Source organism: Callionymus lyra, chromosome 3 (genome assembly GCF_982586985.1).
Source record: "Callionymus lyra chromosome 3, fCalLyr1.hap1.1, whole genome shotgun sequence".
NCBI lineage: Eukaryota > Metazoa > Chordata > Actinopteri > Syngnathiformes > Callionymidae > Callionymus > Callionymus lyra.
Window position 1 is genome coordinate 13377817 of NC_141820.1, and position 144179 is coordinate 13521995.

The following is a 144179-nucleotide window of genomic DNA, read 5'->3' on the forward strand; positions in this document are numbered from 1 at the left end:
TGTCACTGACGGATCATCGGTGGAAGCATCGGTTGCAGAACGAGAGAGGCAGGTACGCCACGGTTCCTCACATCATCAACGGCTTCTTACTTAATCCACCAGGATTAATCTGCAACAGTTTTTTTTTTTTATTTGGGAATCATCTGAGCTGGAATTAAAAACACGTAGAATTAATCTGAATACGTCGCTTAATTAAATTACCGATGGAAGGAATCTTTAAAAGGCAAACATGTCGCATAAATGTGTTCCCCCTCGCAATCCCATCATGCCTTTCTGCGGCGGGGATAATTGCTTATCAACACTAAAGGGGTGTCCGAGGAGCACAGAGGCTGTCCGTTCGCGGAGGGATTTTCATTCCAGCACCTTCCCCCGGAAGATGATTTGTCTTTTATCTCGGCTGGATTCCGCCGCTCTCTTCATCTGCAGCGTATTACCGCAGTCGTAAAGCTGCAAGGTCAGGGGAACGGCGGGGCCCGGGCGGGGCCGGAGTCCTCGGGGCGACGTTGCAGCGAGAACCCCACCGACCCACCCCCCTGAAGAGGTTTGATTCACTCACACATCGTCGCTCACTTTCACGGCGCCGATAAATCAGCAGGTGAGGTCAAAGGTCAAACCTGCCTCTCACCCATCATAAGGAAAAAGGAACATTTTAAATCCTTCATTATTTTCGGCTGAACATAGTTCACTATTTTCCTTTTGAGTGAGTCTTTATTTTCAATGGATATGATCCTTTGAAGCACTGAAAGACAACAAATATGTTAATTATCACAAAAAAAAGCAAAAAAGCAGATTATTTTTTACCATTTTGTGTAAAATTCAATTAATTGAACATAAAAATCAATCAATTAATAAAAAATAAGGGAATACAAAATAAGAAATCTAAAATTTAAATCTAAATATTTATTACATTCATTTATTTAAAGTTTATTAACATGTATTAAAAGCAATTCCAAGCTGAATTAAATGCTTAAGAAGCTATTAACATCAATCACAATGAACCCAATTGTGTATTTAACCCTTGTGTTGCCTCTGGGTCAAGTTGAACGACCTCCCTGGCTTCCATAAATGCGTACAGTATGCATTGGTGGAGGTCGTTCATCTTGACCAACAGATAACACAAGGGATACCTCAAACACATTTTTTTTCATGCCACAGGTCCTTGACCCAGAGATAATACAAGGGATACCACAAACACATTTGTTTTCGAGGCCACAGGGTCCCCTTGACCCAGAGAAAACCCAAGGGATACCACAAACATATTTGTTTTCGAGGCCACAGGGTCACCTTGACCCTCATATAACAAAAAGGATACCTCAAACACATTTGTTTTTGGGCCACCAGTTCTTGAAGGAGTCAGTAGATCATCAAACACAGAGAGAGAGGAAGATCGTTCCAAAGCTTAGGAGCAACAGCCTGGAAGGATTTCTCTCCTCTGGTCCTGAACCGTGTTCAGGAACCATCAGTAGATTCTGATCCACAGACCTCAGAGCCCAAGCTGGGGTGTAAGGCTGGATCACTGATAGAAGGAGGAGTCTGACCATGAATAGATCTGAAAGTAAGAACCAGAATTTTAAAAATGGTTCCTGAAAGATAACTGGCAGCCAGTGAAGAGTTTTAAGGATCGGGGGAGACCTCCTGAGGGATCAATAACGTTTTACCTTACCTTACCTTAAATGTGAGTTCTTCTACTAGAGCAGGGCAGAATTCTCGCTGCAGAGTTTTGTAGTAACTGCAGGCGAGACAGATCCTTCTTGTTTGGACACCAAAATAAACGGTTACAATAGTCCAAACTAAAATCGTGTTGTGACACCATTTTCCTAAGTTAAGAGATTCTTCTAAGTCGAAAGAAACGGTTTTTGGTCAGTTTTTCGCAGTGTTTTACTAGAGATAGAACACTATTTTCTGAGCATGTTAGTAGAAAGCAATCCATCGCCGATTAAAGACTCATCAATCGCAACAAACTATATGCTACGTTTTAAGACGATCAGTGGACACACACGGGAGTAAAGTTTTTGAAATCTCGCTCAAACTTTTGGTCCAATAGAGCATCGAAGGATCTCCCTTTAATCCGCCACCATTTTGTTTTCATCAGCTGCAGTGCGGAAGGTAGCGAGGGGTCATCTTGTCTCTGCTCCACGCAGACACAGAGCAGCTAATGCCATACTTCACAGCTCAGCCTTAATCAGCCGCAGCACTGACAATGCAATTATGGAAGTGTCCGGGCGTTGAAGTCGTGCCGGGAATTCTAATTATTTACGAGACAGAGGAGGCGAAATGGCTCATCTCAAAGAAATCACGGCTGTCACTGGGAATCTGGTGCCAGACGAGAGTTGCATCTCAATTGTTGTGACGCATGTTATGAGAGGAAGGTGTATAGTTATATATATATATATATATATATAAGTATTTCAATAAAGTCAACTTTATTTATTTAGAAATAGAAAAATTCCCATATTAAAGATCTGTTTCCAAGGTCACAGTAGAGGTCATGGTAAATCAAGTGTATCCGTGTATAAAAAGGAAGTAGTAATTCTACAGTAAAGGTCATTATAAACTGATATCCTACTAGATGTTTCTGGAAATTGATTAATTAAGCGTATTTTATTTCACTTTGTTGAGATGATGACCGGAGAAGTGAATGTTCGCACTATTTATTCATTTTTATGTAATGTTTTTCGTCTTTTTCCAGTTTAACTATGAGTCAAAAACCAACAAGATTGATTAGTAAATATATTCTGCATTCTAGAAAAACACAATATTGCGAATAATTAGTATTAGTAAGTCCACATATTTATTTTTACTTTTAATTACCTTTATATTAACTATTAGCACATGCTTTAATACAAATTAACAGCAAAAAAAACTAGTTTTTGACACACATTTTTTATCCTGTATTTGTTGTGAACTATAAACGCGACAGTATTAATTCACATTTCCCAACTCAACTTTATTCATAGAACACTTTAAAACAACAGCAGGCGACACAAAGTGCTGTACAAGAACATAAAAATATCAGTAAAATAAAAACACAAACATAATACAATGTCAAATAAAAGTAAGTAAAGTAAAAGGCAATAATGACAGCTACCGAGTCTCATGATGTGTTAAAAACAAGTGAATAAAAGTGTGTCTTGAGGCAAAATATGTTTATTTTTGTTATTATTATATACTATTATATACATTTCGAAGTAACTTTTAATAAACAAATCAACTGTTATTTGTCCATGCTTTATCCTCCAAACAAAAGGCAAGTGTAGATATGCTTAATTCATATGTAAAAGTGGAAGAGCTGAAAAATCACATGTATTTCCGTGCTTCACAAGATAAAATAGTGCCACGGATTCGGCAACCAAAACAAGCAATAGTGAAGCTTCATGTCTATCCATTTGTAAATCTCAAAACCCACTTTTATTCACCGGCTGTTTACTCAGAACTAGACTATCCTGCTTTTTAGTGACTTTTATTTGATGTATTGTATTATTTTAGTATGTTTACATTTCGTATTTTATGTCCAAAACGTAGTGCTGTCGTTTCAGTGTGCTTTATAAATAAAGTTGAGTTCAATTTCACTGAATATATTCGCTTCACGTCTTCTTCTGACCATTATATATGTGTCATCTTGATACTTTGTACATGTACTTGCTGAAAACATAAGTTAAAAAACATGAGTCGAGCAGTTAAACAGTAACATTAGCGCATCATCTGCGTAACTAGAAACTTAAACACCTTCGGCTTTTAGTCTTTATCCACTTCTCACGGACGCTACCAGGGAGCAGCATCTTTCTTATCAGTGTGTGTGTGTATGTGTGTGTGTGTGTGTGTGCTCCAGTACAGTCAAAACCTAATCTAATCACCTCACACTCAGGGTTCCTCCAGGTGTATTACTGTAGCACAAGTGTAATGCAGGGAGCGTGAGCGCCGAGGAGATAAGTAATATTGATCTGATGTGGCGATTGTCACTCCTTCGCCAGCCTTGAATAGCTAATCTCTTTCCTCACGGGTCAGGGGGAAGAAAGGCGACAGGAGACGCCGCTTTAACCACGGCCAATTGACAAATTGTTCTCGGCGTGTGGCGATCAAACGGGCAAAGCGTGGCATTTCGGATGTGAAATTGTGTCCCACAGCTGATCATCTCGCTGATAATGCGGATGTGAAAGTTGTTGTGTTTTTTTTTTTTTTTTTACTTTACACCAATTCTCTGTTTGCCTGTTAGAAACACAATGAGCAGATAATAACTTGTTTTATTATTCATTGAGTTAATAGATTTAACTGTTATCTTTCAACCTACAGATGAATCAGATCATCTGATAGTTTACCATCGGAATCCAGAGAAGCTATAATGTTCTGGTCCTGGAATTAACTCTATCAGTTCAGATACACAAGATACACATTCCTGTTTGTTTTTGTTTTTTTTAAGTTGGAGAAGGGATTCAACTGTGATCGTTAGCTATTCTAAAGGAGGTAGTATTTGGTATATATATATATAAGTGGTTAGTATTTGGGATCAGCAAAACATTATTTTGATTATACCAATATAGTACGAGACAAAAATCAGTTTTTCTCTCACATCTATTATCAAACTCTCTTACACCTTCTATCAAACTCTCTCACATCTACTATCAAACTCTCTCACATCTACTATCAAACTCTCTCACACCTACTATCAAACCCTCTCACACTTACTATCAAACTCTCTCACATCTACTATCAAACTCTCTCACATCTACTATCAAACCCTCACACACCTTCTATCAAACTCTCTCACATCTACTATCAAACTCTCTCACATCTACTATCAAAATATCTTACATCTACTATCAAACCCTCTCACACTTACTATCAAACTCATCTACAATCAAACTCTTCCCTCTATCAAACCCTCTCACACCTTCTATCAAACTCTCTCACATCTACTATCAAACTCTTTCACATCTACTATCAAACCCTCTCACACCTTCTATCATACTCTCTCACATCTACTATCAAACCCTATCCCACTTACTATCAAACTCTTCTAAATCTACTATCAAACTCTCTCACATCTGCTATCAAACTCTCTCACATCTACTATCAAACTCTCTCACACCTACTATCAAACTCTCTCACACCAACTATCAAACTCTCTCACACCAACTATCAAACTCTCTCAGATCTACTATCAAACCCTCTCACACCTTCTATCAAACTCTCTCACACCTTCTATCAAACTCTCTCACACCAACTATCAAACTCTCTCACACCAACTATCAAACTCTCTCACACCAACTGTCAAACTCTCTCAAATCTACTATCAAACCCTCTCACACCTTCTATCAAACCCTCTTACACCTTCTATCAAACTCTCTCACACTTTCTATAAAACTCTCTCACATCTACTATCAAACTCTCTCAGATCTACTATCAAACCCTCTCACACCTTCTATCAAACTCTCTCAACTCGCTCACATCTACTATCAAGCTCTTTATGAGCACTTAATAGTACGTGTATGAGTATTTGATAGTGAGTCATAGAGATCTTGTATATAAGTGCATGGGAACTTGATAGTGAGTGTCATAGAACTTGATTACACAGGAAACCATCTTGACTACAAAGTAAGCCGCCCCTTTTTTAAGGAACTTCAAAATAGTTGCATAATAAAAACAACATATTAATGTGGAATAAGTTATAGCAAAACAGTTTAAATATATTTATTAACAAAATACAAAAAATTCACAAACAGAAAGATTACATGGAGTGTTAAGCACTGTCCTCATTAGAGGCCGGATGAATAGAGTCTCTTTGGCCCCTGAGTCTCACAAAGCAGATCCAAAAAATGAGTCAAATGTTTACATTTTGCTGACAACGTGAGAAAATAAAAGCCGTCTTGTTTGGCGCTCAAAACAATCGTTTCGTCCTCCGATGAACCGCAAAATGGATCTTCTCCCCGGTTTCTCTCTGGTGTTGTTCGTAAATAAAGACTAGCACTGGCACTGGTTTTCCAAAGACAGCTTACCGATGTCATCTACGAGAATTTACCTCATATTAGTAAGAAATTATTTGTGGCGCAGTGCCGTCTGGATTACTCCAGGTTGCGCTCTTGTGTTCCATCAGTCGGTTGATGGGTGGAGTGTGTCCGGGCGATGCTCCTCCTCTGTTCTCGCATCGATCATCCTCTTCACCTGCGACAAAAGATCCAGGGATTGATGCGGCGAACATGCCACCGTCGTTTCCATTTACTAAGACCAAACATCGGCGTATCTTTGACACCGGAGGGGTTCGTCCTCCATCTCCTTCTTGTCCGGTCCCCATAAACCCGGGCCCCTCTAAACCCCCCCCCCCCAAACACCCCTCCTTCTCCGGGCGCCCATTTCCCTTTTAATATAGAAGCCGCAGATGAAAAATGGTGTGCTTTTGTTTATTTGCCACAGATGCAAATGCGACCACAGCAGGATTAGTGAGTTCTCCATCTCTCCGCTGATAGCGAGGGAAGAAAGAGGGGATTTTTATGCAAAAAAGATCTCTCCCACCCTTTGCTATGACAATTGCAATGCATCACTTCATAGACAGTTTTAATCTGTTTCAAACCAACCACACTTTGAACTGCTGGGAATGCAAGATATACAACTGTGGGTATAGCCCTCTGTGTGGGTGTGTGTGTGTGTGTGTGTGTGTGTGTGTGTGTGTGTGTGTGTGTGTGTGTGTGTGTGTGTGTGTGTGTGTGTGTGTGTGTGTGTGTGTGTGTGTGTGTTGAAGACAGTAGTTGTGTGTTCCTGCTGTGTTTTCCTGTGATTAATCTTTGGAGTTGGTTTAAGCACAGTGCTGACACAGCACAGATCCCCCCCCCTTCATCCCCCGCCTCATCCCCCCAACAGCACCACTCTCTCGGGCTAACTTTGTCTCCCTGTCGGAATGTCCTTGGATTTGGCTGTGAATAACAAAAAAGTTTGCCTCCTAAATTCAGTTGCTCTTCAACTTTACTTATATCGTGAGGGAAACTTAACGGTGGCGTCTGTGAATCTTAAAGGATGAATCTGCATTTATTAAACTGACTAATCATCAGATTCTACTCTTGATTCTACCAAGTGATTGGACAATATACAAGAAGTTCCTTGTGAAGTCACGAAAGGAAATTATGCAACTCGTGGATTCATATTGAGGATTTTAACTTGTTTGTTCTTGAGTGTCTTTAGCATGTTAGTCTTTCTTTTGTCCTTTATTTTGTTTTACAAAGAATGATAACTTTTTATCACCATAACTGTTTTACAAATAAACATTATAAGATAATTATCGAATAATCTGTGTTTCAATGCCATTTTATCTGAAGAAAATATCATTAAACATATATTTTCCATCATTAAAAAAAAAGGAATTTAATGGAAAATAAAATATGCACTTGAATATATACTTCACGTTTTCTAAATAAAAGAAAAGTATAATTCATTATATTAAATAATAATTTATTCCCAACTTATTTTACATACAACCTTGTATTCTCCCAATGTGGAAAAAGTAAACCAATCTAAACTAATTTAATGCTAGCTTGTTCCAGCTAATACAAAAACACTGTTTCTTTAAACAGAAAGCAGATCAGTCCAAACCTTACATGCGATTTATTTGTCCTTTCCAATAGTTTATTTGGATGAATTAACTTTAACCTTCCAAAAAATAATAGATGGAGAAACTTTTTTTTAATTCAACCATTAAACATTATATATATACGGAAAATCAAAATTTGATGGAGCTCTGAACCCCTGGGGCCAAATCCCGCCGGTTGTTTGGCTTAGAACTAAAATAAATAGTTAACATTGATAAAAGTATTTAATTTAAGCTGAGGTGAAGAAATTATTCTTGTAAATTATTCAATTTAATGGTAGTTTGATCAAGTAATTAAGATATAATGAGCCACTAAGAATAAACAGACAATATCACAAAAAGAATAAAAGAACATTTTGGTAAATAAACACTTTGGATCTGCCCACGACCCCAACTTTTTTTTGGGGCCCTTGTGTGATTGAACCCTAACCCTAACCCTTACCCTAACCCTTACCCTAAACCCCCCTAAAACTTAGTAAATTAAAACACAAACACTTTCGCTTAAGAAAATACATGTGACTTAAATTATGCCTTTTTATCGGTCATTCAAAAAGATAAGATTTTCTAGGTGCTTTTCCAGTTCTTGATTCATCTTTGTCGGAACCGAAAGTATGATTAACTTTGTTTTTTCTCGATGTCAATAAAGATTCATTTGCGTCTGCAGGAATACAGTTGATTTATACAGACGCCGACGATCTGTCAGAATGAGCTATGACACCTCGTTGAGATGCGACAGTAGCCTAAACGAATGTTCCAGAAGAAAAGGTGTATTTCCATTTAGTCCAAGTCCCTACAAATAAACCATCTGTTTACTTTCCTTTTTGCGTGTTTGCTTTGATTCCGCGTTTTTCCCAGACGCCGCACTGTCAGATCAAACCTTCATACATCCATCAAGTCACCCGCAGAAGAAAAGAACCAAAACGGAACAGAACAGAAATCCCACCACCATCATCAGTACACGCTTTACCCACTTGTCAATATGACAGACAGGAAAAAAGTTTCCGTTTGGGATTTCTGAGTGACGACACCATTATCAAAAGCGGGAGCGAGAGCTCACGGTTGCATATCATGAAACGGGTTGAGAGAAAAGAGGGGGTAAAAAAAAAAAAAGAAGAAGGGAAAACATGGGCCTGTTTATCTTTCTTCACCGTTGCCGTCCTGAAGAGAGCGCCTGGCTCCGCGGAGATACCGGGACGAGGACGACACAAAAGCAAGATAAACCGTTAAGACATTTTTTACTCATCAAATTTAATAAGGCTCATCTCAGACATGCAGGTATTTCCCGACAATACGTTCCGAGGGGAAAAGTAAACACATCCATATTGTAAGCTCTCGACGTGATCCCCCCCCCAAAAAAAGAAAACCCTCCAACCAGCACCTGACACGCATTCTAAACATGTCAGGGTGACAATAAGATACACCAGGAATAATAGAATAAACAGATACGCAATTTCACAAAACGCGTCTCTTCTTCGCCTCTGTAGTTGACACCCGGCGATAAAAGAACCATCAGAAAATACTTCACTTTTTAGTGCTCCGCCTATTCTCTCCAGCAGGGGCTTACCTGTGCCGCGCTTTCGACTGACACCTAGCATTCCGAAAAGAAAACGCTCGCCGGAATTTAATCAGTCTTTTCGTTTATGACCGAGGGAAGAAAGACGCGGCGGCACAATGCCGACACAAAGACGCTTCTAAGGGGATCTTTGTGCTGTAAATGTGCTCCTCAAATAAGGTCTGACAGCTGACGGCGAGTCGCTGAAACACTGATCCACTGTTACCTTGTAGAGACATCAGGGTGGAATACAGAGGCGCGGCGGCGTTTCGCTGAAAGCACGCCTCAAAAGACCTTGAATGCCGCACAACACCTTGCGTCGCCGCCGACGTGGGATTAGGGTGTCAACGCCACACAATGGTGACTGGAACTCAATGATCCTACCCTCGGCCTCCTGACGTGCCGATTGTCAGACGCTCCGCAACAGCTGAATGGAGAATTAAGAGAGGGGTAGGAAATTGCGACAGGTTATTGCGAATCATTTATGTTGAAAAGTAAACATTTTTCAGTCAAAATTCTGATGAGGGGGGGATTTAATCCCCGGGGTTGTTGTTTTTGTGTGTTTAGGAGACAACCCTCGAAGGGGGGGGGGGGAAGGAACAAGGGGAAGAAAGAAAAAGAGGTGTTAAGAATGAAGCTGGTATTTATGTGATCTCGCTGCTGCGTGTAAACTTCTGGAATACAGTTTTATTAATTGATTATAGGACTTTTTAGAGTCGTCTTGAAGGTAATGTAAGGGTCCCTTGTGTAGAGAGTGTCATAGTCAAGGGCCAAATCACTTTATGTGGCAATAAAGAAGAAGATGACAATGTTTTCGATTCAACATTTGAATCCCAAATGAATCCCTGTTATTGTCAGAGATATACAACTTGTACGACAACTCCAACGCTAGCCTGTTCAACTGTTCAAATCTGGGGTAAAAAATAGTATTAGCATGATGCTAGCACTTACCAACACCACACCTTGAGCTCATATATACTGACATATCTTTGAATGCACTTAAGGTTTTATTTTATTTATAAATTGTGCCTCCATTCCACAATATGTTTGCCCATTGGAAACGTGAACAAATCTCTAAAATGTGTAATAATATGAATTAAAAACATATTGTACAGTACTGGACTACTTGACCTATGTATTAGGCTTTGTAAAAAATAACCTTATAAAATATTCCAGGTTGTATACACTCAAAGAAACATATTGATCAGAAAATATTTTTAATTTTTAAATGTATTTATTTTAATTTAGGTCATAGTTCGAGTGGTTCCATGAGGGCCTAGGGCTAGGTTGGAAGAAAACAGTGTAAGAAAATGGGGGGCCAAATTTTCTTCCACTTATAATGTAAAATACTATATTTAAAAACTGAATTATATTCTTTCAGAGGTTAAACCTCCTGACAGATGATTCTCATCAGGATGTAAGATGATCAGAATCATCCGTCTCTATTAACCCTTGTCAAGGTGACAAGAAGGGCCGAATAACAAATGTGTTTGTGGTGTCCCTTGTGTTGCCTCTGGGTCAAGGTGAACTACCACTGCGTATGTATTTATGGAAGCCATGGAGGATTGTTCGCTAACACAAGGGATACTACAACACGTTTGTTTTTGGGCCTCCGGGTCACCCTGACCCAGAAATAACACAAGGGTAAAGATCCGGTCGGGAATTAAATAATCTGTGGTTAAGTCAACCTGACTAAGCACAGTTTGGTCATACCTGGGACCAGAAACTTCAGCAACCACAACCTACCGGAAGTCCGACCAACATCATCTCAGCAGAGTGGTTAGAGGGGAGGATTTAAATAAGAGCCAGTGACAGTGACACTGTGGTTACCTTGGTGGCATTACCCTTTTCACCAGATGGCTTTTTGTTAATTATTGTTGAGGTTGAATTTATTTGATGTTTGTCTTTGCCGTTGATTGATACATGGAAGGTTCATCAATGTAATGTAAATATAGCATCAAGACCTAAACAAATGTATTATAAAAATGTGGAATATTTCTTCAAGGCCTTTTGAAATTCTGGAGAAAAACTGGACTCATGTCTGCTACGGTGCAACAGATGGCGTCCTGGTCGAGAGGAGGAGGAAAAAGAGCCAGAGATAAGAAATGGCCGGTGAGTTTTCAGCAGAAGAATTTGGCAGGATTGGGTCGAGTGACGAAGCCTGGCCGGGCCACAAAGCGCTGTGGCTCTCGAGCAGGCTACTCTCCACACCTCTTGGCAGAAATGCCATCACAGGCTTTTGTTTACATGGCTCCGTGCACTAGTGGCACATTGAAATGAGACTGAGGTGCACGAGATGGAATCTTGCATCGTTTTTAAACTGTAGTGAGAAGGTAACTTTTCAATCAGGTCCGACGACTGATTTATCAACATGCTGGACCTTCAAGATTATACTTTAAACGTTTCAATGTGGTCATGTGGTCTTTATTGTGTTGCTGCTTTCAGAGGAAGCAACGTTCTGGCCTCATGTTATCCACAGGTCTTTTTAATTAAGATTTGTTTTGTTGCTGGTTTTTTTTTTGCTTTGATTTCATTGAATTGTTGATGTCAAACTCAGCTTAGAAATAGGGCAACATTTTAAACACTTTGTATTTGTAGTCGTTGGCCAAACAAATCTCTAAACCAGGAAAACGTTTTTGACAGAATGTGATCTCAGTTTTAATCATTGGAGGTTAGATTTAGTAACAAGTATTTTCCGTGGTTCACCCCAGACTCAGCCTCATCAAACCACTGGAAGTTTAAAGATTGGAAACATTTGGTAAACTTGAACTTAATGTGATGACCATAAATGTGATGTTTTGGTGGTGAATTTAGTTAAATTGCATTAAAATCAGTGTTTATTGTTATTTACATTTCAATATGAAAACACATACTGTTTCTGTAAATATATTTTCGGGCAAAGGCTTGAGTTTGACCAAAAATATTTATCAAAAACTATTTTGACACTTTGAATGAGGTAGAAAAAATAACTAATTAACTAAAAATACTTTTACGGATGGAGACTGAAGCAAGACCAAAAGGACAGCGAGACCAAGACAGATTCCAGGAATTTTCCAGATCAAGACTAAGATAAGACCGATTCCATGAATTTTCCAGATCAAGACCAAGCCTAAGACCAAGACCGATCCCATGACTTTTCCAGATCCAGACCAAGACCAAGACCGATTCCGCGGCTTTTCTAAATCAAGACCAAGACTGTGCCCAAGACCGATTTCAAGACTTTTACAGTCCGAAACCAAGAACTAGAGCGAGACCAAGACAGAGTCCAGGACTTATTTTTCCTAAGACTAAGACCAAAAAATATTCCATGACTTTACCAGGTCAAGACTGAGACTAAGACCAAGAAAGATTCCAGGACTTCACAGGATTTTCCAGATCAAAACTAAGACAGAGAAAAACGACCTCGCACACATTATATACAGAACATGTCCATAAAAACTAAATCTGAAGAACATTACCATCACATTAGTGTCATTAGCATCATTCTATTCTATCAATTGGGACTACAATTTTTTAAACTACAAAACCAGGGCAGGACCAATTTAAATCCAAGTGTAATCCCCAATTTTTCTTTCTTAATTTTCACTTTTAATCTCAGCGGTTCATATTAATGAGTCTTAATCTTATAAAACTCTCCAGGATAAAGTAATTTACCACCATTTTTTTTTTTACAATTCTTATTGAACATCACTCATGTTACATCTCTGGAAAACAGCGTCTCGCTCTCTTTCCTCCCATCAAACCCGCCGAGTGAAACCCCCCGAACACGACCGACATTCACGGTGCATGTTCAAATAAATACCTGCAGTTTTAACTCACCTCACCCTGCAATTTTTTTTTTTTTTCATCCCAGTCAGAGTAAATCTCTTTAACACTGCTGTAGCCTTCCTTCCTCCGGTGCCCTTCGCTGACAGTGTCGGCCCAGTCGGAGTAATGCAGAATCAGACACAGAGGCCCAGAGCGCCGGGCTTTGACGGCCCCGCCGGCTGATGATGGATGTCTTCAGAAACTAAACTACTCTGTGCTCGGCGGCTCAGAGCGCCGCTGTTGCGTGTTGGGATCCCCCTCTGTAATGCGGCGATGGATATTTGAGAATGTGAGTGAGTGTGTGTGCAATAACATGTTGGACTTTCAGGGATGTTTGTATGTGTAGATTTCAAAAAAAAAAAGAAAAAAATCTGACTGTGTGTGTGTCCTGCTTGAATGAACTTGGGAGAGTCCAAGGCTCTTAGCGTGGAATGTGAGGGATGTTATATAAACACATTACCGACAGTACCAGCGAACAGCCGTACACACTCCTGGCGCCAGCACGCATCGCATTAGCTGACATTTTATACAGGAAAGGTGGAAATGGACCTTCTGAGGAAGCAACTGAAGGGGTTTCTGCTTCTAAGCAGACTGGGTTGTTGTTGTTGGTTTAGTCTCTTTGGACTCCCAGAGGGACTGCTGGTCTGTGGTCATTCTGAAGGGGACCTGGAAATTGGGGTGGGAATTCTGGGGCCTCTGGTGTAAAATGTCAAAATCACAATGAAAATAAAAGCATGTTTACTCATCATCAGCTTAAATGAGACAAATGAGTAAATTAAATCTAGTATTAAACATTATATTTTTTAAACACCTCCGATGATCTGTGATGTTCATACGTTTATATATATTAATTGATACAATAAATAGATAATGTATAGCTATAAGTTTGAGGAGGAGTTGTGTTAGGGATGTAATTAAGATATTTATGATAATGTTAATTGTAAAACTTAAATTTAAACGATATAATTATTAATAAAATAGAAGTAAGAAAGAGCTAGGGTCCAAAAAGTTTAACTTCGACCTAAACTTTTTTTTTTGTAGTTTTAACCCTTGTGTTATGTCTGGGTCAAGGTGACCGGGGCCCTCGACCGGAGATAACACTAGGGTTAAGTATATTTCAGATTTTAAATTTAAACAAATTGATTCATTCGCTCATATTGAGTTCACTAAATGTATTCAATTAAAAGGAAATCGATTGGTAACTTTCATTTCTAAGTGAAAAATTATATCAATAGAAACGATACGATTTTGGAAAGGGATTAAATTTCAAAAATGACTTTAAAATAGGAAAATACATTCAAAACTTTAGTAATAAAAGGATAAATAATATATTTTTTAAGCATTATAGAAAACCTATAATGCAACATTCATGATTCAAGTAAAGGCTTGTGACAGAAAAAAAGGAAGAAAAAAAAGACTAAAAGAAATCAAAATTGTTTTTGGTTTGGTTTGGTTTTTGCGATTGGTTCTGCTAGCAGTTAGCTTGTTAGCATTAACTAACCCTAACCCTAACCATACTATTACACATTTTGCCATAGAAGTATTTTATTTAAGTGTCGCGATTATTAACTTTCTTAAACTCCTTGCAAATATTGACCATAAGAAGCCGAAGAGGTGAACGATAATCCCTTCAAAACCTTCTGAAATCCAGATGGAAAACCAGAAAACCTCCATGGCGTTATTATTTGTAATCATATCACGTAAAGACGATGTGATCTTGGCTTTGTTTTTTTACGTCAATCCTCAAAAATGAATTGGTGACGTTTAATTCAATTGAATTGGTGACGTTTAAAAAATGTTTTACCTGTACGTACATTAGCTCTGTAGCTAATTCACACAACACATAACACACTTATATTTATTTTCAAACACGGTTTGCTCGAAGGTAAGACCATTTCCAGGATTCTCTCGGTTTACATTTAACACGTATAATGAAGCACAGAAAAGCCTGTCTATGCGCCGTAAAGCAGGTGTTCTTTATATTTCTTTTAAAAAAGCATGTAAATGGTAAACAAAATGAGGAAGAAAAAGGGCACACACCAACAATCAAACACGTACACACATGCATACGTGTTCACTGGTGAACTTTGAAAAAGCAATTAATTCCAGATAGCAACGGACATGAAAGGCAGCGGGATGCTGTGAACATGAAAAGGCAGAGAAGCCGGAGCGCTTGCTTTCCTGCGTGTGTCTTTAAGGCTTTCGCAATTCGAGGATTCAATAATGTCCAGGTTGCTTGTTTATAACTTCAAAGATTTCCCGGCGAACGGCTTAAGTCCTTCAGAGCGAGAAGGAGAGGAAGAGGAGGGAAAACACGGGCGGCTCATTAAATGTCAATATTCACTTCATTACATTGTACTCCGATTCCTCGCGGAACTAAAGTTGTTTCACCCGCGTCGGCCATGTTTGCTTTTAAGAAAGAGGGAGTTTTTGGTTTGGTCAAGCTGTGTCCACTAAGCGAGCGAAAAACACACTTCTTTATGAAAGTATCAAAGAGGATGTTATAGTACTGAAGGTACACGGCGCTTGGACCGGTTGACTTTTAATAGGTAATGTAATAAAAGGTTGTTTCAGCTTCAAAAACTTGACCAGCAACAAGTGCTTCTGTTCTCTTCTTGAGTCTCTTTATGTTTTTATTTCTTTAGTGACTTGGAAATGCATGATGCGTTATTGAAGTTATTATTTTGAACATAAACGTAGACGACTCAACAGCTATTTTTGAAATATTAAAAGTTGGATTGGTATTAATAGGTTAAAAGGTGGAAGAAATAAATTTAAATAGATGCGGAAAAATTGCCGAAAACATGGTAATAGCGTTATTATTATGATTATTAGGAAATCGTTATTACTTCCAACTATGTTAATATAGAGCTAATAGATAATTCAAATTCCATACAGTATATTGTTTATTATATATATTGGGAAATATATCATATATAAGGATATCAATATGAATATATGGAACAAAATCACTTTTATTACAGTTTAAATGAACTAAATTTATATCTATATTTGCTATGTTCATTCATAGCCTGTGGATTCCTTATTGCTTTTGTGGTTTCAGAATAAAAAAAAACAATATTATTTAAGGGAGAAGTTGTCACCAAATGTTTTTCTGTCTTTTACCAAAAAGATTTAATGTCCGTTGATATTGTTTTTATTCCAACAATGGATAAAAAGTTCCATGATTGTTCGGGTCTAGCTTGTTAGCAACAGTGACGGCGATCCAGAGGTGTTAGTGTAAAATCTTGCTTCTTAGAATCTATGGGTCAAAGTTTGGATTGTGTGAAGACTGTCAGAGCTTATATACACACATCTACAGATGAGCCTAATACAGCATCAAGTTGAACCTTACAACGTCACTTATAGACTCAGGGACTCATTTATTCATCTATTAGACTTTATAATTCTGAATTTGGGGGCAGGAGCAGATTGAAAGGATCATCTTATTCTATGTTAATCTTTGTATCTGTTTCTTTGTGTTATCTCCTTTGATCTATGTTGTTTATATTTGCACTTTGTCATCCTTTGCACTTTGTTCTTTTTATTTGCACTTTTTGTTCTTTTTCATGTTTTTATGAAACTATCGTCTTCTGTGAACTGGAAACCAAAATTCCCGAAGAAGATCACCAGAGGGATTAATAAAGTATATCTAATCTAATCCAATCTAATCTAATATAGTGTTTTTAGATCGTCTGTAGTATAGTCGTCTACTTCCTGATGTCTTTTCTGTTGATATCTACCCGGTCTGGTGCAGCAATAGATAGATAGATAGAACTTTATTGGGAGTTAAAGAGAAGCTTTTCCTCTTGCCGAAAAGAAATCCTGATAAAAGATTCATTCAAATAAATACACTATATGTTTGTTGTCGATGTGGTAGGTTGCAACTTTTATCCTTTTTTCCGATATAGATTCTCTATTACATAGAAACACAGCACCACAAATCTCACGCTCCGATTACTGAACGTTAGACAAGCATTGTGAGTTTGTAACATCCTCAGTTATCCAGAGAAAGATGTAGAAAAAAATACCCAAAGAAAGGAGAACATTGGCCTTGTCAAGTTATTGCTTCAAAAATCCACCAAAGGCAGACTAAAGTGAACAACTGGATATGTGAGTGTGACACACCCTGACAGTGACGGGCCTGTCTATGTTTATGTACCTAAGAAACTGTTGATTGAAGTGGGACTGTTAACCTTTAGCAGGGTTGTATATAAATAGCTTTTTCAGTATGTTGTTTGTAACTTATATTTGTATTTTAACAAAATGTTTATATTTTTTCCAATTATAATTTGTCGTTTCCACAGTAAAAATCAGATTTAAACAAGAGTTTGGCGTTTGTTGGATTTTGGGTCCAGTTTTTGAATACGAAATGCCAAAATGTTTGAAAAAAACAAATACAAAAAAAGGATGTATGTCAGTCATTTGTCAAAAACAGATACACAAAATGACTGATCTCCATTTACACTTTTATCCAACACCTAATCGTCGAAAATGTACATCAATATAAACTGTATTTGGTTGGAACTCGGGTTAAGGAGATTCATATCATACAAAAAAAACTAGATTTAACTTGATTATGTTCAACTTAAACTGATGCTCATTTCAATGTAGCAGAGAGGGTCAAGGGACACTCTGGAAAGGCTGCCACTCTATGAATAGTTTCCTGAAAATATAATTGAGAGCTCCTCAATAGTAACCAGTCCTGCATCTGCAATGTCAAAACCGCCTTCATATACTCTGTGTTTTGTTGTCTGTTGACGTTTGTTTCCTGTCTCAGTTGATGCTAAACATGCATGACGTGTGTTTAAATCCAAGCGTCTCCCTCACCGTCCATCAAACGTTCGAACCTAAGAAAGGATCCAGACGAACCGACGGCAGATAAGAAACTGTGTTACAGGTGATGAAGAAAGAAAAAAGGAAAAAAAAAACAGATCATACTTCTCTCTTCAATTCCCTCAAAAATTATTCATCGCCCCGCGAAAGCGTCGGATGTAAAACCAGGCGACTCGAGTGTCTTCTCTCTTTTCCGGGGCCGCCAACTAACCGCTCGCCGGGACCGCGGCCAGGAAGACGAGCAAGAAGAAGTCTGAATGTCAGCTGGCCACAGTGACTCCCATCGCGCTGCGGAAAAGAAAAAAAAGGGAAAAACTCGTGCACATTCCCGCTGCAATGTACATACAAGCAAACACATATTCACCCTGTCACGCTGTTCACGCTCGGAATCAGACGCACATCCACAGTCCCCTGGCAGCACGTCTTTCCACAGCGAAGTCCTTTGATACTGAGGCTGAAGGAATTTGCTGTGGATTACTTTTGGACTGAGGCGGGCAGCTTTGGCGAGGCCACTTTGAGGATTTAACCAGAAGCAGCCACTGCACCAACCCCACCCCCCCCCCCCCCCACCCCACAACCCCATCCTCCCCGAAAAAAAAAAGGCGCCCCAGGAGATGCCCGACGACGCACAAAATCAAGATGTGAAAATGATCTAGAGAGGAAACGATGAAAGGTTAAGTCACGATCCGTGGATCCTCGATCGACGTGTTCTTCACAAAGAGAGAGAAAAGTAACGACGTGATGAGTCGATGATTATTGGGTCTGAACTTTTTTTGTAGAGCAACACAGGTGTCGAGGTCATCAACTTGACATCAAGTCGTCAAAATAAAATCTGACAATGGATGAAAAAAATGCATTTGAAAATGTAGAAATGAGTCTTAATCTCAGCTACAGCCACTAGTTTCCCTACTTTATTGTATGTATTATTATTAATTTATTTTTTATTTTAATAAGAAAAACTGTAAATAAAATAGTAATAAATTAAATATATAGGTGCAGTTCTTGATTTTATTAATGTATCAGAAATACATTTTCAATCAATATTTTCAGGTCTGAATTAAATACATGTTATTTTTAAGTTAATACAGTTTCCTTGGTTGAATGTACAACAACTATGAAGATTTTAGCAACTAAGTTTTGTTGTGCAACACAGGTTTCAATATAACTTTGAGTCATCATTTGGACTACAAATCACCATATATAAAGCTGATTATGAATGGAAAAAGATGAATTAAAAGTCATAAAAATGGATGGGGGAAAAAAAAGTATTTGAAAGCCTTGTCCTCAGACGTGTTGCACTAGTTTCCCTGCTTCTATTATTATTCATTTATTTGATTTAAATAAAAACAACAGTTTGAGTGTTTTATTCATTCATTTATTGAAAGATATATATATATAGGTAAAGGTCTGAACTGCACAAATATATTTATGTTTTTTTGTAATTAAAAATATAGTTTGCTTGGTTGAATAGATGTTAAGCAGGAAGATTTTATAAAAGGAATTATTTGTGCTTTTTAATTCATACTTTTTGTCAATTAATTTTAATTATAGGCTCAATTCACAACAGGGAAAATTTACAGTTTAATTTAAAAGCAGATAAAACAGATCCTACTGACTCATCAATGAACACACCATCAGGAAGTTGACAAAATAAAAATATAAAATTAGATCATAGTAATACAATTTAACACATATAAGAAGATGCATTTTATTTTTATTTGATTGTTGTATTAAAAAAGTATTTTCTTTCAATGTAAATGAAGAGAGGTTTGAAAGAGGAAAAAGGAGCAGCAGCAGTGAAGTGATGGAGTCAGGTTTCAGTAGGGGGCAATGCTAAGCTTCACACGCAGCCTGAGACACTGACTGTGTCTCCGTGAGCAAACACTCATCGTCATCTTCATCAGCATGGATATGCACTTGTCAAAGTCTGCACTAATGCTCGTCAATTATTTGAAAAAAAGATTCAAAAAATTATGTAAAATAGATTAATTTGGTGTCTTGAAGTTGCTTATATTATAACATATATCATATATTAATTATTGTAAAAACTACAATAACAAATAAAACATTATCCTGAGTATTCAACTGATTTAATTGTTAATTAAAGGAAAATATATTTATATTGTTTAACGATTCAACTTGATGTCAGAGATTGAAGATTTATCTTCAAATATTTAAATTATTTTTATTATTGATTATTTTATATAAGATCGTTAGAATTTAACAAGTCACCAAGAAAAACACAATTTATTATCTGTATTCAATTTTTTAAAATTGCATAAACGTGTGAAAGTGTGACACAATATTGTCAAAGTTTAGAATCAAGCAGGATAAACTTTTACTTTCTGGAGTAAACATTTCATTTTTTTTACTTTTATTGCTTTTATAAAATGTTTTACTGTTGCTGTGTATATCATTTATAACAGTACTATCAACACTTTTTATGAAACTATGATGCCGTAAAGTTATATTTTATTATTTTGTCTCCACAGTGAATTAACACTGTATTTTCTTCAGCTCTAAACACATTAAAAATGTTCAAATATGCTGAAAAGTTTAGAGTATTTTCAAGTTTTGAGGTTGTGAAATCTCATTAAATATAAATAGGTGTTGACGACCAACTTGAGAGGAACTGAATATTAAAAGGAGGAGGTGGTGACTCATCAGCACTTTCTAATCTAACCTGGAATTAACATTTCTAAATGACTTCTCCTAATGATTTTAATGTTGCAAAAGAAGGTAATTTCATACTCCAAAGTAGACTTGAAGGTGGGCGGCGGTGCTGAGCCGGCATAAAAACGCCGCCGCTCTCGCTTTTTTTAATTAGACGGTTTTAATGGAACGTAAAGGTTCCCGAGTTTGAACTGTAAATATATGTGCAGGGGCGTCCTGGAGGAGGTCTGCAGGTGTAAATGTCATATCATGCTTTAATACTCGAGCTGCTAGGACCTGCACAAAGAAGGCCACAGACCACGAAACAGAAAGAAAAAAAAAAAAAACACTCCAATGTCTTTTGAAATTTTTACTACAAAACGCAATTAAGAGCGACGGACGCTTTGAAGTGCAGTGCACCCTCCCCCCTCCGGGGGTCAGGAGGGAGAGTGGCTCTTTATCTTAATTGAAAAAATTAAAATCATTAACCTGATGCCACTGTTTTTTTTTTTTTGTTTTTTTTGAATGACAAGTTTTCTCGGGCCACGGCTATCAGCGAACGAGCGCCAACATGAATGGATACGCTCGAGAAATGCTCAAGAAGACGAAAGAAGAAAGAGTTTTTTTTCGACGGGAAAAAGAAAGTTTAGTGGGTGTAATTTGATTAATAATGTTAAACGGAGACGGGGAAGGGAGGGAAGAGATACAGGACCGAGGGAACAAATTAGCCCGCACAGCTGGGGAAGGACTCAGTTCGGCGGGGTATCAAAGGCACGCAACACCGCCCTTCTTCTTTACGCCTCCGCAAACTCAAATTGAAATTCAGTATCTTGTCATTTGAGCTTCAGAAGTGTGTCTTTATTGGATGCTTTTAATTTCTTCCCATTCATTTGGTCTCTCGTTTTTTTTTTTTTTTTTGTGAAGAAACATGAAAATGTTCTGTGAAAATTGCTTTTTCAACACTGATCCATAGCAGAAGAAAATAAAAGACATTAAGACGGCAGCGTATCTGGGAACCATGAAATGTTGGGTCGTGCGGTTGAATATTGAACGACAATTGAATTCGTCTGATTCCTTTGCCCTCTGCACCAGTTTCAGGACGTTGAGACCAGTTCTCCGTTTTAGCATGTGACACAAGTACAATCTTAAGTGGCGGCAGTTGAGAAATATAACTTGTAAACAAGTGAATTCATTTTTAATATCACACATTGTTGTATTCGGCTTATTCACACCATTTAATACACTCTAATGTGAGTTAATTCACAAGTTAATTGGGCGACATGAAATATCATTTTTAGCAATTGCTACAATTAAAATGAGCACTTAGCTCTGATCGATCGTTCTCTTAAGATGGTAAAGATTATTTGTACAAATTAAACTGTTCGAGATCGAGATCTAGTGGTCTTTCAAAATGAAGAAACTGTATCATGATACCTAATTAGCTGTAGCGATATACTTATCTCATTATGCTATTTGATACGATATATTCAGCTCAAGATACGATATATTCAGTTCACGATAGGATTCGATATGATATATATTGAGCTCAAGATACAATTTCATAAGATATATATTTAACTCACGACACAATTCAACACGATATATTCAGCTCACAATACGATTCAGTATGAAATGTTCGGATCACAATACGATGCGATACAATATATCTAGCTCACGATACGATATATTCCGCTCAAAATACAGTTTGATATGATATGTATTCAGCTCACAATACAATTTGATAAGATATATTTAGCTCACAATATGATTCGATACAATATAATCAGTTCACGATACGATATATCCAGCTCACAATAAGATGCGGTATATTCAGTTCACAATATGATTCAATCCAATATATATTTAGCTTACGATACGATACGATATATTTTTTGCTCACAATACATTTGATACGATATAGGCCGCTCACGATACGAAATATTCAGTTCACAATATGATTTGATAAGATTTATTCAGCTCTTAATATAAAACGATACGATATGTATTTAGCTCACAATATGATCCAATATATATTTTTTGCTCAAAATACAATATGATACGATATATTCAGCTCGTGATAGGATGTACTTTGATACACTTGCACAATATTCTATTTTAGGGGACACTGAATTTAAGCTACATTTTGTGATTGTTCAACTGTGCTTTGGTAGACCTGAAAGCTAATATACATCCAAATATTAGCTTTTTTAAAGCAGGATGTATCCTCTGGTCCTCAGTCATAGCCATGATCTCCCAGGATTTCATTGTTCTTTCAGCTGCTAAAGGAATGTATATATACATATAAATATTTTACACGGTAAGAAATATACATATATAACTAAATAGTTTTTTATCTACTTTGGTGTTCGCCGAAATTCGTTTTTATACACATTTTTATAATTTCATGTGGTTACATGTGGTAGGCTTAGCATTTTTAATGCTACATTAGCATTCTTGTTACAACAGACAATCATTGTGTATTCAGCAACATTTCCTGTTGATTTATGTTGGAAATCTTTACATTTTGTCATGGAATCTCTAATATCCAAGTAGCCAAAGTTATTATTGAGCTGTTTACGCTAATATCTAATCTGCTATATTTAAAACTAATCTTAAAACTATCAGATTTTATCCAAGCACAAAAAAGATCTTATCTCTTCGTGTTATGTCCTATGTATTTTCTTTAAGTGCTACATAAATAAAGAAACCGTGAAATACTGATTTATCTGTACTATATCACGTCATGCTAGGCTAACGCTTGTTTAGCTATGTCGCTATCAATCCCTGCTTATATTTTGAAAAAAAGCATCAAAATAAAGTTCCGGTTCTTCTCAGCGTTTAATCGTCGGCTCTCAAGAGTCAGTCACATTTGTCACATTTCATGGAGCTTATTTGAGGAACATCATTTGTATCGTGCCCTGATAAATTTATCAGGCAGTCCTCGGAGATTGTGTTTATTACTGTCATTTTAATAAACACAAGCCCCTTTTCCTTCCCCGTGATCGTCTTCTAAGGAGCTTAGGTGACTCACAGGGAAATCAGCGATTTGACTTAGAATGTTACAAGTGTGTTGATGTTGTTAGATTATGTTCCGATGGATGACACGTGTGCATCACTCACGCCGCCCGAGTGTGATTTGGATAAAAAAGCGGGACTCATCTTGTCACAACACATCTGGCGTTTAGCGAGCTAATCGTGGGAGACGACCATGTTGTTTTGATCACCTGTGGTATTACGGCTAATGTAAATAAAGGCTTACTGTGTGGGCCTGTCAGTCCGTGGGGGGGCGGAGGGGGGGGAGTCAATGATGTGGGATGGAGGAATGGGATTGACCAAGGTGAGAAAAATCACTTCTTCTTATCTTATTTTACCGTGACCTGAAACAGTCAAACTGGGAAAAAACCACACTACTGTGTGGGATGGACACAGTTGAAATTAGCAAAGTAGGGTGATTCATGGTGTCGAATTAAGGCAAATATATCACTTAAATGTAAGGTCTTGACAAATATTTTGCTATAAATCTGTAGTATTATTTGGAGGAATAAGAAGAAAAGACTGAACTAAGCCATTAAGCTATTAGCCACATCTCTATATCATACTATCTGACTATAAATTATATGTACAAAGAATCCTTGATCTTATACGTCCGTTATTGAACCTCAGTTATTAAGGCAATTTGTAGTGACGGCCATATTGGAAATGTAATCAGTCCGGCCCACTATTTTGGTCTGGGCACTTCCTACGTGATGACATCCCTTGTTGCAAACATTAGCGTATTTTTTAAAAGCTTTTTTATGAGTGAGCGATACATCTGAAAGATATAAATGTGTCTGCGTGTGTGCTAGTGTAGTACCTTGTACAATCACACAATTCAACTTGTGTGAATTAGAATATTTTAATGTGTATGACAGGAGATACAGTACCAGACAAAAAAACATTTAGTTTAAGAAATACGTTTGACTTTCACCCCAACGTAATGTGGTTGGATGAAAAATAAACTGAACTGAACTGAAACCATGAGAACAGATGTTATTTTGGTAATCTGTGTTACTCCATTGTGTGTTTGTATTGCATTATCCAGTTACAAATTCAATATTAACACTAACACAGATACAGATACTTTCATTTTGAAAGACCACTAGATGTCACTCTCTGCTTTATAATCTTTGTATCTGATCTACTAATTCAATCGTTTTCAAACTGACAGTGTAATCTAGTGGTCTTTCAAATTGAAGACACTGTATCATGATACCTCATCAACTGTTTCATGAAGCCTCATCAACACATTACTAGTTGACATTAAGGAGATTAGGGTAAACCTCAAGTAGCAATTTCAGTGCTTGAAGGAGGTCATTCATATTGGTATCAAATTTAGTCATCATTGACGATAGACTTTTTTTTTTTTTAATGAGTCGAAGTATTAGAAATTCTCCCGGACTGCGTCAAAAAATAATAATCAGGAAAATCAGTAGAAATGTCTGTAGAATTTATCTCAAGAATGAAAAATTTTACATCCACTACTGTAGCATCAACGGTTAAATTCCAACTTGACGAAACTCTTGTTTACCGGCAGGTACTACTTTTTGGAGATTAATGAATTAATTTGGACTGAACTACATGGGGGTGACTAAAACTAGTGATGTGTTCATGAAACAGTTGATGAGGTATCATGATACAGTGTCTTCATTTTTGGACGACCACTAGATGTCACTCTCAGTTTGAAAATGAATTATTAGACCAGATCGAAAGATTAGAGTGACATCTAGTGGTCTTTCAGAATAAAGACACTGTATCATGATACCTCAGCAACGGTTTCATGAAGCCTCATCAATCCATCACTAAATAAAACAGTGTATACACATATAAGTAATAAGTAAGATCCATATTTTCTTGCTGTGGATGAGATAAATCGTGGATCCATGAACACCTCACACACACTCCTCACACACATTTAGAATTCACCAGCATAACCGGCCAAGTGTTGACTGAAAGCACTCACCGTCACAGCGAGACCGCTTCACAAACACGCCAACAATAACCGCCGAGGTTCCCCCCCCCCTCTCAGAAATCTAGCCTATCTTTTGACATGGAAATATGTTTGTGTATCATCCCACCGCACAAAGCCGGGTGGGAGGGCGAGGGGAGCAGGGGGTCCAAACCAGTGATTACCTCTTAAATACATATAGATGCGGCTCCTTCAATGGCCGCCTATTGAGCGGGAGATTGGGTTAAATTAGATGTTAATCATTTCCGCTCTCCTGTTGGTGGACTGATAAGGGCTTTTCAGGACCACCCCTTCTTGCGAGACGTGCACCCCGACGAACACACACTTTGCAAACACACACTCTTTTTTCATGGTAATACGGGAAAGTGTGCCTCCCCATTTAGATTTTTGACTTTCCCCTTGAAAGAGACGCAGATCGTTCACTCTGTGCATTTAATGACAAAGAGGAAGATAAGTTCTGCGGCTCAGGCTGAAAGAAGGCTTCCAAACACATTTACTTTTTTTCTTCAGCGAGGTTGAAATAGCCAAAGTTAAATCTGTACGGGGGGAAGAGAGAGCTCCGAAAGGGGGAGGGAAAAACTCCCTCGCTTTGAAAAGACGACTTGTGTGAAATCCTTCAACTTGTGAAAGATTCCCCGGACAGAGACGATTGTGCGTTTTCCGGGATCCTGTTGCCTCGTTCAACACACAATCAAGAGCGTTTTTCAGCCCAAGAGAAGACATATTAATGTATCGGGGCCGAATAAGCATAATCTCGGTGTATTGTGCAGTTTATTCCTCTTCATTTGTGGGTGTGGCCGCCATGAACTGGAGGAGATGTGGGATTATAACGCTTCATTACGCCGCTAAAATGAAAGTGTGACGTCGCCGTGGATTTTGCGTTCCTAATAACTTAAAGGAAAATGTTTTTTTTTATTTGGTTATTATTTGTATAAGGTAAGAATAAGGAGAAGAGAAGAGAGGAATTCAATTGTATTTTGTTAAAAATCTGAATATTTCTACAAATGTTTTATCTCCTCAACAACATTATGGTCTGTAATTGTTCTTTGTAATTATTCTGAAACAAAATACAACGTAATATCTCGCTTCTAGTCTAAAAGAATTGTAAAAATACTAAAAGAGAATAAACTCACAGGTGTCAATTATGTGAGGATTTAATAAATGTCTAAACAAAATAAACAAAAACGAGAGTTAGCGTATTTTTCAAGGCTTAGATATTCATCAAAATAAAGTATTTTATTGTCTCTAATGTCAAGATATATAAACGGCTGCATCACAATCAGATCTAAAAAAAAGAAATCAAATCGAACCCAGGATTTTGGGTCCAGAGCTGTGTCTATACAGACAAAAAGACAAAAAGGGGGTAAACCACCATTTATCAATTAAAGAATTTGATTATTTTGTGTCTTTTTATTAGTTTTACCATTTCTGGGGCTCCGTACTATGTAGATGTTTCAATGCCACATTTAAATTTAAAGCTAAGCAATGCCAAAGATAATAATCTCAAAAAAAAGATTCCATAGTAAACATATCTTTTATCAATTAATCTAATAAAACCCAACCTTTCACGTCCTGTTTCTTCAAATCTTTTGTAATTAATTTTCTTTCTATGTAACGTGATATATTTAATTTCATTTGTTCAAATTTACCCACTAACAATTTAAATATATCTGTTTATTTCAAGGAGTATTATCATCATGTATAATTGAAGTAATTTGCACAAACATGGGTACTATGTTGACAAAATGGATTATCACTACACTGTGGAATTAATGTTTGTGTCTAAAGACTTTGTCTCTATATTGACTTCATCCTGGTCAGCGATAATAAAGATTGAGATGGGATACGATTTAGAAGCAATTGATTTTCTTTTAAAATGTGTGCGTTATAGAGACAACCTCATAATGAAGCAAATATTTATATATGTTTAATGGTGCTTCTCAGTTAAAGGTGAAGACAGAAAGACAGAAATTGATACGTTGTCAATCAATTAATTAATGCTCAGCTGTTGGAGACGGCAGCGTAAAAAACTGACTCAACACAAAAGGACGACTAGAACTGAGAGGTAATAAAAGCAGATTATCTTAATTTGACAATTAATATTGTGTCAGGCTGGTTATTTTAAATCTAGCTGGTTCGCTATTGTGTCAATACAAGCATTGTTTTGAGAAAAACATTAAAGTAAAAGAAATACTGATTATTTTTTAAGCATTTAACATGTTAAATATCTCATATTACAATGTTATAGCCTCCGGTTTATAGACAGTTGTGGCTCATGGCTTTTTATGTACAGGTTTTTTTGTTTATTCTTAATGTATTTGGTGCAGTTTAAGAGGAAATATGACAATCATACCTCCCAAAATATACCATTTTCTGGTTCCTGCACTTAATAAAACATAAAACATAAAACAGGTTTTCCTGCAACCTTTACAGAGACTACTGGTGGATTCACTGATCAAGAGTCTAACTGACGCTATAACGCTAGCAGAAGAACAAAGACAATTTACATTTCGATTATTATGGCCGATATAGTAGGGATGGATTGATGAAGCCTCATGAAACAGCGGATGAGGTGTCATGATAATAGAATATTTTCAAAAAGGCCACTAGAGGGCAGTCTTTGCTTTATAATACTTTTCTCTGATCTACTAATTCAATGAAAACTGCCGTCATTTTCAAACTGAGAGTGACATCTAGTGGTCTTTCAAAATGAAGACACTGTATCATGATACATCATCAACTACTTGACAGAAAGGAGATTAAGGTTAAACTCAAATAGTAATAATAGTGCTTGAAGTAGTGTATTCATCTTGATATAACATTTTGTCGAAAAGTGCTAAAGAATTAGTCAAGGAATTCTCCACTAGGGAGCAGTAGTGACGTGTTGATGAGGCTTCATGAAACTTATGATTAAGTATCATGATACAGTATCTTCATTTTGAAACTCTCTGCTTATAATCTTTGACTATGTCCTATTAATTCATGGCATTATTGTCAAACTGAGAGTGTCGTCTAGTGGTCTTCAAAATGAAGACACTGTATCACGATACCTCATCAACTGTTTCACGAGGCGTCACCGACTCATCCCTAAGGTGAAGCATGTTTGCCTGTGTTATTACATTAATTCATAATAATCAGAAAACTCAATTAAGAACAGTAATACTTTTATTTTCTCCGAAAAAAACACAGTATGTAAAAGTTTTTTAAAAATTAAAAAGACCTACTCTTTGTTCACGGCACAATGGCCGTTGATCTTTTTTCATTCTGCCTCCGATTATCGTCCGTAACGCTTCCCTCCATCTCAAATATTCCTCATAATCAATAGCGCTTCTTTAAAAAAAAGCAGCTGAATGCACAGAAGGCACCGATCGTCTCCCCAGTCATATAAATTCATCGCATTGCGGCAAGTTCAAAGTGATAGAAGGCTGGTCGTGATAACTTTCCCTCTTTCTTGTGTACTCCCACCAGTGGATTCAATCACTGCTGTGTGCTTGAGAAGCCAAGCCAACGCTTTCATCCTTCTGTCTCGAAATCTACCGAAAGAAGACTTTCAGATTAAAAAATGACCGAAAAAAAAAGAAAAAAAAGAAGAAGACAGGATCAGTCAGAATGGAGTGTGAAAAAGAATTCAGGCTACTTTTGAATAAAGACGAGTGTGTGTGTGTGTGTGTGTGTGTGTGTGTGTGTGTGTGTGTGTGTGTGTGTGTGTGTGTGTGTGTGTGTTCTTCTTCACTGGGAGGAGGAGGAGGAGGCGCGGGGTGGTCGGGAAGATCTCTGCTGTGCTTTCTATCAACACAGATTACATGCATGTAGAGGGCGAGAAAAGAGGAGGAATAAAGGTAAGTGTAAAGTAAAGTTGAAATTTAAAGGGTCAGGTGCAATCTGGGCAATGGGGGTGATGACAGGTTTGCCTCACACTCGAGCTGCTTCATGGATTCCACAACCACACACACACACACACACACACACACACAGGAGTAGGTGACCGACAGTGGCGAGGTTACTGGATTTCAACGACAAGCTGAACTTTCTGCATCGCCTGCATGATGATGAAGTACAGAGAGATGAACAAAAGGAAACCAGACGGCGTAAAAAAAACTGAAAAAAAAACTTCTCTTGCTTTGGTTTTTTATCTTTGATCCTTGAAAAACGCTCGCTAGGCAACATATTTTTACTTTGAGCTTTAGGATAAACACAAGAATACAATGAAAAGGGACCATTTATTTGAACTTATTGTTGTTATATGTTAGTAGAGTGAAAATCTGATCATTCATTCATGTCCAGTTTATCTCACACGCTTAAACAAAAAGATGTCAAAATGTATTTCAATGAAGGAAAACTGTAAATTTAACCTTTAGGAGTTGCAGAATTTCTATATCAATTTCATTGTGAATATAATTCTTCCTTTAATTAACTGAGATCGTAAAAAAAAAAGTCCCACATGGACCTTGTTTCTATTTATTGCATTTTATTTTGTTGATCTATTTTTTATTTAATTCATGTTATTTCATTTTTTATTATTATTTTTATCACCACAACACATTTCTGCATTGGAATTTTCCGATTCTTATGATTCATATTTATTCCAAATTCTGTTTTTTTAACAATATTTTTCTAAATAATGATTTTTAATTAAACTACAATTTATTTTCTTAAAACCGGGTTTATGCCCGTACCATATATGACTCCCCTTGAGTTTTGGCTATTAGAATAACACTGTTTCTTAAAGTCAGTGTGGGAGCCAAGGCCTCAATAATGCAAGTTACCACATTTGGGATTCACTTTTTTTCCCATGTCAATTAAAAGGAAATTCAAACTCAACTTCAAATTCAAGTCAACTCAACACTTAAGCTAGTTTACAACAGTATTTGGATATGTATTTATGGAAGCCATATAATAAATGTGTTTGTGGTATCCCTTGTGTTTCCTCTGGGTCAAGTTGAACGACCTTCTCCACTGAATATGTATTTATGGTAGCCACAGAGGTCGTTCGCCTTGACCCAGAGGCAACACAAGGCATACCACAAACACATTCATTTTCAGGCCTCCGGGTCACTTTGACCCCGAGATAACACAAGAGTTAAACAGATTTATATTTGTTTTATTTCTGTGTCCAGCCTGTTACTAGTGTTACACAGCTAGATATGCAGGTCCTTTCATAATTATCCGAGCATTTTTATTTTAAAGATAATAAAGCAGAGAGTGCCATCTAGTGGTCTGTTAAAGTGAAGGCACTGTATCATGATACCTCATCAACTGCTTCATGAAGCCTTATCAACACATCACAAGTAAATTGCTTTAACTACAGTTATAGTAATTGCAATTACAATGTTAAGATAGATTAAAATTGGAGTTAAATTTAAAAGCCAAAAAGATGAATAAAAAAAATAGGAAGAAATTTCTCTTTTTTCCAAGAAAGCAATTTGGAGCCGGAGCTCGCCTGGCTGCCTCCCAGGTTCCGAGCCGGGCTAATAGCCTTTCATTACAAGTTTCCTCTCCGTGGCCAATTAGAGTCCGGCCTGTGGTCGCCTCGGCCCACCACGACACACACTCTTTGATCAACCCCTACGTTTCGCTGACACTCATCTAATGATACAAAAAAAAAGGTCTGACTTCACAAAGAGCATCAACCGTGAGATATTCTTCGAGTTATTTTGTCGGAGGGTCACGACACCTGTGGTCACTAAAACAGCCGCCGCGACAACCGCCTTCTTTTCTTCCGCAGCCGGCGTCGCTTTCACACATTCCTGCCGCCAATTAGTCGAGCATGTTTTCGCATGAGTCGGGTTCAGGTGAGCGGCTTCTGTTTCCCCTCCTTCGGTTTAATCATTTACAGTGTTGAGTGTCTCTCCGGTGACCTCACGTGGACCCACAAACACCGGCTCAGAAGAGACCAGGACGGAAACTAAACCAAGAACTTCAATTGTTTACCGAGTTCTGCTTGTAAATAATGGGAAATCAATCCTCAAAACTGTATTAAAACATCTTAAATACATGAATAAAAGACACAGCTAAGTTAATAAGTTCAATTTCCAAACCAACCGACTGGATCCGAGGTGACAGCTTCCCCCTTTTTTAGAATTGAGTTATTCTCTTGAACTGAAGTTGAACGTTCAGGTTCATCCACGTGTCTTCAAACTGTCAAATGAATAAATGACACCGAATTCCATTTAGAGCGATGGCAGTCGTGTACACTTACGTAAACAAAGAAGGGGGGAGGGGAGGAAAAAAAAAGTTCCTCTGGCTGAACCGCAAGTGACTTGACACGATAAGATTTATTTACAATAACAGTCACTCGTGTTATACATGTGCAATAAAAGCGACTGATCAAAGAGAAAGAGACACAATAAAAACTTTCTTTTTTTTTTGGTTTAAATCAATTAAACATCTGTTTAATTATATGAAATAATGAATTAAGTTTTCTGTTTTAATCCATAATATAATTATTTATTGACCTTTTTTGTTACACGACAAGTCATCTCTCTTAAATATAGTAAATTATATTAAATATATTTATATTTTATCAGATGAGAAGGACTGATAATGTTTATATACTTGTAGATATATTGAAAATGTAGTTGGCTGAAAGTGTAAAAGACAAATATTTAATTAATTCAGATGTATGGTTTTAAATAAATAGCCTTTTAATTGATGTTACTCTATCATTGAACACGCGGAAATTGGTTCACAAGGTGGTTTGTATTAATAAGTTGATGAGGCTTCATGAAACAGCCGATGCTGTATCATGATACAGTGTCTTTATTTTGAAAGACCACTAGATGTCACTCTCACTCTCTTCATAATATTTGGCTCTGATCTACTAATTCAATGAAACCTGGTATCATTCTAAACTGAGTTTCCCATCTAGAGTATTTGTATCATGATACGTCATCGGCTGTTTCATGAAGCTTCATTGACACACCTACAGTAGCCTAAAGCAAACATTATCCATTTAACAAGACTTATTTATGAGTAAAAATAAGATGTTAATTTATTATTTCTAAAGAATTAAGTAACAATTAACCATTTGAAAATGTTAAAGAAACTAATTGGGATGTTTTTAACATGTATTTTCAAGGTGAAAAGGACAAGAATACTGAGGCAGACGTTGTATCATGACTTTAGTTAATCCTCTGTATACTCATCACACAGTTGTGTATCAACTTCAAGTGCAGCTGAAACCGGACACACGGACTGGAATATACACGCAGATTTGTTTTAGCCTGACACACGTTGGCGCAACAACAGACACACAAAGGTTTGTTGTCTGAACACAACATTTAAAACAGTCAGTTCAACTGGAGGCTGGGACGGTGTTTTTACACAAATAGTGCGACGGCAGTGTCGACAAAGAGGTTGTTACCTTCGTGCAGGGGCGGAAGTTGTGTCTTCGTCCAGAGTTGCAACCGTGAGCTTGTTTTATACACAAATGTGTCCAGGTTGCCTCACGTGGTGAGATTCTGTTCCAATGTCTTGCTTGTGTACGTTTTCTAAAAGCAATTTGAAACAATATGTAACATTTTACCTTTTAGTTATTTTTTATTTTTGATATTTCTGTTATGATTTGTTCAATTTTGAACAGTCAAGAGTCATGAATTAGAAATCTCTAACTGTTAATTTAATGATGCTCTTCACTAAATTACTTTGAAGCTAGAAATTGACACAACGAGAGTCTCAGTTACATTATTTATGAAGTTGCATTCTTTATTTCTCCACTAGAAGTCGCCAGAAACGCTTTTTTAAAAACCTACAGACAGGCCCTTTAATATTTGTTTTTCGAACATGCCCTGACAAGTTGATGAGTCAGCACATTTTGAACCACATAATGGGGAAGAATCAAGCATTGTCCGCAAGGGAACCTATTCTTATCTCTATTGTTTGGTTGTTTGTTTTGGATTTTTTTTAATGCTCTGTAAACGAGTCCACACAGAGAATGATGTCCTACCTTTACTTACTTACTTACTTACTTAAAATTCCGTGCAACATAAAAGTTACACAGACCTGTCAAGCAAAATAAGAAGCACATTTGGTTAAGGAGTTTTATGCTGTTATGCAATTGAGATACAGGAGCAATATTAGAAATTAATACAGTTGTTCTTGGATTGTAAAAATTTGGATGAAACATCTTCGAAAGATTTCTCATAATCTTTTATTGATGAATTTATACACCTTTATTCTTCCAACATCAGGGAAAATAATGCACATTATACAGTATTAAGACATATAGTCTGGAAAAGCGCTATATAAATAAATATTACTTACTTACTTACTTACTTACATATAAAAATATATATATATATATATAATATAATAAGATAAAAATTAAAAATAACATAGATAGTAAGAAAATACAAACATATACAATTAAAATATAATAGAAATTACCAAACCCAATTTAAAAACGACTATAATATGATCATAAATAATAGATAATGTAATAATAGCAAAATAAACACAACAATAACAAATTAAAAAATATATATATACATAACATCCATAACAATAAACAGTGTTTACAAGTGCACACATTACAGAAGTGGGTGTAGGAAGTTATGAACACATGAGCGGCGGAATATCTCCTTCCTGCAGCGCGGATGTATAAGTCTGGCAATGAAGGTACTGTTTGCAGAAAGGTGGGTGGGACAGGTTTGTCATTAGGGATGAAATATTTTATAACTTTATTGTTTACTCTAAATGTAATGTGACCAAAGGCCAGTCCAACACCTAACATGTTAGGAAGTGACCCACACTGACAACTATACTATCCCAGTGAGGTAACATTTGTGGATCCACTAGATCTTGGCGCAAAATGTTCCATTAAAAATGCATTTTGATACATTTTAAAGTCCACTAAATGATAATAAAGACATTTTTTAACTTCCCAAACTGGACCAGCAAAGACTTAATCTATAGTTTCATTATTACAAATTACAATTTCATGACTCCATGTATTTGATTTGAGAAGCTCAATGATTGAAAGTTTCTGCTCTACTATGTACTGCTAGGTCTACTAAGTGAAAAGGTAATGTGAGAGCCACAAAGCCCCGCAAGCTTCAACCCGCATGCGGACACCAGGGGCAACGGAAGGATTTGTAGATGTCGATGCTTTACTCGGCAAACCTTGTGTAGCTGTTGGCAATGTTTGAGTCTCAACCACCCACAATATTTTCCTATTTACGTGTTTGTTTACGTCTCAATATAGCTCTGTCAGTACAGTGTGTATAAATAGACAACCACAAATATCTTGATTTTAAATGTTACATCTTAGTTTGTGTCACTCAGAAGTCACCATTTTATTATTAGTTTTTCGAAAAGTTTGAGTGTTTTTAAAAGTTGACGAGTCAGGGTTTGTGTTAAAAGATTCAGAAGAAGTCTTGTTGCTCTGTTGGAATGTTTTTTTTTTGTTTCCTGTTTTATTTTGGTGACAGGATTGTGTTTGTGTAAACTTTGTCTTCTTAATCTGTCGTACCTGATTGATTTAGTGTTTGCACCTGGTGGGGATCACACTCCCTTCTTATACTCCAAAGCCTCTCGTCTTGTAACACTACGTCTCCCATGTCTTGAACCGATGCGTCCTACTGTTGTGTGAGTAACTCAAAAATAAAGTCAAGTTTTTAGAAGTATTTTGTTGTTCAACCTTTTTGTCAAGATAGGTTTGTTTCAATTCTAGTAGGCTGTTTTTCCCAAGTATTTTTGTAAGGTTTTTTGAATTCCACATTCTGTAAAGATCCCTGATAAAATTGTGATGGAACCCATCCCAGCTACTCGGGGCAAGAGTCAGGAGATGATCGGTTTAGAAATTGCTGTGTTGACAAGGAGTGAAAGATTCAACAAAACACGATCTCAATTGACACAGAAAGATCCAGATTTAAGATGGAATGAAAGAGAACTAAAATAATTAGGGGAGACGATATATAGCTTTATACTGTATTATAAGTATGTATTTGTAGTATTGTCAAGTACTTGACTCTGGTGTTGCAGTATTTACAGACCACATGACTGTTGACGAAGTCGTAACTGCTTTCATTTGTTTTCAAACCAAAATATGTCCAAACATCAGCTTTAAAAGCTGCTGGAGTCGACTGTATCCTCTCGTCCTCAGTTATTGCCATTATCTCGCAGGATTCCGTTGTCCCTTTAGTCGCTGCCATTTAGCGGTCTGAAGTATTATTGCAACACAAAATGAATTTGAATACTGTGAATATATTGAATGTTAATTCTGAATAAAGAAAAATTTTAAATGAAATAATTTAGTTTCATACACACTATCAAAATAAGGACCATACAATAATTTATTGATGATGAATATTATATGATTCAAAATTTAAAAAATGTAATAATGTTTTTAAAATAGAAAAATGATTGATACAGGGCCACTGAAGTATCATTACGTGTATTTAAGTGTATCACTATTTTGACACATCCCTAATAATTGTTTTTAAAATATACATTTCTAAAATACATGCCAGTAAAGTGATTGATTGATGGAACAAAACATACAACTTTCCAAATCTGTATTTTAATTCATGGAAAATTTGTATAGAACTAGATAAAGTCCTGAGCATTCCTTAAGCTTGTTAAGTAGCTTATAGCTGTTGGATCGATTGATCAGGTCTGAATCATTGATAAACGTTTAGTCTTCAGGGAAAAAAAGACATTATTACTTTTATGTTTTAGATGCATTTTCACGACTTTTGTAACGGGGTGACAATTGACGAGTGTGTGTCTGTGCGTGCTTGTGTGTTTAAGGAATGTCGGATGTGGGTCTCCCTAAAGCCCATGTTTATGTTCGTACCCAGGTCAGCCCCACAGGTATGTTTCAACCACAACATCACCTCCCACTGACCCCCTAATGGACAAGGTGAGCGAGCAGTCAACGGAAGGGAGCGACGCCCCTAAAACACACACACACATGCACACACACACACACATGAACAGACTTCCAAAAACTAGTCAAAATACCGACATTATTCTGAAGTCGGACACAAACCTAAAATTACCACCTCTCAAGTCCAATGAAGCGTGACGTTGGTTTTTCTGCCCCACTGGCAGGGATGAAGGGAGAATGACGGAATGAAGAAGTGAGTGTGTAGATGAGAGGTGTGTGGAATGGGGGTCCGGGATACGAGGGTGGGGGGGAGACCTAGGAGCGCAGAGAATAAAAAGTGTAATTGGAAATGAATCAGATTAGGTGGAATGTCACTGGTGGTCGTAGTGAAGATGTGGTCAAATGAAAATGGCCACATTGTGTGTTTTTTTTTCTATGAATTGCCACTCATCCGTTCATAATGGAGGACACACTTCTCACTCCGTCTACACACACACACACAGACGCACAAACAGTGATTACCATACTCCATATTACTGTTGTACTGATAAATGCTCGGCTCCCATGGGCCTGCCAATCCACTGTAATCCCTCAAACACTCAGAATTTTCATTTCAAACAAAAGCTAAACCGCCAGAAGACACAAGGAAGCATTCTGTCGCCTCGTCTCTTGTTACTCTTTATTTATTCTCCCTTCCCGGACCCCTATATTTGTCCGTTTCCAACCACTTGTTTCCTCTTTTCTGGTTCCTACATTTGTGTAATTCAATATCAGAATGATAAATCCTGCTTGCACTACACAAACAAATGGGCTGAATCAATGCTTTTATTTTGTAGGAACATTAGACGTTGTTAATATTCCTTTGTATGTATCTGCTCTCTCGATAATTTACTGTATCAAGTATATCATCCTGAAGGGGTGTTTAATGTGTGTTTTGTGAATATTCCTACATATACATTATTGTTTTTGTTGCTAGGGTTAACTTAGAGCTAGCATATATAGATTTAAGAAGATTGAAATAATACATAAATACACAGGTCCTACACAAAATGAGAAACGAAGGACTACGTGATGAAACATAACAAGAAAATAATAATAAAAGGGGGAAAAAAAGACATTAAAATATGGTCACGGAAAACTTGGTCAAACAACAACTGAACCTATCCGAGAAAATTGAATAACGCAAATGCTACAAGTTCCCAGCATTCTCCAAGTAAATGACATAATTTGACATTAAATCAATTTAATACACTTTTTCAATTTGCTAATTATGTTTTCCTTGGTGTTGATGATACAACAATATGCCTTTGAATTTGAAATTTAGTTTGAGTTCCCAGAGAAACCATGTTTCATTTTTTTTATTTACAAATATATACGATCGATAGATGGATACGTGGATGGATGGATGAATGGATGAATAGATAGAGAGGGAGATAGATACGTAGGCAGGTAGGTAGATGCATAGATCGATGGGTAGATGGATAGAGATGTTTGTTTGAGCATTTTTCTTTAACATAAAAATGACCTATGTTTTCATTCATGTAAGGTGGACCATTATTACTTTTATGCATCGATACAATTCATTTATAAAAAATGTTTTACCTTGAATAACATTTGAATTAAAAAACATGGTAAAACTGGCTAAAATATAGTGATAAGTTGATGAGGCTTCATGAAACAGTTGATGAGGTATCATGATACAGTTCATTATTCATTTTGAAAGACCACTAGATTGACTCACTCTCAGTTTGAAAATAATGTCAGTTTTCATTGAATTAGTAGATCAGAGCCAAAGATTCTAAAGCAGAGAGTGACATCTAGTGGTCTTTCAATATGAATACACTGTATCATGATACCTCATCAACTGTTTCATGAAGCCTCATTAACGTATCACTATTAAAGCCTTCAGGTTATGTCGTCATGTAAATGCTTGCTATACAATTTTTGAGAGTTCTTAAAACGGACTTTCATTATCATGAGATACGACAGTAAAACAGTTTTGAATCTCATACGTCAAGATTAAGGAAAAGTTTTAACCCCCACCATCAAAAAAAGGAGAATTCCAGTGATCAGGAGAATGCACCAGTCATGTCAGGTATTTCCTCGGGCCACGAGCTTTTGATTGACATTTCCAACTTATGGCTCCGTCCTCTCATGCGTCCCCGCAGGGGCCCTCGCCCGGAAATCCGAACGGACAGAGACGACGGTTGTCTCAAGAAGAAGGATCTCCACCTTTTTTTTTTATTATTTGAAAAAGAAGACACAAGCCTGATTATCTGTCTGTGACGGCCACAAATTACTGCTGGCTCCGCAGTTTGGCATCCTCACGCTTGGACGGACAGACACAAGCCTCCCTCTCTTTTTAACAACCCCTTTCGTCTTGATTCAATTCTTCAGTGCATCTCTTTCTCTTCCACTGTCTCCAGATGAGTTTTTGGGGGGATTGAAGAGGAAGTTGCTTTTTTTTTTTTTTTGCCTTATGTTGTCGAGGTTTTGCGCAAAGTCAGGGTTTAGGAACCGTGAAATGAATCTCGGCCTTTTTTTACGAGGAGAGTGATCCAAACATTTTTGTGTGTCTGTGCGGGAAACCCAAGCCACGTAAGAGCCCATCCTGGACGGCCTTAATTGGCCCTAATACCGGTCTCGGTCTGCACTGCTTTCATGGCTGTAATTAGGCTAATGGAGGGCGCCGGTGCCAGACTGTGAGCCAGACCTGGGGTCAGTAGCCAATGGGCCGGTGGACCGCTGCCGGGCGGCCATGCAACGAGATGGTGGGGGGGGGGGGGGGACAACGAGGCTTTAGGAGGACCGGCAGGGGTCTGAATAGCGTCTCTTAATGGTTGTAGTGACAGCCATGTTTGCTGCCTGAAAGAGGGGCGAATGCCAAGCGGGGGGTCGCGATGACGGACGTCATGCATAAAATGGTGTCTTTTTACTTTCACACAAAACTTTTGACTGGGTTTTTTGTTTACAAGTGGAAGCCAGTAGAGCTGACGCAACATTTTGGGTGATTCCATAAAACTGATGCCTTTTGATGTTATTTAAATAAATGTTGAAATGTTCTTAACCATATATATACAGGATCGTTCTACGAAATTGTTGTCTCTTGTGTCCATTTCATGAGCTCTCAAAAAAAATTAAAATAAAATAAAGGTATGATTTTTGTTTACAGTTTGTCTACACTTAATTCTCTATATCTCAAATTCACCCAATGTCAGAAGAATAAACGCATTATTATCATCATTAAACATTTTATATATTTATTTAAAAAAAGAAAATCCAATTATTTGACTCTTACTGCACTTTTAAATACCACCCTGTCACACCTGACTATTTTTACTATTTACAAACTACTACTATGACCCTTTCTTTACATATCAATGTGTTTGTGGTATCCCTTGTGTTGTGTCTGCGTCAAAGTAAACGACCTCCCTGACTTCCATAAATACATATGCAGTGGTGGAGGTCGTTCACCTTGACAACACAAGGGATACCACAAACATGTTTTTGGGGTTGCCTTTGGGTCACCTTTCACCTGTAATGAAACAAGGGTTACCACAAACACATTTGTTTTCAGCCCACTGGGTCACCTTGACCCTGAGTTAACAAGGACGGTCTCCTCATGTATAGAAAGTGAAAGGTATTCTTGCATTCATATGGATATCTGTGTAGAAATATTAGTCAATTTGATCTAAAGGACATTTTATTTATATTTAAGTATTTGTATATTTTCCAAATATTTTTTTCAAACTTTAGTGCTTTGTATTGTTTTCTTTGTATTTGGCTTTTTTTTATTTCTCTTTTTGTATGCACAAATAATTGCATAGTTTAAACATGTTAAAAATACAATCTTTTGTATTTATACCATATCAAAAATGAAAGGAATCATGAAGAAGAAAAACATATTTGTAACATTTGTCATTTTTAAAAGAGATTTATTACCGAACTCCACGATTAATGGATAAATAGATACGTAGATAGATAGATGGATATGTGGATGGATGGATGGATAGATTGATCAATTTTTGAAATAAGAACAAAGTGCAAGGGATGACATAGTGAAAATCAGAACATAAGAACATATAATAAATAACGCAAAGAAAAGAATACAAAGGAAAAAGGATACAAACATAAACATAGAATAACATCATCCTTTCACTCCACTCCTGCCCCCAAACTTTATGACGTGACTCTTGATTTTACAGTTTTACACAAAAGAAAAACATTTTCATGAAACTCTAATCATTTGAGAAAGTTTAACATGAATTATCCAAGTTTTCCCAAAACAACAACTGTTCCTAAACAGTGACTTAATATGGATGGATTTTTAGCATCTTCTTATATTTCGCCATCCTAGCTCAGCTCAAGTGACGAGTTAATGCCGTCTCTGAGCGTCTATTACGGTAATGATCGTCGCTCGTTCTCACTTTCTATTAAGAGTTAATGAGCTAACAAATAAATCAAGTTCTTCTGCTTCTTCTTTTCACACTTTTTAAATGAGAGAAACCGCAATTACTTAAGATCTATTGAATAACCGGCTGTCACTCCAACAAGTCGGTTTAGTTGAGCTTTTTAAAAAAAAACAACCTTCTGTTCTGTCCACAGTCGCTTCAGAATTTTTGGAATCTCCATCCACAAAAGTGATTAATTGTGAAAGCTGTCTAGAACGGCACAAAGCCAAGTCGGCGCGCTTGTCACGCGCTCACACAGCAGCTTACCTAAGACTCAGTGCTGTCAACACCCGGTGATATGATCTATACAGAGGATGAACTTTCCCTGTTTGGGGCTTAACTGATAAACCACACACATGGAGACGAACCAGCAGAGACACACTCCCCTGTGGGTGTCAGGAGCAGGTGAGCAGCCACCTGCCTCCAGTCGCATAGCTTTGCTTTCAAGTTCAACTGTTTAAACTCATTTACTTTTGAACATTGTGTCTTTTAGTTCCTCCCGGAGGCGACAAAATGATTACAATTAAATTGTTTTGAATTTGAACTGTTTATTGGTCTTGCTCGTCATTTTGAGTCTAAAATAAACACTTATATACTGTTATACATAGTTTTTTTTAAAGAGAAAATTATTATTTTTAGGCAGTAACCCTGGATACGTGGAATACTACGAAGATAGGTAGTAAAAAAAAAAGATTTCTGACACAAAAACGAGTCATATTCACTCTACTCCGGCTGTAGGATTAATTTAGAAACTTTCTCACGTTCATATTAAGCTGTTATTTAAATGCAACATTTGTTGAATTTCTTTACTAAACAGTTTTAATCATATTTTATGTATTAAAAAATGCTTTTACCAAATTATTTATTTGTATATTTTTTAGTAAAAGATAAATCACAGACAAACTTAACCATAGGATTAGCTACAAAAATAAGTTACAGGCAAAAGAAAATATGAATTGAATTTTCTGGCAGCTAAACTAGTATATATAAGTATATATTTATAGTATATATTATTCAATAACAGTTGTTGTGACTGTTATGAGTATTGCAGTGCATCATGGGACTACATTTTGTTATAGAAGATTTCTCTAATTTTTCCCAAAGGATCACTTTTCCCAATTTAATAAACTTCAATTTGTGACGTAGGTCCATGTGTTTTACCAGCATAGATTAAAATACATTAAAATAAAAGTCAACTTCAACTCCAGAATTTAAATGTTTTTTCTGTATTATTCAACATTTACCAGGACATTTCCAGATCATACTTGTTGGTTAATTTGCACTGAATTATACGCTGCAAAAGTTGTAGTTACCAAGTCATGATGTCTATTTTTAACTGTAATACAAAGTAAAAAAAATGTTTTATCTCAATGCTACAATTGCTAGCTTAGCTACCTGCTAACAGTGCTAGATGCAGTTAGTCTATGGTAAAGTAACACGTCACACCGTTTTTATATATTTTAAATCTAAATTCTGTCAAACCTCAAGTGAAAATTGTATTTTTAAAATGTTTTTTATCACAGGAAAACATTGTGTTTCTTGCAACATTTATGTATTATCTCTGAAATTCCTCTTGTCTTGTTATATCAGCATTATATTCACGGACAAACCTTTAGATAAAAACAGTAAAAATAAATCGTATAGTTTGTATTTCACTTATTTTCACTTGTTTACCATTTCATCTTTAAAAAAAAACTTTCTCTTGACATGTCAAAAACCCTAAGGCTAAGTTTACCTTGGAAAAAAAATATTTTTGTCAAAAACCAAATACATTTCAGACACAATTACAAATTGTTATTAATTTCTGTGCGACCCGGTGACTCACGGACCGGGACTGGGATGAATAATGACCGAACAAAAGTATACAAATATTTTTTCAATTACTTTGGGGCAAAAAATCTTTTTTTTTTTTGGTTGTCGAACCACCCAAAGTGTCGTAAATATTTGTCTTTGTGTGGTTTACAGAGGTCAGAGGCCTCATGCCTGTGTCAAAAAAGAACATTCAATAAGTGGAATTTTAGTGGTTTGACCCAACCCAAAATTTGTTTCTGACACATTTCTTTTGATTTACGACATAACGTGTGTGACTGACGCACACCTGGACATTGTGTGATTGCTTCGACTGCTGGTGATTCATGGGCGACTTGTATTTGGAATGCATTTTCACCAGAATATCCAATGGGGGGGTTTGGGGGGGGTGTATACGGATGCGTCGATGTCAGGGAGCAGGTCATCTGGTCCAGCTTCACCTTATCTCCACCTGAGGTGGGCTGTGTTCGCCGAGATTAAACATTTCGAAGCGCCGCTAACTGCCGGCGGAAGCGCAGGCGGACGGGAAAAGCCGGTGTAGCATCAGCCAGCGTTGTTGTTAGCTGAGGAGAAAATCCTTGTTCCCAACACTGATAAGGACATAAAGTGTTTCTGTCCCCAAGGGGGGCGGGGAGGCAGATTCGGAGCTTCTGTAGATCTACTGTAATGAATATCAATGGCGGGGAAATGGTGCTGCTCCCGTCCCTTTGGGCTCCCCGGTTGCTTCTCCGCTTCTCTGTTGCTGTCAGAATGGCGACAGGGACACTGTGCATGGAAATGCGAGGCTTAATATATGGTAATGCTATGTAAACACGGACTGATCTGGGAGAGGTTTGGAGGGAGAATAGATCGTCTGCGGTGTGTGTGCTCAAAGCCGAGTCAAGAAGTATATCTCCAAGGCTAACAGTAGCCCGTGAGCACGTTTATCTAGGAATGAATGCGATGTCGTGAACAGGAAGGAGGAAGGTAAAGGTGTGGGCAGGATTATGTGGTTGTTGTAAAGTCGGCAGCGTCGGTGATTCTCCCTCCTTCGTAGGGTTCCTTGAGGACTTCTGGGTACTTTGACCTTCAAAATGTCTGGAAAACACTTGCATTTCTTCTGAATTCAAAAACATTGTAATCTGTTCGTGCTATTTTGGTGGATTGTTTAATCTACAGGTGAAGTGTAGCTGAGTGTATCTGTGTTCCTAATCTGAAATAATCTAAATAATAATCAACAGACCAACGTTTGTTTCCGGCAATATGAAAGAAAGTGATGTGTTGATGAGGCTTTGTGAAACAGTTGATGAGGTATCATGATACAGTGTCTTCATTTTGAAAGACCACTAGATGTCACTCTCTGTTTTATAATCATTGGCTCTGATCTACTAATTCAATTCAATCTAGCATCATTTACAAACTGAGCTAAAAAGGAAGAAACTGTATCATGATACCTCATATACTGTTTCATGACGCCCCATCACTAGCTGTGTCCTATCATTTATTTTCCAGTCACCTGGGGTTGGTTTAAGCTGAATTGTAGTTTGTTCATTTCTTTTCTTTAACCAAAACAGAACATGTCTTCGTATTCAGAAGAAGATTACTGTATCATGATACCTCATCAGCTCCTTCAACTCATCACTCTGTGGTATCATGCTAACAACATGTTCTTCAAGTTCTTTAAAAAATGATTTTCTTTTCATTTATTTCAAGATTTTTAGAGTCATTATTGTCATTATACAGAATTAAAAAAAACACAATAAAATAATAAAACATTTCATTAACACTCACAGTGTTAAAAAGTACACAAAACTAAAAAAAAAAAGTATTTTTTCACCTTCACATTACTTTAGATCAAGAGTAAAGCCAAACAATACTATAATAAAAAGTAACTAGGTAAGAGTAGGCAGTTACTTCATTTCCTGCATATTGGAAGAAATCCACCAGGACGGAAGTCCAGGGCCATAGTCTGGTTCGCTTCTCTTCTAATCACAGATTTTCTATTAGAAAAATGGAAATTGGCCTGGACGTAATGATTGAAATCCCCAAACAGAAGTCTTCTATGCACATCCTTAAAAACCTCTTTCATCAGTGATGGGTTGACGAGGCTTCATGAAACAGCTGATGAGGTATCATGATACAGTTTCTTCATTTTGAAAGACCACTAAATGGCACTCTCTGTTTGAAAATGATGCCAGGTTTCATTTAATTTGTAGAGCCAAATATTATAAAACTGAGAGTGACATCTAATGGTCTTTCAAAATGAAGACACTGTATCATGATACCTCATCAACTGTTTCATGAAGCCTCATCAGCACATCACTAGACAAAGCCTAAAAAGCACAGACAAATTACGTGTTAGTCCAATAAAAAAAAGAAATTAATCTCATTTAAATGTCCCAAGTTTTATAGCCTGGTTGTCTGAAAATCATTAAGGCTCAAATGGTCCTTTGACCCAAAAAAAGAAGCCAATTTGTAAGATGGCTAAGTGAAGCTAGCAGTTGTAATGTATTGGAATTCATCAGCAATACACCTAATTTTATCCCTTGTCATCTCTGGGTCAAGGTGACCGAGAGGCCCGAAAACAAACACAAATGCATATGTATTTCACCTTGATTCAGAGACAACACATGGGATACCGAAAACACATTTGTTTTTCGAACCTCCGGTTCACCATGAGACGACACAAATCAATATTTTTTGTTGCATCCCATCGATTTCAGCTTTTATTTCAAAGGCCCGAGAGCTCGATTTGAACTTCCAGCCTTGACCTCGGAGACTTTCGCAGTTTAAGTGAACCCCTATGGAAGGTAACGGAAAAAAACAGTAGCCACTCCTCCGGTCACGTCCGCCGCACACGATCTGGCCCAACAGTAAACAGTCTGTCTGTTAGTGTCACATGTACGGGGCTCGAAAGTCCTGTCTTGTAAAGTGGTTCGAAAGTTTTTTTTTTCCGAAAACCCGTCTGACGGCATGACTCCGGCTAACCGCTAACATTCCTGACCACAGACGCTCGTCGTCTGACGCCATTCATCAAGTTAAACATATCCTAGCGCTGGTTATTGTTTCTTTCAACGGGTCATTCTTCGCCCGGGCTCAGATCTTTACATTGACAGAACAAGAGGGTGGACAGTGACGAAATAACTTAGCAGGATGGAGCAAAGAGTGTGTGTGTGTATATGTGTGTGTGTGTGTGTATATGTGTGTGTGTGTGTGTGCCCGAGGCGGCGAGGTGGGATTTGTAAGCCCTTTGTAAGTAACAGGCACCACTCTTAGCAGGCTGAAGGTATGTTTTTGTGCGAGTAATCCGTGATGGATGTTTTAATTGAAAGCACAAGGCTTTTAGGACTGTTTTCAGAGACCACGGCCAACATTTGACACCTCCACTCATACCGGCTCCCCGGCCCCCCGACCACCAACCACTCTCTGGAGTTGGACAAACTAAGCAAGAACAAGAAGGAATCATTCGATTTTGTTTTATTATTTTTACAGCTTGTTGGATTTTTAAAATGTAACGTGGACATGACAGTTTAATATTAACAAGTCGGAATAAGCTTCTTTTTTCATCTCCAGTTCTCTAGCCAAAAACAGTCAAACTTATTTTTAATCTTTAAAAACTGACTCTACCAACAGTAGCTGCTTTTCTACTTTCTACTCTAATGTTTCGCCATATTCCTCACATTTTGACAGTACATGCCATTCACTGTTATGTCTTTTTCTGGTATCTTGTTTTATTTTAATTTATTGTATTTTATTTTACAAATCTCTTTATTTTATTCATATTATTTATTTTTTTTATTCTGTAATTCTACCCTAACAAATTCCTGTGTTGTTTTTACAAAGATGGCAAAAAAGACTTTGGGTAGTTTGTGAGTGTCGACGTGTAAGGTTAGATTGGGAAGGCAATTTTGGAATTCTGTGATTGAACTCATCACATGGAAAAATAAAATAAACTGAATTTTGTGTGTTTTATTGTTATTGTTTATTGTCGTCATTGAAAGCGAGTGCAGAAATCCACCATTTAAAGTTCTCCAGCAACATCAAAATGAATAATTAATTATTTGTTCTGACTTGTCATGTGTTGATGAGGCTTCATGAAACAGTTGATGAGGTATCATGATACAGTGTCTTCATTTTGAAAGACCACTAGATGTCACTCTTTACTTTGTAATATTTTACTCTGATCTAATAATTCGTTGAAACCTGACATCTTTTTCAAACTGACCGAACTAACTCATCATCAGTTTCGAGATACATTTTTCAACATTACCTGACAAATGTTTATTTTAAAATACATATCTAATGTAGTTAAAATAGGATTTAAACCATTTAAGCAAATCTCAGATTGTGTTACATTATTTGTTTTGTAGTTTGAGTTCTTATTTAAGCAAATTGAGTTTGAGAACATCTGGGATTTACAAAGAGAGGTTAATTGGTGACTAAATTGGTAAATAATAACAAGAAACACTCATGAAACAGTTGATGAGGTATCATGATACAGTGACTTGATTTGAAAGACCACTAGATGTTACTCTCTGTTTGAAAATGATGCCGCCAGGTTTCATTAAATTAGTAGATCAGAGTCAAAGATTATAAAGCAGAGTGACATCTTGAAGCCACTGTATCATGATACCTCATCAGCTGTTTCATGAAGCCTCATCAACCTTATAACCAGTTATAATATACCTTTTCAACATGTCCCTAAAAAAATGATTGTTCATCACTTTTCAAGTCAATTTAATAAAAATAAAACTCCAATGCAGATGATCACAGTGCTGAGGTATCAATAACAAGAAACACATATGAAACAGTTGATGAGGTATCATGATACAGTGTCTTGATTTTGAAAGACCACTAGATGTCACTCTCAGTTTGAAATCGATGCCGCCAGGTTTCATTAAATTAGTAGATCAGAGTCAGAGATTATAAAGCAGATAGTGACATCTTGTAGAAACTGTATCATGATACCTCATCAACTGTTTCATGAGGCCTCGCCAACCCATCACTATTTTCCCGTGTCTCCAAAGTTGCTTCAAAATTGTAGCTCCAGGACTTGTTGTGTCACACATTATTATTTAAGTAAGATCTCAATAAATAATATTAAAATATATATATTTATTGGTTTGCTGTGAAATTAACATGTTTGAATGAAACTTGATAAACCTATTCAAGTCGCATCTTGGGTCGTTCCCTCAAATTAGCAGGACATTGAAATAATCGACGACATGAGCTTGTGATTTGCATTTAAATGAAAAAAAAAAAAAGCCAGTCCGGCGACATGCCGCTCATCAATGGGACAACAATCCGGGGCTTGACCTCTTACCGGAGTCGTCCTGCTGACTGAGAGGAAAAACTTTTGATCCGACGGCACCAGCCGCGAACCCACGGGGCGAGTGGATACTTTCTACACTAGTCTGGGCGGAGTCGTGGCCTCAAGAAGAAAAAAAAAAAGAGGGACCATAAATTAAAGAAAAACCAGCCAGGTTAAGGAGGGATTGACTCGAAGTGACCCACCGAAATACACGACCTGAAGCTTCTGCCTCCCAGTCTCGCATACCAGAGTCACTCCATGAAAAAAAAAAAAAATGCTGCTTGAGTTTAGAAAGAAGGTTCTTGTCAAAAAAAAAAAAGATGCTGAAGGAGGAGAAAACTTCACAGGGATTTCTCGCTTCTCTCCGCTGTCACTCAAGCCGATTCACCCCCCAACCTATTCAGGATGGGAACTTAATTAAAATGTTGAATAAATAAAAACAACAAGGAGAAAAAAAAAAAGAAAAAAAGTTATTGAATCCTGAACCCTTTGATAGATTTATCCCCTCAACCCCAGAATAATGCAAAATAAGATTTAATAACACCTTTCATATTGCCAGTACAAAGCCGGCTGTTTGCATTAAAGTGTAAATCTGCGACGGGGAAAAAAGGCAGCGTGCCTCTAAGCTTATTGATGTCGGGTTCTGAGCAGCCGGGCGGCATTGTTTCATGCCCGAGCTTGACGGATGTCAAGGTGATTATAGTTTAGATCACCCGTAAGAAGACAAGGTTTTGAAATGGTAAAATACAGGACGAGCGACACAAAAAAAGCCTTGAAATGTTTGTTTAACTGGGAGGGGGGAAAAAAAAACGGCTGGTGATTCAGGCAGGAGTGTTGGATAACTCTGCTTCTGTTTAAACAATCTGACAATATGTTGGATTCTCTGACGGGCATGAAGTCCATCCGCAAGCAAGGGGAGGGGGGGGGGGAGAAAAATCATTACTGGCGACGGAGCTGAGAGGGATTGTTGGGTTAGTTTTCAATCAGGACCAACGTGGAGACTCATCGCTTTTGGCAACAGGTCAATTTTATTATTAAATATATCAAGTTTTCAGCTTTATTTTGCTGCGAAAAATAAATGTTTGTCTTTGTTTTTTTGTGTCCAATAAATATACAGGATCATTCTACAAAAAATGGTTGTCTCTTGTGTCCATGTCATGAGCTCTCAAAATAAAATAAAATAAATAAGATTAATGTGAATAATGGAATACGTTTTTTCAACATCATTGTAAACAATTTTGGAATTTTTACAGAGAAAATGGTCAATTTCCTGACAAAATTATGTATATAAATGTTCATTTTTAAGTTGTGTTTTTATTTAATAAAGGTTGATTTTCTGATTGTCTGCCTGATCCTGTATGTCTACTCTTAAAAGTCTATATCTCAAATGTATCCAATGTTAGAAGATTAAACATATTATTTTCATCATTAAACATTTAAGATATATATTTAAAAAACAACAAAACTATTGTTATCTTACTGCACTTTTAAATGCCACACTGTTACGCCTAACTGCTCTGGCTAATATGCCTCTTCTTTAACCCTTGTATTATCTAAGGGACCAAACAAATGTGTTTGTGGTATCCCTTGTGTTGTCTCTGGGTCAAGGTGAACGACCTCCCTGGCTTCCGTAAATACATATACAGTGGTGGAGGTCGTTCACTTTGAGCCAGAGACAACACAAGGGATACCACAAACACGTTTGTTTTCGGCCCCTCGGGTCACCTTGACCCTATGATAAGACAGTTGTTAAGTGACTTCACTTAAACTAGAGCAGAAACAAAGCTCTCAAGACAGATATGAACCCAATTGATTTTTTAATTATAACATTTTTGTGGTTGTTAAAAAGTCGTGGATTAACAAACTTTTTTGCACCAAAGACCTGTTCAATGTTGGAATCAATTTCACGAACTGGCTTTCATAAATAAAAGTAAAAAGAACAAGAGAGCCCCACGTGCAAAAAATGAAATAATAAAGTTTAACGAAATACATCTCAACCTAACAGTGGAAGCTCTGGGCTGGTTCAACAGCAGAAAGATGGTTAAATAAAGACTTTGAGTTTTACTCATTTTCTCAAAGTTAGAGCCTTAATTGTTTAATAACTTAACCATGAAACAAACATCAAGAGTCATAGGCTCTTGTTACTTTGGAGAAAAGCTGTTTTTTCAGAATAAATCACCTTTCACAGTATAATTGATTAATAATAAAGATACTTCATTCAATTATTTGTCTTTCTTTCTGTGTCCAGTACTGGTTGGAGAGAACTGTGTTAAGATATACATGTATATCAGTTAATAGAAATTATAAAGGTAACTGTTAATATTAAGTATTGTTTTATTCTTTTTTTTAGCTCTTTGACTGTATTTATGTGGCTCTTGTTAGTTCAGAGTACAAAATGCAGAAACATTTTCGGTAGCAAACAATTTTAATTTGTGTTTATTATTGTATTATTTCTAAATATCACATTTTTCCCTTTTTTTCTTGTCCTTTTTGTAACTGCTTCTTCCCCCTCTTAATAATTTGAGTGAATATTTAGCTCATGAATAAAATAAAAACATCATATAGATACTTTACTTGCAAAATATTTTCTTTTTTTTAGCATTTCTTTTCTTCTCTTTAGTTGTTTTTGGCTTTTGACTTGACGGCCCCTCACCTAAGTATTTAATGTGGCCCCTGAGGGGAATATAACTCACCACCCCTGTTCTAAGAGAAGTTTTCCCATCCCACGTTTATTTATCATGTCTCGAAAGGAGTGCGTCTAAAAAAATGAAAAGATTTTAATCCATAAATAATCAGATTTTTTTTTTTCTTGCAGCTAAGAAATGAAAAGTCCCGATCAAACACTGAGGAACCGCCTCAGGTTTCCCAGGCGTGGAGATCTCGGCCTCGGGGCCCGAGGTGTGTTGCTGCAGACAGAAGGTTAATGGCTGCCCTCGCTCTGTCTAATTAGCGCTTATCTGAGTGCTGATAGGACAGCTAACTAATGTGGACGCACCCACACTTGGAAGTGATAATGTGTCGAAGAAACACCGCCGCCTGCTTTCGCTGCGCTGTTACGTGACGTGAATGCTTGTCACCTGCTCGTGGGGTTCGGTCCCGAAGACCCCGGAGCGACGTGCTGTTGGCTCCTGTCACATGAAAGTAGAAGATAAACAGTAGAAACTCACGTTACTTTAATGTTATTTTTGAAAGGAAATGAAAGATTTTATTTAACAAATAGTACTTTAGATGAAAAATATATATATATTTAGGTCAGATTTCAAAACATTTACAAACTTCCTGAACTCTAACAAGTCCCCGGACCGACCTTTAGATAAAAACAATAAAAATAAATCACATAAAGATTCACTCCATCACGAGTATATAGCTTTATTTTTTAGTAAACTTAACTTAAACTAGCGTCTTGACGAGTCACGTCAGATTTCAAACATTTACAAACTTCCTGAACTCTAACAAGTCCCTGGACCGACCTTTAGATAAAAACAATAAAAATAAATCACATAAAGATTCACTCCATCACGAGTATATAGCTTTATTTTTTAGTAAACTTAACTTAAACTAGCGTCTTGACGAGTCAAGAACCGCAGGCATGATTAAAAAAAAACAAATGATGTTATTTTAGTAAAGAAAATAAAAAAGTTTAGACAGTACAAGTAAAAGGTAAAAGACGCCCCACTGACCACTACTGTAAATGATGACTTGATCGTAGAATAAAATGATTATTTTCCTCATTAAATATTAAAAATAGGTACTAAAAAAATACAAAATCAAATGAATTAGGCCTAAATGTTGTGGTTATTATAACTCTGCTGGAACCCTTGTGTTATCTCTGGGTCAATGTGACCCGTCCAAACAAATGTGGTATAAACTAGGGTCTTGACATGTCAAAAGCCACAGGCTACTTTAAATAATAAAAAAAATTTGATATTTTTGTTGAATAAAAACACATTTTTAGATGGTAGAAATTGTGTTTTTCTTTCCATGGGGCCCGGTAACAAATGCCCCACTGACCACTGCTGTAAATAATGATTTGATCGTTTATATCTCAAATATACTCAATGTTAGAAGAATAAAATTATTATTTTCATCATTTAATATTAAAAATATTTATAAAAAAATAAAATAAAGTTACTTTTCTCTTAGTCCACTTTTAAATACCACCATAAATGTTGTTGCTATTATGACTCTTCTGGAACCCTTGTGTCATCTCAGGGTCAAGGTGACCCGATCAAACAAATGTGTTTGTGGTATAAACTAGTGTCTTGACACAGGCTACTTAAAAAAAATATATATATATATATTTTTGTAGAATAAAAAGACATTTTTAGACAGTACAATTGTGTTTTTCTTTCCGTGGGGCCCCGTAACAGATGCCCCACTGACCACTGCTGTAAAAGATGATTTGATCATCGACCTGCAACTTAATGATTATTTAGGCGAGACTTTTGAGTGAAACTTACCTGCCGATGTGAACTGATACTGTAGATGACCTGATAGATTTACTGCTGTCATCATGGAACGTTGAGGACTTGCAGTTCCAGCCGAGCAGGCATGGTTGTCATGGGAACCTGGAAGCCTAAAGGTGAGGGGCCTCTATGTACTCGACTGCATACGTGCATGTGCAAGTGTTTTTTCTCGCTGACACTCCCTCTGGAAACACAAGACGAATTGTTCATATTTGTACTCTTGACCTTTTTGACCTTTTCTTTAGCCTTGAAATGTTTGTTTTATTACTTTTGTTTTTTTATTTCATCTTCTTATTCTATTGTGATCATATTTTAAGGTTTTATGTTATCCATACTTTAACTTTATCCTATTTTAATGTTCAAAATGTTCTAAAAATTGACCTTTTTTTTTTTTTAATTGATTTTTTAATCAATACTAATACTATTTGAGTTTGTTTTAAAGTTTATATTTTGATCATATCTGTACATCAACTTAATCACATGATTTATTTGAAATAATGAATAATTGTTGTAATAATTAACTTGTTTATTTATTTTTTTAAACACACCACATGTTTATATAAATATCTTTTATTTTAATCTTTGGTTTATTCTTAAACGACAGACTTTTGTCTTAATATCATGTCGTAGGTTGTTTTTAGCGTCATTTTTTGGTCTCGTCTCTAATAATTGTATAAAAGAAAAATACTACCCCTGTTTGTTTTAAAATGTCTTTCATATTTTAATGTTTTATGTAATATATATATACTGTGTATATATATATATATATACGACCTCAACACATCGTCTTCTTTTAATGTGGACATTTTTATTTTTTATTTTTAAAGATCACAATAATTTTTTCCTATCAATCTGATATATATTTTAAGGTTTTATCTTATCTATACATCAAGTTAATCACAAAATTTCACTTTAATATTTAAATTGTTGTAATAATTGTTACTTTCAATAAAATAATACATCCTGTAACAATTAAGCTTTTTATTTTATTATTGCCATTATAATTGCTATTTTTGTAATAATTAACTTGTTTATTTAAAAAAAAAAAATCATACTTTTTTTTAAAACTTTGTTTCATTATTATTGTTGTATTCTCTCTAATTCAAATTCTATTTAAGTTTGTCTTTTAAATTCATATTATGAGCCTATGTAATCCATACATCAACCTTAGCACTTTACTTGTGAATATTTGTATTAAAATCTACAAACTTTTGTCTTATTATTCTTATGTTGTTTAACTTTTAATTTTGAGGTTCATATTTTTGTCTTATTACAATACTATTCAAGTTTGTTTTTTCAATTTCTATTCTTATCATATTTCTACATTTTATTTTGATCTAAACATCAACTACATCACGTTATTAAATTGTAATGTTTAAGTTGTTGTAATAATTAACTATATTTATTACTTAAAAGATCATGTTTGTCTCTATAAATCTCACTTTTTTATTTAAACGACCGACTAATAGATGTTCTTCTGATGATCAGCCTCATGTCTTCTCTCATCACTTTTAAGTCCTTTCTATCAACTTCATATATTTTGCTAAACTAAGAAAAAAAGATGCAGTTAAAGGGTAAGAATAAAAAAAAGGGGGGGCTCGGGAGGAGGCAGGGAGGTCAGGTTATGGGGGGGTTGGGGTCACGTGTGCAAAGGAGATAAGACCTACTCATTCCATTTTGAGTGACAGGCCAAGGGAGGGTTCAGCGAAGCCCCTGGAGACACATGCATACCTTCTTCCATCACTCTCTCTCTCTCTGCTGCTATCACTCTCCACGGCGCTGCTGCCACCTCTATCACACTCTCCATCATCCTTTTCTGCCTCTGTCACCTTAATGTTGTTGGCTTTAATCTCATATTTTTATACTTTACATTCAGAGTTTTTTGCCCTTAAAACTTTTCGGGACCGTGAGTAAAAAGTTGCAAGATATCAGTGGCTGGTCCGTGTAAAATATATTTTCAAATAATGAATCGTTAATTAAGGTTAAATAATGAGTTTTAATGATTATAAATATTGATTTTCTGATGCCATTAGCGCCTCAGTCTGTTAGCATGTCAGAATATTGACATGCTGAGATACTTTATTGTAGTTTTTTTGTGTTTTTAGAAACTCAATGGTCAAAGCTCTGTGTCATGTTTCTTTTATATGAATAAACACATTTACTCAGGATAGTCTTATCCTGATAGTCCTGGGCTTTTGGTATGTGTCACCAACACTTTTTAGTTTTTTTAGCTTTTTTCAGGAATAGTTAGGAATTCGCTAACTTTGTTGTGGTAAAAGTTTTGTGGTATCCTTTAGTTCTATATGGACTTTAGGTAGGTTTTAAAAATGTATTCATTCGCTTATTTGTCTTCTCGTCACTTCCTGGTTTTCACTACATTATACTATATTATTATTCTACTATATTCTACTTAATTATACCACACTGGTATTAACATTAACACAGTATTAGCACTTTATTCTGACACCTTTTTCTCCCCTGTTAATATTTTTAATCTCAGATTTCTATCAATTTTTTGTTTATTTTGACAATTTTATTGGGAACATTTGCAAAAGTCTATCATCTAGTATTTAATATTGTGTCTCCCTCGATAATAAAAGTGTCTTTTAATGGATTCGGCTTAAAATGTGAATTTCTCTCCATAAGATCAATGAAGTGTATGTCTATTAACTACTCCATTATACTACTGTTACTTATGTTTTGATGAGGCTTCATAAAACAGTTGATGAGGTATCATGATACAGTGTCTACATTTTTGAAAGACCACTAGATGTCACTCTCAGTTTGAATATAATGTCAGGTTTCATTGAATTAGTCGATCAGAGTCAAAGATTATAAGGCAGAGAGTGACATCTAGTGGTCTTTCAAAATGTAGACACTGTATCATGATACCTCACCAACTGTATCATGATACCTCATCAGCTGTTTCATGAAGCCTCATTAACACATCACTAGTCTTTTTTTTCAAATTTGTGTTTTTTAATTTCCTCAGGAATGATTATACATTTGCTACCTTGTTGGTGGTAAAATTCTACTGTCGTTCACTGGTTCCATGTATATTAAGAAAGGTTTTGGAAATGTTGTCGTTCACTGTTCCGTCTTCTCAACTCGAGTCATCACACACTTTGTTTTACCTTCTCCTTTATGCTATCGTTAGTAATGGATGGATTAGTGTTGATGCCAGTTCACATTGAATAAGTAGATCTGATCCAAAGATTATGAAGCAGAGAGTGACATCTAGTGGTCTTTCAAAATGAAGACACTGTATCATGATACCTCATCAACTGTTTCATAAGGCGTCACCAACACATCCCTAGTTTTTTTTAAGCTTTGGGTTTATTATTTTTCACAGCAATGTTTATAAATTTGCTAACTTGGTGGTGGTTAAAAGTTAGCAAACAATCCATGTGGATCTAGGAAGTTTAAAGATAAAAATTGTCTGGTTCTCCTTTATGCTATGGCCATTGGTGGACCTTTTGATCCATAACCCAACCCAGTTTATCAACCGTGGATGTTCCTTAATTCTTGGACGTAGGCGCTCTCAGGTACTAACAACTTTTAATACACACTTTTAATGAACATAAGACAGTTTGATATTCCCAGTTGAGGAAAACTACAGTGATTCCAAGCTGGACTCAAAACAAATAAAATATGGTTTCGAGCAATCGTCAAGTCCGATGTTCTGAACTCGTCGCTCACGCCTTGAAGGTGCCCTTTTCCTGCAAAAAAAAAAAAAAGAAAAACCCCAGAGGAAAACAAAAGTGTCAGCATTGTTCACATGAGCATTATCTTCATTTCTTAGCACCAAACAAAGACGTACAATGAGCGGCAACAACAGGAGCCTTTATTGAGGAAGCGGCAGAATGGAGTCGAGGCCGCCGTGAGAAGTGGCAGAGGAGACAAGACAAAGCGGGGGATGAGAAGGAACGATCTTCATTGTGGCGTCTCTCCTTTTTTTTTTTTCCTCTCTCTCTCTCTCTCGTTTCGCCAATGAAAGACAAACCCGGAGAAGGAGTCCTCAGGGCCGCTGCCAAGCCCGTTCTGAACAATCACAACCGCAACCGCCGCTGCCCATCCAAACACATTACCGGTGGCATTGTCGAAAAAAAAAAGAAAAGCTGTAGCTCCTCATATTCATCTCCTCCCTGAATGGCACAATCACGACATCTCCTCGTATCAGACGCATCTCGCATTTACATAACTCTTCCTTTCAAACGCCTCCGTAGCGCTTTTTTAAACGCCGTCTTTAAGCGCCCATTTTTTTTTAAAGGATTGTTTAAAATAGACCTTAATCTGAGTAGATTAAATGCCATTTCCGATGATATTGATGAGCGTTTAAAAGCTTTTTTTTTTTTCTTGGCTCAATCGAAAAAAAACGTAAGACACATGCCCGAATAAAGTATAATCGTATGCATCTGCGGTTCCGCGGGATTATGGGATGGGATGGGGAAGAGGTCGGGGAGCAACGGTGAGTCAGGATGTGGGTGAGCGAGCGGGCGATGGATGTCGGGGGTTCTTCTGAGTGTACAAAACACCAGACGCAGCATAGGAGGGGATTGGAGTCACTTTTTTTTTCTTTTTTTTTTTTTTTCCAAATGTCACCCAACATCTGTTTCATATTTATGATGGTGGCGCTGCCTTCTCCGATGCCCCCTTCAACACTCTGGCGATTCTATCTCTGCCTCGGATTACCCCCGCTACCCACCAATGCATAATTTATAAGGCTAATCTTTCAACGAAAAGACTGCAGACGGAGTGAAGGAGAAAGTGTGTGCGGGAGGGAAAAGGAAGAAAAAAAAATGGATTATAAAGATGAAGAAGAAAAAAAAAAAAAAAGCAGCTGCAGATTTTTGGCCCTGATATGTGGAGCCAAATGGCTGATTTTGAGGACGATACCTTAAGTATCTCATGTAGTCATTAACAGGATTAAGTGAGTGGGCTCCTGATAAGGTGGGGAAAACAATTCAGGATTCGGCACATCTCGTCCTCTTTAACCTAAACGGAGACGTATCGGTGCATGTGGCCCATGTTTTTCTTTCTTCCCGCAATTTGTGACGCCTTTTTTTTTTTTCCCGATCGCCGCAGATAAAGCACGGGGATGTCATTAATATCCCTAATGATAACATGATAGCGCTTGTGTAGGAAGCCGGATCATGCTCGGGCGTAATTCCTTCGCGGGATCGGGTGTAAAGGAAGGGAAGGAAGGGAAGGAAGGGAAGGAAGGGAAGGATGGGAAGGAAGGGAAGGATGGGAAGGAAGGGAAGGAAGGGAAGGAAGGGAAGGAAGGGAAGGAAGGGTCCGATTTGTTCACCCCTTTTTTTTGTTCCAAACCATTTTGATGACCAACAGCACCTTTGCTAACCAGGAGGATCCACGATCAACCTCCTCTTCGCTTTCTGAACGCTCTGACATGACAGTTCCTCCCCCCTTACCTCACCCTCCCACCTTGCTTCCTCAGCTTTATTATGAAAAGTACACAGCTTTTTTTTTGATAGATTGCCCTTCTGACATTTTCGACTTATTAGCTAGTTTTCGCGCCGTCTTCAATCAACCTCCTTAATCCTCAGAGGGAGAGGCGCTTTTAATTCGCCGATCGGACCGATAAGGGGGTGCCGAGCAGAAGAAGCATTGCTAGCGAAGCAGGCCTCGGATGAGGAGGGGAGATGTGTGTGTGTGTGTGTTGGGGGGGGGGGAGAATGAAGGGGGGAGAAAGAAAAAAAAAAAAAAAGACGGAAGGGGGAAAAAACGATTTACACGTAGATGAATCGTGCTTACAAGATGGAACCCTGGGCATTAGAAGCGGATCTGAATTTCCTATCTGTCATTTTTCCCTCTCCCCGGCACCTCACCCTCACCACCACATTTGTTCAGTACCCTCCTTCCCCTTTTTTTCTCCCCCCCCCCCCCCACACCCCCTTCTTCTCCGCCATTACCCTTGCTGATTGCAATCTTTAAGCGCCATTGGGCCCACTGCTTCTGCAGTTTTTAATCTGTCTTTAATCCCATAGATTTTAAATATTCCCCAGCTCCCGGAGACTGGAGGCAATTAACTGCCCTTCTGATGCTCTCCTTATCAGTTGCCTCCTTGTATCTCTCTGAAGCAGCCTCAAGACACTGCCAGAGCTGACAAATAATACCGCCATTTACCGCCGAGCATCCTCGGGGAGTGGGAAAGGGGAGCGCGAGCGGGCGCCGCCGCCGCCGCCGCCGCATTCTAAACAGGTATTTGGTAAACATATCATACGGGGAGAGAAGATGGGGAAGGAAATGTACGACAACGACTCTTTCCCGACAGCAACGTCTGGATGCCCCGTTTTTTTTTTTTATGAAAGTGTGTACGTGTGTTCTCCCTTGAACCCCCCCCCCCCCCCCGAAACAAAAGATTGTCCTCTAGCCCCCCCCCCCAAAAAAAACGCTGGATCGAGGGGTAGTACAGGATGTTGATACTAATCCACACAGTCTGGCCTTTTATACGCTCGCGCTGAGAGCGAATTCAAATGAAAGCAGACGATCAAGTCGGAGGCTCTTTTAATCCGCATCAACTTTTATTAAGTTGTCCGCCTGTTTTGTGTAGGTCCTTTTTTTTCTGTATGTATTGATGGAAAAAGTTGTAAAAGATTGGAGCACTCAAGACATCCTGGATACGTTTACATGCACTTATTTTAATCGTATATATATATATATCTCTTGTCTTGTCATGATGTTGCACATTTTTCGTCCTCACGATGTTCTCGTTTGCCGTTAATTCCTTCATGGCACAACGAAGGCCACGAAGTCAGGGCAGATGAGCCGAGTTGCGCGACATCAAACACACATGTGTATGATTTGTTTTCCCCTTTCATTTGCTGCGGCAGCAAGACATGCGTGATTACTAATTGTATTAAAGAAATAACCTTAATTTGGAGGGAAGATAAGACGCAAAAAGGCCGCGTTTGAACGATTGACCATGACAGTCGCCCCCATCTGTTACAGTTATTCCCGCTGACGTTTTGCTCGTCCCGATGCGAGCAAAGTTACTCACGGGGAAAGAATGACAAGGGAAGAAAGTGGTTCGGTCTGTTTGGAGAATGAAATCGATGTTCCGCTGCTCTCTTTTGTTCTTATTTAGTTGGATCTGGTTCAGGAAGTTGTTGTTGAGCGGGGAAGTTAGATTGTGGAACCTTTGGAATGGAGGGTGTAGTAGGTTTATTCATAGTCATGTTTGACAATATGTTCGACCTCCTTGGAAACCTTTAGATGCCGAATTATGTTTTGTATTCTGTCTAAAGTAAAGTCATGATATTCTGAAAACCCCTAAAAAGTGAACAATCCACAACAGGTGGAGTGAAGTTGTTGCAACATGCTAAAGGTTTTGGGGTGTGGCCCTCAAACTAGTTAAATTCATAATCTAAATTCCTGAAAAGACACTTAAAAGGTTAGTTCCCCCAAAATTCAACTTTACATTTTCTACTTTTCCTCATGTCGACTCTTTATAGAGTTATAGACATACATGTTTGTTCATTTTAATCAACTGTATCAACTAGAGCTCAGTTTTCTTCATCATCATTCAAAAGGCACTTAAATACCTCCATACTGCTCGTCTGTAACGTTCCTTTTGTATTAAAGCCTCGACATGAGGAATTGTTCCAAAAAAAGTAAACAATTCCATACTTTAAGTTTGTTACAGCAGATGTTGCTAAGCTAGCTGCTAGGCTAGCTTCATCTTCGTGCAAAAAGACGAACCTAAAAGCCTCCAAATACGTCCATACTGCTCGTCTGTAACGTCCATCTTGTATTGAAGCCTCGACATTAGTAATTGTTCCTTAAAAACATTAAACAAGAATAGATTTTAAGCTTGTTTTTAGCGGACACTGCTGGGCTAGCAGCCTAAATCTTGCGCAATGACAATGATGATGTGTTTCAATTAGGAAAGACATGAGGTAGGAACTGAGACACTGATCATTTCTGCTACAAACAAATTTAAAATGTATAGACTTTTAAAAGTTAAAGGAACAATTCACTTCATGTTGTGGCTTCAGGGAAGTTACAGACGAGCAGTATGGAGCTATTTGGAAGTTTTCAAGTGTCTCTTTGGACGAAGATGTAAACAACAGAGCTCCTATCCTTACATTAAAATGAACAAACATTTTTGTCTATAACTCTGAAAGACAGATTACTACAAAAAAAATCTGAACCCTTAGACGAAATGAAGGTGAGGGGAAAATGTATTTGAATTTTACAGAAATTATTTTAACCAATTTAACCAATTTAATTTAATTTTAACCCTTTTTGGAGAACAATGTTGAGTTTATAAACAAAATATATACATTTATTTGAGGCATTTCATATGAAAAGTATGAGCAAAAGAATGTAATCTCCTCAACAACCGTATGATCTGAAGTATTTATGTATAAATATCCAGTATTTTTAACAAAACACAATCCAACACTCAAAAAATGAGGAAGTACAATTTCTTGAAGAATAGAAATAGAGCCTAAATGAAAGGAAACAAGAGTGGCATGCTCTTAATAATAAACTATCAAGTTTAATGACCGAACAAATGTAGATCGTAATAAATATACTTAAGATGAATATGTAAGAATGTTCAATTGTATTCACTGAAAAGAAAAGATACCACGAACGGGAAAGTAAAGCCTCCAAAAAAGGGAACATGTCCGGGACGTTTGGTCACCCTAAGTAAAGACAAAACCGAAAAGACATGTTTGATCCAAGCCTATGTTTATTGTAGTAACAAACTGATGGGCATTTGAAACAAATCTATTTTGAGTGAATTTGTGAGGCTGCTTTAATAGCTTTTTCATCTTAATAGAATTTGGACTGTTGAAACTTCAGCCTCAAACTTTTAAATGCTATCCTCTCGAAAATCTCGCCAAAACCAATCCGTGTTGGAACTTTCTTTTTTGTTCCATCGAGACATTTTGACTGCCATCGAAATGTTTAAATGTCACACTTCATCTCTGCTCCCAGAGTTCCAGCGAAGCTCCAATCATCTTTCGTACGAGATAAAAGTGCAACTTTAGCCCACCATTTAGACTCACATTGGTTTTTTTGTTTAGTTGGAGTTTTTTGACCTTTGCCAAACGGGTTTTCGGGGATCGCATGGGAAGGTCATGGTGTTTTTATCCAATCAAGTTGTCTTGACTTTGCGCCCAATGGCAGCGTATTGTCTGCAATCACCATTCCCCGCACCACAGGCCCTCCTAGCAGTACCGCATGACACTGCGGCTAAGCCAAACCCAACCGGGCTCAGCCAAGTCCACGAGATAGCCATCAGTTAAGAGCTTTGTGACATCATCAGACAGAGACAGCTACTGAATCCGTGCCAGGTTGGAAGAACCGCGCTTAATCCAAACCGCAGACTACAATAACAGAGCGCGAGACAAAAGGCATCGAATGTGCATCATTACAAACACTCTTAAGCTCTTTGTTGACCCGGACAACATGATCACCGTCACTGAACCTGATCGTCCCCGGGTCAAACCGTTGGCTGTTGAGATTCCTACCCCCCGATATATATATATATACGCGCATCCTCCAGAACCGGTTTCTTTTCTTCCCCTGTGATCATAAAGTCAAAAGAACACTTTCCCTGACAGCCCGCTTGGTGTTATCTTCTCTTCTTTCGTGTTGGATTACAGCGCCCGAGCCTTTTTACCATTAAAATCACTTTCAATTACGGAGACGCTCGCCAGTTTTCGGGGCAAACGACGTTTTCGCTAATTTGCAAAGTCGTCAAATTATGATTTCAAATCCAGCGCACATGCCCGCTATGTAAAACATATATAAACAAGAGATAATTAAAAGAAATCTCTCTTTTCGACCGAGCTTAGATGGGATCTGCCACCGCCTGGAATCATATTTCTCACGGTGGGGGTTTTTTGGTTCACATGTAGGGGATAAAGGATGCGACGGGCAGACAAATCCGACAATGCATCATGGGATCTTGTTCGCTCAGCCAGCCACTCCAGCGACGGGGCGAGAGCCAATCAGCTGCTGGCCTGAGCTCGCTTCATTTGTTTACCAGCGTATCTCCAACACAATGACCTCTTTTGGCTATATTTCAAATTGGATAAGACGAAGTGACAGGGAAGCAGGCATGAAACCATGACTACACTAATTCGCCTCTTATTGTGCACATTCTCAAATCCACTCCCACATGTGTACATCTGCCTTTATAAACAGTATTTGTGTGTGTTTGTGTGTGTGTGTGTGTGCTTGAGCAAGAGTGTGTGTTCCATCTGAATGGACAGTCGAATGAAAAAAAAGTGAATTTACATTTGGGTTTCAGCAACATGGAGACATTGTTGCATTGAGTTTTGACTGAAAACACTTTCCCTCAATCCCTGACTCTGGTGAAGTGGTCAGAGCTGCGATAGAAACCCAGAATTAACACTTAGCTTGCAGGAATTGAATATCTGACCAACACTAAAACCTACTTTATTATTTACAATCTGATTTATTTTGCCTATAATATATCTAAATATACTTTATTATGTGTATTATGTTCTCGTACTGTAGGGAGTTTGTGGTAATGTTGTGTAAGTGTGCATGGAACGCACATTATGTACGTTGTATACTTACTCATGTTAGAAGAAACTACGAGAGTTTAACGTAGATAATAATTAGAATATATTATAGACAACAAGGAATAGAATTTGTCCAAATTAGTATTATTATTATCATTGTTATTGGTATTATTATTATTATTACTATTACAATAATAACATTAACAATCATAATAAAAACACAACTCATCATAATATGAATAATTCCATGCCCCATACATTTAATCATTTTTATTCATGGTGCTAATGTCAAATCCCATTAAGGGGAAGTAAATGTCAAACACAGTCACAGGAAAAAGCTATATTTCTATTGGTTGACAAGCAAATCTTTATAAGGAAATTAAATCCTAAAGTATGATGAACTTTCTAGAAAAGAAACGAAAAAGTTTTGTTCTGAGCCTAGTTTTAGGACGACTTTAAATCATTATATTCAATTCATAGACGACTATTTAACGCTTAAGCAGCAATGATGTTATTATTAGGCTAGATTTGGCCCTAGAACTTGATTATTACTTCTTTTTTTTTTACAGTATTTCTCAATTAAATTCCAGTATGTCCTGATGTTTTCTTACTTTTTAATTACTTTTTAATTATTTTAAATGTTTTAATTATTAATGTGTCATTAGACAATGATACTGTTTAAATGTATTTTTATCAAAGTAGAGTCATATCACATACTAATATATGATGCAACAAAGTAAAATAACCTTTATTTTGCAGGTGAAACAGTATTATAGTCAGTTTAAAACCCAATCTATTACAAACGTGTCTATCTAGCTGCATCTATTGAGCCACCAAATATATTCACAGTTGCTATAGTGATATCTTTTCTCGATAAAAGCCTCAGGATGTTACAGGTGTCCTTGTAAGCAGGACTTACAGTGAGTGTCGGCAACAATGAGGGTCCCCGAGGTAAGTTAAGCCACGAGGATGTCGATATAAACACCTTGACGTCCACCCAGATTCTAAAAGTGCACGTCAGGCGAAACCTTTTCCAAAAATCATCATCCGATCAACTCCGTTATCGGCTCAAACGCATCGAGGGGGCAGCGCGATTGAAGACTGGTGGAAGTACCACAGGATGCCAGGGACTAAGCTGCCCCCCCCCACACCCTACCCCTCCAAAAAAAAAACATCGCCCCAACCTACACACCAACCAGTGTGCTCGCGCTCCCCGTATCGAGTCACCCCCATGTCCCCTATACCCTCCTCCCTTGGTTTCCGTGGCGACTGCTAAGCCCGAAGTTACGGTAAAGCTGGTGTGCCGCTGAGCCCTGGGCAGGATTTGTGACAGAGAAATCACATCAGCCTATGCTGATTAACAATTCCATTCCACCCTGAGATTTATATAAAAAAACTATCTTACATTTGGCTTTTTAATAGGAACGATCGCTATCTCAAATTGAGTCCCTGCAAACTTTAATAAAGGCTACAGGGTTGAGTGGCATTTTGCATGCTGATTTAGGCCCGATTGGCGGCTTTTGATGAGAGGCAGGCTGCTATGTAAAGCGGTGCTCCTAGCGCTTTTCCACATCGCCGGTTCAAATGCAGACGGATAAGAACATGAAAAAAAAAAATACCACTTCCATCTGCAATCTCCGGATTTCTCTCTGGCTTCCTCCCTCACTCCCTCTCTCTCCTTTTTTCAGAGAATGATTGACTGTTGAATATGAATAAATGGAATAGAATGAAGCCGGAATAGAGAGACTGAGTGCGACGGAGGAAGAGACGGAAGAGAGGGAACGGGGAATAAAAGGAAGCCTCGACTGGACTTTTTTTTTCTCCGGAGGTGAAAAAATAAAAATCATAAAGCCAAAGGTTTTTTTTTTATGCTCTTCCATTCTGACATTTGGAGAATGGTATTAGTGTAGAATATTCAGAGTACAGAAAAGACCACGGGCGCAAGAGAGAGGAGAGGGAAGAAGAAGAAGAAGAAGAAGAAGGGGGGGGCATCCAATAATAATAATAAAAAAAAAAAAACAGCCAGAAACACTTATCCCCGCCACTTCGTCCCCCTCAAATCTACATCAGTATTAAAAACTATTTATAGCAAGAGTTCAGCTTAATGGGATCATCAGCTCTATTTGTAAAGATATTGGATAATCCCAAATAGTTTATATGGACATAGAGATTTCAAACATTTTCATTAGATATACTGTATTTCCCAGGCATTTCTCCCAGTTGGCTGCAATAAGCCCGTCGAGACAATGGATTCAAGGAGGCGTAATTCCTAAAACGATGGCCCAAGACTTAATATTTATTAAATCGGTGGAAGAGGAGGTGCCGTTTGTCGTGAAAGAGATTAAAAAATGGGAAACTGATAATACATTTATTTTTATTTGGATACAATAACGGTGATTGTCTTTATATATGTTTTGCTATATTACTCAAAAATAGATTAATATAATTCAATAAATTCAGGATAAATTGGTGATAGGATAAACATTTGTGACCATCTGGGAGCACATATCCCTTGAAGGATTTGTCATCTGCAGTGGAGAAGAAGGTCTTTACGATAGGTTTGTTTTGCGAGTGATTATTATTTAAAATTTGGGGGTGAAAGTGAATATAGATCAATAATAGTTGGCAGTTATGTTAACAATATATAAAAGGTAAATTCTGATTTATTCCACGTTTAAAATGTTTGGAAAATAAAATTATAAGTAGAATAAACACTTAAAAAAACGTCCTATTTTTTCCCATTTGTCCAAAAAATAGATCAAATCCAGGTTCGGAACACAACTTTTCTTTGTTTCCTGTCAGAAATCTTCTTTTCTAGGAAGTTCATCATATTTTAGGCTTATAAAGATTTGCTTGTCAACCAATAGAAATATAGCTTTTTCCCCCGAACTTTGTTTGACATTTACTTCCCATTTAAGGGATTGCATTTGACATTATTTAATAGCACCATAAATTAAATGTTTATATATGCATGTGTGCTTGGAATTATTTATATTATGATTTTTAATGTTTTTTTGCTGAGATTGTTATTGTTATTATGTACAAAATGTATAAGATATATATTTCGATTTATTCCACTTTTAAAATATTTTCAAAATAATATGATAAGTAGAATAAACACATTGAAAAACTCCCCATTTTTTACTTAAGAACAAAAAACTCACTAAATGTTGTAAAGTTGACTTAAATCTTTGAACTTGAAGATTTTAATTTAAAAAGCTCGTAATATTGTCTGAACTGCTTCAGAAAATATTAACTTTAGTAAAACAATTAATTGTTTGTGTGATTAATTAATCTTGTCTTTGTTTATAATACATTTATATGCATTTATATCATCCTTCTTTTCTCCTTCTCTTCCTCTCTCTTCTGTTCTTTACAACTCTTGAACAATACATTAACCTGCAGTCGACTCTATTGTAAATGATATCGTGGATTAGCGCTGTTTCCCCTTGAATAGTTGCCAACATATCTAACTAGTGTTCGTAAAATAGAAAAGTTGGTCAAATAAATGAACCTTGAAAAAAAAAATTGGATTCCCTTGATACCCCTGTTAAAAAAAAAAATACAGTGAGGAAAGAAGAGAGAAAGAGGCAGGGATGGGGGAGTTATAGGGAAGAGGGCCAATGGAAGGCATCCAACAGGATCAGTGAGTAGGGCATGCTGCCAGTGCCTGACACACACTCACACACACTCTCACACACACACACTGTTCACATCAGCCCCGCCTCCCTACCTCAAGGAATCCCTTCTAAAACCCCCGCAGGGGTGGACCACATCCACCAGCCTCCCCACGCCACCCTGGTCTAGTCGCTGTGACATTAGTGCCAGTGTGCAGGTGAGCGCTGGTTTTGAATGCGAGAAGAAAGGTTGGACGAACATGCAATATTGTCGAACGACGGTCGGGCCAAGAAAAGAAAAAAAAAAAGAAGCTAAGCTCCAGATGCAGAGCTGCAACTTTAATGTCTATCGGGCCATCCTTCAAGAATAAATGGCTATTTATCATCTTGCCAAATATCTGATGAGAGGACTGGCATCAGAATTATCTCTGGCACGAAAACCGGCTGTTCTATTGTCCAAATTTGTTTGAGAAAGTACAGTAGCAGGGAAGTAAACTTTTTTTTAAAATCTAATAAAAAAAATGTTTAGACAAAAATATGTCTCTCAAAGTGTTGGATAGCTGGTTTCAGATGAACTATTTATGCTATACTATATATTAGGGCAGTATATTGTCTATGATCTTATAATAAGTATCACGATACAGAGACAACAGCTACAATATAGTGTGATACTGTAGTAGCAGAGATATATGTGTAGTATTGTCGAGTACTTAACTCTGGTGTTGCAGAATTTACAGACCACATGACTCTTGACGAAGTCGTAACTGCTTTCATTTGTTTTGAAACCAAAATATGTCAAAACATCAGCTTTAAAGTAGCTAGAGTCGACTGTATCCTCTCATCCTCAGTCATGGTATCTCGCAAGATTTCAATGTTCCTTTGGCTGCGGAGGACGTAAAAACTGCTGCCATCTAGCAGACGGAAGTTTAATTGCAACACAAAAAGGGACAAACCGTGTGAATATTTGCATATTACAAGGTAAATGTTTTATTTTTTTATTTTACATGCACATTATTGAACTATAAACCATTAAAAAAAACTATGGTAACACATAAAATGTGATTTGCAAGCCAAAAAAAAATCGATAAGATGCTGTTGAATATCAATTTATCACCATATCGATATTTTCTAAAACCCCTACTATATATTATATATTCCTTAAGATGACACCCTGCAGAATATCACTATCTGAAAGTTGAAAGTGATAGTCATCAGAAGACAAAAATATGAGGAATAAAATAAAGAGTCCAATTCCTCCTCAGTCCTATAAACCCAGGAATAATCACGTACAAAAAACAAGAACAGGGAACATGTAAACAGAACAGGAAAAATGGAGAAATAAACAAGAAACTAAAGGCAATAAAAGGTAAAAGTACAAAAGGTCCAGAAACATTAGGTGACCCAAAATGGCTGCCTTGGTGCTTAACAACACTTTCAATAAACGTTTCTGCTTTTATTCGGATTTAGAAAGAGTATAAAAGACTTGACTAATATACGTGAAATCATTTGATCTGTCACGGATATCTAGACTCAGGTGGTTGAAATAGGTCTCAGGTCTCGATTGCAATGAGGTCCAAATGTGTACCATTAGTCAAACTCAGGGGAATAGTAGAAAAAGGACTGACAGGAAGTAAGAGCTCAAAATAAGAGTGTTGCATAAAAAGGAAAACAATAACATTTTTGTTTTTTTTTCAAAACCAATGAGGCAACTGCCATTGATGTAGTCATGACAGTGTTTTGGGGCTTCACCTGGGTACATGAGGCTTCATGAAACAGTTGATGAGGTATCATGATACAGTGTCTTTATTGTGAAAGACCACTAGATGTCACTCTCTGCTTTATAATCTTTGGATCTGATCTACTAATTCAATAAAAACCTGACAAACTGAGAGTGACATCAAGTGGTCTTTCAAAATGAAGCGATGTATCATGATACCTCATCAACTGTTTCATGAAGCCTCATCAACACATCACTACTAAATATTGACCTTCAGTGGTCAGACCGTCAATCCTTAAAGGTTTCAAGCCAGTTTCCATCAACCTTATGTAACGTGGGAAACAGCAACACACTTCTTAGTTTAGCTTAAGATTGACAGGATTACCACCGACCACTTCAATTGAAAACACCTTTTCTTTCTCAGCTCATTTTGTTCCCATGTTGTCCCGACTTGCCTTGAACGTCCACAGAACTGCCCACCGCCGTAACACAAGCAAACGAAGAGTCACGGAATTACAGATATCAATTCAATCCTCATGAGCTTACAAGCTTGTCAGCTTATGTCCAGCTGTGTTCATGAATGTCTGTGGCATTGTGTCGAAGCCGGTGCGATAAATGTGAGGAAAGACTTCCTGTTGAAATAGTAATCTCTTTACGTTTCAAACAAATGTTGGGATCTAGACACTGGGCCACATGTGCGGAAAACATAAAAACAGCCATGTCAAGCTTCTCCAAATCCACTCAAAGGTTTGTTTTAAGGAACACACTCGATGATTTACATTGATGGAAATAAACCTCTCGTGCTGTGAAAATTGACAATGGTGTTACTTTTTTTTAAAGGAAATACAAATAAAAAGGAGGATATTGATGCTTTTTGAAAGCATTGGAAACACAATCATGATCCGTTTTTCCACAGTTTTTTTTGTTTTCAATTGCTGTTGTTTATGTTGAAAGCAAAGTCTATACCTTATCTATTAACGGGCAAATCGATTCTTATGTATAGACTTGTTTCATGGTAGTGCCTGTTAAATAAGGTTGTTTGGACTCCTGTTTCAAATGCTAAATATATATTCAGGTATTTGAAACCTCCGCTTTAAATATGTTGAAACGAATAATGAAAATAATAGTTAAGACGCTCCCAATAAAGTGAATACATTTGCCAAGTAGCTTATTTCAGAAATAAACACAGCATATTTTTTATTTCAACATAAATAAATAATAAAAAGAAGTGTGTTACAGAAAGATAGAGTTTACTAACCAGGAGATTGAACTTGCACCGCTAGCTTCAGATTTTAACCACCATTATCCAAGTGGTATTGATGACACACATCGGACTGTGGCACCCCTAATATGTTCATTACTGAATTATTTATTGATTTTGTAAATTAGAATTTGTTAGTTTAATGTTTATTATTGTTGCAACATTTTTTTTATTTATTAATTATTGGCGGTAACTGGGAGGCGTCCAAAGTTGCGTGGGTAATGTATAAAAGGCAGCACACTGGACGCACCTCAGATGCAACTTTGGTGGAAACAAAACAACCAATCTCTTGTTTCTTCTCCTGTTTCCACCTTCACAAACAAATATTTGTTACTCGGTCAACCAATTATGTTACAGTGTCAAAGAAGTTTGTTAAGTTAAGTTAAGTTGTTGTAAGTTTTATTTTGCTTATCTCAAGAGTCATGTCAGTAGCAGCAAATAATATGAATACAACAATCTCCGAATGTCTTTGGCAGATGTAATACTCATCTAAATGTAATATTTTGCGGGACATATTTAAAAACACTTTTATTCGTGCAGGCTTTTACTTGATTCTCTGAGACTCCTGTGTTGTTCTCGGTGTTGTCTTGACAGTTTAAGTATATATTTTATTGAGTATTGTGGAAAAGCATTCTATAAATATTAGTTACTTACTAACTTACTTATATTAAGTGTTTATCAGAGTTTATGTTGCTCTGACCAGTGGCATTTCAAAGTTTTCAAACCTCTATTGATGTTCCATACCACCTCTAAAACACATTAAACCAACCATATAAAGCAAGTTTATAAGTCACATGGAACTTTTATTATTGTAATAATATATTGAATTTATGATTAAATTATTCTATTCTGTAGCATCTTTATTTTCTTATTCTTTTTATTAATATTCTAATGCTAGTAGACGCAGTTAGAAGCCATTCACGTGCAAACAATTCCTAAATTTAACAATCACATCTTCATGCCACTTCTTTGGCAGAGGTAGTACTCTTAAACTTTTAAATTCAATATTTGATGTGATGTATTAATAAGAATTTGTGTTTTTGGAGTTCCTTTACATGCGATTTAACTTTGCAAAACAACATGAAGTCACTACTTTGCACGACACATTTACAGAGCTTTGTGATAGAATAACAAGAAAGAAACGGAATAAAAATATTTCTACCTATGCTATTACGAGGTGAAAACAATAATTCCATGGAAAAGTTCACTTGGAAACCGAACCGACCCTGGAGTTGTCTCACACACACTTTAAGTAAAATGTGATCAGAAGATGGTCAAGTACAAGTACGAACTGATATTTTTAGTCTCGGTCATCTATATCGACAGGTCCTGCACTGGGACCCCTCGAGAACACCCCCCCCCAACCCCTTTCCCCTCCAGCCCGGGACAGTGCTCTCTCCCTGGTCCTGATAAGATCCTATCTCCAGCCCTCTAAGCACTTGAGAGCCACTTTGGAGATCACTGGAGCCATTACCATGAAAAGTAAAAGATACCGACTGTATTGACGCCAGATTAATACTGACCAACATGTTATTGATCCCCCCCCCCTCTGTCCCCCCGACCCACCATTCTTCTTCTCCACCTTTGACCACGATCTTATTTTCTGATGGGACGATGTTTTGTGGCCCTGACTCGGGACGCCGCCGGAGAACGCTATCTACAGTTTCGCAGGGGCCATCCTTTTAAAAAAGGCGAAGAGCAAAAAAGGCTCGCCCGTTATCTGCCGATGTTATTCAATTGTTAGCGGACAATCTGGACCATTAGCCCGGCTGCGTTAAATAATGCATCCGCTTTTAAAAGGCGACCCTTATCTCTTCTGTGCCTGTGTGTTGTTTTTTTTTAACATTATTAGTATAGAAGCGCCGCCTGATGGGCACTGATATACCTCTGAAGTACCTTTAGCCGCAACCGCAACAACACATAAACAAACACTGACCTTTTTAATGAAGCCCGGTTTATCTGGTTTATTTATTTATTTTTTAAAAAGGACAAGAAGCGGAAACGCTCCAGACGAGATAAAAATGTATTTAAATGCCGAGGCCCTACAGGCGAGGACGATCGATCACGACGCTAAAGCACTCGGGATAGTTAGGCTCTAATGAAAGGATGGAGTGAGGCTTGTTTTTTGATGAGGGGAAGAGAAGGAATCCTGGATGATGGAGGGAGAAACAAGAGGGAAGGAAAAGGATGTAGGAAGGGAGAAAGCGGCGTGAGTGCGATAACCGCAATGTCTTCAGTCACAGATTTACACAGGCCATTGCACTCTCATTCTCGCCGCCTCTTATCAGCGGAATTATTGAGCAGTGCGGAATACCATTAAAAATTCTGCTTAGATTTCACAAAAAAATCAAATTGCGGGGAAGGTAATGAACGCAGCTTTTCAAATGGACTCCTCACTGATACCCATTCTCAGCAGGCAGAAATACATCTCAGTCATAATTCGCTATCTTTATTGTACTTCAACAGCGACTTAACTATGTTGCCAACGCAGGGAAAAGCTCAATAATCGCTGTTGCCCTTGATGTTGAAAGGATGGAGGGTTTTTTTTTCTTTTTGTCGCTGTTGCTTTGCAGTGACAGACTCCTCTCTTTGGATCATCTCTGTGTCCTTTATGTGCCTTCTTTTCTATCTTTCCGCCTCGTTTTTTGTTATTCTTTTTTTTTTTGCTTCACCATTAGCCACGTCAGGTTTGTCCACATATTCAGGGGAAAGATTTAAGAATATTATCAAAATATAGGGTCATGAATTTCAATAGATACAACTTATTTTGATCTTTTTTTTTCTTTTGCTATTGCTTTATTCAGTACGAGAATTATAAGTATATCATGTGTACCATCGTATCTTTCCTTGATTCATGACTTACCTGTGAAAAGTTGTAGTTTCCTCTCCTCACATTTATTTCGATTCATGTTATGTTCTAAGCGAGTTTACGTTAAACACCGGTTGCAGTATCTGTGCTGTATGGAAGGAACTCTCGGCTAGTGAGTAAGTAAGTAAGTAAGTAATTTATATTTGTAGAGCGCTTTTCCTTACCAGGGTCACAAACCGTAAACAATTAAGGATTGGAGAAATGTGAGTTCTTCTACTAGAGCGGGTCAGAAATCTCTCTCAGTGATAGGTCGATGAGGCTTCATGAAACAGTTGATGAGGTATCATGATACAGTGTCTTCATTTTGAAAGACCACTAGATGTCACTCTACACGCTTTATAATCTTTGGCTCTGATACACTAATTCAATGAAACCTGGTATAATTTTCAACCTGAGAGTGACATCTAGTGGTCCTTCAAAATGAAGACATTGTATCATGATACCTCATCAACTGTTTCATGAAGCCTCATCCACACATCACTGGCGATTGTATCTTAACCTGCTGTGATATGTTCTCTTAGTCAACGTAAAATCCAGTTTTTGCTGAATTCTCATCAAATTTCACATGATTTTTGAAAACACAAATGGATAGAATGTAAGATCGAGGGTACATGTCACTATCTTTTTTACTACATTTTGTGCACTCAACCAGATCCTTCAAATCCTAAGCGCTGATAAACATTTTATTGTTTCGCACTTTTCTAGAAAGATTTTTATTGGGTTTACATCCAGGTTAAAGTTTCATGGGTAAAGAAAATAATAACAACTCTTTATTGAAAATTGTTCATCACAATATTGCGTATTGCAACCATAAGGTGAGACATCACAGCAACAAAAGATGCAGAGAGATTTTTCAGTCTTATTTTAAAATTCTTCTTCTTATCTTGACATATAAATAATAGTGGATTTACTTTTACATTTTAAAACGCCTAAACTGTCCGTGTGTCTTTATACTGGTGCCCCAGTGAAAAATGTTTTGCAGAAAATTAAATAAATTAGGGAAAATATATCAGCTTCTTCTGGTCGGAACTGAAGATGTCATGATCCACTTCTGTTTTGTTTTATTTTGTCAAAGTACTTCCTGCTTCGCCATTTTCTTTTCCTTTGACAGTTGACGGGTCCGGTTCCTGACAGTGGTTGGTAAAAGTTGCACAGCTGCTAGCGATCAATCAATCAGCCCTGAGGGATTTAAGGGGCTGATCCCCAGCCAACAGTTGTCAGCTCGTTTCCAGTTCCACCTGGTAAACAGACTCTGCTACGCTACTGCTCGCAGTTCCAACTTTGTTTTTCGTTGAACTTGTTGTTCCTGACAATTTCCTAGTCAGCATTTTTTGTTACTCTGTTTTTGGTGAGTGTTTGTTATGACTTTTATTCTTTCCCCCTCAAAAGATTGTGCGTCTTCCCTTGTTTTCCTTGGACTGGTTTTTGAGAGAAAGGACTCTGATCTTGATTATTATTTTAGATTGTACCTTGTTGCCATCCTGTGGACATTCTAGGGTTCTTGTGTTTTATTAAATTGTTATTTCTGTACTTTTCTCCTGTCGTCTCGGATCAGGAGTGAAACGTCTTTTTAGAACTCTACAAAGTCCAGTTGACTTGCTTTTGAACTTTTTGGATAACCATGACCTGGATGAATAAGAACCTTCAAGGACAGAAATTATATTGTACAAGCTCTAAAATGCATTTTACCTGGTTGAACAGCTTGGACGCTTATGTCTTTCTTCACTAGGAAACAAAAACATGCATTTTAACTCCCAGTTTGCACGTGTTGTCGTTTATTACCTACTTGCACGTGTTATATCCACGTATTTTAGATGTAAGAGGGGTTGGCATGTTGGTTTTAGAAGTTATCAATTCCATATCTCAGCTCTGGACTGGATTGTGTCCCTTAACCATACAATTTACTGGGATGGTAAGATGGTGCAAAGCATCTCTTAAATGCATAAATGTCAATTTACTCAGTGCATGCAAATGGTGGACTTGGTAAATTATCGGGAAATAATTTAATAAAAATTATATTTATATATAAATAGAACAATGCAAAAAAATAAATCAATATTCCATGTTAAAAAAGGTGATCTATAGTATATAATCTGACCATAAAACGTATTTTAAAAATACTATTTTAAACATATAGTTGACAATGAAATTCTTCAAGTCTATTTCCAGGGCTGAAGAAACGGATTCCAAAATACCAAAGCTTTCACTCTAGGATGGGCTATCATCACCACGATGCTTCTTTTTTTTATAAAGCCAGTGACATTTAAACACATCGGGGCGGCAAACAATGGAAATGTGTCCGACCCAACTCAAGAAGGAATCTTGTTCCATTTAATTTAATGCCTCACTCATCCACAACCGAAAATAACAACCCAAAGCCCAAACACTGTCCTCTCTGCCGCGTCCTGGCACCGGCTCCATCTGGCTGGCCTTTTTGCTGCATCCAGTATCACTGCGATGTGCCAACGTGACAACTGCACACGGATCTCGCCGCCCCCCCTGCACCCCCTTTCCTCTGTGGCTAGTTAGCCTGCTAGCGTGTCCGGGCGGTGGCGGCCCACGTGCCGTTCGGTCCGTCTGCACCCCTGGTCGGTCTTCACCAATCACAGGCCGTACCCCGGTTCGCCCCCTAATCCAACTGTGGGCTTTACCCCACCAGCTCAGTGTAATCACAGAGCTAATTCACAGGCAGGACGGGAGGAAGGCAATCCGTGACGGACGTTTTTTGTGCAACTAAGAATGAGCTCCCCGGTGACCAGGGGAGGTGGCGGAGTGGGATGGTGACAATGAAGGGGCCGTGAAAAGATGGCTCCGGAAAAAGGCAAAGAGATGCGAGGGGGGAATAGATGAATAGCGGGAAAAAAAAGGGCTGCGAGATAGAAGTAGGAAATAAGTAAAATGTTTGCCGGGTATGAAAAAAAAAAAAAAAAAAGGACATGAATCAGTAAAAGTCGTTTTGCCAAGAGAGTGCTGAAAGAGCCATTGTGCCTCGGAACAGTCTATATTACTCAATAAAAGCCTTGATGAAAGGCTACACTCTGTATTAATTTGGATAAGAAACCTTTGCCTCCGTGCCCCTTTTCTCTCTCGGCTCCCATCCACGACACCTCTGTGGTTTAAAGCAGTGTTCGGTTTCAGTTCAGCAAGCCAAGTCATTACATTTCAACATGTCACACCTTTCAGAGAGGGAATTAACCAGTGCTGTTATTTCTTCATTCCCCAAAACGCCGGCGCCCGAGGGATGGCAGCATGAAAAATAGTATCGATATTTTCAGGTTGTCAGTCGACAGTACACTAAAATATATGGTTTGTGAAAGTACTCTTTGTTTATGGACCAGTTCATGCTTAAAGAATATAACTATTTGTCTAAATGGATCCACATTTAAATTCATGGTTTGTAAAAAATATGTATTATCAAAATATTTTTATTTTGCAATTTCTGTTCTGAATCATATATATATATATATACATATATATACATCTCTGTTTTATAAATGTTTTCCTAAATGTGTTAGTAGAAAAGGAAGTAATAATGGAGATAAAAGAAACAACAACCTAAATTAAACAACATTAACATTAACATTAAATTAGGTTGGACACACATTGGTTCAATAGTAAAATAATAAAATATACTCATTGACAGTCATTACAGGAAGTTAGTCAGGATTTTTCAATCCAGATAACCTGAAAAAAACACTTTAAAAGATAAACAAAAACTCATGACGACATGTGAATGTTATGTAATTGAAACCCGAAACTAAGCATATTAAAAATAAATAAAACGTTTCCTCTTGACGACCTCGTCATTTACAATACCTGAAAAAACTGTTGGTTTCTTTGCAGAAATATTGTTAAAATACTCGCAAATTACATGATATATATATTTAGAAATCGTGAAAAATCAGATCGTATGTTTTAAACTCAAGACTCGGGGGCCACATCCGGTGCGCCATATCATTTTAAGATAAAAATAGATTAATGTTGATGTAATATAATATCTCCAACTATAAAGAACCCCGTGATTAAGGTAAGACAAGGAACACAGATAATGGATGTTAATAATCATTATTAGAAATAATATAAAAGTAAAGCCGGTGAACAAAAGGCAACACAAAGATAATTCGAAATAGATCAGGCCAATGATATCTTGGTTGACCCTCGACCTCGACTGCTAAAAGATTTTGGCCCCTTGTGTGAGTTTGACATGAATCTAGTCACTAGATTATTTAAATGTTGATGCTTGTGTATTTTAAATTTGATTTAGAAGATTCTGAAGCATTTGTTTATTCCATTGAATGGCTTTTATCTTCTGGCCCTGACTGGTGTTCTGCTAAAAAAAAATCTTAAAATATAAAAATAAAAACTTCATAAAAAACAGAGGATACAATTATATCACTGTTTTAAATCAACTAATATGTCAGTGTTGTGATAATAAAAGAATGGGTAAATAAACTGGGAACTGTTATGGCAGCAATTGTAATATACAGTACAGTGTAATATCTAGAACGCAGTTTTGAGTACTTTATTTTGGCTTTGGTGTCATTTTCTTCCATGAAACATTAACATGCATTTAAAAATGTTATCGATCAAAGGTTTTTGTTAGTTTAATGTTATTTCGTTATGGAATTGTTGGACCTAATTTTCCTTTTTTTATTAAACAGCAATTTCACTACAGATGTTTAAAGCACCTCCTTAGTTTAAAATGTGTCAGTTTGGCAACAGTTGATTTACTAGACTCACAAGATTCACTATTTATATGTTTGGTGAGGTTATATATAGGTTTCTATCTCAGTGATGGAGCTATACACTGTTTTTTTTCGGTTTTTATCTGTGTATTATTACTTTAAAAAAAAAGAATTCAGAAGCCGACATCGGCTCTTTTGTAGATCTTTCAGAATCATCACTGTGACTTCTCACTGTACCAAGAGCCACCAACACGGAGCAATACGTCAAAAACAGACGAGACAGAGCAGAGCTTCAAACCACCAGTTGTTCCGACGAGCCTTTTATTAACTCCACCAACATCGAGGTTTGCGTCACTAAGGAGCGCATCGTCTATTCGAAAAAAAACCAGCCGCAGAGTTGGACGGATCCCAAAACTGTTGGTTGCACCTGCTTCGCCGTGACATGTTCCCTCTTATTCAACCACGGCGGCGCTCTCCAAAATAGCTGTAAGCACTCAAAACACATGAATCACACGCAGACGAGGCAAAGAAGCTTCTTGGTTTTGCTTCCACTGAGGACAGTGTGTGTTACCTGTTTTTACTTGTGACCACGCTGTGGAAAGAGGGATGCCAGATTAAGCCGGCTGGCTGGTGATGTGCCAGAGTGTTGAATACACACAGAAACAAATACACACCCTCTCTCTCTCTCGGCCTCACTCTTTCACACACACATAAGCGTCCACCTTTGAGACAGCTCCTTCAGTGCTCACGTGATTCTGCTGCAGGACTCCTGCTTTAAACACAAGTATTTAAACATACATAACAAGGTACCATCTGAATCCACACATTTTTTGAGGGATGAGATGCTCTCTTCTAAGTCTACACTGTCCTAAAATGTTTTTGTTTTGTGCAACCAAGTTCTGGAAAAAGTTTTATTTATATAATTAGAAATTATTCACATTTATATAAATACACAGAGAAACGTATACAGAAAAACACACATATATATATATATATATACACAGACATAAAAATACACAACAACACACCCAGACAGAAAAACACACATACACACAGACAGAAACACATACAATAAGTAACACATACACGCCAACACAAAAACACACATACATACTCACATACAGACATAAATACACATACACGCTGATAGAAAATACACACATAACGCACTCAGATAGACAGAAACATTCAGACAGAAAAGCACATATACACAGACAGAAACACATTTATTATCAACACACAAACACTAAGCGAGTAACACACACAAAAACATGTACACCCTCCCACAAAGACAGAAACACAAATGCATGCCAACAGAAAAACACACACTTAACACATGTGCACTCACACACAGACAGAAATACATACATATACACACAGACAGAAAAACACACACATACACACAGACAGAAACACATACAATAAGTAACACATACACGCCAACAGAAAAACACACATACATACTCACATGCAGACATAAATACACATACACGCTGATAGAAAATACACACAAAACGCACTCAGATAGACAGAAACATTCAGACAGAAAAGCACATATACACAGACAGAAACACATTTAATAAGAAACACACAAACACTAAGCGATTAACACACACAAAAACATGTACACTCTCCCACAAAGACCGAAACACACATAGATGCAGACAGAAAAACACACACTTAACACATGTGCACTCACACACAGACAGAAATACATACATATACACACAGACAGAAAAACACACACATACACACAGACAGAAACACATACAATAAGTAACACATACACGCCAACAGAAAAACACACATACATACTCACATGCAGACATAAATACACATACACGCTGATAGAAAATACACACAAAACGCACTCAGATACACAGAAACATTCAGACAGAAAAGCACATATACACAGACAGAAACACATTTAATAAGAAACACACAAACACTAAGCGAGTAACACACACAAAAACATGTACACCCTCCCACAAAGACAGAAACACACATAGATGCAGACAGAAAAACACACACTTAACACATGTGCACTCACACACAGACAGAAATACATACATATACACACAGACAGAAAAACACACACATACACACAGACAGAAACACATACAATAAGTAACACATACACGCCAACAGAAAAACACACATACATACTCACATGCAGACATAAATACACATACACGCTGATAGAAAATACACACAAAACACACTCAGATAGACAGAAACATTCAGACAGAAAAGCACATATACACAGACAGAAACACATTTAATAAGAAACACACAAACACTAAGCGAGTAACACACACAAAAACATGTACACCCTCCCACAAAGACCGAAACACACATAGATGCAGACAGAAAAACACACACTTAACACATGTGCACTCACACACAGACAGAAATACATACATATACACACAGACAGAAAAACACACACATACACACAGACAGAAACACATACAATAAGTAACACATACACGCCAACAGAAAAACACACATACATACTCACATGCAGACATAAATACACATACACGCTGATAGAAAATACACACAAAACGCACTCAGATAGACAGAAACATTCAGACAGAAAAGCACATATACACAGACAGAAACACATTTATTAGAAACACACAAACACTAAGCGAGTAACACACACAAAAACATGTACACCCTCCCACAAAGACAGAAACACACATGCATGCCAACAGAAAAACACACACTTAACACATGTGCACTCACACACAGACAGAAATACATACATATACACACAGACAGAAAAACACACACATACACACAGACAGAAAAACATACACTAAAGACATACACAGACAGAAACACATACTAAAAACAACACAAACAAAAACATACAATAACACAAACACACTCTCACACAGACAGAAACACACACGCAAAAACACGTGCACAGTCAGAAAAACCCTCTACACACATACAAACTCCCAAAAAGACACAAACACACATACATGCCATCAGAAAAACACACACTAAACACATAGACACTCCAAAACAGACACAAACACACACATAAGCAAAGTGAGAATAACACACACCAAAACACATACTAGGACAACCTTGCTTTTTTACTGTTTTTTGCGCAAGCGAGTTCTAACAAGGTAATCAAATATACAGATATAAAAATACAAATATTCATTAAGTGTAGAACTGTGATGTTTGGCCATAATTATTCATTCATGTTCTATTAGTAATCCTTGTATCACATATGGGCTGGAGACTATCCCAGCTACTAAGGGCGATCTGCCTGGGACACTCTGAACAGATAACCCAGGCAAAGGTTGTTGTTATAACAAGATTGTAGGCTAGACGTCTTCTTCAGATCATCTTAAACTTCTCCTGTTTTCTCATCTTAAACTTTTTTCATCTGTATTTTTGCTGATCTCTCGTTCTTCTGTTTGGACTGATACCTTTTATGATACACTGTGAATAGAGTTTGCAACTTCCTTTATGAGTCGCAAACCACTTGTTCCTCTTTTTACTGACTTATCTTTTGTAGTCAGTCCCGGCAGGATTTCGTGGTAGTTTCATTTGTTTGAATATTTGAATATAATTTCACTGGGCTGTTGTTTTGTTGTTGTCAAGTCTCACCAATGACCTTTTCGATCATTTTTTTGGCATCTGTCTTTCATCCTCTTTTCTTTATCACTGCAACAATTGTACTGTACTATTCGTTTTCTATGACTAATTATTTTCTATCTATCTAATCACAGCTACTTTTGGCAAGAGGCGAGGGACACCCTGGACAGGTGGCCAGTGTGTCACAGGTAACACAGAGATACACAACCTTTTAAACATACACACATCTACAAATTAATTAAGATTTCTGAATCCACCTCACATGTTGGAGGAAACTGGAGTCCCCGAAGTAAACCTGGGCAAACAAAGGGAACTTAGAAACTACACATAGAATGGCCATTGGTTGTGTCAAGCTGGAAGCAAACCAACAACCTTCTTATTATTTTGTATATTATAACTAAATCATGTAGCAAACCTAAAATAATGTTAAATCAACTACATCTTTTGGCACAATATGGTATTTGATTTTTTTTTTAGGTATTATTCTGATTGTATGTTGTGTTTTCTAAAGACACAAAAACACCCGCACAGTCAGAATCAAGTACACAAAAAACCACGACATAGACAGGACCACGCAAACAGAATTACACACACATTCACACTGACGGAAAAAACACACACTAAAAGCGCACAGACACAGACAGAAAAACACACACACATAGACAGAAACACATACACACAGATAAAAGCAATCACAAAAAGAACACAGAGAAAAACACACACTATACACATAATTGCTCCTCACAGACAGAAACACACACAAAACACATACACACTCCCACACAAACAAATACAAACACATAAACATCCACACAGAGCAATAATAATGCACTAAAACACAACACAACCGCAGACAAAACAAAACCACACAGACAGAAAAATACACACATAGATAAAAAACAAACACATAAGAAACAGAGAGAAAAACACACACTAAACACATACACACTCCCGCACAAAAACTCACTCGCAGATAGAAACACACACGCATGCAAACAGACAAAAAATAGACAGAAGACATAGACAGAAACACACACACAATGCACACGCACAGATAAAAACATAGACATAAGAACAAAGAGAAAAACACACATAAACGCTCGGACAGACACGCACAAACACTCCCACACAAAAACACACACACAATAAAACTCATACATAAACACACACACACATTTACATGTCGAAACACACAAAAGCACACGGACAGAAACACCAAAAAAGAAAAACACACCCAAAAAGACAGAAACACCCACACAATACACACATAGATAAAACAAACACATAAGAACAAAGACAAAAATACACACGAAACAACCCTCCTGACAAACGAAAACCACACAAACACACACACAAAAACTCGTATAGGAACTCCCCTTCATAAACACACAAACCCACCATCAAAACACATGCATGCACACAGGCAGAAACACACAAACACACACAGACAGAAAAACTCACACAATACACACATAGATAAAACAAACACATAAGAACAAAGACAAAGATACACACAAAACACCTCTCCTGACAAACGAAAACCACACAAACACACACACAAAAACTCATATAGGAACTCCCTTTCATAAACACACAAACCCACCATCAAAACACACGCATGCACACAGGCAGAAACACACAAACACACACAGACAGAAAAACTCACACAATACACACATAGATAAAACAAACACATAAGAACAAAGACAAAGATACACACAAAACACCTCTCCTGACAAACGAAAACCACACAAACACACACACAAAAACTCATATAGGAACTCCCCTTCATAAACACACAAACCCACCATCAAAACACACGCATGCACACAGGCAGAAACACACAAACACACACAGACAGAAAAACTCACACAATACACACATAGATAAAACAAACACATAAGAACAAAGACAAAAATACACACGAAACAACCCTCCTGACAAACGAAAACCACACAAACACACACACAAAAACTCATATAGGAACTCCCCTTCATAAACACACAAACCCACCATCAAAACACACGCATGCACACAGGCAGAAACACACAAACACACACAGACAGAAAAACTCACACAATACACACATAGATAAAACAAACACATAAGAACAAAGACAAAGATACACACAAAACACCTCTCCTGACAAATGAAAACCACACAAACACACACACAAAAACTCATACAGGAACTCCCATTCATAAACACACAAACTTACCATCAAAACACACGCATGCACACGAGCAGAAACACACAAACACACACAGACAGAAGAAACAGAGACACACACTAAAAACATACAGTCTCCCACACGTACAGAATCAGAAAAGAGAAAATACATGTAACTCAGGGTCAGTGTTGTTTGAAGGTTCAGTAAAGACCAAGATTGTTAATAAAGATGTTTAAATTCGATCAGAAACATCATCAGACGACGTCGATGCTCGAAGCGTCTCATTGGTTCTTCGTCGCGTGTGATCGACCAGTGACGTGTGGAGGTGATGTGTGAGGCTTCACTTAAAGACACATGAAAGCAAAGCGCCGAGTCAACACACACATTGTTAGCGAAGAAAAGCCGGGGTTGTTGAATTAAGGCAGGAAGAAAAAAAAAAACAAGAAAAAAAGAAAAAAAAACACCAGCTCGGCTTAATTACTGTCGCATAATAGCAATTATTTTGTCTCCACACCCTTATCTTAATTACTTCAAACGACCAACTTCAATTAGGACGTGAAAACTTCATCTAGAACTGCCGGTCCAATCCCCCGGCTCCCTTCGCCACGTCACTCAATTAATCGCACACATGCAAGCGCACACAAACACAATCTTGCCAACAAGTTTGCTGATAATTAATTGACATGCCAGGAATGATATTCAGCATAAATAAATGAGCATTGTTTTGAAATGAAAGATGAAAGCAAAGCAATTAATTCCCTTAAGTCGTCGCACACACACACACACACAGCAGAGCAAGGAGACGTCCTGTCATGACCACACCATCGGTGATTTATCTCATCAGTGGCTTTGAATTATTGGATGATGTGAAGTTGTGTTTCTCAGGCATGTTATTAAAGAGCTCTTCATGGACCAGGAGGAGGAGAAGTAATTGCATTCTGGGAAAATGTTTTTATTCGGTCGGAATGATTCCTTCTCGTTTGTACGGAAGGGTATCAGGAAGTACTTAAGATTGCTCTTTTGAGTTTGTTTATTTATTTAATGATAGAAAAAATATTATTATAAGATTAAAGTGGGAAAATAATTTATTGTGAGACTAAAGTCGTACAAATTACTTTATTACGAGATTGAAGTCGTAGGAAAATACTTTATTACGAGATTGAAGTCGTAGGAAAATACTTTATTACGAGATTGAAGTCGTAGGAAAATACTTTATTACGAAATTAAAGTTGTAGGAAAATACTTTATTACGAGATTAAAGTCATAGGTAAATACTTTATTACGAGATTAAAGTTGTAGGGAAATACTTGATTACGAGATTAAAGTTGTAGGGAAATACTTTATTACGAGATTAAAGTTGTAGGAAAATACTTTATTACGAGATTAAAGTCATAGGTAAATACTTTACTACGAGATTAAAGTCATAGGTAAATACTTTACTACGAGATTAAAGTCATAGGTAAATACTTTACTACAAGATTAAAGTCATAGGTAAATACTTTACTACGAGATTAAAGTCATAGGTAAATACTTTACTACGAGATTAAAGTCATAGGTAAATACTTTACTACGAGATTAAAGTCATAGGTAAATACTTTACTACGAGATTAAAGTCATAGGTAAATACTTTACTACGAGATTAAAGTCATAGGTAAATACTTTACTACAAGATTAAAGTCATAGGTAAATACTTTACTACAAGATTAAAGTCATAGGTAAATACTTTACTGCGAGATTAAAGTTGTAGGAAAATACTTATTACGAGATTAAGGTCGTACAAAATGCTTTATTACAAGTTTAAAAGTTTAGGAAAATACTTTATTACTAGATTAAAGTCGTACAAATTACTTTATTACTACTTTAAGTCATACAAATTACTTTATTACGAGACTGAAGTCTTATAAATTTTACATAGGTAAATACTTTGTTAAGAGTAAAAGTCGTACAAATTACTTTACTACGAGATTAAAGCCATAGGAAAATACTTTTTTTTTAGATTAAAGTCATAGGGAAACACTTTATTAGAAGAATAGATTAGTACAAAATATTTTATTACAAGATTAAAGTCTTACATAATACTTTATTACAAGATGAAAGTCATAGGAAAATAATTTATTGTGAGACTAAAGTCGTACAAATTACTTTATTACGAGATTAAAGTCATAGGTAAATACTTTATTAAGAGTTAAAGTCGTACAAATTACTTTATTACGAGATTAAAGTCGTAGGAAAATACTTTATTACGAGATTAAAGTCATAGGTAAATACTTTACTGCGAGATTAAAGTTGTAGTAAAATACTTATTACGAGATTAAGGTCTTACAAAATGCTTTATTACAAGTTTAAAAGTTTAGGAAAATACTTTATTACTTGATTTAAGTCATACAAATTACTTTATTGCTACTTTAAGTCGTACAAATTACTTTATTACGAGACTGAAGTCTTACAAAATTTACATAGGTAAATACTTTGTTAAGAGTTAAAGTCGTACAAATTACTTTACTACGAGATTAAAGCCATAGGTAAATACTTTGTTAAGAGTTAAAGTCGTACAAATAACTTTATTACGAGATTGAAGTCGTAGGAAAATACTATATTACGAGATTAAAGTTGTAGGAAAATACTTTATTACAAGATTAAAGTCTTAGGTAAATACTTTACTGCGAGATTAAAGTTGTAGGAAAATACTTATTACGAGATTAAAGTCGTACAAAATGCTTTATTACAAGTTTAGGAAAATACTTTATTACTAGATTAAAGTCGTACAAATTACTTTATTACGAGACTGAAATCATAGGAAAATACTTTTTTTCGAGATTAAAGTCATAGGGAAACACTTTATAAGAATAGATTAGTACAAAATACTTTATTACAAGATTAAATTCATAAAAATACTTTATTACGAGATTAATGTGGTACGAAGTACTTTATAACGGGATTAAAGTTGTACAAAATACTTTATTACGAGATTAAAGCTGTGAAAATACTTTATAATGGTATTAAGGTTGAAGGGAAATACTTTATTACGAGATTAAAGTCGTACAAAATACTTTATTACAAGATTAAAGAGATTAAAGTTGTAGGAAAATACTTTATTACGAGGTTAAAGTCGTAGGAAAATAGTTTATTACAAGAAAAAAGTCATACAAAATACTTAATTACAAGTTTAAAAGTCACAGGAAAATACTTTATGTAGCATTGAGAATATTATTATATAATAATAAAATATCAGGCAGCATACATAAAGTATGGCTTGACAGCCAATCAGTAAAATGACCACGATTGGCAAGTAAAAAAAATAAATAAAAATAAACATTGGTATTGTGAAGTTCAGGAACTTAACCAACACTTAAGATGGACTATATAATTAACTGTATAATATACTATATAACTATATGACTATATAATTACCAAGCATTTCAAAAACACATCTTAGTTGCTGACAGTGTTTCCTCTGCTCCTGGAGACTATTTGGGATCATTTATGTCGGGGGTGTGTGCAGGAGAAAGAGGTGGAACTTGGGATGTGTTTGTGAGGAGATGAAATGTGTCTGAATGAAGGAGGGAAGTCCATGCTAAATTTAAAGGGAGGGGGATAGGACTCTAACGGTGGAGGTAGAGGTGGAGGTGGTGGGGGGGGGGGGTGCTTGTCCCTGACCCATGTCTAAGTGGCGCTGCAATGTTTACCGTGAGGAAGGAAGCTGTCAACTGTGTTTGCTCCCATTCCAGCCTGAAGAATCCACGCTGCACCTTCCCCCTGCTTCGCGGAGACAGAGCGTCACCAGCGAGGACGACGGTCCCGTCGGATCGAAACGCCGGCGATTCTGCAGGCGGTTCGGTTCGCGTCCTTCAGGAATGCTCGGGTCTGAGAGACGGGCCTCCCCAGCACGAGCCTCCAGGTGATTGACAGGGCTTTCTACTCGGGGTATCCAGTTTCCTGCTGGTGTAAAGTCCCTTTGGCCGGCCGCCAAAGAGCGACTGCATTCCTGACCAGGTCATGAACCGACCACCTTTTTTCCACCATTAACCGCTCACCTCCTCAGCAACCCGCCCCACCTCACCCCACCACCTCACCCCCCCCCCCCACCTGGGCTGCAGCTAAAAACCTGCGTCATTACATCACCTTCCCCCGACGTGGTCACGATTCTGGATCGGAATCTAAAGTTCGTATTGTCTCAAGACCCCCCCGAACTTACAAAGAACTACCAACGCAGCAGGCAGCTCTCTCCACAGAGTCACATATCCCTCAAACTATTAGCGGATCCAGACGTCAATGAGGTATCCTGATACAAATAGCTACTTAATTATAATTGTAATGACAGATAATTAGCCACTTAATAACCATTATTAAGTACTTACTTATACAAAGGGGAAATTGCAGATAACCCTCTCCACAGAGTCATATATCCCTCAAATTATTTGCTGATCCAGATGGATTAAGACTGTAAATTGTAGTGATGGGTCAACAAGGTATCATGATACAAAAAGATACTTATTTATTATTCTAATTACAGATAATTAGCCACTTAATAACCATTATTAAGTACTTGTACCAAGGGAAAGTAGCAGGCAGCTCTCTCCAGAGTCATGTATCCCTCAAATTATTTGCGGATCCAGATGGATCGAGATGGTAAATTGTAGTGGTGGGTCGATGAGGTATCATGATACATATATCCACGTATTAACATCTGTAATAACTGATAATTAGCCACTTTATAACCATGATAAAGTACTTACTTATACCAGGGGGGAATAGCAGGCAGCTCTCTCAACAGAGTTACATATCCCTCAAATGTTTTGCTGATCCAGATTGTAGTGACGGGTCGTTGAAGTATCATGATACAAATAGCTACTTATTCAAAACTGTAATAACAGATGATTAGCCACTTAATAACCATTATAAAGTACTTACTTATACCAAGGGGATATTGCAGAAAGCCCGCTGCACAGAGTCACATATCCCTCAAATTATTTGCGGATCAAGATGGTAAATTGTAGTGATGGGTCGTTGAGGTATCATGATACAAATAGCTACTTATTTATAATTAAATAACAGATAATAAGCCACTTAATAACCATTATAAAGTGCTTATACTAAGGGGAAATAGCAGACAGCTCTCTCCAGAGTCACGTATCCCTCAAATTATTTGCGGATCCAGATGGATCAAGATGGTAAATTGTAGTGATGGGTCAACGATGTATCATGATACAATAGCTACTTATTTATAACTGTAATAAAAGATAATTAGCCACTTAATAACCATTATAAAGTACTTACTTATACCAAGGGGAAATGACAGGTAGCCCTCTCCAGAGTCATGTATCCCTCAAATTATTTGCGGATCCAGATGGATCAAGATGGTAAATTGTAGTGATGGGTCAACGAGGTATCATGATACAATAGCTACTTATTTATAACTGTAATAACAGATAATTAGCCACTTAATAACCATTATAAAGTACTTATTATACCAAGGGGATATTGCAGAAAGCCCGCTCCACAGAGTCACATATCCCTCAAATTATTTGCGGATCCAGATGGATCAAGATGGTCAATTGTAGTGATGGGTCGTTGAGGTATCATGATAATAATAGCTACTTATTTATAATTGTAATAACAGAAAATTAGTCACTTAATAAGCATTATTAAGTACCTGTACTAAGGGGAAATGGCAGGTAGCCCTCCACAGAGTGACATATTCCTAAAATGATTCGCGGATCCAGATGGATCAAGATGGTAAATTGTAGTGATGGGTTGATGAGGTATGATACAAATAGCTACTTATTCATAACTATAATAACAGATAATTAGCCACTTAACAACCATTATAAAGAACTTACTTATACCTTGGTCATTATGATTATATTCCACTGTTAATAGAATGAAATTAAGGAGTTTGAAAACTAGCCTTTATCTATGTACCCCTTACCAGGAGTTATCTAAAAATAATTATTTTTTTCTTTTAAAGGAAAAATGTAAAAATATACCAGAATTAATCGCATCATAAATACTCCAAAATATGTATGTCGATATGTGCGTTAATTAAGATGTTGTTGATATTGTAGATGTGTTTCCTCTTAACATCCTCAATATAAAAGAAGTACAATTTGTGAAAGCATCAGGAATATTGTCAATTTCCTTATATTAGATTAAATTTAAGAATGAGCTAATCGTTGTTAGCATGTCAACGGCAACTCCTACAGAATTAAATTGACATTTTAAGCTGAGAAAAAAGTTCTCACCAACCAGAACAAGAGGTTACGATTCGGACAAAAAGGAGGGTAAGTGGCCGTTGAAGAACACACTTGCTCCACACACATGTGCGTTTATCAGTTGGTGCATTACGACCGCTTACAACTCCGACATGGCACGGCGTTCCACGGAGCGTCATTGTCTCCGTCTCTGTTTCCATTGTTGTGCTTTTGGTGGGTTGTGAGAAGGATTAATGCTTCATTGCTGTTTACTCACAGTTTTTTTTTTTTTTTTTCTCTTTTCGCCTGGCATCATTTCTAAGCCTCTAACCACTTCATTTCTCCCCTCGCACACCCCGTAGTGCCACACACACCCGGTCTGAGCCGAGCCCCCCTTCGGGCCTACCTCTGGGGCTGGAGTGTGATGAGCTGTGCCCATCCCTGCTGCCTCCACTCTCAATCTCTATCTCGACCCCAGCAGAAAGCCAGGGAAATTACGCGCCTTTTTCCTGGAATGTGATTAGATTCCTGATGTTGGCAGCCACGCATCTCTGTTTTTTAATTGGGTTCCGAGGCGCGACGAGATTAGCCCGGTGACATCATTGATGGTCCGCTGGTGTGTGTGGGGAGGTTGGTGGTGGCTGCTGATAAGGGGACGGTGAGGGGTCTGTCAGGGGGCTTTGTGGGTGAATCCCACACTCCCCAACGGATGATGCTTACTAATAGTCTGTATGAGGTGTGAGAGTGTGTGTGTGGGGGCGGGGGGGGCGACTTGCACACACACACACACACACTCCACACTCTTTATTTAAGTGGCATTTTTAGATGAACTGACGATCCTGCCACTAAGCCAGTTGAGCTTTACATTATTCTGTAAATCTACCGCATATCCGCTGACCACCCGCGGCAACATGTATGAGTTACTGTATACAGTGCCTTGCGAAAGTATTCGGCCCCCTTGAACCTTTCAACATTTCGCCACATTTCAGGCTTCAAACATAAAGATATAAAATTTTAATTTTTTGTCAAGAATCAACAACAAGAGGGACACAATCGTGAAGTGGAACGAAATTTATTGGATCATTTAAACTTTTTTAACAAATAAAAAACTGAAAAGTGGGGCGTGCAATATTATTCGGCCCCCTTGCGCTAATACTTTGTAGCGCCACCTTTTGCTGCAATTACAGCTGCAAGTCGCTTGGGGTATGTCTCTATCAGTTTTGCACATCGAGAGACTGGAATTCTTGCCCATTCTTCCTTGCAAAACAGCTCGAGCTCAGTGAGGTTGGATGGAGAGCGTTTGTGAACAGCAGTCTTCAGCTCTTTCCACAGATTCTCGATTGAATTCAGGTCTGGACTTTGACTTGGCCATTCTAACACCTGGATACGTCTATTTGTGAACCATTCCATTGTAGATTTGGCTTTATGTTTTGGATCATTGTCCTGTTGGAAGATAAATCTCCGTCCCAGTCTCAGGTCTTTTGCAGACTCCAACCGGTTTTCTTCCAGAATGGTCCTGTATTTGGCTCCATCCATCTTCCCATCAATTTTAGCCATCTTCCCTGTCCCTGCTGAAGAAAAGCAGGCCCAAACCATGATGCTGCCACCACCATGTTTGACAGTGGGGATGGTGTGTTCAGGGTGATGAGCTGTGTTGCTTTTACGCCAAACATATCGTTTTGCATTGTGGCCAAAAAGTTCGATTTTGGTTTCATCTGACCAGAGCACCTTCTTCCACATGTTTGGTGTGTCTCCCAGGTGGCAAACTTTAAACGAGACTTTTTATGGATATCTTTGAGAAATGGCTTTCTTCTTGCCACTCTTCCATAAAGGCCAGATTTGTGCAGTGCACGACTGATGTAGTACTATGGACAGACTCTCCCACCTCAGCTGTAGTTATCTGCAGTTCATCCAGAGTGATCATGGGCCTCTTGGCTGCATCTCTGATCAGTCTTCTCCTTGTTTGAGATGAAAGTTTGGAGGGACGGCCGGGTCTTGGTAGATTTGCAGTGGTCTGATACTACTTCCATTTCAATATAATTGCTTGCACAGTGCTCCTTGAGATGTTTAAAGCTTGGGAAATCTTTTTGTATCCAAATCCGGCTTTAAACTTCTCCACAACAGTATCTCGGACCTGCCTGGTGTGTTCCTTTGTCTTCATGGTTCTCTCTGCGCTTTAAACAGAACCCTGAGACTATCAAAGAGCAGGTGCATTTATACGGAGACTTGATTACACACAGGTGCATTCTATTTATCATCATCAGTCATTTAGGACAACATTGGATCATTCAAAGATCCTCACTGAACTTCTGGAGTGAGTTTGCTGCACTGAACGTAAAGGGGCCGAATAATATTGCACGCCCCACTTTTCAGTTTTTTATTTGTTAAAAAAGTTTAAATTATCCAATAAATCTCGTTCCACTTCACGATTGTGTCCCACTTGTTGTTGATTCATGACAAAAAATTAAAATTGTATATCTTTATGTTTGAAGCCTGAAATGTGGCGAAATGTTGAAAGGTTCAAGGGGGCCGAATACTTTCGCAAGGCACTGTATATGTCATCAAGTATCCAGTTGGTGGGTTAGAGTGTTTGATAATCATCTGTGTGGACCACACAACATTTTAAATGTTTTAAGCTGGCGAGTCTTTTTATATTCTCGCTTTATCTTGATCGCACAGGGGCCACGCAACTTGCTGTTTTAAAGGGACATTAAGTCTTAGATAAAGATGAAACTTGATCAATATTTTAATTGATTTTAATAGAAAATAAATACTCTCTGATAAACACTACATTTTGAAAAGGAAAAGAAAAGTTTTGAAAATCAAGAACGAACCTCAATACATTCAAAGGGCCACATGTAAGTAAGTAAGTAAGTAAGTCATTTATATTTATAAAGCGCTTTTCCAGACCAGGGTCACAAAGCGCTTAAACAATCAAAACAATACTCAATAAAAGATATACTGAAAAGGTCAAGATAACACAGAGAAGCACTTCTCCCATAACCGGCATTTTATTTTTTCTGTACATCCCTTTCCGTACCTTTCTCTTTCTTCAATGTTCTAAATAATAATAACTATATTGAACTGACCTACTTTGATTAACTAAACAAAAACAAATTAATTGTATTGAATAATTTTTTGAAGGTCAACTCATGTAAAAAACCGACTCTCCTGACTAACTCTCAAGTTTCAAATGTTGAAGTCTTCCTCTCTAAGACGCAGTAAGTCCCTCATAATGACCATGTTTTCAACGTATTACTTTATAAAGTTCTTGTCTGAAATCTGGGCAAAACAGAGGTTACGAGGGCAGAGTCCATTATGACGTAATAATGATCTTCACTACTTCTCCTGCCAGATGTAATCATGCCCCGCTTTGTTTATGCAACAAGTCCCTTGGAGGTGGAGACTTCCATGATTGACGACGCGCGGTGACTAACCTTGATGTTTGATCAATCACACCAGAGTGGGCGTGGTTATGGTAATTAAGATTGTATCTCCAGAAGAACCAAGTGATTTCAGTGGGCGGGGCTTAAGATCTTTTTTTTTATGTGAATATTTTAATGAAAATAGAGTTTTGTACAAACAGACACATACTGATGATACAATAGAGGTCAAATGTCTATTTAAGACGCACTTAAATCAACACATGCCCTTTAATGATCTTACAACTAGTAGTTTTATATAAGCTTTACTGAATTTTCCACCATTCATCTTAATAAAAAACATGTATCAAATTGTCTTTCCTTCATGAATCCTTTCAAAATAAGTTAATCCCAGTCACTGTGCTTTACTTCTAACCTTTAAGTTCAGATCTTTATTCTTTGGCATGTAAATATATTTGCAAATGATACAGGATGTGTTGTTCTCCAACTTTGCATCCATGAAAGAAAAAAAATGTTACATATTCTTGATACTTCATCAAAAAAAAACATACTCATAAAGAAAGACAACATTTTGGCCAAATCTGTGAGATGACAGATTGTAATAGCAGGTAAAAGAATGGATGGATGGATGGATGGATGATGGATGATGGATGGATGATGGATGATGGATGATGGATGATGGATGATGGATGATGGATGATGGATGATGGATGGATGGATGGATGGACGGACGGACGGACGGATGGATGGATGGATGGATGGATGGATGGATGGATGGATGGATGGATGGATGGATGGATGGAAAGATTTTTATAGCAAGTAAAAAGAACTGTCCCAGGAAATTATTAAATTCTTAAAGCACTCAAAATGATTTTTCTAATAGTAAAAGTTCTTTGTGGTTGTTACATTGTCATAATAAATCACATTTTATCATTAATTCAGTATTAATTGATTGTTACATTTGTATGTATTCAATCAGTTTTTTCTTATCTACAGAAAAATGACTTTTAATCTAAAGTACATGTTTCATTCTCAGATTGTTTTCTGAATTTTATTCTATATATATATATTTTTTTTTTCTTTCTATCCTTCCGGCTCCTAAGCTTTGGAACGATCTCCCTCTGAGTTTGACGGATCTACTGACATCCTTAACTAATAATAATAATAATTACTTACTCACTTTATTCCGACGAGCATTTACCAGCAGCTGCATCTCGTACGATCGGCTCTAAAATGCGATAACGGCGAAGTGAAGTGAAACAGGTTGCCTTCACTTCCTGGTGGTCACATGACCCCGCGGCGAAAGTATTGGATAAATGTTTCACACACAGACGGCACTGAAGGTCATGGCCGGCGTTAATGGGGTCTGGGATGGGGGCGGATGAGGGGGGGGGGGGATTGTGGGTGTAAAAAAAAAAAAAAAAAAAGGTCCACCCACTCCTCGCCTTTTCCTTTCCTCGCCTCCCCTCGCTACCCCATTAGGGTTTACGTCTCCTCCCCTCTTTAAGGCCGGAGAACAATCAGCCTGGCGTCTGATACTTCCTGCCCGGCAATAATTACCCCACCTAATTAAAACTTAATTGCCGGCCTCTCCGACCGCCATCTTAAATGAGCAATGGGAGCCGGGGCGGGGGCGTGTGTGCGCCTGCTGGGATGTTTGTGTGGAAGGCAAATTGGTTTATCCCTATCAGATTCCTCAGTCCCGGGCCTCGCACGAGCTACTGCGCCGCTCTACTGCTCAGAGACAGAAAAGAATGGGAGACAGCTTAATGTGATGGAGGCCAGACAAGGCCTAATGAGATAAACTTTTCTTTTTTTTTGTTTTAAAGGGGTGGGTTGCTGGGGGGGGGGGGGGGGGGCGGGTTCTTTAAACCGCACTTTCATTCACGGACTTGATTAGTCGGCGTGGGGTAAGAGCGCCACTTTCACGCAGGTCGCTTCGGAGAAAGTGAAGAAAAAGTTTGGCTAAAGAAAAAGAGGGGGATTGTTGAAGGGGAGGAACGGGAGATTGTGTGGGGGGGGGGGTGGCGGAAAGATAAGGAAGTTAGGCTTCATGGCTGCAACAAAAAAAAAAAATCATCAGGGGTAAATGAAAGAGGAAATGCTGCGTTAATCGCTACGGATTCTCATAATTGTTACGATTAAGTTTCATAATTGACTAATGGCCAGCTGCGGCTTACATTACACACAGGATCAATCTATCACATTAAACATGCAAGATGAGAGGAGACGAGCGAGAGATGGATGGACTGATAGGACGGGATGGATGGATGGATGGACTCGAGAGCACGGCGTGGCTTTAAAGAGGACCGCGAGGACGGATCAAGGAGGCTTTTCGGAGAGTGAGAGCAATGGAAGATTATCGAAGAGTTTTCTTCGGTTCGTTGAATGAGTTTAGACCCAGTTAAACATCTGGTCTGTGTGGACTTTCTTGTTTGGATGTTTTTTGGTGTTTTTTTTAAGAAGGAACCCCCAAAAAAATACCAGGTAACAATGGCTGGACATTAAAAAACACAATCATACTCCCTTATGATGTGACCGTGGAATGGCTCTGATTTACACCCTGATGGTTTCAGTGGGTTCCTTGACGGCCCCTAGTCGGTAACGTACCCCAAAAAAGTGAATCCAGAGTGGCTAAGGTCTTTGCTCGGTCAGGTGCAGAATCAGACTAGGAACTAAAAGGGGGTTAACTTGGAGATATGGTGTAGAATGAAGACTCTCCTGTTTTCATATTATGTATTAACCCTTGTGTTGTCTCTGGGTCAAGGTGACCCAAAGGCCTCGAAAAACAAAATTTGTTTGTGGTGTCCATTGTGTTGTCTCTGGGACAAGGTGACCCGATGGCCCAGTAAAACAAAAGTGTTTGTGGTGTCCCTCGTGTTGTCTCTGGGTCAAGGTGACCCGAATGCCCAGAAAAATAAATGTGTTTGTGGTGTCCCTCGTGTTGTCTCTGGGTCAAGGTGACCCGAACGCCCTGAAAAACAAAAGTGTCTGTGGTGTCCCTCGTGTTGTCTCTGGGTCAAGGTGACCCGATGGCCCAGTAAAACAAAAGTGTTTGTGGTGACCCTCGTGTTATCTCTGGGTCAAGGTGACCCAAAGGCCCAGAAAATCAAATGTAGTTGTGGTGTCCCTTCTGTTGTCTCTGGGTCAAGGTGAACAGGACTTCAGGGCCACTTCAGGGTCACCTTGATCCAGAGATAACACAAGGGTTAAACATAAAAGATCAGTTATAACAACAGTTTGATAAAGAATTGAGACCTATCGAAAGTAGGGGGTCCTGTTTTTTGGGGTCACCTTATATTCCGGGAACCAGAAAACCTGGATCATGTAAAGAGGCCTGATCGTAATGTTGAAACAACACAGCAGTTTTGTCCAAGTACTCAGGAAGTTAAACTGACTTTGGGGTCCAAGCCATCTTTGCTGTGTAAAAATGCTGTGGCCCGGGCGGCCACCTGCGGCCACCTGTGGCCCCTTGAAAGTGCGGCCCCTAACTGATAGTGTAGAAATGTTTCAAAGCAAACTAATCATAACATCAATAAGTGCTTCTTTTTTTTATCCTCAACTATTAGGTTCTTATTCATTTTAGGTTCTTATTCATCGCCCATTTTTGAGCTTTTCATAGTCTTATTGTTTGTGAATTTACTTTTACATCATTTAGAAACTCACATTCAGATTCAAACTTTCTTCATTAATACTGCAAATCTTCAATTCTTTGAAAGTATATTCACAATTTAAACTATTTTTTTAATGAGAATATGTTAATAAAACGAATACAAATACCAAAAAAATACCTATTTATAGTATACTTAATAATACTTGTTACGTTCTAAACTGACTTTTTCTTTATTAGTTATTTTAACTTTCTGTTGTTGTTTTTATTTTAACGGCCCTTCGCCCCAGGATTTAAAGCGACCCTCCGGGAGAACGAATGGTCCGCCCCTGTCGTAGAAAGTGATTCACCTCGTGTTCCTGCGGACCCCTTTAAATCGCATCTTCCTTCTCACGGCGTCTTGAACTTCGTGCCTCCCTCGCCTTCATCCCGGCGAAACAAGCAGATGTGACGAGCAGATAGCAGTGGGAAAAAAAGGAGGTGGAGGTGTGAAGGAGAGGGAAAGTTGGAGGGTGATTAGAGGGAGATGACAGGTGACATCCATAAAGGGATTACGGCGCAGACCTCAAAGACAGACCCCTAATCCTGGCTTTGTACAGCCGCAGATAAACAGCTCCACTGATGGCTTGCTCCTCTTAAAAAGTGAACATGAGCTACACAAATAACTTCCTAATTCCCCCTTTGTAGAAGTGAGTGCACGCCACAACACAAATAAGTTCCCTAATTCTTCTTTTGTACAAGTGAGCCCCGAAGAAGCGGAGAATAAGTTGCCGCGGAGGTGTTTGTGAACAGGATGCTCTAAGAGGCGAGAGCGCGACATCCGTGTTGTTTGTCTGGTTTTCGGGCCCACAAAAGTGTAGATATTGTAGAAACTCTCAATTGACTTTTGAGAGGTTGGCACACTTCCATTGAGGGGCTTAGACGTCAAAATAAATAAAAAAATATCCTCCTCTTTTAAGCTTTTGTGAAGGTACACAGTGGTAAACATGCGCCCGTTGTCAGTTTGTGGTGTAATTAAGCGCTACCTTCAAAAAGGCAGATACCACACACTCACACACACACACACACACACACCTGCGCAGCACCAAGGGAAGACCACCAACTGAAAGTCTGGTTTCTCATGTCATTGAGCTTCTTGTGTTGTAAGTCTCTTCCACACAATTACTTTTTTAATACCACAGTAACTAGTTGCACAGTTTGTCGAACTTCATACAATAAACCCAAACATTCACTCTTTTTTGTGTCTTTCCTACACAGTAAACTTAAAGAATTGTGGGTAAAAAAGTGTGATGTAAGAGCAAACTTTCAGGTTAAATAATAACGTGCTTCACAGAATCATATGAGATCTTCACGGTCAGATGATATTATTCTTAATTGGTTTAATTAAATATTCTATTCAGTATTTCTTTTTTTTTAACAAATTTGTATTTTTCATTAAACTGAGTTTGAATATACTTCAATAGAAAAAAAGTATTTCTGTAAATATATATTACTCAAAGCAGATTTAATTATTTTATTTGTTTTATTTCTATTTTGTTTTTCTTTTTAAAAGGGGAAATAAAATGTAAATTAAACATTAGGTGATACTGTATTTAAAATCTTAATGTTATTTTTCTTCATAAATATTTAACATTAATATCAAAATTGGAATTTATTGTCAACCGAGTCACTAGTTTCCTTGTGAATTGAACTTTGTTTGTTTTAATTTGATATTTTTTTGCCATTATTTTTTTAATTTATTTCCTCCTCGCTAAGGTTCATGTAGTAACTTTTGTGTTACAGAAAAAAACAAAATAATATATGTTTGAGCTCATGTTAACCATCTTCTTGTCAATAAAATATATTAATATAATAATAAATTAAATTCGTAAAATTGTTTCAGCTACTCACAACAGGATTTTGTCCATATTGAGTCTGGTTCTGCTTGAGGTTTCTGCCTGTTAAGAAAGTTTTTTATCATCACTGTCATCAAACTTTTGCTCATCGTGATTCTCTTGGATCTTTTTTTCTTCTTCTCTTATGAAAGTTTATTTAAACTATGAGGTATTACTATCAGCAGGTAGTAAATAAGTATTGTTTAAGGTGCGTTTAAACCCAAATGTGAAATATAATACATTGAAAAAATATATATGTTGCATCGTTTAAACCACATCTACTTCACATCAGGCGTTTCTATGTCAAGCAGCCTTCACCAACATTACATATCCTCATCATCATGGTCACCATCTCCAACATGTTTGATCCAAAACTCTTCATAACTTTGTCTTAAACCATTTTCTCTTTTTGACACAATTAATATCTTCATCTTATTCACTTTTACCATCAGTATCTCTAAGGCAATGATTCTCAACACTTTCAGAAGCTTTTGATGGACATTTAACAGTCTACTTTGATTTCATCTATTCAAATTATGTTTGTTTTAACCAAGATTTACATTAACAAGATTTTGGTCACAGCTTTAATACATACATTACTATATTTATTTTTTGTCTTTATAGTAGTTATTTGTTTTTTCCGCATTTACTCTAACATTCCCTCGTATCAATTAAAGATGATTATTCAAATATTGATTTACTAAACTCCAAATACTGTACTTTAATTTAAAATGTATATTTGGAAATATTTGTTTGGAATATAGACTACATAAAAATGAAACATATTATGATAGAAATTTAAGATTATTATTCTTAACAAAGGGCCTATAATCCCAGCTCCTCGGGGTGAAAGGAACTCCTTCCCTATTTTCATCCACAATGAGGAATATCATTGTTTTTATAAATTTAAGCACTTAAATAAACTTTTATATGCAGTTTATTTGGTGATATTACTGTTATACATTTATATAATGTTAATAAATGATCTGAAAAATGTCTGAAATTCCTTTAATTGCAACTTTTTTATGCATCAAATGAAAAATAAAAGGTTAAATTGCTGCACCACATACCTAAGTATTTCTAAATATAAAACATCATATCTCTTGTTTAGTGTCTCATGTCGTACACGGACAATCGCGGGAGGATTTTAATGACACGTCTGCATATGTTCAAACAGCCCCGACTTGAAAAAATCTATTTAAATGTAACAGTTTGGATTATCACGGGCAGCCGTGGAAGTAAAGTGTCTCCCTCTGGCCTTTTCTCTTTCTTCCTTTTAATATGCACGGTCAAATCTCTATCTGCCATTTCAACATTCTTCCCTTTCATCACTCTCCATTACCTGGTAATGAATGGATCCTCGCTCTTTCTTCTTCTTCCTCCCCTTCTTCTCTTATAACTTCATGCAAATTTCAGGACTCACCGTCGCTGACTTTGTGAGGGCTGCGAAAAAAAGTCAAGCGGAGCAGACGAGGACGTGGAGCTAATGACTTCATTTTCTCTTTCATGGTGCTTTTAGTACATCTGCGGCAGGGATTCCTTCCCCTAAAGCGCGACGCTCGGTGACACACTTTGAAAAAAAATGGTGCCGGAGATGAGTGGGATTGATGTGGAAGCGGGTCAGGCGGTGATTGGACGGCTATTTTTAAGGATTTTTTTTTTTTTTTAAAAAGAGAGAAGTTGAGTGTGGGTGTGACAGGGGAGTCGGAGAAAAAAAAAATCAACAAATAGCGTCGTCACATAAACATTTGTGCGTCCCCCCGTCCCCCCCAAAATGCACTACACACTGGAACACACACCTCAGCCCCCTCTAATAATCCGCTAATCCTGTTTATCATCAGCCAGCTCTTCTTAGTGTGAGCGATACATGAGAGAAATCACACTCACAAACACACTCCAATGTGCAGAGCCGAGATACAGTATAAATACACACATCTACTCTATTTCTTGATTTCTTCCTCAGTTTTCACTTCCCCTTTTTTTTTTTTTCGCGCTCTGTTATGCATCAGTTTCAAATCACAATCCCACATCAATGATCCGGTCGCCTCAAATGTTTGCTTGTGGAGTCTAAGCTGTGGAGAGCTTCACTCATTGAGTTGCTTTTTTTTTTTTTTTCAACTTCACACAAGCATAAACGGGTATTTCCCCCGACGGGACATTTATCTATTATTTGATGGAGCTGAACTATTTCCTCCAATCTGTGGGAAAAAAAAAAAACATATATATATTTTCTAACAATATGTACGCCTGGAAATTGGAATATAAGGTTTAATCACAGATCATCCTGGCTTTGGTGCATAAGAAGGCATTAAATCTATTCAATATTTTATTTTTTTTTTGCTTTTTTTCCCGGATTTGAAGTGGGCTGTAAATAGAGACTTAATCGTCTCCAATTTCATAATCTCCGGAGGTCAGTGAAGAAATTGCTATTTTGCGGCGGCGACGCAGGTTTTTACATGAGGAGTGTTTGTAACTTTGCATAACTTAAAAACAGAGTTGGATGCTGCTTGGACAAAACTTTTCAAGTCGGTTCGATATCTGGAACAAGAGAATGCAAAGTGCAAGATGAGAAGTTTTTGGAGTTAAGGGATGAAGTCTTGGTCTTGTTTTTAACGCAATCTAACAACTGCTGACGCTTAAGAAAGTGAAATAAAGTTGTATTTTGCGCAGTTGACTTCATTATGAACAATCTTTCGGCTTTAGAAGAAACTGCTTGGACAACATTCTTGTTTCCATGAACTGTCATCATTAGTTTGAGGCGACCATCACTACATTTTTTGCATGATCTCTGATGATTTAATACAAAACTCAGCGAGTATTCTGACACGCTCTAGTAGAAGAACTCACATTTCCCCGATCCTTAAAACTCTTCACTGGCTGCCAGTTTCTTTCAGGATCAATTCAAAAATCCTGGATCTTACTTTCAGATCTATTCATGGTCAGACTCCTCCTTCCATCACTGATCTGATCCAGCCTTACACTCCAGCTCGGGCTCTGAGGTCTGTGGATCAGAATCGGCTGATGGTTCCTGAACATGGTTCACTGACCAGAGCAGAGAATTCCTTCTATCCTGTTGCTCCTAAGCTTTGGAACGATCTTCCTCTCCCTCTGCGCTGTGTTGTTTTAAAGTATGTATTTTTAACCGAGTATTGTTTTGATTGATTAAGCGCTTTGTGACCCTGGTCTGAGAAAAGCACTTTACAAATAATAATTACTTACTTACTTGTGAAGTCGAGGATAAGTTAACGACGAAAAAATCCACACCTCACTGAAGTTCTGCTATGGAGCTTTAAGGAAGTTATTTGTCAACCATCCACATATGTTGTTCTTGTAAGACATGAGAGTATCTACTTTACATACTCTAGTAGTTAAGTTAAAACAGAGGAGCTTGATTTTTCCACCATAGCAGCAGACGGAGCTGAGCAGTTGTTTGTGTGTTCAACTATATCAGCAGTTTTGACTCAGATCAGACTCTACTGTACTATGGTGAATTTCCTACGATAACCACGTGTGATGACAAATTTGGCCGTGAAAATAAAGTCAATATATGTTTAATGTTAGCAGATGTTTGTCGCTGTACAAAAAGGGCTTGATTCCAGTAGTCTATTGCTAGAGAGAATTTTTACTTTCACATCCTACATTATGTAGTTTATGCCAATGGTGCTTTTTCCTCTACACAGATCCATCCCTTCTCGACCTGACTCGACCTAGCTTGACTCTGTTGCTTTGTGCTTCCACCGGCTCCCATACCTACTCACTGTGGGCATGGCTGTCATAGGATAGTGCCTTGAAACTGGGAGGCAATGCTGTACTTACTGATCACAAAGCGGTCTCGACAACGTCTACTAACCACGGAACAATTTGGACCAACATACCAACTTCCTTTTTTAAAAATAGGTTTGGTTCTTGTATTGGTAGACTCGCTGCTGGCTCTTCCGTTATGTCACTCTATGATTATCAGTGGCCGACATTTGGTCAATGTCACCTGTGTAGTACTGGCCCGGCTCGATAGGAACCAGAGCGAAGAAGGTACTCATAATAAGGTAAGGTAAGGTAAGGTAGAACTTTATTGATCCCTCAGGAGGTCTCCTTCGGGAAATTGTTTTTTTTTCCAAATTATCCACAGCAAATACAGCAATTTTTCATAAAAAATAATCAAAATAAAATAAGAACAAGAACAAAGAGAAATAAAGAGAAAGAACAAGATGATACAATCTAAGACTAAAGATAAAGAACATAGGTCAACATAATAATAGTACCTGCTTTGACGTAAAGTGCTGGTGGAAACGCAACAAAGAGCATGGAAAAAATAGCCTTAATAAACTGGATATTTTAAAGAAGTTGAGAAAAAACGCATTTGAATTGTATATTATATCATTTAAAAACTGATATAAAACCAATTTTTAAATTCTTTCAAATCCTTTTGAGGGAAAACAATCCAAAAACATGAGTTTTTTTTAAGTTTATCTCATAATTTATAATATAAAAAAGTAGAAAATTAGAGTTAAAGTCGGTTGTCTCGAACATTTCTTCATTATCAGTCTTTCTCCATAAGTTTCTTCAACTCTTCGATCCACTAACAGAATTCTCTCGAACACTCTTCCTCCCAGGTAGACATTTCAAATGCGCAGCTTTGATCCTCTTCTTTGATTCAACGCGAATGAAAACCCGACAGCAGCCGCGACTTCACTTATCTGCCGCCGCCATCGACACCTACTTGATGACAAATTACATCCATATCTAGACCCGGGTAGATGGACGTGCTGATAGACTTTCCTCCCGAGGATTCTCTGGACTTGAGAAGAAATAACATAAAGAAAGTGTTCAGCATTAGTTGCCTTTTATTGTAATATGTTTTCTCTTAAAATTGCAGGACTTTGATGTCGGCCTAGATGTTTCTCCGAGGGCCAGAGAGGGGCCTCTGGCGGGCGCAGAGGTCCGGCCACTCAAGGCTACCCTCAAACACCGGGGGGCCGTTCCATTTCCTGTGTCCAGGAAGCTGACTTTTAAGGAAGCACTGAGGGTTCGATTTCTCTCATTTCCTCTTCTAACATCATTCCTGGTTGGAGTGCAGGAATGCAGCTGACGCCGGGAAAGCACCTCCATGGCATCCGACGGACATTTCCTGACTTTAAGGAGCAAGACGTCAACATTGTGGAGCCGGAGTGAGAAAAGCACGTTTGTTCAGGCCGAGACCATCGAGGTTGCGAAGCGAAGCATTTCAAAAACATTGTGGGTTTATGTCCATTGTTGTCGTTTGTGTTAACAAACACAGTTGAACACACAAATCTGGATGGAAACAGTTACTGTAGACACTCAAACAAGAGGCGATTTAGAAACTTGTAAAGCACTTAAGTGACTCATTCACACCTATTTAATAATAATTATCATCACTATTACTACTGAGGGCTGAAATCCCTTAGCTGTTTAAGTCGCTGCCTAAAACAAAACAAAGTATATTTACCAAACAGTCCTTAAAGTAAGTAAAGTTTGGTTGTGATATACATTTTTTATTCTTTCTCTCTTAATTGTGTGAATGCTGGGAAGAATTGAGATCCTGTTTTCTTCTGACCTAAACTTTGTGCCACTTCTCCCAAAAATTTTATCCGATTTGAACCATTCAAAATTGTATCAATTCAGCTCGTTTCCGAAATTCGGGTCTACTTTCTAGCTTTCTCTTTATCTCTTCCACTCTTTCTTTTATTCCTCTCTTTCTACCCCATTAATTTCAATGGGGAAAATAATCAACTCATGTTTCAACTCCTTCCTCTTTGATCTACTACTTCTACTTTTACTACTAATTCCACTACTACTAACACTGCTACTACTTCTACCTTACTACTAATTCTACTACTACTTTTAATTTTACTACTACTTCTAATTTTACTACTTATTCCACTTCTTCTACTTTAACTACTAATTCCACTAATACTTCCACTACTACTAATACTACTACTACTTCTACTTGTACTAATTCTGCTATGACTTTTATTGTTTTACTACTTATATTTTTACTACTTATTCCACTTCTTCTACTTTAACTACTAATTCCACTTCTACTTCCACGGCACAGCAGGGTCAGCATTCACACTGCATTTTCTTCTGGAAATACACTCTTTCTAATAATATCTGTGTTTTTCCAACACTCACCGAGCAATTTCCTTTAACTTTTTCCTTCTGTTGGAAGTTTAATTTTAATAGTTGACATTGATAAGCTATGTTCCTTATCTTATCTTAAACATTAGTATCTTTATACGTCAAAATATCAACATGAACATCCAACTACTTTGATTTAGGATTACTTTTGATTTTGATTTTTTTAGCATTTGAAACACTGATAATGGCTTAATAATGGAGCAACAGATGGCAGTAGCATTATTATTATTATTATTATTAATATCGAACTTACTTGCACAACAGAAAAAAGTCAATAAAATACAATCAGAAATTTGGAGTCTTTTGAAGGACTTGTACAGGTAACTTTATACAGAAAAAATAAGTACATTCAAATTCAAAATGATACAAGTACATATGTTTTATCCTGGAAAAACAAAAGTTAATTAAAGACAAGATTTTGTAACCAAAAACAAAAAAAGGTTTTAATCATTCAAAGGACTGTGTCAGCACCTTGTGTGAATGATAGGACTTATTCTGGAATTTGCCATTTTTACATATAATATAAATACTGTATATTTGACATAGTCCAAAAACATACACAGGTTGATGGAAACTTGGGGAAACTGTATGTTTTAAGATTTCTTTTAAATCTTAGACACTTTAGGCTGGTTTACGTTACACATTTTATTATAATACTGTGAAACTGTAACTAAAAATCAATTTGGATTTGTTGATTAATAAAGTATTTCTGATTCCGCCTTTTATTTCAATATATATTTAGCGATTTAATTCATAAGAATGCTGCGCTAGAGTAGAGTTCATCATTGTCTCTTGACCTCCGTGACCCGAATGTTCCGCCCGAGTCTCAATGCTTTCGCGACACTCTCGGTCATAATTATGTTTCTGGATGATTTTCTAAACTTAAATAAGTGAAAAGGAGACGGTGATGGTGTTAAAACGCCGCTCACGGATCATCGGAGCTGACATAACCCTTTTATACACACAAACTGTCCCTTACACATTCTCTCACACACACACACACACACTCACACACGGCAATTTTCTCAGATGGCCTATAATCTTACTGGGCTCCATCTTGCCGGCTTAGCCCAGTGGACTGGGGCAGCCGCTGCCAGCTTTCTACCCAAGGAGGGGGAGTCCTGTAGGGGGGCACGAAGGAGCCGCGGGGCCTGGAGGAGCCTCACATGGATTGTATTTGGGAGCCTGAGGCATGAAATGGAATAGGTTTAATCTGTTATCACCTGCAGGGGAGCATCAGGGCCAGCCTCTGACAGACATGGCGGGTGAGGCGGCGGTATAAAAGGGGGAGGGGGGGTCGCGGCACCTCGGTAAATGAAATATCACCCACTACAGGTGGGGAGTGATATTATTTAAATTTCTCTGAAACTCATCTCTTCTGTTTCACCACCAACGGGGCTGACCTGCTTCCACCGATGAAGGATTAATCTGTAAATACATTTTAAAAATGTTGTGGTGTGTTGATGAGGCTTCATGAAACAGTTGATGAGGTATCATGATACAGTGTCTTCATTTTAAAAGACCACTAAATGCCTCACTCCGAGTTTGAAAATGATGTCAGGTTTCATTGAATTAGTAGATCAGAGTCAAAGATTATAAATCAGAGAGTGACATCTAGTGGTCTTTCAAAATGAAGTCACTGTATCATGATACTTCATCAACTGTTTCATGAAGCCTCATCAACCGTTATTTTACGAGGTTCTCCGAAAACAAAGTAGGTTAATGTTTCTGCTGAAATTTTGATCCAAAAGCATGCCATTGTTTAAGATAAGATAAGGAACAGATTTGTACCGACAGTTTTAATAGCCCCTCAAAAAGGATATCAAAACGTATTCGGAATAAAAGTGCTTTCATGTCAGATTATAAAATAACAATTGTAGCATATTTAGCTTGAATTTAATGCTTTTTATACTTTTGGCTCCTTTGTTTTTGCTGGATGGCCCCTCAAAACAGCCACTGTATCAAATGTGGCCCCTGAGGAAACTGAGTTTACCACCACTGATCTAGAACAAACCTCTAAGAAGTCTTTCTCCTCAAGATGCAGTGAGTCAATCATCATGACAATGTTTTGTACTTATTACTTTATAAAGTTCGTCTGAAATCTGGGCGAACGAGAGGTTACGAGAGCGGAGTCCATTATGACGTTGTCATGGCTTCACTTCTCCTCCAGCCAGCTGTAATAACTCCCAGCTTTGTTTATACAACAAGTCCCTTGGAGGTGGAGACTTCCAGGATTGATGACGCGGGGTGACACACCTTGATGCTTGTCCAATCACAGCAGAGGGGGCGTGGTTATGTTAAACAGGATTTAATCTCCAGAAAAACAAAGTGTTTTTAGTGGGTGGGATCATTTTTTTAAATGTAAATATTTCAATGAAAACATAGTTTTGTACAAACAGACACTGATGATACAATAGAGGTCAAAGATCAATTTAAGACACACTTCAATCAAAACATCACTTGCCCTTTAAAGCTTTTGCAGACGACTCTCGGTGGTCCAAATTTGACTCTTGACATTAGTTTGACACATGTTTTCAATGAACTCTAAAAGAGCCTTGAGTCATATCTCCCGATTCCTAAAGAAAACTTAAAAACCGGTCACACTTGTGTGTAGGCGGCGTCGTTGCCCTCCTCGGTGATGCGTCAGTGGGAATTAAAAACTACAGTCAAAGTTGCAATCTTCACAAGTCGCTGCTCCTCCCGCAGATAAACCACTCAACTCATCGTCGCTTTATGATTCACCCGTCATAGTTTGACGACACCCCGACCTCAACTTCCTGCGATGAAAAGACCGACAGGATACAGGGGCTCCGGTGTGACATTCGGGTGGTGTTCAAGGGGAGTTTTTTTTTTGTTGTTTTTATTTTTTTCATGAGGCAAGTTTCGTCCTTGAAGTGGCTCACCGTCTCTGCTACCGATGTGACGAACAAAATCCATGTCTTCAAGCTTCACACCTTCGTTGCTAATCAGAAGCTAAAATCACTTCACGATGACGTCGTTATGTGAGGAGAGAAAAAATTAAGAATTCATTTGGGTCTTAAAGCTTTTATCTTTTCGGTTGGAGTCGACTAGATTCTAAACTAACGTGTGGTTGGAAGGTCGGTGGTCTACTTACCCAGTCGAACTGATCTACTTTCCGTGGCAGCCCACGCCGTCGAGACAGATGTGAGGCGGCAAATCTCTCTTAAGGTTATCGTTCATCATTCACGACAGCGGCGTCAAACTCAATAACACGAGGGGCCGAAATCCATTCGCGGTCCGAGTTGGAGGCCAAACGTAAATGTGTATTCACCAAAACAAGAGTCTGGTTTTGATGTTTTTATTTACATTCTTTAAAGCTGAAATTATCTTAATGTTCCTTCTGAGTTCACCAAAAATATCAAGATCTCTAACCTTATTTTTAAATTATACTTTTTCTTAACTTAAAAACATCTTTATAGATAAGGTAAGGTAAGGTAAGGTAGAGCTTTATTGATCCCTCAGGAGGTCTCCTTCGAGAAATTGTTTTTTTTGCAATAGCCACAGCAAATACAGCAATTTTTCACAAAAAAATAATCAAAAATAAAATAAGAACAAGAACAAAGAGAAATAAAGATGAAGATTCATCTACTGTACGTAGACTTTTAGCCAACCTTCCGGCGGGGCCACATAAAATGATAAAAAAAAGTATGTCACATGATTTACAACTTAATATTAACTAACTGGATTAACCTATTCGTTAAAGTTGTTTTCCCTGAAATTGCGGGCAATGTTTCCATAATATAAAGGTGCTAATCTGAACCAAACTGATCAATTTTGGTTTATTTTCTATTCTTTTACCAACTATGGAGAAGTTTTTTATGAAACAAAGGGTCTATTGCTTTTAAATTTGAAGTGTTTCCCAAATTAATTTTCTTTAATTCCTAAAAAAATGAACAAAACAATTAAAAAAAGATTGAATAAAAAGTATAACAGCTATGGGTGAAAAGATAATCTAAGTTTTGCTTCTTTTGTTTGTCTTAGAAAAGTCTTTTGTTCCAGTGATTTTGAAATGAAATCCTCCTCAAATATCAGTGTCGGTTCTTGTTAAACCAACAAACAAACTTGTCTCCGTGTTTGTTTTCCCACCAAGACCAGATCGGTTCGTTTGAAAGACAATGAGGTAGAACTTTTTTTTTCTTCTAAAAATAGCTCAATGGGAGGAAATGAGATGTCAAAGGTCATGCGATGGAAGTTTAACACTTGAGGTACTTTTCCACACATATAGGAGGTTGTTGGTGTTGGTCGGATCGGTTACGAGATTTAAGTAGTTTCTTAGTTTCTGTGTTTTACAGTTTTGTACGTGTTTGTGGCGACTGGATTAAATATCGGATTAATGTCCTCGGTGGAAGATTGTTTAAATTATCATATTAATCTAAGTTTGTAAGACTTTAGAAAAAGTAAAACAGATTTAAAAATATAGTAAAAGTAGTATTTCCTTATATAAAAAAAACTTATTTATGATAGAACCACACTGTAACACTTACACTTGACATTACAGAGGGCATGAGCCAATGTCTCAAGCAGGGAAGTCTCCATCAAATTTGATTAACTCTCTGTAGTATTTATCTGCTAAGCCTCTGAAGTATTACTCTGCGAGGCTCCTGAGTATTACTTTGCAAGGCTCTGTAGTATTAATCTACAAGTCCCTGTAGTATTACTACGTCAGGCTTTATAGTATTACTCTGCAAGCTTTGTAGTATTACTCTGTGAGTCTCTGTAGTATGACTCTGAGAGGATCTGAAGTATTACTTCACGAGACTCTGAAATATTACTCTGCGAAGCTTTGTAGTATTACTCTGCGAGGCTCTGTAGTATGACTCTGGGAGGATCTAAAGTATTACTTGACGAGACTCTGAAAGATTACTCTGCGAAGCTTTGTAGTATTACTCTGCGGGCTCTGAAGTATTACTTCACGAGACTCTGAAGTATTACTCTATGAAGCTCTGTAGTATTACTATACGAGGCTCTGTAGTATTACTCTGCGAGGCTCTGTAGTATGACTCTGAGAGGATCTGAAGTATTACTTCACGAGACTCTGAAGTATTACTCTATGAAGCTCTGTAGTATTACTATACGAGGCTCCGTAGTATGACTCTGAGAGGATCTGAAGTATTACTTCACGAGACTCTGAAAGATTACTCTGCGAAGCTTTTTAGTATTAATCTGCAAGGCTTTGTAGTATTACTCTATGAAGCTCTGTAGTATTACTACACAAGGCTCTGTAGTATTACTCTGCAAAGGCTCTACTGCACCTTGAGGCCTAATAGTATTACTCCATGAGGCTCTATGGTATTTCTCTGCAAGTCTTTGTAGTTTTGTACAGTTAGGCTTTATTATTACTCTGCGAAGGCGCTTGTGGCTGTGTAGTATTACTGCACCTTGTTGCCCCATAGTACTACTCCACTCGTTCCTCCTCACCACAAGACTTTGTAGTCAGATACAAGGTAATTTAATGACATCCTGGTTTGTCGCTACAGTGTATACATCAAAGTCACCTGATGAGTACCTTCACGGTGGCGCCTGTTGCTCAACCGCCGAGCAATACATAGTTAATGAAGCCGGGACGAGTTCCTAGAACAGGTAATGAGCAGAGAAAAGGAATACGCAGGGCAGTTATGGAGGATGTGACATACTGTATTGGGATAGATGGGGTGACTAGAGTTACAGTAGCATCATTGCCGTATCAGCTCTCGTGCTATCGCTAACCAGATCAAATGAGGAAACCCTGACCAAGAACAAGATTAGTGGCTAATCACATGTGATACGATACTCTTGTCGGAGTGCATTCCAAATGATGAGCGGAGAGCCGTGAGTTATCGCTCCGTAAACACTCACCGTTTTATCTTGATGTCGTTTATTTGTATTGCATTTTTTGAGAGTCCATTAGCACACTATGTTGTTGTTTTATATAATAATAATATAATAATAAATATATCAATCAACACAGGTAAACTCGTGTGTACTTCCTGCTCAGGCCACCTTTTATACTTCTGCATTCTTTAACCAGAAATCATGTTAAAATTGTTTCCTGGATGCTTGATCAGACATGAAGTGAGAAATGTCCTCATAGTTTAACCATGATATAATGATTTCGATTGTACTTTCTATTGCATTCTGGGAGTATGGCCGTCCAGTCTACCTGTTCTGTGACTTTTTTTTTTTTTCAGACCCAAGTTGTGTGTCTTTTCTTTCCATGATCCCAAAATATTAAGTTTTTTGGGATGAGGTTTCATGATACAGTGTCATCATCTCGAACGACCACTAGATGTCACTCTATGCTTTGACATTTTTGGCTCTGATCTACTTATTTATCAAACCTGGCATCCTCTTTTTTTTTTAAACTGAGATTGACATCTAGTGGTCTTTCAAAATGAAGACACTGTATCATGATACATCATCAGCTGTTTCATGAAGCCTCGTCAACACATCGACACCCACATAGATGCCAGTGTTTAAGATAAGGAACAGATTATACAGAGACTTGCGATAACAATAAAACTGACTATCTTTCTAAATTTTGCGATATAATTATTGGAATAAAAGGTTTTATAAATCAGATTCTTTTTTGATAAAACATTTTTTTAGCACCCATCACTACTGAACCTCGACAGCAGAGCTTAAAGCCACCTCTCCTGCAGCAACAGGCGCTCGATTATAATTGTCACTCCCTTTCTCCTCGTGTTTTTTCTCCGCCCGACTTGCGTTTTGAGTTTCCTTCGAACAGTGATATGGACACTTAAGAACTTTTTTTGTTTTTTTATTGAACTATTATGATTAAAAAAAAGTTTGATTCTTTCTGTTTTTGCCTGTTTTTTAAGTTGTTTGAATCTGCACTTAGGTCCACCTCGAGCCAAAACCTCACAACATTTTTTAATCATTGTATTTGTCACATATATTCAGTTAAAGTTCACAAGGTATTTTCACTTTAAAAAAATAATAAATTAAATTGACCAGTTCTGTACAAATTACCGAAGCATTTAGAAAGATTTTAAACTAAAGTTTGCAGTAAATATGAGATTGTGACACAAACTTTCGGTTGTTAAATCAACACAAAAACATTTGACACCTCGGAATGATGTGCTGCGATTGCTTAAGCGCTTAATCCACTTTAGTGACAGATGACTTATGTCAGAGGAGGATACAGGCTGACAAGGAAACAAATGTTGATCCAGAAGATTTTTTTTTCTTTTCAAAACTTGTATGATAACGAAATTGTTCCGTTTTTTTTGTTTCCTGCTTAGTTCTTCTATTACTTGGCTGCTGCTGCAAATTCAACGTTGATCTTCAGGAAATAAAGAAATGAGTCCCTAACAATCTGACACACACTTTCTTATTTTACAAGAAGACCAAAAATTAAACTCAGTAGAAAAGTTCTTAATCCATTATCTTTCCCATGATCCTTTGCTTGAGTTGAATGCTTCGTACTTATGGCGACGATAGGATTTTAGGCCAAAAATAATTGGTGGATGAAACATTGTGAGTAGGCTTGTTTTCAAACTTAAATTTCTCCTAAAAACATGAAAAACATTTTTTAACAATTGAGATACAGGTCTGTAAGGAAATGACAACTTTACTGTAATCAATCACCTACATTTAACACACATTTCAAATAGTCACTTGATTAACTGATAATCTTACATATTTAATTCATATTAAATAATCCTATTCTTGCATTGCATTCACTAAACTCAGGTTCACAACTCAAAGGCCGAGGTCACAAAGCCTCACACACACAGAAAGATTAAACAATCCCAGATTCCAGGACGTCTGGACACCTGTCTGAGAATTCACTTTGAAGGACACAAGTCGCTGGGAACAGATTCTTGAAAACAACAACTTTTGGTAAATTTCCACTACGTTCACGTGCGACCGGACATCTTAGAATCAAATGTTTACACTTACTGACCAATCCTACATTCACATTTGACTAGAGGCGTTAACCTGAATATTCTACTATAAAGATCCACCATTTTGTCTGATCTTTGCGTTCTGGCATCCGAAGACGTCTGCGATAGATCTCTCTGCTTGCTAGCGCCCGTGTGCACGTAAGTTTGTCTCTGACTTTTGCATAATTCACTAGACGAGCATTTTTCTTAAACTCATCCATGTGTCTGTCCTTCATTCCATCACCACGTACGAGGCTGGGGAGGGGTCGGTTCATCGGAACACAAAAAAACCCTAACAGGTCATAGGTTCATAAAGGGTTTGTTACCTGGTTGTAATGATTACTACTGAAAGGTCTTACAAAGTCATATTAGCATGAAACCTTTCAAATCAAGTTGTTTTTTCAGTTAAATTTCCTGAAATAAATAAGCTTGTAATCTACTAAGAATGAGTAAAACACAAACTTTCCATCAATATTGCAAAGAAACCAGCCCAGACTTCTGCTGATTCAGCAATTGGCCAGACGTATTGTGTCCATAACTCGTTTTGCTATTGTTCTTATCTAAAGGGTGGTCCATAAGAATGATGCCAGTATTAAATCGATCAGTATCAAATCCTTGGTTTAGCTCAATTGTTCTTTACCTACTGCTCTTGACTGAGGGTTCCAACAGTTTAAGGCAAATAATAATAATAAGGCAATAATTTTTAAGACTTTTTAAATCCCATTTCAAATAAAATGTAGGACCAGCCAATATAGAAAGATGTTGGTTGGATCGCTAATTCCTGTTACATTTCCATTTCCCAATGTTGTCAAATTCAAACGTCTAAATGTCACTAGATAAAAGAGTTTTGACAGTTTAATCTAAGACTTTTTAATGCCAATTAAAGTGGTAGTGCAACCGTTTTCACTCAATTTCTACTCACACTTATGTCGACTAGGGAGTAATTTGTCATTTTTTTAGAGTTATAGAAAAAATGCAAGTAAGTAAGTAAGTAATTTTTATTTGTATAGCGCTTTTCCAGACCAGGGTCACAAAGCGCTTAAACAATTAAAACAATATACATTTAAATGTAAAGACTAATCCTCAGTTGTCTTCATCTTCGTCCGAAAAAGACACTAAAAAAATCCAAATGCTTCCATACTGCTCCTCTGTAACGTCCATCTTGTATTAAAGCTCGGTAGGAAAAAATGTTCGGAAAATTAAAGGCTATATTTTAAGCTAGTTTGTAGCATAAAAGAATACGCGAACATGCTACAAAGACAGGGAAGTTCAGTCTACAATGGAAATACTTGCGGTATTTACCTATAAATGCCTTTTAAGACTTTCTAAGGATTAGTGGGAACCATGATACTGCTTAGTAATTACATCTGCCAAGGAGGTTATGTTTTTGCCAGCTTTTTTTTTATATATTGATTTCATTGCGTCTTTGTTCTATAAGTAAAATAATCTCCTTGGCAGAGGAATACACTGTTCAGTGCTTTTTTTGCCTGCTCAACAGAGAAGGAACAGCTGAGGTGTTACATATATTACGACCCCCCTGTAAACACGTCTGAGCGCCGGTTGAGTTTAAAAAAAAAGAAGGTTGGAGGCGCAGTGTGACAGCTCGGCATTGAAGGGCAAAAGTGCTGACATCGGTCTTTTCCCGCCTGCTCCCGCTCCCTTGTTTGGAGTATAAACATGTCAGAAAGTGTGAGAAAGTACGTTCGCAACATCGAGCCGCTCCTTTTGTTTTGGTTCCCAGGGAAAATAATAGCTGATGGTGGCGGCGGGTTCGCTCTTTTTTCTTTCTTTTTTTTTTTTTTTTTTTTACGGGTGTGCAGGTGTAACCGACGGAATCATCTTTCTTTTTCAAACAATAAATAAATAAACAACGCTGAGACGATGGGTTTCTCTCTGAGCCGCTAAACAAATTTTCCATCATCAAATTAAGATGCACGATGAGATAATGCGGATGCAAAAAAAAAAAAAGTGACATATTATCGTCCGAGGAAAATGAGAGCTGATAAAGGCCACTGCCTCACTTCTGCGCTCGACAATTACAAAGCTTAATCGTATTTGATCTCGCTGCATTAGCAAACCTTGTTAGCGCGGCCGGAATTATTAGCCAGGAGAGGCTCCGCCCCTTTCCCTTTTACTCCCACTCACATGGGCAGGAAGCGGAAAGCCAGCGGCGTGTCACTCAACCCCAGACAGGAAGTGCCTGGGAGATGTCCACCCTTTAATGCTGCAATTATTCTAACTATTGTTTGGTTTGATAATCGCACTCATTAGCAGGACCACAGGAAGTAGGAAGCTCTTAGCTTTTCTTTTTTTTTTTTTCTTCCGAGAGGAAACTCTGTGCTCATGGGAAAGCTTGTTTGGTCGCTGCACTTGATCTGTAATTACCTGGAGCTGAACAATTAAGAGAAACTTGAGGGTGGGATGGAAAAAAATAAATAATAATCTTTTAGACAATTATCTTTAAACAATTCCACAGAAATGTTCCAAAAATAATTTTCTTTCTGGCCTAAAAGTATTTCCCCTTATTTCCAGGTCATGTGTAACTTAACAAATAATATATATTAGTCTTTGTATAAGTAAATAATTAACAAATATAGGTTTAAAAAGGACGGTATTTAATCATATTGTTTTGGTTCAACTTAACAAACTATGCGAAAACATAAGTAACATATATTTTGTATGGAAGTAATTCAGTGCCATTATAATATTGTATGGAAGTTTATAAGTGCCATCATAATATTTTATGGAAGTATATAAGTGCCATCATAATATTGTACGGAAGTATATAAGTGCCATCATAATATTGTATGGAAGTATATAATTATAATATTGTATGGAAGTATATCAGTTCCATTATAATATTGTATGGAAGTATGTAAGTGCTATCATAATATTGTATGGAAGTATATCATTATAATATTGTATGGAAGTATATGAGTTCCATTATACTATTGAATGGAAGTATATAAGTGCCATCATAATATTGTACGGAAGTATATAAGTGCCATCATAATATTGTACGGAAGTATATAAGTGCCATCATAATATTGTACGGAAGTATATAAGTGCCATCATAATATTGTATAGAACTATATTAGTGCCATTATAATATTGTATAGAGGTATATTAGTGCCATAATAATATTGTTTGGAAGTATATTAGTTCCATTATAATATTGTTTGGAAGTATATCAGTGCCATTTTAATATTGTATAGAAGTATATCAGTGCCATTATAATATTGTATGGAAGTATATAAGTGCCATCATAATATTGTACGGAAGTATATAAGTGCCATCATAATATTGTATGGAAGTATATTAGTGCCATTATAATATTGTATAGAGGTATATTAGTGCCATAATAATATTGTTTGGAAGTATATCAGTTCCATTATAATATTGTTTGGAAGTATATCAGTGCCATTTTAATATTGTATAGAAGTATATCAGTTCCATTACAATATTGTATGGAAGTATATAAGTGCCATCATAATACGGAAGTATATAAGTGCCATCATAATATTGTATGGAAGTATATAATTATAATATTGTATGGAAGTATATCAGTTCCATTATAATATTGTATGGAAGTATGTAAGTGCTATCATAATATTGTATGGAAGTATATCATTATAATATTGTATGGAAGTATATGAGTTCCATTATACTATTGAATGGAAGTATATAAGTGCCATCATAATATTGTACGGAAGTATATAAGTGCCATCATAATATTGTACGGAAGTATATAAGTGCCATCATAATATTGTACGGAAGTATATAAGTGCCATCATAATATTGTACGGAAGTATATAAGTGCCATCATAATATTGTATAGAACTATATTAGTGCCATTATAATATTGTATAGAGGTATATTAGTGCCATAATAATATTGTTTGGAAGTATATTAGTTCCATTATAATATTGTTTGGAAGTATATCAGTGCCATTTTAATATTGTATAGAAGTATATCAGTGCCATTATAATATTGTATGGAAGTATATAAGTGCCATCATAATATTGTACGGAAGTATATAAGTGCCATCATAATATTGTATGGAAGTATATTAGTGCCATTATAATATTGTATAGAGGTATATTAGTGCCATAATAATATTGTTTGGAAGTATATTAGTTCCATTATAATATTGTTTGGAAGTATATCAGTGCCATTTTAATATTGTATAGAAGTATATCAGTTCCATTACAATATTGTATGGAAGTATATAAGTGCCATCATAATACGGAAGTATATAAGTGCCATCATAATATTGTATAGAACTATATTAGTGCCATTATAATATTGTATAGAGGTATATTAGTGCCATAATAATATTGTTTGGAAGTATATTAGTTCCATTATAATATTGTTTGGAAGTATATCAGTGCCATTTTAATATTGTTTGGAAGTATATCAGTGCCATTATAATATTGTATGGAAGTATATAAGTGCCATCATAATATTGTACGGAAGTATATAAGTGCCATCATAATATTGTATGGAAGTATATTAGTGCCATTATAATATTGTATAGAGGTATATTAGTTCCATTACAATATTGAATGGAAGTATATTAGTTCCATTATAATATTGTATGGAAGTATATCAGTGCCGTTTTAATATTGTATAGAAGTATATCAGTGCCATTATAATATTGTATAGAAGTATATCAGTGCCATCATAATATTGTATGGAAGTATATCAGTTCCATTATAATATTGTATGGAAATATATCAGTGCCATCATGTTTTTTTCCTTTCTGTGTTGATAATTGTATTTATTTATTATTTATTTATTTATGTAAATGACCATTCCAGGTTAATACGTTTGTATTTACGGGTCCTTTACGTTGAAGTGAAGGAACAGGTTTGAGGGACTGAAGAAGAGCTAAAGTCTTCAAAGGGACTGAATGAAAGAGAACAAGTTGAACAAGCCTTTTATTTTAAAGCAGATAAATTGGTAGTTTTTGTTGGTTAACTGCTAAGTTTACTTGCTACAGGCTCTGAAAAAAAGTTAGTTTATTTGCAGGAAATTATTATGGATGATGGATTTGTAAATGACATTCTGTACGTAAATTACTTTTCTTTTGTAGTTAATAATTAGCAAAAGCTAAGCAATGGAACGATGATGATTTTAGATTAATAAACATATATTGTTCTGTTTTTTAATAACATAATTGAACCTTTTTTTTTTTAATTAATGAATTTTTTTTTACACATAGAGTTTAATATTTAAAATCCAATCATTAAATAATAATTTATCTAAATTCAATATCTTTTAATTCATAGCCTTTTAAATTGAATATAAAAAAAATGCTAATAGTCTATATCAGTGGAGTCAACCGTGTTCATACAAGGGACCGACATCTTAAAAGTCAGTCAAGGTTGGAAAAATATATGTCATACACGAGTTGATACCCATTGTTTATTGGAAGAAAAACCCAAAAATGGTGAATGAATTCATCAGAGAGTAGTAAAAATAAAATAAAAAATCAGTCTTTCTTTGAGCCATAGTGGACTTAATGGGAGACGACCAAAAATAATAAGGAATATGCCATGTTGATGCAAGTCTATTTATTTTTTAATATAATTCTGGAAAACCATGATTCGAAAGAAATGTCTAATTTCAATTTGTTTATTTTTATAGAATTTTTATTTATTGTTACTTTTGTCGTATTCAAGTTATTTCTGTGACTATTATGGGTTTCTTTCTTTCACTAAACGAGGGATTCGGACATTTTCTGACCCTGTGTGCCGGTGCATCACTTGTGGGATGAAAAAACATTTATTACATCATAGCCATGACTTTCCCTAATAAGTATTTGATGTGACTGAACACGATGTGTGATTCCAAAGGCTTTAAAAAGAATTCTTTACTCATTGTTTCATCATCTTCATTTGGCATTGTAATCAGAGATGCGAAATCCAGATTCTCAGCAGGAAATGTGATGAAAGTTCTATAGAACTTCAATAGAGATGCGTCACTATAATCCCTGTCCCTTCTTGTTCGCAGTGGTGTGAAAGGGTAGTGTGAACAAACCCACACACACATCACCAGAATGATCGCTGGAGAAGAAAACTAGAACAACAAGTCTCAGTGCCAGAAAAAAACACACTTTTTTTTTTCTGTGAAGGTTCCAGTTGACAGTGACCAAGTACAGAAATATATCTTCACGTACAAGTTTAGCCTGAATTTAAAAGAGTTTAATTGTCCTTGTTTTGTTTTTTTCCAGCCTAAAGTGCCAATAAAACAGGTCGAGTGCTGCACACACACGTCCTCCACGAGCGCGACTTTAAAACAACAGAAAGGGCCACATTAACATTTGACCCCTGGTCTAATCCGGAGACCTGACACTGTTCCTCGCATTGTCCTGTGATTGTTTCCCTCACAAATGGACGCAGACGCTACGAGAGCGACGATAAAGAGAGAAGAAAACAGGCTTGAACTGGACGGAAAGAGGAAGCAGATTGTTTTTGTATTTTTCTATCAAGCTCATGGCGGTCTATAAACTTTGTTCTTGTTCTTGTTCTTGTTCTGTGTGGCTGTGTGCTAGCTGGAAAAACAATTTCACGAAAGGAGACCTCCAGAGGGATCAATAAAGTTTTATCTATCTATCTATCTATCTATCTATCTATCTATCTATCTATCTATCTATCTATCTATCTATCTATCTATCTATCTATCTATCTATCTATCTATCTATCTATCTATCTATCTATCTATCTATCTATCTATCTATCTATCTATCTATCTATCTATCTATCTATCTATCTATCTATCTATCTATCTATCTATCTATCTATCTATCTATCTATCTATCTATCCGTCCGTCCGTCCGTCCGTCCGTCAATCTAATCCATCCATCCATCCATCCATCCATCCATCCATCCATCCATCCATCCATCCATCCATCCATCCGTCCATCCATCCATCCATCCATCCATCCACCCACCCTCATTTTTTCAACTTCTTAAGATTTTTGAGACTTCAGAAAATCACGTTTTCGAAATTTCTGTAACATTTAATTTGTGTTCACATGATCCAACAGGACCTGAACTTTGTTTTTGCAGCATTGTACCCATTTTAGAAACATTTTTGAACATCTTTCTACTTTTTTGATTGAAAAGTGTTTATCAAATTCTTTAGAAAACTTTAAACAGACTTTAGAAAATCACATGCTCCTCTGTGACCTGAACTTTGGTTTTGCTGCATTTTATTTTTTCATTTTTGAGAAGAACATTTTCTGTTATTCTTCTATCATTTTTTGACACGTCTGAATAGCCCATTTTCGAACGTCCACTAGGAAGTTTATTTTTGTAGCATTTCTCCCCATGTTACGAAAATTATATTTTGGGGCTTTTTCAACTATTTGGGGTGAAAGGATTTAATTTTTTCTTGATTTTTGAGACTTCAGAATATCAGCATTTATTTGGGTTCAAACTGGTTCACCAGGACCTGAACTAGTTTTGTGGACCTACAATTTCTTCAAATGAAATAATGTTTTTGTTTTTCATCGGATCTTAGAAACTTCAGAAAACCACATTTTTGAATTTCTTTGTGTTAAAAATGGTTTGTTGGGACAAACATTTTGGAATTTTGTGCCATTTTTCTTCATTTTCAGAGATAGAAATTTTAGGGGATTTTTTTTTTTAACTTTTTCGATCGAAAAAAAGGGAGTTTCATTCAATTAAATCACATTTTTGTCTGGACCTGGATATTGGTTTTGCATTTGTTTTAGGGCATTTTTTTTATTCTATATTGATGCAATTTAAAATCTCAAATACTTATCCTAATACATCCTTTAAAAAAAATGCCGCCTCTGTTAAACTGACTTTTCAAACAATTAAATCATTAGCGACACTCGGAGCAATAAAAACATTCAACTTTTATAGTTTTACAGGATCGCCGACTTCGAAATGTGCTGAGTCGACACTTTTAGGGCTCTTTCTTTGAAAGCCTTCTGGGATGAATGAGACGTAAGAATGCCTTTGATAAACACACTCGTGGCCCCCCTCCAGGGTAAATGAGCTTATTAGGGCAGCCCCGGAGAGACACGCGCGCTCGCACATACCGCTGTGGGGTCAGCTTATTACAGGGGTGCATTAGCCCCCCCGAGGGGGTCGGCCCACTCTCCGTGGAGAGCATGTAATAGTATTTACATTCATTTGCATTGCTGAGGCCCCTCGCCGAGGAGTTTGCTTAGTCATGCTGGGGGACCACCGGTCCTTTTCGGGGTCCGAAGCTACAAAGAGCAGACCCGGTCCAACCCCGACCGGGACCCGGGTGTCGCTTTGTTGTCGTCTTTTTTTTGGGGGGTGGGGGGTCGAGGTGACAATGGTGTCGCCGCCCCAAAACACACCAGGTGAGTCTGTCTGGATCCTTGAGGGAATTGATCAAAAACGACAGCAAATGAAGCCGTTTAGAAAATAATACTTCTATTAAAGAGATTTAATTGATTAAAACAATTGAAAAAAGGCCCAAAACTTTATTGTTTTTATGACAATATGTTAAATTAAACTCTTCATTCTATTCTCAAGAGAAATAATTCATGTATAATTTGACTTTCTCAATAAAAATACATGTTTCAACCTTGTTTTTAATCGATTTTTTATGTATTTTTCCTAAAAAAAATGTGATCTCTATTAGCGGAACAACGACAAAGAAATGTGTTTTATTGACTTCTGAGGCAGAGGCGCTGATTCAACAGGTCAATGAGTTCATTTGCAGAACAAAAGGAGTGAAGGAATAAAACCGCGGGGGCTAAATGAGCGCCATGACAAGTGGGTTTGACTCTGTGATGGCTCTCTTCAGGCTGACGGTGAGCAACAGAGACCCCCCCCCCCTCTAAACACTCCACCGGACCATGGAAAACAAATAAGCACTTTTCATTTTATTGTGCTGCCTGTGGTTCACTCAGACGACAAAGACACAGGAGGCGATAACTCAAGTGTTTGCTCTCCTCATTACTGCTCTTAGATTTTGTGTTTAAAATTGTTTAAAAGAAAATCTAGGACTCATCTTTCTTACAAACGGCAATTTAAAGTACATTTATCATATTTCTACCAAAGAAAATGTTAAACTAATATGGGTTTTCTATGTTAATTTGTGGCTGTGACAAAATGTTAGGCCTTTATTAATCATGTTTTTTTTTATATGTTTAAAAAATGTTTAAAAGAAAAGCTAGAACAGTTTATTATAGTGTTTTGTTAATTTTATTGTAATGTTTACATTGTCTAAACATTTTTTATCGGCTAAAATTGGTGTTATGTGTCCTACAAGCAGCAACTAATAAAACATTCAAAATCACATTAAGACAATAAATAAAATAAATATATATATATAAAAAACATATTTAAAAATAATCAACAAGTAAACTTATATTATTTTGTGTTTATTTTGTCATGGATAATTCAAAAATAACGTTGTTTTTGAATTTAGTTTTGCCATAATTTGTCGGGGATTTTTCCATGTAAACAAAATGTTTTATACAAAAGTGAGGACTAAGTGAAATGATCACTTGAGTGTTTATGTAAACTGTTGAAGTCATTATTTATTTAAGATATTTATTTACTAAAAAGAAATGCAAGTGTGCGTGTTATCTTTCCTTTAAGCAGCAACTTACAGTAAATAAAAAAGAAAATGTATAAAAAACAATTTATTGTATATTTTATAATATTTTGGGTCTTATTTTAGTCATAGATCCTTCAAAAAACATTTTTTTCTGTTTAAATATTGGTCTCAAATACTTACTAACAGTTCTTTTATTACTTCAGTTTGCATTTTTTTCTTAAAATATTTAAAGAAAGTGGGAATTAATTTAATTCATGTTTTGCCAATAGAGTTCTTGTTTTATTTTTAGTTTTTTAGTTTTTTTATTAATATCGACCTATAAACAACTGCTATAAATGTCCCTGTAGGTCAAGTCTTGCCCTCAAGGACGACTATTTATAAGCTTTATTAAACGAAAATCCCCCCCAGAAAAAATACAAACCTGCCTCCAAAAAAAATAAAAGTCATTCCATGACAACAGACAGAACACAACTCCAATCAGCTTAAACACACACTCTTACAAGGCCATAAACACCACACCCGCGCCTCACACACACACACACTTAAGGCCATAAACAGGCACTCGGGCCGGGCCCGGCTGTGCTGTCTGCCGTGACAGCCGTCAGCCATAAAGGTTGCAATCACGGTGACCTCTACAGTAGAGGATCCCCCCCCCCCACCCCCCACTCAAAAGAGGGAGCGGGTCCAGTGGGCTGTAAAATCCCTCATCACCACTGTACTGTGTTTCTAAAGGCGGCTCGCGGATTGGGCCCCATAAACAACACGAGGGGGTACCCTATCAGACACATTAGTGTAAGGTGGGACAGATGGAGAGCGGAGATGGCAAAAGGTAGAGACGGGAGACGGACTCGCTGGATGTAATTAAAGCGGGAGTCAGGACCAACAGATGGAGAGGAGTTAACCCCCTTTTTTTTTTTTCTCCCCAATTTTGCAGGAGCTGGCAAGCACAGGAACGCCACTGTGTGTGTGTGTGAGAGTGTGTGTGCGGGCCCCGGTTGTGTGATAAGCACATGTTCCCTTGGGTGAGTGCTTGAGTGATCTAACAGGGGCAATTAATTTGTTTTATATACGATTTAACTCCTCTGAGCTCTGACAAAGGAGGCAGTCCTCTGGGAGCTCTGAATGCTCTCTGATACAAACCAGGACCACAGGGGAGATGCACAATCAGTCAGAATGCCCGTTTATGCCCGAGCTTTCATGTGTACTGCTACTGGGGGGGGTGAGGAGGGGGGGCGACATCCACATGTAAACTCATTTCCTCCCGTGAGTAAGGAGCGGCGACTGATGAGGCTAATGACTTGTAGAGGTGACCTACTTATTTAGAGGGAAAAACCGAGGATCTGACACTTTAATCTGAGGGCACATGAAAGGGATCTCAGATTATGAACGCACACGGGATGATTTCCGATAGATTCAAAGATTCCTTTTTCCACCTCATTTTCAGCACCTGCGAAAAAAAAAAAGGTGTGACATGATAGCGACAAGACATTTGAAGAAAAAGTTTTAGATCTTTGGGTTTTGGATTCATTTTTTGGGTGTCTGCAGGGTTAGTCGGTTCTCGATCCAATCTTTGTTCCCAATGAAAGGTCGGACCCAGGTAAGGTTAGAGATTATGTCTCTCGCTCTGGCCTGGTTAGATCTTGGACACCTAGTCAAGGCTAGTTGTGGTCGGTAAATGTGTTAAAGAAAATCATTTTATATGTGTCTTGCATTTAAAAGAAACCAGTCCAGGGTATAATAGAATCCATGTGTCACAAAATGTCTTGTTGATTGTTCAACGTCGTAGATAGATAACGTTGACAGGGTTGTGAAGAGACTTTATTTCGATACCATGCGTGGTGTAGTGGTCGTAGATCTGCATGTTTACAGAGAGCTGTTTTTGAAATCCAATTTTTTACATGGACAGAGTGTAGTTGTGTTACAGTTCTGACAGTCAATTCGTTTAGTCCCAAAAGGTGTCCTACTCGTCCATTATATTAATTATAATATTGTAACCCTAATCTAAGACTATAACCCTAATCCTAGCCTCTACTCAAACCCTAGCCACAATGCTAACCTGGACCCCTACTCAAACCTAACCCTAACCCTTAACCTAACCTAACGTTACCTAACCTATCAACCCTAACCACAAATATTACCCTATCCAATATTCTAAACCTAATCTAAATCTAACCCTAATCCTAACCTGTACTCAAACCCTAACCACAACGCTAATATTAACTCCTACTCAAACCTAACCCTAACCCTAGCCCCTAACACTAACCCTAACTCTTAACACTACCTAACCCTTACCACAACCACTACCCTATGCACTATTCTAAAACTAATCAAAGCCTAACCCCTAGTCAAACCCTAACCACAACACTAACCTTAACCTCTACTCAAACTAACCCTAATCTTACTTTACCCTAACCCCAACCATTACCCTATCAAATATTCTAAGGCTAACCCTAATCCTAATCTCTACTCAAACACTAACCACAACGTTAACCTTACCCCCTACTCAAACCTAACCCTAATCTTACTTTACCCTAACCCCAACCATTACCCTATCCACTATTCTAAAACTAATCTAAGCCTAACTCAAACCCTAGCCTAAACATAACCCTAATTTAAAATCCCTAACTCTGTCAAAAGTGACTGTACAGGCATAAGAAGTATCAGAGTTCCTTTGGTGATTCCACTGCCTGACATAGACGAGGCATCATAGTATATAGTATTTATCCACTAGCTGTTACAGAGATCGACGTTTGACCTAGAACTCTGGTTACTTATGTCCATCCTCAAAACACAACAGTTTGTGTGCAACATGTTTTCTTTATCTTCATTTTTTATAGAGTGATCTTGTGGCTTCACGTGGATGACAAACCATACAAAAATACATTAGCAGATGCGAGGCTAGGTGTGTGTAAGAGGCGTCTTTGCAACTGGTTCGTGATTAAAGCCTAATTGTTGACGGTGAATGAAACTGAAGCTGCAACACTCAACACGACATACCAGTCGCGAAGAAGAGAGAAGCTCCTTTCCTTCGATGGTTATTCACGTTCTACTGTCAGATGGTAATCTGAGGAGACCGAACGACACAAAGGATCAGTTACACACCGAAAGCATATTTGAACAGATAGTGATCAGATCTTGTTAAACACTTTAAAAAATAATCATAACAACAGGTTGTTATGATGGAAAGAAAAAAATAGTCCCCACAGGACCCATCAAGAGCTTCAAGACCCCGGACCCTCAAGTGCACGAATGCTCCTACCCAGGTGCAAAACAAATACATGTAGACTCAAGGACTCATTCATTCCTCGGGCTATTCAATCGTACAATTCTGAGTTTGGGGGCAGGAGTGGAGTGAGAGTATCTTAATGTTCTGTTCTATGTTAGTCTTTGTATCGTCTGCAGTTGATTCAGAACTCTGCAGCGAGAATTCTGACCCGCTCAAGTAGGAGAACTCACATTTCTCCAATCCTTAAAACTCTTCATTGGCTTCCAGTTTCTTTCAGGATCAACTTTAAAATTCTGGTTCTTACTTTCAGATCTATTCATGGTTCACTTATGGTTCCACGCACACGGCTCAGGACCAGAGGAGAGAAATCTTTTCAGGCTGTTGCTCCTAAGCTTTGGAACGATCTTCCTCTCTCTTTGCGCTTGATGGATCTACTGACTCCTTTAAGAAACACCTTAAGACGTTTCTATTTGTTCAGGCTTTTCCTTGAATTTCTCGAACTCCTGTGTTGTTCTCAGTATTATCTTGATCTTTAAAGTATGTACTTTTTTGAGTATTGTTTTGATTGTCTAAGCGCTTTGTGACCCTGGTCTCGCTATATAAATAAATATTACTTACTTAAAATATTACTTACTTGTATCCTTTGTCTTTGTTGTTTTTCTTTGACCTATGATTCTTTATCTTTATCTTTAGACTTAGATTGTGTCATCTTGTTCTTTCTCTTTATGTTCTTCTTCTTATTTTATTTTTTATGTATTATTTTTTATTGTTTATGAAAAATTGCTGGCTATTGGAAAAAAACAATTTCCCGAAGGAGACCTCCTGAGGGATCAATAACGTTTTACCTTACCTTACCTTACCTTACCCTTACCTTAAGTCACTAAACATCAGCAGTTACTTGAGAGCTTCGCGGGCCATTATCGCCTCATTGATGTTGAGCTGGAGTCAAGGTTATGCATGAGAGGTCAGAGTTCAAGCCCTGTGTGGGTAAACACCACTGATGCAAGCCCCCCCGGCCCCCTAAAAAAAACTATTAACTCCCTCTAATCGTGACTCGCCCCCCCCCCTTCCCCGTTCAGTCTCATTAAATCCCTCCGCCCCCTTCAAGAACCCTTACGCCGGGCTCGTCTGCAGCCGACCAGTGATGCTATCTGCGTCATATTGGTCTCCAGAGAGGGGACCCGGGACGCTGGGAACCTGGACCCCCAACAGTTCGCTGGAGGCAGCAGGTTTTTTTTTTTGGGTCGATGAGGAGAATGACCCTTTTTTAAAAAAAAAAAAACAGCTGGAAACACAGAGGTGGACATAGCAGATAGCAACAGGCCTCCATTGTGTCCCGGGCCGTCCCTAATTAAAATAAAACAACCTGGACCTGCCGATAAGCACCAGATGAGTGTCATCAGTCACAAATATGGCGGAGGAGACGATGAGCGGGGGAAACAAAAGGACAAAAGGAAGAAAACCGTGGGAATGATCCGACACACTTGACAGTAGTTCAATCCTCTCCGCCGTCGCCGTCGCCTCGCTGATTGATCAGCAGGACAAAAAACCCGCGGAGAGATATTTAAAGATGATCCCGTTGGTTTCAATTATCATGATAATAGATTGAGCAAAAATGATGTTGACGCTACATACTATCGTCGTTACTGCGCTACACAGATAAATGTCGTCGAGCACTTGTAATTAATCACTCGTGTTTTGGGTTCAATGCTTACGAGAATAAATCAATTTGCTTGTCGAGGGATTTTTTTTTTCTGTAAGAGCTTAACATTTTCATGAAAATGTAGTCTATGCAACAAGTGGTGGAGTGAAGACGGAGCCTCGACCGATCACACCCCTTTTTAGAAGGTCTTTCCAAATTTTTTATTGGATTGACGGTGAAATAAATGCTATATTTACCCACAAATGACTTGACCTATTAGATGCCTTTCACATCTGCAAGTTTCTTGTTCTAAAACTGGTACTAATCTAAGATTAAAGGGACCGTTTTAACCAAATTTCACTAATTTTCTACTCAGCCTCATGTCAACTAAGGCTGGGATTATTTTCAGACTAATCTGTTAATTTTTTAGAGTTAAATGCACCAATGTTTGTTCATTTTAAAGTTGCAACTGGAGCTCAGTTGTCATCGACTTCATCTTCGTCCAAAAAGACACTTAAAAACATCCAAATACCTCCATACTGCTCGTCTGTAACATCCATCTTGTATTGAAGCTTCAACAGGAGAAATTGTTAATAAAAACCTTAAATAAATCAGTATATTTTAAACTTGTTTTTAGCAAACTCTCTCAGCTCCTGCTTGCAGTCTGTCCTCATTGAAACACATTGATTTACGATGCTAGCCTAGCAGCTTCTGCTAAAAACTATCTTAAAATATAGATTTGTTTAGAAAAAAAAAAGTGTTGCAATTCCTCGTGCCGAGGCTTCAATACAAGATGGACGTTACAGTCGAGCAGTATGGAGGTATTTGGATGTTTTTAAGTTGGTATTTTTGGATGAAGATGAAGACAAAGACAAATGAGATCCAGTTGCTACATTAAAATGAACAAACATTTTTGTCTATAACTCTAAAAAGGAACAGATTATTCTGAAAATAATCCCAACCCTTAGTCCACATGAGGGTGAGTAGAAAATTATTTTAATTTTAATTTTTTTTGTACTAAAAAAAGAACCGGTGAAAACCGATTTTCTGAAACTGATTGTACAAGTTTATTTAATAATTCAACAATCAAACATGCGACGACAGTTGCTGATGAGTCGACATAGAACACCATTATGTCAACATTTTCCACTTCTTCCTCGACTTCCTGCTTATTTTGTCAACACAGGATACTAACACCCCCACCTATGATGTCACAGTTCACCAGCTTCGACCCACTTTTGCAGATTTTAAAGCTTGTGAAACAAACCGTTCAGCTTCCAAACCTGTTTTTCTTTTACCTGTCTGAACAAACTGAAACTTATGTCCAAGGAAACCAGCTATGTTGGTTCGAAAGAGCCTCAAAAATGATGGTTATTAGCAAGACTCACTCGGACAGGCAACTTCTCCTCAACTGTTTTCTTCGCAGTTATAATCTTAGCACGTGTCTCTACTTTTAAATTGAGAGAGAGCTAAATATTGTGAGTTAATATTGCCATCTCCATAAATACGTCAGAAAATACTGCTGAATCAGCACTTCTTTGTAGTCTACCAACCATCGGGTCGCACAGAAACTTGTTTTTGTTATGGTCGAAAGTATAGAAAATACAAATTCTATATGGAACCATCTTGTTGCAGTCGTCAGTGCAATACTCCCTCTGATTCAATGTTATAGTGTAATCTACCTTTTCAAGCACTTAACATTCGTATTTTGGCCAGTTATGCTATTTTATTTTCGGTGTTTCTATGGTTAGTGAAAATACATTAAGTAGCCATTTAGTGTCATGGCCTCGTTATTTGTCATTGTATATATGTCTCGAAAATGTGTCCCTCCCATGCATCCATTCCTCTTTGGGACCAGGTTCTACTTGATTGTGCTCTGCCTTCTAACCACGCTTCAGTACTTGGGTGACTTAGGTCAGTCTGTCAAACTGAGCCTGAGAAACCTGGGTGTTGTATTTGACAAAGACATGTCTCTAGTTCAACACTGCAGAAAACTGACCAGAAACTGTTTCATTAAACTGAGAAAAATCTCTAAACTTAGGAAAATGTTGTCACAGCATTATCTGAATTCTGATCCGCATTAGTAGAAGAACTCACATTTCCCGGATCTATTCATGGTCAGGCTCCTCCTTACATCACTGATCTGATCCAGCCTTACACCCCATCTCGGGCTCTGAGGTCTGTGGATCAGAATTTTCTGATGGTTCCTGAACAAGCTTCAGGACCAGAAGGTTTCTCGTAAACAAGGGGTGTCCAAATCAATGACAAACTCATAGGGACCAGATCTTTTAGCAGACTTAGTCGAGGGCCAAACAAAATACTGACCAACAGGAAGTCTGATCCCGATAATGTCTTTTCATTCTTGGAGGTTCAATATTACCAATCTTTCTCTTGGTTTTTCCTCCATCAAACACATCATATCCATGTCCTTTAACACCAGTTTTACTCCCATTGAAAGTATAATTGCTGACATTGATATTATCTGTTGCTCATGTCATCATAATAAGAAGGGGGGGGGGTAATCAAAGGGAAGAACAAAACTATATGAAGCCTCAGGCTCGTTTACATATTAAAATCAAGTTCATATCCAGCTGTGGAGTGACTCCAGAACAGTCTGGAGACAAAAATAAAACACAAAAGTACAAATATAAATCTGTTTAAAAAAAGGGTACAAAGAAAATGTATAAATAAGTATATATGGAAGAGAACATGTGAGAAATTAAGTATTGTATACCATGTGTATTCATCCCTGTTTAGCAAATGCTTACGTTATACACTATATTATGTTATAGTGTTTATATATTAAGACATGTGTAACAGTACAGATTGGAATCCAGTAGGATCCTACTAGTACAGATTGAAATTCTAATCTACTAGTACTAGAGATTGGAATCCTGCTACTGAAATGGGATCTTAATATTGATATAGGTTAGGGTTAGGGTTTGATATAACATTTTAATTTAATCCGAATTTATACTATTAGAATTGGAGATTGTCCTGGTAGAATTCCCATTTGTTTTAGGACAGATTGGAATTCCAATATTCAGATCCCAATACAGTAGTAGGATTCCAATCTGAACTAATAGGATTCCAGATCCTACTGGATTCCAATCTATACTGTGACATATATATGTATTTCTTGTATGGACATCTGTGTAAAAACATGTGGCAATGTGACATAAAAAAAAGAACAATTATAAAGGGGTAGTACATTTAAAAAAAAACATACTCCTTTTTCGAACTGTAGGGTTGTATTATGTTTGGTTTTTTTTGTTTAATCAGTGTTTTGTTATTTTGTATGTACAAATAAATAACACAGTTTTTTGTTTGTTTGAAATAAATAGGTTCATTCATTCATTAATTCATGAATCACTGGCATCTTTAGAGGTGAACCCCATGAACATTAATCTACTTTGACACATCAGTTTGACACATGTGATGTTAAAAAAGGTCAATAAAACCACTTTAGGTAGGAAAACTCCATTCTTTAGTGAGGCTTTTTGCAATATAATTCAAAGTTTATTAAAAAATTGCTTGTATTTCCCCACACAAAAAAAGGTTGAGTGAATATTTGGTAGATCATTTTGTTTTAAAAATATGTTAACAAAAAAGTTTCAGAAAGTGACGTTGGATTTAACTGCTTTACAAAAAGCACTCTCGGCTCGTAGAGCTTTCGAGCGAGTCAAGGATTCTCCTTACCCGGAAACGACCATCAGACCTTAACCCTTTTCGTCTCCGTCTTAATGAGGTGAGAGGCCTTGTTGATCGGTTCGCAGACCCACGTCTGAACATCGCCTCAGGGAATACTGGGAAATTAAGAACGCGCATTCAGAGCAGGAATCATTAAGAATAATTATACAGCGAGTGGATAAAAGCATCTGTCAAATAAAGAATCCAGCATTAATCAGCCATAAAACCATTAAAAACTCAAATAGAGACTGTTAAGTGGTTTCACCTTCCATGACCTCCAAGCACACACACACACACACACACACACACACACACACACACACATAAAAAAAAAAAGTCCAGGTATTTTCAGCAGTTGGGCAGAAAGACATTAAAGTTACGGCTGGAAGAGAACGGCTAAAGCAACAGATTAAGTTTGCTCTGATTTACAGCCGTGTGTCAGATTAGTTCAAGGAATTTAATATAAAGTGATCTATGTGTTTTGGCACCAAGCTGGTGTGACGAAGAGGTTTGATATTAGCAGGCAGAGTCCCGTTAATCTGTCTGATCACCAGCAAATACAAAATAACCAAATCAAGTGGCGTTTAGCTCAAAGAGCTGTCAGTCACGTCCACCAGGATGTGACTGAAGTTGTAACTTGAAATAAGTATTTGTCATTTTTTTTAAATGTCTTACATACATTTTAATATATATTAATATATAGAACATTACATGTGTATGTCTGTTACAGGGTCATATGTTATCACAGCTATTGAGGCCAGGAATTTGGGGGGAACCTCGACCAGTACCATATCATAAAAACACATTTTGTGTCCATATAATGGCTCTCGAAATATTTAAAATGTTTTAAAATGCATTTCAAACTGTTGAGCACAATGTGACACATTGTATAATACATGACATGTTATGAATGTCTTTCATAATATATAGTATATGTAAAGTTTTTAGTCATTAACCAAGAACATGGACAATGTCTTTATTCTCCAAAAACACGTTAATTCAAAATATAAATGTTCTACTTTTACTATGAAGGATGATAAATGATTAATTGAAGTATAAATAAATGTAGAAATACACAACAAAATGTATACATAAATAAATTAATGTGTGGATAAATATCAATATGTCAAAATGTCATAATAAATGAATGACTTTTTGAAGAACTGTGTTATTTCTATGTATATATATATACATTTAGTCATTTATGCATTTAGTCTTTTATTTATTTGTACATATATTTATACATCATGTCTTTTATTTATTCATGTATTTAAACATGTTGTCTTTTAGTATTTATTTATTTATACAACTTGTTATGTATTCATTCATTTATACATTTATTTATACAAGTGTCATTTATTGTGCTTCATACTTTACAACCTTAATACTCATAATGTCTTGTTTAAAAAAATAATGAACCCTTGTGTTGTCTCTGGGAAAAGATGAACGACCTCCATGTTTTCTTGGAAGCCATGGAGGTCGATCACCTTGAGCTAAAGGCAACACAAGGGATACTAAACACATTCACAGGTGACTTCCCACAATTATTTGGTTGGATCTAAAAACTAAAAACAATTTTCCTTTTTTTGGTACACAGGGTTTCATTTTGTTTCAAACTCAGTGGTAAAGTACTTGGCTAAGGCAGTCAATAACCACGCTAGCGGCAGACATTTTGAAATGTATTGTAATATCCGTGACTTTGCAAGCGTTAAGATTAAAAAATTGGTAGCTTTTCTGCCAAAGGTTGTCAAATGTATTTTTGCTCAATGCACCTCTTTTGGTTTAATTAATTGAACTAAAAACCAAAACAATGTCGGCTTTAAAACATCGGCTTTTAAAGCAGCTGGAGCCGACTGTATCCTCTCATCCTTAGTCATCTTGGGGATCTTGAAGGATTTGGTTGTTCCTTTAGATAGATAGATACTTTATTCATCTCCTTAGAGAAATTCACTTTAGCTGAGGATCACGTAATGACTGCTGTCATCGGAATTGCAATAAAAAAAATGAACAGACTTGGCAATATTTGCATGTTAATCGTTAATAATTAAAAATAAATATAATAATTTAATTTTAAACAGACTTTATTGTCATATAAACGGCAAAAGAACCATGATAAAAAATAAAATAGGATTTAAAAGCCCCAACATTTTTCTTAAATTGATGCCAGTGTATCGAAATATATCGTATCTTAAGCTTTAAGGAAGGAAAAAATATGCTGTTAAATATTAATACATTAATAATAAAGAAATATCAATATATATTGATGTATTGATTTTTATTAGACATAAGGGCTGCTCTTATGTTGGTGACTCCTGATCTAGTGTAGTATTCCTTTTGTATACTGTATCGACTGAGTTTACACCTAGTACACTAGTGGGTATACAGATGAGTATACTTGGAATTATACTTCTTTAGACTTAAAATGTTCTAATATAATGTATAGAAGTATCAAAATCAGTATATTTCAAGAACACTACAAGTGCATACTGTATACATTAGTTATACTTACTATACTTACACTTAAGTATACTTAATTAAATGGACTTTAAGGCTACTTCTTTTTGCTAAGAGTCCACCATTTGTTTCTGCCATTTTTCGTGGATTTCTTCACTGAAAACAACTTGATCTTTGTGTTTGTGGAAAAGCTCGAAACGCCACCACTCACGTTGACAAAGCCTCACGCCGACGGCCGCCACAATGGCTCACTGGCACTTCGCTGTTGACCGTAGTGATAGCGCTGATGCTAGCCGTTAGCTCAGCAGCTCAACCGCTCCGCAAAGCCCTTGAGCGCATGAAGGGGCCACAATGCGTGGACCCCTTAAAACACACACAAACAAACACACCGCTTGATTAAATCTGAGCTCGCTTCGTGGCCTCTCACTTTGATGAGCCAAGGAGCCAGAAGTCTGGGTGCTGGATTAAGATGGCTGAACTAGATTCACACACACACACACACACACACGGTCAGTCCCTAGAGGGTCTGACCCTGATCCCCCCATTCATTTACATTGAGTAGCCTTTTTAAGTGAACACAAAGACGGCTGCCACAATGGCGCAAAATCCTTTCAGATTAGCAGGCATACAAAATGGAAAAAAAACAAACACCTGAGAGGGTTCCTTTCGCTTTCCTGGGCCAAGGCTGGAAGGCCTTCTGTAGTCCGGACCTGTTAATAAATTATAGGTGGGGTCTGAAGGAAAGATCTATATTAGAGACGTGCCCGGCTTGTATGACTGAGCTGTGTTGTGTTACACCACTTGATTGTCGCCGCATGCTATTGTGTATGGAAGCTGACACTGCAGGTCTTTCAGGTATAAGCGAAGGCGGATCAGACTGACGTGGACTTGATTTTTCTTAATGAAGCTTCTGGCTTAGTCGCACTATTTCCGTCGTCTACGATTATAGCTGCGTCTATAACTGTTGCACAGGGGCCACGTGCATGCATTTATGTGTCCATTAAAGAGACAAAACACCCAAAATTTCATTTCATTTCTACTCACCCTCATGTCGGTTTGGATTGTTTTCAGAGTAATCTGTTCCTTTTTAGAGTTATGTATGACTTACTAACTTACTTAGAGAAAAAATGTTTGTTCATTTTAATGTAGCGACTGGAGCTCAGTTGTCTTCGTCCAAAAAGACAAACTTAAAAACATCCAAATACCTCCATACTGCTCGTCTGTAACGTCCATCTTGTATTGAAGCCTCAACATTAATTATTGCTAGAAAAAAATTAAACAAGTCTATATTTTAAGATTGTTTTTAGAGGACATTGCTAAGGTAGCTGCTAGCCCAGCTTCTTCTTCGTCCAAAAATGATGCTCTTATAAACAATCAAATACCTCAATACTGCTCGTCTGTAACGTCCATCTTGTATAGAAGCCTCGACATGAGAATGAATTCCTGAAAAATTTAAACAAGTCTATATTTTAAGTCTGATTATAGCATAGGCTACGATGCTACCCTTCTTTCCAGTGTTGCAATAGTGCTCACGATATTTTCCTGGATCACTCTGAAAATAATCCTAACCCTTGGTCGACATGAAGGTTACTTAGGGTGAGTAGAAAATAAAAAAAATCACCAATTTTCTACTCACCCTAAGTGTTCTTTTTTTGGATTTACAGGCCAAAATGTATATCAATTTTATTAAAAAGAAGGAACCCCAGTGTGTCAGTGTGGACTTAGCCTGACTCGCCTTGTAGCTTCCGCTACAAATAAGCTTAAACTATACACTTGTGTAATTTAATTCAGATTAAATTCTTATGTCGGGGCTTCAATGCTAGATGGATGTTACAGAAGAGCAGGATCGTGGAGTGTGGCTACAGTAGCATGTTGAAAGTATCTCTTTAAGAGGTAACATTCATTTAAATTCCAAAATGAAGTTGTTGATTCTCTACGTTTTCTCTTTTGTTTTGTTGCAATTTGTGAGTCTGCATTTCTTCAGAATTTAAGATGATTTATTTTTACCTTATATCTAAATACCTTCACCAATGATAAGAGAAAAAACAGGGTGTTACAGTATTTGCCCTGTAATGTGGTGAAATCCATTGTCCAACAATGATCTTTTCGTCAATAGCAAGTTGCATTACTAGCATTGCTAGCTTAGTTATTGTTGTGGTATATAAAATGTTGGACCTGATAGAACCGGAGCCACATCTTTGTACTATGATTTATATTGTCCATCGTTAGTTTAAACTTGCTCTATACTAGCGGTGACATCGTATCTGTTTTTTCTGAAAATGTTTTATTCTTTATTCTTTATTCTGTTTATTTATTCTTCTTGCCCCCCAAAAAATAACATACATTATTTTCCCCAAAATATACATTTTCCTCATAGTTTCTGCTGCAGAAGAGAACAATTTAGAAACAGCTTCTTTCCTCTGGCCATCAGACTGTTGAATAAAATATAACTTACATAATATTTAAAATAGTATTTATTTATTCTATTTATAACATATTAGCATTATTTTATATTTATACTTTTGTATACATTAACTTTTATATGCAATATTTAAAACGTTATTTTTTAATTCTGTTTATACTATATTGCACTATTTTTAACTTATTAATATTAATATTTATACTTTTTATATATACATTCATTCTGCTGTGTTTTAAATGGTTGCCAAGCACTGCTGTGGTTTCTGTGCAATGACAATAAAAGAAAGTCTAATATTTATTTTGATCATTTCTAAATAAAGCTTCTGAAAATGAAAATAAAATGTAATCGGAAAGAATCAATGTTTAGAATTCTGTGTCATAACTACAAAATAAATATGTTTCACCATCATGTTCAGGCTTGTATTTTGTATTTTGACCCGATGGTCCCTCTCAACAGTCACCGTGGATCCTCACGAAATGAAACCGTTCACCTCCGGATCATAGTCTTTTGTCTGTGGACGCCATCAAAGCCCTGGAGAAGTTCCAGCACGATCAAGATTCTTGCTGCCAGGGTTGAAAAACTGCTTTGAAAAAAAAACAAAAAAGAAACCTGGCAGCACATCAGCCTCCCCATCGCAGGTCTTCACTTGATCCCACTACAGGTAAAGTCCTGTATTAACTGTCAAATACATCTGCTCAGCTCTTTCCGTGACCTCGTCTCACTCCCCAAATATGATCAGAAACTTTCCTTATCTACAGGAGCAACAGTATCCGCTAGTGTTTGCCCATTAACCTGTTTTGTCTCGGGGTTATTTGTGCCGGGGCTACGAGGGTTAATGTATCATTATTTCTATGAGATTGTGCAAAGAAATGTATGTTTGCAGTTAGTAAGGTTATAAACCAAACTTTTCCAGCTGACTCAGCAGCAACAGTAGCAGAAGCTACTTAAGAGAGGGTTGATGGTTCGGGTTGAACTGGAACTGGTGATTAAATTTTGGTGTAGATTTGAAGTTCTGTCTAGATTTAGGAGGGTTTTCAATGATCGTTCACTCGTATGGCGTCTAGCCGCTCACGTGCCAAACTCCATTCAGGATTAGCAAAAATATTTAATTGACTCCTTAAAAAATGAAGTGTACAATTAAAGCACTAGAATGCAATACTGTTAATGAGCCTGTGTTACCTTAAAATGTTTGTTATCGGTCATTTGATACTGTTTCATTTTGTTGCGTAAGACTAGCACAGCTTCAAGAACCTGAAAAAAGGAACCTAAGCTTCAACATAATTATTGGATCATGGATATTGTGTTGTTAATTGTAAAGTGTTTTGATTTTTTTTTTTTAAATCAGTCTTTATCTATAATATATAGAATCACTTTATCCAATTTGGCAAAGATCTCAGAGAAACAAGGAAAATACAATAAGTTCATCAATAGCTTAGTGTAGTACAGGTGAGATCTATTCAATATATGTACTAATGTATTAATGTATTTGTACTTTGTGTGCACATGTTCTAATGATTATTGCTCTTGATATAGTTCTCATTATTTTATTTATAATTGTGTTTATTTTATTATTGTTTTTCATTTGATTGATTTATTTGTCGTCATTTTTAATATGTGTACTGAATATTTAAATTTGTTTTGTATGTATATTTAATCTTATTTTGTGAACTCTTGTGACGATTGAATTGTCCTTACTGTGGAAATAATACATATATATCTTATCTTATCTCTTATCTTATCTTATTAAACAAAACATTGTAACGTTGGGTTTAAAACACTGGAAATTAAAGTTCATGATTCTGATTTTGGTCATTTCATTTAGAAAAGTTTTCAATTAAACTTATTTTATGAGTATTTGTCGCACTAAAATGTAGAGTTGTGTGTCATCTGCGAAGAGGGTGAGTCGGTGGTTAGTTATCGTCGATCAGTATCTAGAAAAAGTTCTGACAAAAAAAGGTAATCAATGCTTAATGTTTAATAATTTATACCTGAAAAGGACATATTGAAAACCTCCTATTGTAATTTACCCCGTAATGGCTAGTGTTCTATTTGTTAATCCAATTGTTATTGTTATGTCATCAATGAATTCTCAACAGTCTATGAACTATGAGATTCAAGAATTTTTCCAAGAATTTATTTCTGTCCAATTTATTTTTCTACTTTAAGAGTAGCATGTTATTGTCTTGGTAAGAAACTATTATATATACATATATATATATATATATTATATATATTACAAGAACACTTGTCGGTTGTCACAGTTTTTCGAGTTTCCACTGATTTATGGATGATTTTAAGCGTCACGTCGAAGAGCATCTGATTAAAGAAGGTTAATCTAAAACGGCGATTTCCTCAGCAACTTATCTGTTACGAAACTTTTTGATGCCTGTCATTGTGATTTGAAGAAAGAGTGTGAGTGTGTGTGGGGGTCGGGGGGGGGGGGTGGTAATAGTGGTGACAGCGAGTCTCTGCTGGATTACAGCGTCAAAGACAACAACTGCACTCACGCATCCGACTAATCCTTCGCTCAGAGACGCACAACTTGCTACTTTAACACTCACAACTGTCAGGTGGATGTTATGAGGAGATGCTAAGTTGACGGTTAAGCATCTTGATGATGCTCGACAAGCTACATCTCTACGTATTAACTTGTAATTACAGTTATTTACAGAACTCTGGTTTAACGCAGTGATTTACATCTCAAATGTTCAATATTTATTTTAGTCATTTCACCTTTAATGTGTTGTGTCACTTGGAATGGAGCTCCTTGATAAGAGATAAAGATATAATGTGTCAACAAACGTTCTGCTTCAGGTCAAAGTGCAATTTAATGTGATACCAAATATGATAAAGATATGACATTTATTTGACAATATACTGCCCAGGCATTGATGTTCAGATTTTGTTTTACGTCCAGTATAATTTGATTCAAATTGCCATCTGGATCCACCATCGTTTTGAAGGATTTGTCACTCTTTGTTGAGCGATGCGTTGAGGGCAATTTGCCAAAAAGAATGACAACATGACTTTGATAAAGAAACATTGTTCAAATTTGTTTAAGAGATTATTTTAGCAAATATTATTTTTATTTATTATTATCAGGAGTTTATTTATTTTATCGGTTCAACCCTGTTATGTCAGGGTCTGATACAAAGGCCTGATAACAAATGTTTGTGGTATCCCTTGTGTTGTAAAATGTGTACGTCTGACACAAATTGTCTATTATCTGAAGTGCGTAGTGGTATAAAAACTTGAAAATATATAAACCGTTGTAAAAGGCAAGCTGAGATTGAAGTAAAAAAACAAACTATAAACACTTTTGTTATCTCAGGGTCAAGGTGACCCGAAGGCCCAAAACAAATGTGTTTGTGGTATCCCTTGTGTTGTCTGTGGGTCAAGGTGAACGACCTCCCTGGCTTCCATAAATACATATGTGGTGCTGGAGGTCGTTCACCTTGACCCAGAGACCACACAAGGGATACCACAAACACATCTATTTTCGGGGTTAAAACTATAGAGAATGTTTCCTGAAGTAACTCCTTGATTAACACAGGATATCCAAGAGTCCATTTAAATGGACGACAGAGCGAAGAAAAACCTCCTCTTTTCTTCCGGGCTGAGATTTGAGCAAAAGCTGGTGAGAGGAGGAAGAGAAGGAAGAGAAGGGTGAATCCGAAACCACACCTCCTCGTCGCCCTCCAGCGCAGATTTAGGCCCATTATTGTTGGAGTGTTTCACATGTTTATTGCTCCGCTCAGCAAGCGTTTAGCTTCTTTTGAAGCATCAGTCAACAGATTTGTTTGTCACTGCCACCAACGTAGACGCAATGAGACGAGAAAATGTGCTTCAGCGAAAAATTCATATAGTACTAACAGTGGCGGATCTACTAGGGTGGCATCGGGTGGCAAATATCACCCTAAAACAAGAGCCTTACCACCTAAATGTGTCATATTTCCACTATCGAAAATTCATGCCTCCCTATAGATACTTCTTTCTAGATCCGCCTCTTGGTTCTATCAAAACAACCTTAACCTTTGTGTTTTCTTTGGGTCAAGGTGACCCAGTTTCCCGAAAAACAAATGACCCAGAAGCAGTACAAGGGATACCTCAAACACATTTGTGTTCAGGCCACCGGGTCACCTTGACCCTAAGACAAAACAAAGGGATACCTCAAACACATTTGTTTTTAGGCCACCTTGACCCGGAGACAAAACAAGAGAAACCATAAACACATTTGTTTTCAGGCAACTGGGTCACCTTGACCCTCAGATAAAACAAGGGATATCAAAAACACATTCGTTTTCAGGCCACAGGGTCACCTTGACCCAGAGACAAAACAAAGGGATACCTCAAACACGATTGTTTTCAGGCCACCGGGTCACCTTGACCCCGAGACAAAACAAGGGATATCTCAAACACATTTGTTTTTGGGCCACCAGGTCACCTTGACCAAGAGAAAAATCAAAGGGATACCTCAAACACATTTGTTTTCAGGCCACTGGGTCACCTTGACCCTTAGACAACACAAGGTTAAGGACTTAAACTTGCTATTAACAGGGAATTTATTTGATAATTATGGAAAATTAAGTGCCAAAGAATAAAAATTGTTGATAGTTTTTATAAAAAATGTAAATAACTTTGATACTTTAGGGGTTTTCAAGGCAACTGACCACAAAACGGTTCAAAAAGTTTCGCGACTAAATGATACATGATGGATATATTCATAAAGATCTGGAAAAGTGTGGCCCACGGGCCAATTATGGACCTATAATTGTTTTATGTGGCCCCTCGTCTGATACAAACTGCAGATTTGATTAAGTAAAAAAGCAAATCTGTTTATATATAAATATATATACATTTTTGTTATTTTAGGACTTTTTTTTATCTTTATTTCTACAATTATTAGCTTCCTCTTTGAAAAGTTGTTTCATTTTTTTTTAAAGTTTTTTGTGTCTTTCTAGCCCTGGAAATAAATATTTTAAAAAAGGAGAAATCGAATTATTAATAATAATAATAATAATAATATATTTTATTTATATTGCACTTGCTTTTAGTTCTTACTGATATACTTTTACTTTTAATATAATGTTAATAAACACACTTCCTGATGTCCTACTTTCTATTTAATTCCATGTTATTTCAAATAGTTTTATCAGCTTTTGGCCTTATTGGGCAAAGTATTTATTCACTAAAGCGACCCAAAAAAAACTTGAGATATTTTCCCACATAAAACCTCCATTGAACCTGTCGACACGACGCACCAGGATCTCTGGTGGCGACGATGAAAGGACGAGCGGTTATAGTTTAACAGCCAACTTTCCAGTCAGACACATCGCAGCCTATAATTTCACGATAATTTGTCAGAGTAAGTGATCCGCTCTGGACCGCTGCCAGGTCTGTCTATTTTTTACAATCACAAGAAGGTCTATCATTACAACCTAATCTCCATTATCTAACCTGACAAATTTGATCAGATGAACCACACACACGCTGAACGCCATGCTTGTTAGAATAAACACGCTTTTTTAGTTTTTAGTTTTACATGCATAAAATGCAGAGTTCCAGGTAAAATAAAATATGTTTGATGTTTTATTTATTAGTATTTAGTCCTGTGCATTCCAATTACTAATCGAATTTGAAAACTAAATTGATAAATAAATGTATTTTTCTATTATTATTTTATTATATTTTATCATATTATTAGTAGTTCTAGTACAAAGTATATTTATTTTAACTCATTTAGTACAAAAAAATGATTCATTCAAACAAATACGGAGAATGTTTGTACAATTTATCATATATTATTTAGATATTGTGTTTTTTATATACTAATTTCACTATGAATGATCATGTTATTTGTTAATAAACTTAAGTTATTTGAATTTAACTAAAAAAAAATGCCAAAGATGAAAAAAGATGATACCTTTAATTTAAAATGGGGAAATAATTCACATTAACTATGATACTTTCTAAGGGGATTTCAACATGAAATGATGACAAAATGGTTTAAAAAAAGTTATCACAACTCAAATGAAACGTAATAAAAAACTAAAACTACTAAAGTTATTTTTTAATAAAGTAACAGTAATCAGTTCATCTGTTTTTGGTTCATTTGAATTAATTTCCTTTTTCAATTAAAAAAACATATTGTATTGTAAAAAAAATGTATTTCATTTTAAATGCATCTAAATTAATATTATTATAGGTTATATTATTATTAAACAAGAGGATAATTTAAGTCAGAGAATGTCTCCTTCTTATCCAACAAAAAAAAAAGAAAAGACAATGGACTATTTATTTTCTCTCTTGTCAATCCCAGCTACCCGGGATGAGAGGCAGAGGAACCCTAGCCCAGCATAGACGACCAGATATTCACACTCTATGGACAACTGTACTCTCTCTAGACAGTTTGAGGAAACCTGAGTACCTGGAGGAAACTGAAGCAAACACAGTGAAGACTTACGAATCCAAACAGGTTTAAATTTGGATCGATTCCTTCAGAGGAATTTCTCAGAGAGGAATTCAACCCACGGTCCTGTTGGTGCAGGTTCAATTAAGAGTTCTTATTCAAGTTCAAGTTTTTTTACTTGTCAATTATACTTCATGCACGACATACAACACAGATGAAAAGGCAAACAGTGCAAAACAGGCAGTAAACAAATAAATAATGTTGACCAAGAGACAAAACTAAGGGATACCTCAAACACATTTGTTTTGAGACCACCGGGTCACCTCGACCCTGAGTCAAAACAAGGGATATAAAAAAAACAAATTGGTTTTCAGGCCACCGGGTCGCCTTGACCCTGAGACAACACAAGGTTAAGGACTTAAACTTGCTATTGACAGGGAATTTATTTGATAATTATGGAAAATTAAGTGCCAAAGAATAAAAATTGTTGATAGTTTTTATAAAAAATGTAAATAACTTTGATACTTTAGGGGTTTTCAAGGCAACTGACCACAAAACGGTTCAAAAAGTTTCGCGACTAAATGAGACATGATGGATATATTCATAAAGATCTGGAAAAGTGTGGCCCACGGGCCAATTATGGACCTATAATTGTTTTATGTGGCCCCTCGTCTGATACAAACTGCAGATTTGATTAAGTAAAAATATCTGTTTATATATAAATATATGTACATGTTTTTATTTGAGGACTTCTTTTTATCCTTACAAGTATTAGCTTCCTCTTTGAAAAGTTGTTTCATTTTTTTTTTTTTAAAGTTTGAGTGTGAATAAATGACTTATAAATAAACTTCTCTAACTAGAAAGGACAAAAAATAAACAATTAACAAGACTTATTACGTGATGCATTGTGGGGAAAGTGTTTGAATCCAATTCTGATTCTAAGAAACATATATCGCTTTTATTGAAATATACTGTTGTTGTTGTTGTTGTTGCACATCTTCTTGGTTCTGTGGGGGTCTCTGGGTCACCCAGTAAAGTCCTAATACTCTGGACCGTTGTGTTGTCTCTGGGTCATGGTGACCCGGTGCTCCGAAAACAAAGTTTCCCCCTGCTTCGCTAAATACATATGCAGTGGTGGAGGTCATTCCTATCGGCTCAGAGGTAACACAAGGGATACCACAAACACATTTGTGTCCAGGGCCACCAGGTCACCTTGACCCAGAGATAACACAAAGATCCTGTAAGATTCTGTGTGAAGCCTTCGATCTTCACTGGCAGTTTCAGGCGAATATCTCAGGGATGAGTTTCCTTTGGTGAGTCTTCCAGAGCACTTGTGTTCATCGTATGCATCTCGTTGTGCTTGTGTCGTGTTAGGAGGTTGGCAGCGAGTGTAGCCACCGCTGGCAAGAGTCCACCCCAAACCTCCACACACCCAATCTGTTCCCGTGCACAATGGGGTATCCAGTAAAAACAATCCAGGTCCAGGAACAAGGCCTTCTTTAGAGCCGGCGACACACTATCCCTGAAAGAAAAGGGAAGCACTCCAAAAACACAGGAAAAGGGGGGGAATTTGGTTGGGAATGGTGGCTTACTGGTACAAAGTATATTTATTTAAACTCTTTTAGCCCAAAAAAATGATTAATTCAAACAAAAATGGGGGATTTTCGTACAATTCCCATGTTTGATTAATGGGTTACCAAAAGCATTTTCACACATTTTCCCCCCGATTCAATTTTAATAGAGCGCATTGATACATCTTTACCACCCTGTAACCGACAAGATGTACGTCATCCGATATATATCTTTGAAAAATGAACTCAATCTTTTATTTAAATAGGAAGTTTAATATTGTTAATATTTACCCTAAATAAAACGTGTATTTTGTTTCTCGTCTTTCACCGCTTTCATCTGGAACACACTGTATGTTACGTAGTATCGGTGATGTCCGGTGAGAACCGAAAATTCCTGGCATCTTGGAAAGAAGTCTTCTAGTTTGGCCAGAGACAATATACGTTTAAATTAGCTTTATTTAAGGTTATTTAACTAAGTAAGAAAGTAAGTTAGTAAAGGTTATTTGTAAAGAGCCTTTCTAGACCAGGTTCACAAAGTGCTTTAACAATCAAAAACAATACACAGTTAAACTATATACTATAAAAGGTCAAGACACATAAAACAAACACAGGAGTCCCAGAAAACCAAGGAAAAGTCTGCACAAATAAAAATGTCTTAAGATGTTTCTTGAAGGAGTCAGTAGATCATCAAACACAGGACGATCGTTCCAAAGTTTAGGAGCAACAACCTGGAAGGATTTCTCTCCTCTGGTCCTGAAGCGTGTTCAGGAACCATCAGTAGATTCTGATCCACAGACCTCAGAGCCCGAGCTGGGGTGTAAGGCTGGATCAGATCACTGATGGAAGGAGGAGCCTGACCATGAATAGATCTGAAAGTAAGAACCAGAATTTTAAAGTTGATCCTGAAAGAAACTGGCAGCCAGTGAAGAGTTTTAAGGATCAGGGGAAATGTGAGTTCTTCTACTAGAGCAGGTCAAAATTCTCGCTGCAGAGTTTTGCAGGCGAGACAGATCCTCCTTGTCTAGACAAATAATGTCACATACTGTGGGAAATCAGCTTGAGTGATGACATCTACTGTCTGTGTTAAAAATTCTGTAACTAAAAGAAACAACATAACATAGGGAATAAGTGACAGAAAATGAATCAATGAAAAATCAACTGCAATAAATAAAAAAGATCAATGTAAAATAAAGGAAATTATTGTAGTTCTATGTGGGACTTTCTCGACATGAAGACGTTTTGTAACATGATTAAAATGTTGATTTATCGTTTCAATATCATCATTGGACTAGAAACAAAGAAGAAACATTTCATTCATTTTTATTTCATTTCCTTC